Source organism: Anopheles gambiae, chromosome 3 (assembly GCF_943734735.2).
Source record: "Anopheles gambiae chromosome 3, idAnoGambNW_F1_1, whole genome shotgun sequence".
Taxonomy (NCBI): domain Eukaryota; kingdom Metazoa; phylum Arthropoda; class Insecta; order Diptera; family Culicidae; genus Anopheles; species Anopheles gambiae.
In genome coordinates this window covers 52,630,403-52,746,259 of record NC_064602.1, presented here as the reverse complement: position 1 = coordinate 52,746,259, position 115,857 = coordinate 52,630,403, and the positions used below count along the sequence as shown (strand labels likewise).

At 43.8% G+C, this 115,857-nt stretch overlaps 3 protein-coding genes and 5 long non-coding RNA genes across 11 annotated transcripts; 5 read left to right on the top strand and 3 right to left on the bottom strand.

Annotated features, from left to right (window-relative positions):
• The first annotated feature begins 5,879 nt into the window (after positions 1–5,879).
• On the top strand, positions 5,880–7,581 carry LOC133393108 (uncharacterized). The gene is made up of 2 exons (XM_061656570.1): positions 5,880–6,635; positions 7,063–7,581. The coding sequence occupies exons 1-2, from the start codon at positions 5,880–5,882 to the stop codon at positions 7,579–7,581; spliced, it is 1,275 nt and encodes a 424-aa protein (XP_061512554.1).
• On the top strand, positions 7,559–13,767 carry LOC133393107 (uncharacterized). The gene is made up of 3 exons (XM_061656569.1): positions 7,559–8,273; positions 8,350–10,839; positions 10,895–13,767. The coding sequence occupies exons 1-3, from the start codon at positions 8,216–8,218 to the stop codon at positions 13,765–13,767; spliced, it is 5,421 nt and encodes a 1,806-aa protein (XP_061512553.1). The 5' UTR covers positions 7,559–8,215.
• A 327-nt stretch (positions 13,768–14,094) lies between these two features.
• On the top strand, positions 14,095–20,613 carry LOC133392942 (uncharacterized). Its single transcript, XM_061655573.1, has 2 exons — positions 14,095–14,949; positions 15,026–20,613. Exons 1-2 carry the CDS (start codon positions 14,892–14,894, stop codon positions 20,431–20,433), a joined length of 5,466 nt encoding a protein of 1,821 aa, XP_061511557.1. The 5' UTR covers positions 14,095–14,891; the 3' UTR covers positions 20,434–20,613.
• A 10,718-nt stretch (positions 20,614–31,331) lies between these two features.
• Positions 31,332–89,213, bottom strand: LOC133392954 (uncharacterized). Its single transcript, XR_009765919.1, has 2 exons — positions 89,073–89,213; positions 31,332–32,248 (listed from the first exon to the last, which is right to left on the bottom strand). It is a non-coding gene; the product is annotated as an uncharacterized LOC133392954 (long non-coding RNA).
• On the top strand, positions 32,244–33,102 carry LOC133392952 (uncharacterized). The gene is made up of 3 exons (XR_009765917.1): positions 32,244–32,605; positions 32,676–32,778; positions 32,857–33,102. It is a non-coding gene; the product is annotated as an uncharacterized LOC133392952 (long non-coding RNA).
• LOC133393571 (uncharacterized) lies at positions 60,300–62,410 on the bottom strand. Of its 4 annotated transcripts, XR_009766260.1 has the most exons (6): positions 61,977–62,099; positions 61,682–61,886; positions 61,314–61,606; positions 60,957–61,217; positions 60,506–60,754; positions 60,300–60,414 (listed from the first exon to the last, which is right to left on the bottom strand). It is a non-coding gene; the product is annotated as an uncharacterized LOC133393571 (long non-coding RNA). The 4 variants fall into 4 exon arrangements; XR_009766261.1 differs by lacking the exons at positions 61,682–61,886; positions 61,977–62,099 and adding an exon at positions 62,270–62,410 and having other exon boundaries at positions 61,314–61,489; XR_009766258.1 differs by having other exon boundaries at positions 61,682–62,099.
• Positions 62,418–64,179, bottom strand: LOC133393570 (uncharacterized). Its single transcript, XR_009766257.1, has 3 exons — positions 62,778–64,179; positions 62,582–62,709; positions 62,418–62,503 (listed from the first exon to the last, which is right to left on the bottom strand). It is a non-coding gene; the product is annotated as an uncharacterized LOC133393570 (long non-coding RNA).
• On the top strand, positions 89,082–90,248 carry LOC133392949 (uncharacterized). Its single transcript, XR_009765911.1, has 3 exons — positions 89,082–89,474; positions 89,540–89,630; positions 89,728–90,248. It is a non-coding gene; the product is annotated as an uncharacterized LOC133392949 (long non-coding RNA).
• The last annotated feature ends 25,609 nt before the right edge of the window (positions 90,249–115,857 follow it).

Below are 115,857 nucleotides of genomic sequence, written 5' to 3'. Positions count from 1 at the left end.
CACGTAACACTTCACCGTAGCCTGATTTTAATTGAACGTTACAGCTCAATTTTCTTTCCAATTGCTTCAAACGTCGCATAGCTGTTTCTTTAGAATCACCCAGCAACATTTCGTACCCATTTTTCAGTGGAAGTTTAACCACGTAACTGTGGTATGTGAGAGTAGCAGTGTGGGTGTGCGGGCAGTAGGAGGTTGGACGGAATAAAGAGCAGACGTGTGTTACTGTAGTTCCGGTGTTTTCGATGGAATATCACATTGGCGATCCTGCCATGATGAATAAAAGCGCTCCTAGGTTGAAGAAAATAAGGAGTGATAAAAAAAAAAGGAGAGGAAGGATAAAAACAGGCGATATAAAGGATAAACCGAGTGGTAGCCTGGTGCATCTCATGGCCCCTCCAAAAAGGTGTAAGCCCGAGTGGTAGCCAAGTTCAGCTCATGGCCCCTCGAAGAATGTGTAAGCCAGAGTGGTAGCCGAGTTTAGCTCATGGCCCTTCGAAGAAAATGTATACGGGGGTGGTAGCCGAGTTCAGCTAATGGCCCCTCGAAGAATGTGTAAGCCAGAGTGGTAGCCGAGTTTAGCTCATGGCCCCTCCAAGAAAGTGTAAGCCAGAGTGGTAGCCGAGTTTAGCTCATGGCCCCTCGAAGAAAATGTATACGGGGGTGGTAGCCGAGTTTAGCTCATGGCCCCTCGAAGAAAGTGTAAGCCAGAGTGGTAGCCGAGTTTAGCTCATGGCCCCTCGAAGGAAATGTATACGCGGGTGGTAGCCGAGTTCAGCTCGGCTGAAAAAAAAAAACATAAAGCGGTATATCGTTTTTTTTTGTTTCGCGTTCTTCTTCTTCTTCTTTTTCTTATTTATTTCAGCCAGCAGAACCCGGCTGACCGGTCTGGTACAGCTGTCCGATATTCAACAATAACAATTGTATGGAATACAATGGATGGTCGGTCACTGGTTTGCTTAGATGGATTCAACCGAACCCGGCTGTTGTCCGGCGTGATGGCGTGCCGTCCAAGATTTGGCAAAAACAATTCCATGGAATTCAATGCCATGGTAAACAAGTGTGATTGTATAAGTGACGATCGCACACATAGCATTGCAACGGGTGGGCTGGTGGCAACCTGAGCTATCAGGATCAGTCGCTTTTGGTGTAGCAAGCGGACAGCATCGTCACAGAACAAGCACGGAAGTGGTTTAGAAAGATGGCAGGTTGGACAGTTGAGAACAATTTGGAGTGTGCCCTGGAAGTGCGTAGTGAGAGCAAGGAAAAAGATTACAAGGGGGATTTTTTGGCCGGTTCTTGGCCGCTTAAACCATTTTCGGAAGAGCTTCCTATCCACGAGCGGAAAGCAGAGTGGGCGCGTTTTAAAGGACAATATGAGAGAATAGTGATGTGTAAAGGAAAAGTGAATTCGGAAATGAAGTTGATAGCTTTGAAAGTTGTTATAACTCGTGGAAGGAAGACACATGTGTTTCGTTCGTAGTTCAGACACAGAGTGCCGTTTATTCTCACTGACAGCTGTTTGCTACCCAACTAGCAGTTTCTGTCGATGGACAGCTGTCAGACGTATATGACAACTCTCTCCTCCTAACAATATAAAGTGATTACTTGCTAAAGTGTGAAAGACAATTCATATTTATATTCTAAATTAAAGTAATAATCCCTAATCACGGTATCGAATTGGTGGTTGTCGAGTTCTTGTTGATCTCCTAACTTGAGTTTGAGATTCTTCTCCACAAGCTAAATCTTCATTGATATTATCAGATCTAACCATCTCCGTTTCTGAATCATGAGGGAGTTGAAACTCTTCCATCCTATCTGGCAGATAAACTGATTCATCTATCCAAGGTTCTATGTTTTGGTTACTACTATGGTGGATTGATATTTCTTCAGGACCAGATCTCATTTGGTTTATGTGCCTTTTCCACATCCTTCCATCGTCTAATCGTATTTCGTAATGCAGTTTTCCTAGCTTCTTTGTAATCGTTCCAAATTTCCACTTTTCGGTCTGGGAAAGGAAATCTCTTGTTGCTACTCTTTCGTTTACTGCAAATGATCTTGTCGTTTTGTGTACTACTTCGGGATTGGATTTCTTTTCGATTTTTGGTACCATAACATCAAGCCGAGACCGTATCTGTCTGTTTAACATTAACCGCAAGGGACTTTCCCCTGTGCTTGGATGAGTTGTTTTCCTGTACGCTAGCAGTATGTTTTGTAACTTTTTTGGAATTTCAGATTTATGGCATTGCATAGTTTTAATTTTATCTTTAATTGTTTGTACATATCTTTCTGCCTGACCATTTGTTGCGGGATGGTAAGGAGCTCCTGTTTTATGGGTTATTCCGTTAGATTTTAAGAATGTTTGGAATTTTTCTGACATGAATTGTGTACCTCTATCGGTCACTAAAATTGATGGCAAGCCAAAAGTGGCAAAAATTTCTCGCATTTTGTCTATAGTAGTGTCTGTATTCATATCCGGTGTTATTTTTACTTCAGGCCATTTGCTGTACGCATCTACTAGAATAAGAAAATATATACCCATAAATGGCCCAGCGTAATCCGCATGTACTCTTTCAAAAACTGATTGTGGACGCTTCCATACATGAGTTGGTACTTTAGGAGGATCTTTTCTTACTTTTGCACAAGAAACACAGTTTTTTGATAATCTTTCTATGTCGTTATCCATATTTTTCCACCAACAATAAGATCTAGCAAGAGATTTCATGCGTGATATGCCGAAATGGCCTTCATGAAGTTCGTCTAAGACTCGATTTCGTAATTGAGGTGGAACGTAGACCCTAGCGCCTCTCATAAGACATCCCTTTTGAAGAGAAAATTGTGTCTGGTCGATTCCAAAACGATCGTTAATGGATACTGTTCTCCCTGAATTTAATCCGTCTATTAGTAATTGAACATTTATGTCTTTGCTAGTCTCTTTACTAAGTTCTTCTACTGATACGGGAAGATTTTCTATTTGATTTAGTTCAATTTCATCGGGTTCTTCTGTATCCTCCAGCTGAATGTCTCGGATTGGCAATCGTGACATTCCGTCAGCATTTCCGTGTTCTTTTGATGGTCGATATCTAATCTCAAAATTGAATGATTCTAGAAATACAGCGTAATGTTGCATGCGAGTTGCTGATAGCGTTGGCAAACCTTTCTGTGGTGATAGAATTTGAGAAACTGGCTTGTTATCGGTTATTAAGATAAATTTTCTTCCATAAAGATATCGGTAAAACTTTTTAACTCCGAAAATAATCGCATATGCTTCTTTATCCACCTGAGTATATCTTTGTTGGGTTGGTGATAGTGTTTGAGATGCGTATTGAATTGGATATTCTTTGCCATCTGGATAGATGTGACTTAAAACGGCGCCAACTCCGTAGGGCGAAGCATCTACTGCTAGAGCTATTGGTAAGCTAGGATCGTAGTGTACCAAGATCCGTTCAGATTGCATTTCCTTTTTGATCCATTCAAATGCGTCCTGGCAACCTTCATGCCATTCGAAAGGAATTTCGTTTTTAAGTAAATTATTTATGGGATAGATCTTTTCACATAAATTTGGGATAAATCTCGCGTAATAATTCACAAGGCCTACAAAAGCTCTTACCTCATCTTTGTTCCTTGGTTTTGGCATTAGTTGAATGGCAGTAATTTTCTCCTTTATTTTGTGAATACCGTACTTGTCGATCCTGTATCCACAGTATTCTATGCAATCTGCAAGGAAATTACATTTGCTATCATTCACTCTCATATTATGGTCTTGAAATCGTTTTAAAACAGTGCGCAGTCTTTCCACATGGGTCTTGTCATCAGGAGCTGTTATTTTAACATCATCTAAAAATACAGAAACGCCTGGAATTCCTTGGAGAATCTGTGTGATTTCTCTTTGGAATATGGCTGGGGCAGAAGCAACCCCGTACATTAACCGTGTTGGTCTGAATAGTCCCATGTGAGTGTTCAGTGTTAAAAATTCCTGATGTTCAGGTTTAACTGTCATCTGTAAATATGCCTGCGCTAAATCTATTTTCGAGAATTTTTCTCCCCCAGCCATGTTAGCAAAAAGCTCCTCTATTGTGGGCAAAGGAAACTCGTCTATTACCAAGTTTTTGTTCACCGTTAATTTATAATCTCCACACAATCGTACACGGTTTCCTGATTTTTTTACGGGTACTATTGGTGTAGCCCATTCACTGCGATTGTCTTTTATTAAAATTCCTTGATTTACTAAATCGTTAATTTCTTTCTCGACACTTTCTTTTAATGCAAATGGTATAGTACGATTTTTTAGAAATATTGGCAACGCATTTTCTTTTAGGATAAGAGATGCTTGAATATTTGAAATCTCTCCTAATGACTTACGAAAGACTACCTCGAATTCTTCTTTTAATTTTTTTATCACTTCTTGATTAGTATTAGAATGGGTGACAATTTGATTTACGTACGAGTTCCCCTTACTTAATAATTCGTTCCAATCAAATTTCAAATCTCGCATCCATGTTCTTCCTACAATAGGTCCTCTTTTAGACTCTACCACAAATAGTGTTAATTTTGTTTTAGCATTTTCCACTATAACACTAATTGTACCAAATAACTTTATAGATCCTCCACAATAGCTTTGTAATTTTATATCTGATTCTCTAATAGGGATATCTTTAAACCATCTTTGTTTGTCGTTCATACTGATAATAGAAAACGGGGATCCTGAATCTACTTCAAATTGAATTTTAGTATTATTGACTTTTAGTGTTATGTATATTTTTGCGGTATGGTTTGCATTTTGGTATAAATTGTTGATCAAAATTGAGTTTACCTCTTCGTTCTCCTCGCTGTCTTGATGTTGTTCATCAATTAACCTCACACTTTTGCTTCTATTGTTCGTGCGACAGACGCGCTGCAAATGTCCAATTTTCCCGCACTTTTTGCAGACGGTTCTTTTGTGCTTGCATACATATGCAAAATGTGATTCTCCACATCTATAACACTCGACGTTTTTCTTCGTTGTGTTGCTCACGATGTTTACTTCTTTCACTTCAGCACCTCTGCTATTCAGCACTTCAGCACTTCTGCTATTCAGCACTTCAGCGCCATCTCCGGCGGCTTCCATGGCTAAAGCAATTTGCTTAGCTTTTTCCAGTGTTAGATTTCTTTCTTCAATCAGCCGGTTGCGTATTCTTGGATTCCGTACACCAAAAACTAGCTGGTTCCTGAGCGCCTTTGTCAAATATTGCCCGAAATCACAATTAGCCGCCACTTTTTGCAAAGCCGTGATGAACTCCGTTACAGTTTCGCCTTCAGTCTGAAGTCGTTGACGAAACTTCCATAGTTCCACCATTTCGAGGGGTTTCGGGTCGAACAGCTCATCCAAACACTTCACTATTTGTTCGTATGTTTTGTCTTCTGGTTCTTCCGGAGAAATATGATCACACAATAAATTGTATGAATCAACACCCATGTAATGCAGAAGCATGGCTTTTTTATTATTCGATTTAACCTCAAATACCGACATTGCTCCTTCGAAGCGTTTCACCCAGCGGGCCCATTGCATGAGCCCTTTGTTAAAAGGTTCCATATCGAATTTTGCCATTGTGGTGCGTTGTTCACTCTGTGCGATGTTCTGCTTTGTACCACTGCTTGTTGGTTTCTCTTCGATCATGACACTGTCTCCACTTATACCCGATTGTTTCAGCTTTTCTTTAACTGCGTAGCGCTAGCGTTCCAGGGTTCTCAGAATTTGTCACTCGTCGCCAATTGTTATAACTCGTGGAAGGAAGACACATGTGTTTCGTTCGTAGTTCAGACACAGAGTGCTGTTTATTCTCACTGACAGCTGTTTGCTACCCAACTAGCAGTTTCTGTCGATGGACAGCTGTCAGACGTATATGACAAAAGTATTTGCTGGAAGCTATCTGCTAAACATTATAGAAATGCAGGAAAGACGAGTGAAAAGTGGTGAAGGGGACGTGTATACAGAAACAGTGAAAGGGGTAGACGATTTTTTCAACGGCATATGTGATGAGGGAAAAGAAAGGATGAAGCTGAGAGAAATGAAAATGGAAGCTGATGAAACATTTGGTGATTGGGTGTTAAGATTAGAAGCTCAAGTGAAATTCTGTGGTCTGCCAGAAGAACAGAAAACTGAAGAGTTAGTGCAAGCTGTGTTGCGACGTTCGGTTCCCCAGATTGCCGAAAAATTGTTTGAAATGGCAGATTTATTTGGGAATGAATTGGACAAATTAGTAAAGCATGGTAAACACCTTGATTTCGTAAGAATGGAAAAGAGAGAGATAGAACAAAAGCTTGCCAAAAGCACGACAAAAGAATTTACAGATAGCGATAATTATGTAGCGGCAGTGACTTCGTGGAGAACGAAAAGGGAACGATATGAGCCGTACGAACAACAACAAAACAAGAGACTATCGGGAATGCATCCAAACGGTTTTCGGAACACGTATAATAAGGGAGCAACGAAATGCTCAAAGTGTGACAAAATACATGGCTGGGGGAAGTGTGGAGCATCCAGATCAAAATGCTTCCGGTGCGGTGCCATAGGACATCTGGCAATTTGTTGCAGAACCAGATTGGGATCAAATCGATTTCCAAATGTGGTGAAGAAGCAGACCGAGGACATTAATCAGGTGGTAATAGGAGACCCCGCTGCAGAACGGTACCAAAAAAAAATAAAATAAATAAATAAATAAATAAATAAATAAATAAATAAATAAATAAATAAATAAATAAATAAATAAAGAAAAAAAATTAAATAAAATAAATAAATTAAAAAAAAAATAAAAAAATAAAATAACAACAACAACAACAAAAAAAAATTATTATCATGCTATATATGTATATGTGTATGTGTGTATGTGTGTATATGTGTATATGTGTGTGTATGTATATATATGTGTATATATGTATATATGTATGTGTATATGTATGTATATGTGTGTATATATATGTGTATATATATTGCTCGCCGTCAAAAGTTCATCAGTGTGTGGGCAAAAGTGTATTTTTGATTCACTTATCTTATTTATTTCGTTTTATTTTAATTTACTTTAACAGTTTTCCGACGAACGAGGAAGGCATGCAGTAACCGACGATCCAAGGCGCATTAACTGCATGATCGGAAATGTGCCTATCATTTTCTTACTAGATACTGGGGCATCGGTGAACACTGTTACTGCTGAGAGTTGGTGGCAAATAAGGACACACGCCCAGTCAAGTGTGCGTGAATGGCAGCCACACCCTGAAACAACGCTGCGGAGTTATGCGAATAGTGCAGTTTTGGACGTAGAATGCTCATTTAAAGCAATAATATGTGCAGGTGGAACTAATAGAACTATGGCAAAATTTTTTGTGGTAAAGGGAGCTGAAATATCCCTGTTAAGTTTTAACACAGCAGTCAGCTTAGGTTTAGTATGCATAGGACCTGGAAAGCATTATATGTTGCGTAACAAAACACAAGAGACGACAGTAAAGGATACATTTCCTAAATTGAATATTGGTGCGGTGAAATTTAGAATAGACAAAACAGTCACACCCAAACAAATAATACGTTATCTATATATAAATTTTCGTTAACGCTGACGCTCGATGTCACACTTTGCGTTACGCTGTTTCTATCTCGCCCGTTCTGCCTTCGCTGCCGTATAACACCATCACGCTCGCACGACCGCACGACGAATACCCCTACCATCGTGAGCACGACCAACGCTGCAGGGGTGCTCAACCGTTTCCTCGCTTTCCGAACTCGACCGAGCAGTGCGCACACTATCGACTCGCCCTTGCGAGCCCCTGCCAGCGCATGCGCGTACGAGCAAGCGAGCGAGCGAGCGAACGATCGAGTTGGCTACGCGATATGATATATTTTTTGACAAAACGAATATCGTTTATTAATACGGTTATAGGTGCGATTTACACTTTTTTAAGTTGATTTCCAGTTTTTTTAGTTTAGTTTGAGTATTAGGTTAATTTCTTTAGGTGCGCATGGTGAAGTATAGTGTAGTGTAGTTTAGAAAAGTGTTGTGTATTGTAGTGTAGTTTAGTACGCAGGGCAGTGTAGATTTAGTGTAAGGAGATTATTTTCGTAACGTACGTTTCGTGTACGTTTTGTGGTTCAATTTGTTGTTCCTGCGTGGAACGTGTGTTCCTGTGTTCCTGTGTTCCTGTGTTTCTGTGTTCCGGCGTTTTCTTGCAATTCTGTTTTTGCTACGATATGGAGCATAATGAGGAAAGTGTGGGCAACGGTTGCCCTATGATTGACATCATGTCAGGTATAATATTTCCTACTTTCTTTTATTCACAGCACTTATCTAAAATTCTTTTTTTTTGTTTTACAATTTTCAACAGCCCCAGTTACAGAACCCTATCCACAAACCATGCAGCCCTCCGTAAGTGATATCGTCTCACAGAATCTCACTCCACCGGAAGAAACTCCGAACGAAAAGAAAGCAAGGCTTCAAAGGAAGCGACAGGCGTTGTACAGGGCCAAGAAGCGCCTCCCGGGTGCAGCTCCTACGCTGGCAGCTGTACAGGACGACCAACAGGCTGTACCTTCAACTTTGGCCGGGTCATCCTTATCAGCAGCTTCTGCAATCCTGCAACAACAACAACGAAGGAATACGGACGACGAATTGCTCAATGAAATCGCTGGACGATACTCCACCCCACCGGATGAAACACCACCCGAGAAGAAGGCAAGGCTCGCCAGAAAGCGACAAGCGCTGTACAGGGCCAAGAAGCGCCTCGCGGGAGCAGCTCCTACGGTGGCAGCTGTACAGGACGACCAACAGGCTGTACCGTCTACTTCGGCCGGGACATCCTTATCAGGAGCTCCAGCAATCTTGCAACAACAACAACTACGAAGGAATATTGACGATGATTTGCTCAATGAAATCGCTGGACGGTACTCCACCCCACCGGATGAAACACCACCCGAGAAGAAGGCAAGGCTCGTCAGAAAGCGACAGGCACTGTACAATGCCAGGAAGCGCATGGTGCAAACTCCGAATGTCGCAACTGTGGTCAACCGCGCCCCAGCACCAGCATCAGCACCAGTACCAGCACCAGCACCAGCACCAACACCAGCATTGGTAGACCCAACTGCAGCAGTTGCTATCCGAGTGCCAATACATCAGCAGCTACAAACATACGTGCGCCATCTTCGCGACCATGAAGCAGATCAGCAGCGACAATTCATAGCCCGGCGTCGTATGACCGGCCATCTGAGAGTAGCACATGGGAACCATGAGTCGTACAGTTGTCCCTCGCTTCATACGCTTGCACCACGCGTACCTTGCAATTTCTGTTCCGCTCTCAAGTGGCCTGGAGAGCCGCCCAGTGTGTGCTGCAACAGTGGACAAGTTGTGCTTCCACCGTTTCCCGAACCGCCAGCAGAGTTGCGCCAACTATTTGACGTGCCGCAATTTCTGCTCAACATCCGGCGATACAATAATGCGTTTGCCTTCACCTCTATCGGTGCCTCAATACGAGGAAATGACCCAGTACGCCAGGATCTACGAGTCGGTCACGGTGGAATTTACAACTATCGCATACAAGGTGCGCTTTGCCATCGAATCGGTTCGCTCGCTGTGCTTCCAGGACGTCCACCATGCTACGCACAGCTGTACTTTTATGATTCAAGCTCGGAGGGTCAGTACGACGAAATGCTGAACGCTCGGGCCATAGCATATGGTAGTGAGCTGAATCGTGAAATATTGGCCATTTTGCAACGTGTTTTTTCGACTCACAATCCGATTGCAGAGATGTTTAAGCATGCGTACGAACGGATGTCTGTTCGAGATGATCTGCGGCTTTGCATCCACTCGCGTATACCAGGCATCGATCAACGGCGTTACAATGCACCGACTGCAGATGAAGTTGGTGGCGTGTTCGTGTGCGATGATACTACCGGAGCCACGGAACATACACGCGATATTGTGCTGCAGCATCGTGCCACAGGATACTTGCAGCCTGTGTTTGATACCAACCAGTTGGCAGATGCACTCCAATACCCGATTCTGTTTCCGCGGGGTGAAACCGGTTGGACTTACGGTATGCCAAAGGTACAGCGCCGAACCAGACAGCAGCAACAACCAAGCAGACCAACAAGTTCGAGCAACGGAGCGGCGCACATAGATGAAAATGATGATGCTGCTGAGGATCCTAATCCTGAGTTGGATGGAGCAGAGCGTTCAGCAAATCAAATAACGCCACGCGAATATGCCGCATATCGCATAGCCTGGCGGGAAAACGCTCAAACGCTTATGCATCGTGCCGGACGATTGTTTCAGCAGTACTGTGTAGACCAGTACTGTAAGATAGAGATGCAGCGGTTGAAATATTTGCGAGAGCACCAGGCACAACTTCGCACTGAGGCGTACACGGGCTTTATGGATCTTGCCGGCGCTGAAGGTACCATCGCGGATCTTCATCCCGATAATTTGCCTAATGTGGCTGTGGAAATCCCTGTAGTGCAAGAACCACCTGTTGCACCCCGTCGTTCCATCATCGATCCGCCCTCGAACCTGTCGCGTACGGGCACGCGTGTTATTCTCGGACCATCATTTGTCGGTAGCAATCGATATATGCGAGCGCAATATCAAGACGCAATGGCTATTGTTCGAGCTTTGGGTAAACCGGACCTGTTTATCACCGTCATGTGCAATCCGAAGTGGCCGGAAATCACACAGTGCCTACTTCCACGTCAGCAGGCCCCGGATCGACCCGATGTTATCGTACGTGTCTTTCGGTTAAAGCTGAAAGCCATACTGAATGACCTAACCATGGGAGCTCTCGGGATTGAGGTAGCTCGCATTCACGTGATCGAGTTCCAAAAACGTCACACCCCCATGCCTTCCCCATGCACACATACTCGTGATTCTCGCCGAGGAAGACAAACCGCAGACCCCGGCAGACTACGACAAGATCGTGTCTGCCGAACTTCCTAATCCTGCAACGTCGTCGCAACTGTTCGAGACGGTACAGAGCTGTATGATGCATGGACCGTGTGGGGCTGCCAATCCTGCCGCACCTTGCATGAAGGATGGTACATGCGAAAAAGGGTTCCCAAAGTCATTCTGCGAACAGACGCGCAGCATGGATAATGGCTATCCACAGTACCGTCGTCGTAACAATGGGCGCAGTGTGACGGTGAAAGGAATCGAGCTGGACAACCGGTACGTCGTGCCCTACAACCCATGGTTCACGCATAAGTACAATTGCCACATCAACGTTGAGGTGTGTACTTCGATCAGCAGCGTGAAATATTTGTACAAATACGTGTACAAGGGGCACGACCGTCTGAGCGTTACCCTGGCGGTAGGCAACGATGAAATTCAGCAGCATATCGATGCACGCTACCTTTCACCGACGGACAGCTGCTGGCGAATAATGCGCTTTGAGTTGCAAGCAAAAACGCACACCGTTGTTACACTGCCTATCCATCTGGAAAATCAACAGAACGTGTTTTTCCGGGCAAACGAAACCGTTTCGTGCGTATTAAACCGTGGTAACCATACCATGTTGACACGATTCTTCCAGCTGGCGGCACATGACAACTTTGCCAGAGCGCTCCTGTACCACGATGTCCCGACGTACTACCGGTACGCGAAACCAACTGCGAACCAGCGACTACCGTGGCAGGAACCGGGAACAAAGCACTGGATCCGTCGCATACGTACCGGGCACAAGACAGTGATCGGCCGAATGGTGTCCTGTAGCATGCAGCTTATGGAACGCTACTGCTTACGGTTGCTTCTTTGCTACCGCAAGGGTCCAACATCGTACGAGGATCTGCGTACTGTTAACGGTTCGGTGTGCGAAACGTTTCAGCAGGCTGCCATCAACGAAGGGCTGCTTGAGGATGATTCCGAGTGGGATCGTGCTCTAGAAGAAGCGGCCACTTATCGTATGCCCGCCCAGTTGCGCCATTTCTTCGCACTCATCCTTTCGTCTGGGATGCCACAAAACCCGCGCACCCTGTGGGAAAGCTATGCGAGTGAAATGAGTGAAGATTTTCACCACCGCAATCGCGACCGGTACACGACGGAGGAATCCGACCTGAATAAGCTGCTACGTGATGTTGAACACTTCCGGGCGCTGAGTGACATCGATCGCTACCTGCGCGGTACGACGCCATCGAAGGATTTGACCAGTTTCCCAGGAATGCCTCAGCTTTCGGAGTATGAACACGTTCAGGCACACATCATGGACGATGATGATGTCAACGAGTTCATTATCGCTGAACGATCGTATCTGATCACGGATCTCGATGCTACCCTTGCCACCGTACATCAGCTCAACGACGAACAACGCATGGTGTACGAAACGGTCACGGCGGCAATCGATCGTCAATTAGCGACGGCGGCAAGCCAAGCGAACGCTGGTGACCAACGGTTATTCTTCCTGGATGGCCCTGGTGGAACGGGTAAATCTTTTTTGGTAGAAAAGATACTGGCACACGTCCGTCGCTGCGGAGAAATTGCGCTCGCAACTGCAGCAAGCGGCATAGCAGCACTGTTGCTTACAGGAGGGAAAACAGTACACTCCACGTTTAAGTTGCCGCTGGACTTAAACAATCATTCCACCTGTAGCATTACGGTTCAGTCGAAACGGGCCGAAATGCTTCGACAAACAGCACTGATCGTTTGGGATGAGGCGTCGATGAGCAGTCGGTTTGCTCTCGAAGCAGTCGATCGGACCCTGCAGGACATAACGGGTGTGCAGCTTCCTTTCGGCGGTAAGGTGGTGCTGCTGTCCGGTGACTTTCGGCAAATTTTACCGATCGTACCGAAGGGCACGGATGCACAAATCATCAACGAGTGCATCAAGAAGAGCACATTATGGCCCCTGTTTAGGTCGCTACAATTGCGCGATAACATGCGGGTACGCACGGCACCAAACGCGAACCAAGCCAGTGAGTTGCGAGATTTTGCCAACCTTCTGCTTCGTATCGGTGAAGGACGGCACGATACGTTTGCAGGACTGGATCCATCGTTGGCAAAAATACCGCACGATATGATTGTGCCCCATACTGCGAATCCGACAAACGACCTTAACACCCTGATCGACAAAATCTACCCGGACATGCAACGGCACTTCCAACATCCGTCATTCTTTTCGGATCGGGCTATTCTGTCGCCGCTTAACGTGGATGTTGCCAGCGTGAACAACCTGGTCCTAGACCGAATTCCTGGACCGGAACAGGAGTACCGTTCGGTCGATACATTGGTCAACCCGGAGGAACACGAGCATCTGCAACTTCCTTCCGAATACTTGAACACACTCAATGTCAGCGGCATCCCAGTGCATCGCTTGCGGCTGAAACGATTTGCACCAGTACTTTTATTGCGCAATCTTAATTCCGACATGGGATTGTGTAACGGTACGCGTTTGCAAATTGTAGGCCTAAAGCGAAACTGTTTACACGCTAAAATTCTGACAGGCACGCGGAGAGACGAAGACGTCCTGCTTCCACGGATCTTCTGTGACAGCAACGATAAGGGTCACCCGTTCCAGATCCGCCGTAAACAGTTTCCGGTGCAAGTGTGCTTTGCGATGACCATCAACAAGTCGCAAGGGCAATCGCTTCACCATTTGGGCCTATATCTGCCGCAAGATGTTTTCGCCCATGGCCAGCTATACGTTGCACTCTCGCGGGTGACATCACGAACGAACATTGCTGTGCTGATACCGAACCCGAAACGCGCTGACGAGGAAGGTGTCTCCACAAGCAACATCGTCTACCGAGAGGTCGTTGACAGATGATTCTTCTACTGAACCAGAGTGTGACGTAATTACTGAAAACAGAAAATTAGACATTACATAAATATAAATATCCATTCTTTCAGTTTGAACCGGCTATTCACTAACAATACATCTACCAGAACCTAGAACAAGACGGCAGCAAAATACAAACAATACATGTGTACATCTTCCTTGGCTATCCTTACTGCATTTTCGTTTCATGCAGCGCCTGCAACCAAAACGATCACGTAAACGACGGGACAATCAATTGAACTTCCATGCTGGAAGGTGGAGCTTTACTTCATGCACCACGTTCCATGCGCACCTGACTTTGACTGAACACCCCACATTTCCAGGCTCTCCAGCAATCTTTCCTTGGAATGCCATGAGACTTCCAATTTCCACGAGGAACGAGGTGGCATGCTCCAGTTGTTTCTGTGCAGCCTGGAGTTTCCGTGCGTAGCACTGTAACCGGGCCTCTTAAGCTAGTCTATATATAAATTTTCGTTAACGCTGACGCTCGATGTCACACTTTGCGTTACGCTGTTTCTATCTCGCCCGTTCTGCCTTCGCTGCCGTATAACACCATCACGCTCGCACGACCGCACGACGAATACCCCTACCATCGTGAGCACGACCAACGCTGCAGGGGTGCTCAACCGTTTCCTCGCTTTCCGAACTCGACCGAGCAGTGCGCACACTATCGACTCGCCCTTGCGAGCCCCTGCCAGCGCATGCGCGTACGAGCAAGCGAGCGAGCGAGCGAACGATCGAGTTGGCTACGCGATATGATATATTTTTTGACAAAACGAATATCGTTTATTAATACGGTTATAGGTGCGATTTACACTTTTTTAAGTTGATTTCCAGTTTTTTTAGTTTAGTTTGAGTATTAGGTTAATTTCTTTAGGTGCGCATGGTGAAGTATAGTGTAGTGTAGTTTAGAAAAGTGTTGTGTATTGTAGTGTAGTTTAGTACGCAGGGCAGTGTAGATTTAGTGTAAGGAGATTATTTTCGTAACGTACGTTTCGTGTACGTTTTGTGGTTCAATTTGTTGTTCCTGCGTGGAACGTGTGTTCCTGTGTTCCTGTGTTCCTGTGTTTCTGTGTTCCGGCGTTTTCTTGCAATTCTGTTTTTGCTACGATATGGAGCATAATGAGGAAAGTGTGGGCAACGGTTGCCCTATGATTGACATCATGTCAGGTATAATATTTCCTACTTTCTTTTATTCACAGCACTTATCTAAAATTCTTTTTTTTTGTTTTACAATTTTCAACAGCCCCAGTTACAGAACCCTATCCACAAACCATGCAGCCCTCCGTAAGTGATATCGTCTCACAGAATCTCACTCCACCGGAAGAAACTCCGAACGAAAAGAAAGCAAGGCTTCAAAGGAAGCGACAGGCGTTGTACAGGGCCAAGAAGCGCCTCCCGGGTGCAGCTCCTACGCTGGCAGCTGTACAGGACGACCAACAGGCTGTACCTTCAACTTTGGCCGGGTCATCCTTATCAGCAGCTTCTGCAATCCTGCAACAACAACAACGAAGGAATACGGACGACGAATTGCTCAATGAAATCGCTGGACGATACTCCACCCCACCGGATGAAACACCACCCGAGAAGAAGGCAAGGCTCGCCAGAAAGCGACAAGCGCTGTACAGGGCCAAGAAGCGCCTCGCGGGAGCAGCTCCTACGGTGGCAGCTGTACAGGACGACCAACAGGCTGTACCGTCTACTTCGGCCGGGACATCCTTATCAGGAGCTCCAGCAATCTTGCAACAACAACAACTACGAAGGAATATTGACGATGATTTGCTCAATGAAATCGCTGGACGGTACTCCACCCCACCGGATGAAACACCACCCGAGAAGAAGGCAAGGCTCGCCAGAAAGCGACAGGCACTGTACAATGCCAGGAAGCGCATGGTGCAAACTCCGAATGTCGCAACTGTGGTCAACCGCGCCCCAGCACCAGCATCAGCACCAGTACCAGCACCAGCACCAGCACCAACACCAGCATTGGTAGACCCAACTGCAGCAGTTGCTATCCGAGTGCCAATACATCAGCAGCTACAAACATACGTGCGCCATCTTCGCGACCATGAAGCAGATCAGCAGCGACAATTCATAGCCCGGCGTCGTATGACCGGCCATCTGAGAGTAGCACATGGGAACCATGAGTCGTACAGTTGTCCCTCGCTTCATACGCTTGCACCACGCGTACCTTGCAATTTCTGTTCCGCTCTCAAGTGGCCTGGAGAGCCGCCCAGTGTGTGCTGCAACAGTGGACAAGTTGTGCTTCCACCGTTTCCCGAACCGCCAGCAGAGTTGCGCCAACTATTTGACGTGCCGCAATTTCTGCTCAACATCCGGCGATACAATAATGCGTTTGCCTTCACCTCTATCGGTGCCTCAATACGAGGAAATGACCCAGTACGCCAGGATCTACGAGTCGGTCACGGTGGAATTTACAACTATCGCATACAAGGTGCGCTTTGCCATCGAATCGGTTCGCTCGCTGTGCTTCCAGGACGTCCACCATGCTACGCACAGCTGTACTTTTATGATTCAAGCTCGGAGGGTCAGTACGACGAAATGCTGAACGCTCGGGCCATAGCATATGGTAGTGAGCTGAATCGTGAAATATTGGCCATTTTGCAACGTGTTTTTTCGACTCACAATCCGATTGCAGAGATGTTTAAGCATGCGTACGAACGGATGTCTGTTCGAGATGATCTGCGGCTTTGCATCCACTCGCGTATACCAGGCATCGATCAACGGCGTTACAATGCACCGACTGCAGATGAAGTTGGTGGCGTGTTCGTGTGCGATGATACTACCGGAGCCACGGAACATACACGCGATATTGTGCTGCAGCATCGTGCCACAGGATACTTGCAGCCTGTGTTTGATACCAACCAGTTGGCAGATGCACTCCAATACCCGATTCTGTTTCCGCGGGGTGAAACCGGTTGGACTTACGGTATGCCAAAGGTACAGCGCCGAACCAGACAGCAGCAACAACCAAGCAGACCAACAAGTTCGAGCAACGGAGCGGCGCACATAGATGAAAATGATGATGCTGCTGAGGATCCTAATCCTGAGTTGGATGGAGCAGAGCGTTCAGCAAATCAAATAACGCCACGCGAATATGCCGCATATCGCATAGCCTGGCGGGAAAACGCTCAAACGCTTATGCATCGTGCCGGACGATTGTTTCAGCAGTACTGTGTAGACCAGTACTGTAAGATAGAGATGCAGCGGTTGAAATATTTGCGAGAGCACCAGGCACAACTTCGCACTGAGGCGTACACGGGCTTTATGGATCTTGCCGGCGCTGAAGGTACCATCGCGGATCTTCATCCCGATAATTTGCCTAATGTGGCTGTGGAAATCCCTGTAGTGCAAGAACCACCTGTTGCACCCCGTCGTTCCATCATCGATCCGCCCTCGAACCTGTCGCGTACGGGCACGCGTGTTATTCTCGGACCATCATTTGTCGGTAGCAATCGATATATGCGAGCGCAATATCAAGACGCAATGGCTATTGTTCGAGCTTTGGGTAAACCGGACCTGTTTATCACCGTCACGTGCAATCCGAAGTGGCCGGAAATCACACAGTGCCTACTTCCACGTCAGCAGGCCCCGGATCGACCCGATGTTATCGTACGTGTCTTTCGGTTAAAGCTGAAAGCCATACTGAATGACCTAACCATGGGAGCTCTCGGGATTGAGGTAGCTCGCATTCACGTGATCGAGTTCCAAAAACGTGGCCTTCCCCATGCACACATACTCGTGATTCTCGCCGAGGAAGACAAACCGCAGACCTCGGCAGACTACGACAAGATCGTGTCTGCCGAACTTCCTAATCCTGCAACGTCGTCGCAACTGTTCGAGACGGTACAGAGCTGTATGATGCATGGACCGTGTGGGGCTGCCAATCCTGCCGCACCTTGCATGAAGGATGGTACATGCGAAAAAGGGTTCCCAAAGTCATTCTGCGAACAGACGCGCAGCATGGATAATGGCTATCCACAGTACCGTCGTCGTAACAATGGGCGCAGTGTGACGGTGAAAGGAATCGAGCTGGACAACCGGTACGTCGTGCCCTACAACCCATGGTTCACGCATAAGTACAATTGCCACATCAACGTTGAGGTGTGTACTTCGATCAGCAGCGTGAAATATTTGTACAAATACGTGTACAAGGGGCACGACCGTCTGAGCGTTACCCTGGCGGTAGGCAACGATGAAATTCAGCAGCATATCGATGCACGCTACCTTTCACCGACGGACAGCTGCTGGCGAATAATGCGCTTTGAGTTGCAAGCAAAAACGCACACCGTTGTTACACTGCCTATCCATCTGGAAAATCAACAGAACGTGTTTTTCCGGGCAAACGAAACCGTTTCGTGCGTATTAAACCGTGGTAACCATACCATGTTGACACGATTCTTCCAGCTGGCGGCACATGACAACTTTGCCAGAGCGCTCCTGTACCACGATGTCCCGACGTACTACCGGTACGCGAAACCAACTGCGAACCAGCGACTACCGTGGCAGGAACCGGGAACAAAGCACTGGATCCGTCGCATACGTACCGGGCACAAGACAGTGATCGGCCGAATGGTGTCCTGTAGCATGCAGCTTATGGAACGCTACTGCTTACGGTTGCTTCTTTGCTACCGCAAGGGTCCAACATCGTACGAGGATCTGCGTACTGTTAACGGTTCGGTGTGCGAAACGTTTCAGCAGGCTGCCATCAACGAAGGGCTGCTTGAGGATGATTCCGAGTGGGATCGTGCTCTAGAAGAAGCGGCCACTTATCGTATGCCCGCCCAGTTGCGCCATTTCTTCGCACTCATCCTTTCGTCTGGGATGCCACAAAACCCGCGCACCCTGTGGGAAAGCTATGCGAGTGAAATGAGTGAAGATTTTCACCACCGCAATCGCGACCGGTACACGACGGAGGAATCCGACCTGAATAAGCTGCTACGTGATGTTGAACACTTCCGGGCGCTGAGTGACATCGATCGCTACCTGCGCGGTACGACGCCATCGAAGGATTTGACCAGTTTCCCAGGAATGCCTCAGCTTTCGGAGTATGAACACGTTCAGGCACACATCATGGACGATGATGATGTCAACGAGTTCATTATCGCTGAACGATCGTATCTGATCACGGATCTCGATGCTACCCTTGCCACCGTACATCAGCTCAACGACGAACAACGCATGGTGTACGAAACGGTCACGGCGGCAATCGATCGTCAATTAGCGACGGCGGCAAGCCAAGCGAACGCTGGTGACCAACGGTTATTCTTCCTGGATGGCCCTGGTGGAACGGGTAAATCTTTTTTGGTAGAAAAGATACTGGCACACGTCCGTCGCTGCGGAGAAATTGCGCTCGCAACTGCAGCAAGCGGCATAGCAGCACTGTTGCTTACAGGAGGGAAAACAGTACACTCCACGTTTAAGTTGCCGCTGGACTTAAACAATCATTCCACCTGTAGCATTACGGTTCAGTCGAAACGGGCCGAAATGCTTCAACAAACAGCACTGATCGTTTGGGATGAGGCGTCGATGAGCAGTCGGTTTGCTCTCGAAGCAGTCGATCGGACCCTGCAGGACATAACGGGTGTGCAGCTTCCTTTCGGCGGTAAGGTGGTGCTGCTGTCCGGTGACTTTCGGCAAATTTTACCGATCGTACCGAAGGGCACGGATGCACAAATCATCAACGAGTGCATCAAGAAGAGCACATTATGGCCCCTGTTTAGGTCGCTACAATTGCGCGATAACATGCGGGTACGCACGGCACCAAACGCGAACCAAGCCAGTGAGTTGCGAGATTTTGCCAACCTTCTGCTTCGTATCGGTGAAGGACGGCACGATACGTTTGCAGGACTGGATCCATCGTTGGCAAAAATACCGCACGATATGATTGTGCCCCATACTGCGAATCCGACAAACGACCTTAACACCCTGATCGACAAAATCTACCCGGACATGCAACGGCACTTCCAACATCCGTCATTCTTTTCGGATCGGGCTATTCTGTCGCCGCTTAACGTGGATGTTGCCAGCGTGAACAACCTGGTCCTAGACCGAATTCCTGGACCGGAACAGGAGTACCGTTCGGTCGATACATTGGTCAACCCGGAGGAACACGAGCATCTGCAACTTCCTTCCGAATACTTGAACACACTCAATGTCAGCGGCATCCCAGTGCATCGGTTGCGGCTGAAACGATTTGCACCAGTACTTTTATTGCGCAATCTTAATTCCGACATGGGATTGTGTAACGGTACGCGTTTGCAAATTGTAGGCCTAAAGCGAAACTGTTTACACGCTAAAATTCTGACAGGCACGCGGAGAGACGAAGACGTCCTGCTTCCACGGATCTTCTGTGACAGCAACGATAAGGGTCACCCGTTCCAGATCCGCCGTAAACAGTTTCCGGTGCAAGTGTGCTTTGCGATGACCATCAACAAGTCGCAAGGGCAATCGCTTCACCATTTGGGCCTATATCTGCCGCAAGATGTTTTCGCCCATGGCCAGCTATACGTTGCACTCTCGCGGGTGACATCACGAGCGAACATTGCTGTGCTGATACCGAACCCGAAACGCGCTGACGAGGAAGGTGTCTCCACAAGCAACATCGTCTACCGAGAGGTCGTTGACAGATGATTCTTCTACTGAACCAGAGTGTGACGTAATTACTGAAAACAGAAAATTAGACATTACATAAATATAAATATCCATTCTTTCAGTTTGAACCGGCTATTCACTAACAATACATCTACCAGAACCTAGAACAAGACGGCAGCAAAATACAAACAATACATGTGTACATCTTCCTTGGCTATCCTTACTGCATTTTCGTTTCATGCAGCGCCTGCAACCAAAACGATCACGTAAACGACGGGACAATCAATTGAACTTCCATGCTGGAAGGTGGAGCTTTACTTCATGCACCACGTTCCATGCGCACCTGACTTTGACTGAACACCCCACATTTCCAGGCTCTCCAGCAATCTTTCCTTGGAATGCCATGAGACTTCCAATTTCCACGAGGAACGAGGTGGCATGCTCCAGTTGTTTCTGTGCAGCCTGGAGTTTCCGTGCGTAGCACTGTAACCGGGCCTCTTAAGCTAGTAATATACCTAAAGCATTTGAGAGAGCCGTGAATGAGAGACTAGAGGAAATGGAGCTTAACGGTATCATTGAGTATGTAGACAGCGAGGATGCAGAAATATCTTTTGTGTCACCTATGGTGCTAGTGCCGAAAGGAAATAAGGACTTTAGAATTGTTATTGATTATAGAGAAGCGAATAAGGCTATCATACGAGATCCGTACCCCATGCCATCGTTAGAAAGAATTTGGACTGATATCCCCAACAACGATGGAAAGATTTTGTTTTCTAAGATAGATTTGAAAGACGCATACTTTCACATAGAATTACATAGTGAGGTGCGCCATTTGACTGCGTTTATGACGATGAATGGATTAATGCGGTTCAAGAGATTACCTTTCGGGCTATCTTGTGCACCGGAGATTTTTCAAAAAGAGATGGAGAAAGTTTTCAGAAATTGCAAAAATGTTCTTATATACCTAGATGATATTTTGATGTACGGTAAATCGTTGAAAGAACTAAAGGAAATAGAAAATATGGTTAGGGAAGTTATTAAAAAAATGGACTTACCATTAACGAAGAAAAATCGTGTTATGGTCAGGAAAAAGTGAATTTCTTAGGATTAACACTAGATGGAGAAGGAATATTACCGATGAGGGAAAAAAAATGACAGCCATTCAAAATTTTGACAGACCTAAGGACGCAGGTGAACTTAGAAGTTTTTTAGGAATGTTGACTTTTATTGGCCCATTTATCAGAGACTTTTCACATAAAACTAAGCCGTTGAGGGATTTGATAAAAAGAGATAAATTTAAATGGGAAGAGATGCCTCAAAATACGTTTGAAGAATTGAAAAAGGTTGCTATGGAAGACCTTATCAAAAGGGGTTATTTCAATGAAAAGGATAGGATCATACTATATACTGATGCATCACCTTGGGGCTTGGGAGCAATTTTAGCCCAAGAAAAATTGAGCACGTCCGAAATGCGTATTATCATACGCATAGGGAGGCTTTGGCCATAGTTTGGGCTATGGAACGATTTGCTTACTATCTATTAGGAAGGAAATTTTTGTTGCGATCAGATAGTGAAGCGTTGAAATTTATGATTAAACCGGCTAAACAAAAAGATATAGGAAAGAGGATTATGTCCAGGGCAGAAGGATGGTTCATCAGACTGGACCATTATGATTTTGATTTCGAACACGTTCCGGGAAACGAGAACATAGCAGATACTGCGTCTAGGCTGTGCAGATCTAAAGAGGATTACCAATTTGGGGTTGCTAAGGAGCCTCACGAACTATGTTTGGTTACTGCGTGCGTAAACCAGGTTAATGAAACACTATTGGCGTTAACCACGGAAGAAGTAGGAAAGGAATTAGAAAAAGATGTTATATTAAACAAGGTTATTGCTTGGTTAGATAAAGAGAATGAATGGCCACAAGAAATTGCAAGGTATAAAGCGTTTCAGAGGGAGCTGTATGTGGAAAACGGTTTCCTATTTAAACAAGAAAAGATGGTCCTCCCGCATATACTTAGGAACCGAGCGTTAACATTAGCTCATAGAAGCCACCCTGGCATGTCCACGATGAAAAATGTTCTGAGAACGGGACTTTGGTGGCCCGGTATGGACAAAGAGATTGAAGCATTTGTTAGAAGCTGCCCAGAATGTCAGCTAGTGAAAACGACAAATACGGCGGTACCTATAGAATTAACGGAGCTACCGGAGAATCCATGGGATTATGTGTCAATGGATATTTCATCTACCACAGATAATGTTAAAACATTGGTGCTTACAGATAATTACTCGCGATTTCTGATAGCCGTCCCTCTAGAGCGAACGGATGCGAATAGTATACAAAAAGCATTGAACAGGATATTTTTAACATACTATGTACCTAAGAAATTAAAAGCAGATAATGGACCCCCGTTTAATGCGGTAGATTTCAAAAGATGGTTAGCAGATGTATGGGGGATAAAACTCATAAATAGCACGCATCTAAATCCTACCGAAAATGGGTTAGTTGAGCGTGGAATGCAAGGTATAAATAAGATTGCAGCCATTGCACGGTTAGAAAAAAAATGCTGGAAACAGGCCCTTGCGGAATATGTAGCGGATTATAACTCATGGCCGCACCATGTAACTAAAATAGCACCAGCCGAACTAATGTTTGGTAGAGCTATTAGGCATAGGTTACCAAACCCAAAAACGGACACTAGACAAGCGAACGATGATGAATTACGAGACAGGGATAAAATGGCGAAATTTCAGCGCAATCAAAGAGAGGATACAAGGCGTGGAGCTAGGCCTCTTAGCATTAAACCTGGGGATACGGTTTTAGTTAGAAATCAAAAAGCAGATAAGACAGACTCATCGTACAAAAAAGAATTGCATGAGGTACTTAAAATTTGTGGTGCTGGCAGGGTAACGGTGAAGGAAAAAAAATCAGGAAAAATTTACGATCGTAATGTAAAGCACATAAAAAAATTTTTCATGCGAAAAGCGGAGGAAGGGTTGACAAGTGGTAGTAGTAGTTCGGAGGAAGTAGCAGGGCTAGTGAAAGAACGACAGGCTAGGCTGATTAAAAAACCAAAACGATTAATCGAATATTAAAGAATTTGTAGCCTTATTCCTCAAGGGGAGGATGTGGTATGTGAGAGTAGCAGTGTGGGTGTGCGGGCAGTAGGAGGTTGGACGGAATAAAGAGCAGACGTGTGTTACTGTAGTTCCGGTGTTTTCGATGGAATATCACAGTAACGACCACTAGAATCTCCCGAAACGCTTTGTACGAAACTGGTTTCACATTCCTTTTCCTCATCGGTAAGCTTCGATGCTTCTTTTACTTCCTCTAGCTGCCAAAACTTCTCCATCGCCACCGTTAGGCTGTTTCCAATCAACACACTATGGACACCTTTTGTTTGCGCACAATAACCCAATTGTCCGAACGGTACCCATCCCAACTGAGTTAATACAAATTGCAAACCATCCACTTCGCAGAACTGTATTGTTTGGTTTGTTTTATGCAGCTCATAAAACACTTCTTGCCCCAATAGAATATCAATTCCACTACACTTGAAGAAACCGGGATCCGCCAATTTCAAATCTCTTGGAATTACCAGCTTTGACAATTGCAAAGTGTTCAAAGGTTGTTCACTGGTAATTTTTGGCACCAGAATAAATGAAACGTCTTTCCTGAACTCATTGTATCGCGAAGCAATATCTGTCTCGACCACACGCGTCGCTTTTAGCTCCTTGCCACCAACCACACTAATACACACATCCGCACATTGTCCCGAAATCGCCAACGAATTGAACAGCTGCTCCGTCATCAAGCAAGATTGCGCACCACCATCCAGAAGCGCACGCGCAATTTTCCATTCTCCCGTTCCCGTTCGCACCCGTACCAATGCAGTAGACAATAGCTGATACGAATTCCGCGAATCTCTCACTTCAGAAGAGGACAAAGTCGTCAAATTTACTCCCGAGGTCGAAGGTTCTGGCGATGCCTGCTGATCTACGGTTGTATTTGTGAACAACGATGTTGCTTCACTCGCTTGATGCAGCAAAGAATGGTGTTTTTTGCCACAAATTCCACAATTTCGCTTCGATTTGCAAAAACGACTAAGATGGCCTCCAGCAAGACAGTTCCAACACAACTTTCGAGATTTGACAAAAGCGATCTTTTCTTCAAGGTGTATGGATATTAGGAGGTGAAGTGCTTCAGAGCAAATTGACATTTCACGACTTGACATAACAATACTGGGGGCTCCGGTATTAAAATCGGGGAGGGCTGGAGGGGGGTATAGAAAATTGTATGCAATTTGACATAACAATACTCAATGATGGCGCCCGGAAAACGCGCTAACAATTCACCTCCTTAATAAACACACCTTGCTTTTCTTCACTAGGCATACTCTTAAACCGCTCGCACACATGCAACGAATGTGTACCATCGCAGGCTCGACACTTCGGCGTGTCGCTTGCCGCGTTCACTAACACTTTCACAGGTTGCTTTCTAGCCGAACTTTCCTGTACGTTCTTGTTTCTCGACACTGCTTCTAATAAGCGATTTGCATTACGCAGGAATGTAAGCAGTTCGTCATAACCGGACTCAGGGTTATCCACTACATGCTTCTCCCATTCTTTCTGCGTATTTTCATCCAACTTGAGCACTATTAACTGTGTGAGCAAAATGCCCCAACCATCAGGCTTTTCATCTAATTGCCCTAGCATTTTCACGTGCGTTTCACAGCAATTAATTAATGCGCGAATTCACTCCGAGTTGGGAACTTTCATCTTCGGAAACAAGATAAGCTCGTTCACGTGCTTTTTCTTTATGAGATACTTATTTTCGTATCTTTCCACCAATGCCGACCAAGCGACCTCATAACCTTTGTCACTTATCGGGAAAGCTTGCACTATGGTCAACGGTTCACCTTTCAAAAAACTTTTAAGGTAAAACCCCTTTTCCGTGTTTGACAACCCAAATAGCCAGCTCGTACTTTATAGCTGATTTAGGGCTGTTTAACGAAAAATCGTTCCGATGTCGTACTTTGTGGCTGATTAAGAGATAGACGGTACTTTGCGGAACTATGGAGCTTTTTAACAGGCACATGGTACTCTTTGGAACTTTGCGGCTGATTAACACTATGTGTAGGGTTAATGATGGAACTTTAAGGCATGTTAAGAACGTGTACCGAACTTGGTGGAACTTTATAGCTTTTTAATGCATGGCATCGGTACAAGGTGGGTCTTGTCATAGTGTCAAAGACAGACGCCGCCAATCATCTCATTGCTGCTGTACAAGTTAGATTAGTTCTTTGAAGAAGGGATTTTGAAGGAAGTGATTGTTATTGTACAGTAAATTGTGATACGTTTCGTGTAATTTATGAATATTAAGGATTGAAAAATATACACATGTACACAAACAAAACAAATCCTGTTGTTTATTTCATCGATGACGCTTGCTTGAAAATAAAACACAAAGAAAAATAATCCCCGGCACCGTAGCTTAAGGAAGCTGCTTAGGCGCTATTTAGAAGGACCGCCTGGAACTTTGATGCTGTTTATCTACTGCAAAAGGCGAATTAGAGCAGCGATCTTTAGCGTGCCAAAATGAGCTGCTTAAGCAATACTGGCTATTTGGGAATGCACTGTTTTTGTGAACCACTTCCAAAAACATGTCATGAAACGATGTCCACGTTTCATAAGCTCCGCTAAAAGTGGGAATCGTAAGTTTTGGGAGCTGCACTGGTTTTCTTTCACTACTGTTAACTAGTTCTTGCAGCACACACACATTTGCATAGGCAAGGTTTTCAAGCTTCTCCGCGGCTTCGAAATAGACACATTCCACTTCCTCGTACAATTTACTGTCACATATTTCAAGCTGCAATGCGTTGAAACTCGCCCAAGCTTCCTCCAAAACCTTACTACGCACACTTATTTTCTCCTTTTCAGCGGTCACATGCGATTCAGCAAACAACAGTATGCGTCGCATTGTTCCAACCAAACACTCACACTTCTTCCTATGAAGATCGTTTGTGGTACCTCCTACCTTCTTCGGAGCCTCCACCAGCGTACTGTTTGACTTTCCAACGTAGCCGCGGAATTCTTCATCGCTCGACTCGTTCTCCATTGTTGACTGCTACACTTTTGCACCGACCGGTCAATTTCACGGAATTCAATCCTGGTCGCCACGGCACCAAATGTTGGGACCAAAAGATTGGGTCTGTTTTCCTACGTTGTGTTTTATTTTAGCGAAATTGCAGTGCAAAAAGAGGACGATACAAAATTCAGATTTCTTATACACCCTTCTCTTGAACCTGTCGTTCCTGACGGACACAATCCTATCCGTTCCCAACTAACAAAAAACCCGCACAACGGTAGTTCCTCATTCCGTTAATTCAAATAATGAATGAACCCTAACAATATTCTATCGAAGATAAAAGTGCCACACTTCACATCACCCGAACAAAGAGTGAAATTTTGTGTACGAGAGAAATGAGCACGGAGGAAGCGAATTCCGCAGGACCGAGCAGAGAGAGCGCAGGAGCAGCAGCACTAAGCGGCCACGCGGTCGGGAGCAACACCTCGCAATGAACGTAGGTATCGAAAAGTTGAAAGGACGGGAGAACTACGTTTCGTGAGCATTCGCGATGAAGATGATGTTGTGTAGAGAACGGTGCTGGGATATTGTAACGGCTAGAGACGATAAGGCGCTAGACAAAGACATGGACATGCGGGCATTGTCCACTATCGCGCTTAGCTTAGAAAAGCACAATTACAGCCTTGTGATGGACGCTAATACAGCAAAGGAAGCTTGGGAAAAGCTTAAAGCTGCGTTCGCTGATGATGGTGTGTTTAGACGTATCTCTTTATTGCAAGAGCTTGTTTCGTTCAAATTAAATAATTTTTCTTCGACCGAAGCATATGTTGATGCAATAATGTCTACGTGCCACAAGCTTAGAGAAATAGGCTTCGAAGTGAGTGATATTTGGGTTTCGTCAATCCTGCTGATGGGATTACCTAAATATTACGCGCCCATGGTTATGGGATTGGAAGCATCGGGAATGGCCATGAAGGCAGATGCGATAAAGTTAAAAATTTTGCAAGAAGTGAAAACCACGTGCCACAAAGATGATGAAGCGCTCTTTAGTAGAGGTAATCCTAATCTGCGTAAAGGAGGAGGAGCAATGAAGAGAAGCACAAAAGAGGTTACATGCTACAATTGCCAAAAGCTAGGGCATTTTGCGATGAATTGTCCTGAAAAGCAGAAGCACAAGAAAAATAATAAACACGTGCAATGAGTTCTGTGTTGGCAATGGATGATGTGAGTGAATGTGAATGGTACTTTGATTCAGGAGCAAGTTCGCACATGGCAAAATCAGGTGTAGATTTCTCGGAAAGGCAACACATATGTCACGAGGTTAGTACGGCAAACAATGCTAGCATGAAAGCTATTACGAAGGCCACGGTTTCCGTAAATTGCCAAGAAGGTGCGGTTAATTTATTAAATGTGTTAGAAGTACCAGACTTAGCTACAAATTTACTATCAGTTAGTAAAATATGTAAAAATGGCTTCAAAGTGGTATTTACAGAACGTAAATGCGAAGTGTTGGATGAAAATGGAAAAGTGTTCGCATCGGGTATTGCTGAGAATGGATTATACCGATTAAATGAAAATAGAGTGAGAACATTTTTATCCTATGAAATATGGCACAGGCGACTAGGACATTTGAATTTCCAAAGTATTCAAAGATTAAAAGGCATGGCCGAAGGCATTCAAACTAAACAAACTAACACGTACAATTGTGTAGCGTGCATTGAAGGCAAACATGCAAGAGAGTCGTTTCCTACAAGCCAAGAAAGATGCAAAGAAAAATTAGAACTGATTCATTCAGATCTATGTGGACCATTTGAAGTTGAATCAATTGGTTGGTCAAAATACTTCATGACTTTCATAGACGATGCAACACGTAAAGTATTTGTGTATATGCTCAAGTCTAGAGATGAAGCAAAGACAGTATACGAGAAGTTTAAATCAATGGTACAAAGGCAAAGTGGTCGGCAAATAAAAATATTTAGAAGTGACAACGGTCGTGAATATGTAAATGCCAGTATGAAAGCGAGTATGGAACGTGATGGAATATGTCATCAAACTACATGCATATACACTCCAGAACAAAATGGAGTAGCGGAGCGGGTGAACCACACTATTGTTGAAAAGGTTCGGAGCATGCTAAACGATGCGCAGTTACCAAAGCGATTTTGGGCGGAAGCAGTTAACACTGCTGTATATTTAATTAATCGGAGTCCTACGAGAGCGTTAAATGACATTACTCCAGAGGAGGCATGGTCAGGCAAAAGACCTCATTTGGGACATCTCAAAATATTTGGCTCTACAGTTATGGTACACAAGCCTAAGCAGAAACGAGTAAAACTCGATCCAAAATCCGAACGGTGCATTTTCCTTGGTTATGCACACAACACAAAAGGATTTAGAGTTTTTAACGTTGCCACCAACGAAATAATTATCAGTCGTGATATTATTGTCGTTGATGAAGGCCAATGTGAAGGTTTTGGCAAGGAACAAACAACTCCTGTTGAGTTGTTGTTCTGGAGCTGTTTTTTGCTGAAGGAAAGGATGAGTCAAATAGTACACGTAATAATCCGATTAATATTTCACCAACAGAAGAAGCATCGGATGGTCAGACAGAAGAAACCCCGACAAGGTCTGATCAGAGCAATGAAACTCCAAGGCGCAGTCAACGACAACACCAACTTCCAAGCAAGTACAAAGATTATGTCATTAATCGCAAATTTGTTCCTTCATCAACATTAGCTAACGAAGCAGAAAACGTATCGAGTGACTCGGACTATACGACACCAGAGAGCGAATCTGATGAAGCGTTAGTTGTTTTCTCGCAGCGAGAAGATCCCAGAAACTATGCTGAAGCTATGAAGTCTGAAGATGCTAAACAGTGGATGGATGCTATCCAAGAAGAGCTTCAGTCTATTGAGGCTAACAATACATGGTCACTGGTAGACCTACCACCGGGACGGAAGGCGATAGGCAGCAAGTGGGTCTTCAAGACTAAGAGAGATGCGGATGGAAATTTGTTGCGTTACAAAGCTCGTGTTGTTGCGCAAGGGTTTAGTCAGCAGTTTGGAACTGACTATGATGAGGTATTTGCACCGGTTGTTAAGCAGACGACTTTCCGTGTGCTAATGGGGATTGCGGCAAAAAGGGGAATGGCGGTAAAGCAGTACGATATTAAGACCGCGTTTCTGTACGGCGATTTAGAAGAAGAAATCTTTATGAAAGTTCCACAAGGTGTGAAAGTGGAAGATAACAAGGTTTGTAGATTGATGAAGAAAGATGAAGATGAAGAAAGGGCTATACGGCTTAAAACAATCAGCAAGATCGTGGAATCAGAGACTTGATCAAGAACTAAAGCGCCAGGGATATACGAATTGCTTAGCAGACAGTTGCTTGCACAGGAAAAGATGCGGAAAGGAATGGTGCTACGTCTTAGTATATGTAGACGATTTGATAGTTGCGGGAGATAATCTTGACATGATTGAGTCATTGCTTGCTGAATTGAAAAAGTCGTTTGAGGTTAACATTTTGGGCGACATAAGATTCTTTCTTGGAATAGAAGTAGAGAAAAATAAGCAAGGAGATTATTTTGTTAATCAGCGCAACTACATCAAAGATGTAATTATCTCTAGTGGATTAACAGATGCAAAGCCTTCTAGTATTCCTCTTGATCCAGGGTACATAAAGATCGAAGCAGAAGAAATCGAACTTTCTGATAATAAGGAGTATCAGCAGTTAATAGGCAAATTGCTTTATATTGCGATTAACACGAGACCAGATATACCGGCGGCCGTATCAATACTTAGCCAAAAGATAAGTAAACCCACACAACGCGATTGGTGTGAGTTAAAGAGAGTTATGAGATATTTAAAGGGAACCATTAACTATCGTCTACGATTGAGATAAAAAAAGGATGCGATAATGGTATAATTGGCTATTGTGACTCAGATTGGGCCGAGAACAGAATAGATAGAAAATCCAACAGTGGATATGTTTTTAAAGTAAACGGCGGTACGGTTAGTTGGACTTGTAGAAAGCAATCATGCGTAACGTTATCAACAGCCGAAGCAGAATTTGTCACAATATCAGAAGGGATACAGGAAGCACTGTGGTTGAAATTACTTCTTGAGGAATTAAACGATGTACAGGAAGTTATTATTCACGAAGACAACCAGAGCTGTTTGAAAATCTTATCAGGCGAAAAGTTGAGTAATAGAACTAAGCATATTGCAACGCGCTATCATTTTACTAAGGATCTAATTAAGAAAGGACAAATCAGCTGCGTCTATTGTTCAACAGAAGAAATGATCGCGGATCTATTAACTAAACCATTAGCCAGGATTAGAATACAGAAGTTAGTAAGCTTGATAGGGTTATGTGTTTCACTGTGAGATATACAACGACAGAGTAAGGGAACTTGCGTTGAGGAGGAGTGTTGTTATGAACCAACGCAAGATGATTCTCATGAGAACTGGATTTAGTAATGAAAACATAGAACAAAATTTTATAGCAAATAGAGAGAATTATATTGTCAAAATTAGGAATAAAGAAAACTCTCTTCCGTTACTGCATCCAACCAAACAAGACGTGTTTTCTCTCAGCTCCGAAAATTACCCTAGTAATTTACAACAAAAACAACGAAAAAGCCGTGTCACAATTGATTTTAAAGGCCTTTTTCTAAATTCCCTTAAACTGGTGCAGTTTAAGGGAAGTTTAAGGCTCCAGTTTAAGGGAATTTGTTCGAATTCCCGATTATTCGTGCTCGAAAATGTCAATTGGGATCTTTCATCTGTCAAGCAACATAATAAGGTTTATATATACAACGTATCTATAAGGTTGCTATACTACATTCACTTTCCTTTTTTTATAGTTAATGTATTGCTTACTAACTAATGGATTTCTAACTGCTAATATAGTCGTTTAAGTAATTTGGTTTTTGAATAGTTCTTTTAGATCTTGTGGTCTCATTACTTGGCTTATAGCTAAGACTTCTATCAGTTAATTTGCTTGTGGTATCTTTGCAAGTAACATTCTTTTCTTTGTTATTTGGATCTACCATTCCGTTGTCTACTGATTCTGGTGCAAGGGGGTTACCTTCTTCTGTAGAAACTTTAAGCAAATGAGATACGTGCCTCCGGTATTTCAAACCGGATTCTTTTGATGCTATTAATACATCTCCTCCTTTCCTTTCAACCACCTTAAAAACATTTGTCCCAAAGTTAGATGATAGTTTGTTGGTTTTACGCATTCGTTTGACCAGAACTTTGTCACCCGGGCATATTGAGCTAACTTTTGCGTTTCCTCGTTTATCTGAATACATTTTACTTTTGTGTTTAGCTTCCTTATTGTTGGGTTCTCTATATTTCACTCCACCTTAGTTACTCGCCGGCATTCGAGTGGCGTTCCCTTAATTTCCCCCGTCCTTGGCGTTGTCAATCTAGTTACTTTTTGACAACCACCGACCAAGGTTTATCTCATTGTCACGGTGGGCCTCCAATACGCTCGAAGACGCGTCACACCAACCAAACTCTACCGATGTGAAACCTAGCGAACTCTACACTTATCTCTGTCTGCCACTTCTTCATGTTCAACTATTGGATTAAATATAGATGGTAATTTATCTCTTATGTTATAATTAAATAGCATCTCCGACGGTGTTTTCTTAGAGACTGAATGAGGAGAAGATCGATACATTAATAGGTATTTGTTAAGCTCCCCAAGTAGCAACCGAAGCTTTTTTCTCCCAGTTTCAACCCCCTCATGTCCACAAACTGCCTTCGCTTACTATTCCTATCCCGTTTCTACATTCCACAACGTTTGTTGCGTTCTCACTCATCAGGGTGTTAGTCAATTCTCTCTTGCCACACGAAGAGAATTCTCCTGCAAACTTCGTGTGTTTGATTCTACCCATCCCTGTTGAACACACGTCATTTTCTTCCATCGCACTCATCAGGGTGTTTGCTCTTTTCCATCCAAGCCAAAGAGCGACTTCAGTGTGCTCTGAACCGTGGATGTGAGAGTGTGTTGCGTGAACTATTTTTCCTGCGTGAAACACTTTCCATACTGCGCCATCCGCGGTGTTCTTTCTGCTTTATCGGAGGACGAATTGCTATCATCTAATTGTTTCGGTAAGTGTCCTTTTCTAAGTGTCTAGTGTTATGTAACATTTATTCTAATTAAAACATTGCACATTACAAGTTTGAGATGTGTGCTGCTACCGCTAGCTGTTCCTCAAACTACTTAAAAAGTGTGACACTGTGTGCACAGGCGTTCAAGTTTCAATTGATCCTCAAGCACAAAGGTAAGTTTGTCACATCTTTAAATGAAGTGTAATCTTTTTAACAAAGTGTGTCTATTAATTGTGTACTTTCATCAACAGCCTTCATACAACACCGACAACACATCTTTTCTGAACCAAGCAGGTTGAACACGCGCACCACCAAACGGGCTCCAGTGCGGTGTGAAGAGGGAAGAAGAAAAGACAGAATTGGAAACAGCCGCGCCAGGCTTCCAACCACCGTGTGTGTGTATGTAAGTATGTGAAAACACATGTGTGAATTATCTTGTGGGAACTGCAAAAAGAAGAGAATAAAGAGTGTGAAGCAGCTAGACTGCCGCAATCAAGAGAGTGAATTCTTATTTCAATCCGAAAAACTGGGAGAGAGTGATGACATGCGAGAGAGAATAAAACTAGAAACACGAAGCGCTTTCGGGTTTTTTTCGCCTTCGCGCACATTTTGCTTTATGCGCGCGAAAAAGTGAGCCTTGATCAGCGCGATGGCTCCCATACAAAGGCCTTCGGCTTTGCTATCTGGGTCTTCGATCCAATTTGCATTCATTGATTGACTGATGACAAGTCGTTTAAGAAGGGATCGGTTTTGTCTTTCGACTTCACCATTTTGTTGCGGCCAGTATGGGGTGGTACTGATCAATTTAATGTTATTGGTGGTGCAAAACTGTAGGAACTCTTCGCTTGATAACTGCGGCCCATTATCTGCAGTAATAGATAGAGGTAGTCCGAATCGTGCAAAATTGAATTTAACCGTCCTATAGTCTGTATAGAATCCGTCTTTTTCATAATTTCTACTTCTATGTAGCGACTGAAATACGCCATACGTAGGATTGACTATCCTGCTATGGGGGGGAATCAATTAGTCACTGAAAGCCAAGCCCACAAGTGGGTACAGGCAGGCCTTGACCGACATCGGTTGTTGAGCCAAAAGAAGAAGAGTAGCGACTGAAATAATCGACTACTACTAACAACGAATGGCCTGATGGGAGAGGTCCTAGAAAATCAATGGCCACGTGTTGCCATGGTGCTGATGGCAATTCTCTTCGCTTCATTGGTTCTGGAGCGGGCGCTGCAGAGACCAGCATGTAGGAGTTGAGAGGCGTATAGCAGGAATTAAATATCCAAGCGTCGCGGAAAGGTCAGAAAATAGGAGACGGGAGGAAACAGTATTACCTAACGGGCAGCGCATAGAAATTTGAAATAAGGCGAAAGACGGAGAGAGAGAGAGACCAAACAAAAGGAAAGAGACCGAGAGAGAAGCGAGCGAAAACAAAAAAGCGCGGAATCTGACAGGAGGAGTTCAGTTCAGTCAGTCTTGTGATTAATTGCGTAGAGGAAAGATCGGCAAGTGCAAACGAAAAATAAAATTGAAAAATGAGCGAAAATCACGACAATGGCGCATGTCGGTAAGTGATTTTTAAGAATATTGATGGAATACGCCCGTGAGTGTGTAATAAGTCCCTTGCGAGGGTAATAAGAAGTCCCCTGCGAGGGTAATAAGAAATCCCCTGTGAGGGTAATAAGAAGTCCCCTGTGAGGGTAATAAGAAGTCCCCTGCGAGGGTAATACAGGGTTTCCCACGATTTATTGGTCAGTTCCCATGATTTTTTGGTGCGTTCCCACGATTTTTTGGTTGTATCCCATAGATTTTTGGTTCGATCCTATAATTTATTGGTATTTTCCGATTGGATATCAATACAATTAGACCAAAAAATTCTGGGAAACGACCAAAAAATCGTGGGAACGCACCAAAAAAATATGGGAATCCACCAAAAATTGATGGGAACCAACCAATATATCGTGGGAAACCCTGTAAGAAGTCCCCTGCGAGGGTACAAAAAACAAAAAAGTAAAAAAAAAAAATAAAAAAAAATAAAAAAAAAATAAATAAAATAAAAAAAAGTCCCCTGAGAGGGTAATAAGAAGTCCCCTGCGAGGGTAATAAGAAATCCCCTGTGAGGGTAATAAAAAGTCCCCTGCGAGGGTAATAAGAAGTCCCCTGAGAGGGTAATAAGAAGTCACCTGGGAGGGTGATAAGAAGTCCCCTGTGAGGGTAAAAAGGAGTTTCTTGTGAGAATAGTAAGAAGAAAGTAACGCGTATCCAAGGAATGACAATCGATGGTGTGAGTTCTAGGTTTATTGTTCTCCATCTTCCGTGAGTCGAAACTTGTATGAGTGTGTGTGCGTACGAGTCGTGTATATGCGCGTTTGTGTCGTACGTGCGCGTGTGTACATTTATATACATATATAATTACAAGTGGCACGTAGGGTTCAATTGTAATGAACAAATGCGTATCATCATATCACATGAACGATAGGAGAAAAAAAGCGGAACAAAAAAGCCCACACAGTCACACATAGCATCTTGATACCGTAGAGAAACGGCGTTGATTTCGATTATCCGTGTTTTCGGCCGCGCTTAAGGCGGCGCTCTACCAGCAATCGAACACGACATCCGACACGAACAAACCCATATAATCATATGGAGGTGCATTGTCAGACACAAACCAACAAACAAGACAAACATGTCATATACCATACATTTTCACGTTCGATGTCGTGTTCCATTGGTGCTTAACCGTAGAGTTAAATCAAACCTACAAAAATTGAACCAAAAGTTATGGGGTTTTAAAGTTGACAACTTAAAGGTTAACAAGAGCCGCACACGTAAGAAACAAAATCCTTAAGAGTTGGGCTTACTACCAGTGAGCTGGGAGGGTTCGAGCAGTGCACAAAATTAGGATTACTTAGTGACATAATTTCTGATTTTTGCGTGTTTGCTATTTAAGGTTAGAGGATGTGCTGAGGGGAATATTTTTTCATAGATTTTTATCCTCATTAAATTGTAGGTGGTATTTTTTAAAAGACCATAGATGTGTCAATTATTACTTGCATTCCGTTTTTATCCTTATTTATATTTTTTTACCATTTCCAAGTTTATGAATTATGAAATAATAATGTATAAACAAATAAATAAATTAATATAATTTAAAATTGTAATAATTATAATTAAATCAATACAATAATAAATAAATAACATTAGATTCACCCAATATTGGACACTTATCATACCTCAATATTGCTAGACAATCTAGTAAAGTACAACGTTGAAATATTATACTCACTTAAATCAAGTAGCCGAACTTAGTAACATATAGGGCAAAATATAACATATACATTGCCAATATGATAGGTCCTAAATGAGTGGCACAACTATTCTCAGGGATGATTTTCATCAATTGCTGTGTTTTTTCTCTTTGGTGTACTGTTAAACATTGATTAATTCTTCTGTTTTATCCTTGAATAACCGTACGTTAATTATATTTTCAGTAGTAACAATATTTCGCACGCCGAAGCCTTAACTATGTTGAAGGCATTAATGGCAGAGAAGCAGAGAAACCGGTTTCTCGAAGCACAGATAGAAGCGACACAAAAACGGCCCAGCCACAAGAACGGTTGGTTTGAAGAAGATTCTGACGCTCAGTCTCTGGAGCCTCTGCCATGTTTTACTTCAACAACACGTGAGGTTACCCCAAATCCACATGGAGAACTATCAACAATGACGGCAATGTCCTTTGCAACCTTACAAATGTCAAGCTGCATTCCAAATCCAGGAGAAGAGGAAATTGATAGCAGTACGTTTCAAAGATGGAAAGGTCAGTTTGAAGCAGCTATGGATTTTGCTGGAATTTCAGATGAAACCATGAAAATGAATGCATTCAAAATGAAAGCTGGGTCCAAGCTTTTGGACATGTTGCTAATGACACCTTCCGATAGTTCACTTAAAGATGGAAAAGAGTTCCCATATTCAAATGCAATAGAGCGATTGGAAAAATACTACTGTTCGCACGATTATGTATTTTTCCAAAGACAAAAACTCCGATCTTTGGTGCAGAACAAAAACGAATCCGACTCATCTTACGTGAAAAGAGTAATTGAATGCGCAAAAATCTGCAACTATAAAAAAGATCAATTACTGGAGACAGTCGTCGACGTTACATCCACACGCGCTACAAACGCAAAGGTGCGAGCAATCGGCAGAAAAGTTCTTCGAAAGAGCGGGTCACTCGTCGATTTTTTAGATCGTGTGCGTGCCTGCGAGATTGAAAGCATAAATGAAGAGACATTCGCTATAAAACATCAACCAAACAAAATAGGAGAAATAGCGGCTGTGTCTTATGGATCTCGCCCAATTGATTCGTACAGAAAAAGATACCAACACAGTAATTCGTATCGGCGGAGCTACTCGACCAGGCAACCGTCCAGCAGTTGGAACAGAGGAGGATCATCACAACATACAACGGATCGTTTTTCTTCAAATCGTCGCGAGCGTTGTTGGAGATGCTCGGGAAATTATCATTTACCAGAGGATTGCCATGCAGCTAATAAAAGATGCCACAACTGCCAGGTCGTTGGCCACATCGAGAGAGCATGCCGGTTGATCCCGCAACACCTTGCAAAACGACGGGCGACGGAAACAACCGAACCAGCCCAGACAACGAAAATTCGGAAAATTGCGGCTATCTCGGATAACAACTGTCTAGATGGGTCGGAACACGAAGAAGGAGCAACGAATTTTAACACCCAGCCTGAGGTCAGATAATTATCTGTTTTTCTATCACTAACACAAATTCTTAACATTCAAGTTAGAGCTCTAACATATCGTACAATACAACCATGAATAACGTTTACATAAACACTTCTTAAAAATATAAAGATATATAAATGGTACAGTGGAACTTTAGCAGTATAAACATACAAATAGTATTTCATTGTTTTCAGCCTTTTAATTGAAGTTTAATCGAATTAATCACTTATTCAATTTTCGATTTTAGAAACATAAATCCAATGAATTGAGGGACTTGGAGTCAAACAAAATAAAGGATCGAAGTGTTTTAATAAACACAATGGTACAAAAGGAGTATGACGAATGCTGCGTAGTAGGCTATGTGGCTGGAATGCCGATCAACTTTTTGATCGACTCCGGTGCAGACGTTAACACGATCGACAAGACCAACTTCGACTGCTTGATCGGAAGCAATCTCCAAAGAAACCTACTATACAGTAAAAAAAACAGGCACAGATAGACCATTAAAAGCTTACGGTGTACAAGATGAAATTCCGGTAATCGCATCCTTTGTGGCGGAACTATATATTTCCGAGGATCGACCTCGTCTTATGGAAAAATTCTACGTGATCCCAAACGCAAGAGCATTGCTTAGCAGAGGCACTGCGATAAGGTATAGCGTATTGCAATTAGGTATGGAAGTACAAGTCCAGAACCGAGCAAGGAGTAACACTATAAATCTTCGGCCGGGTGAAATTTTAGCCGCGTTAAATGCGAGTGAATTCCCTAGATTCAAGGTCGCCCCCGTTATACTAAAATACGATAAGGAATTACCCCCGTCACGGAACGTCTTTACGAGCATACCCCCAGCGTTTAGAAACGAAACAGAAAGACGACTAAAAGACTTACTGTCGGCTGGCATAATAGAGCGCGTAACGGAACAGATGGATAGGTCATTTTGTTCCTCACTATTGGTGGTCCCAAAAGGAAAATCGGATATCCGACTCGTGGTTGACCTCAGAGGCCCTAATAGAAATATAATAAGGACACCATTCAGAATGCCCACACTAGAAGCTATCCTAGCAAAACTCAATGGATCACGCTGGTTTTCGACAATAGACCTAACAAGCGCATTCTTTCACGTTGAGTTGCATGAATCTTGCCGACATTTAACGAACTTTTTCGCTGGAGACGGAACCTATAGGTTCAAGAGACTTCCATTTGGCCTTTGCAACTCTCCGGATATTTTTCAAGAGATACTCGAAACTATCGTACTGGAAGGATGCCAGGGAACCATCAATTATCTGGACGATATATTAGTGTACGGAAAGAGTAAAGAGGATCACGACGAGAATCTGCAAAAAGTTCTCCAGCGTCTGAGTGATCACAACGTCCAGCTTAACACCACTAAATGCATATTTGGGACAAAGGCTGTTAAATTTTTGGGTTTCAACCTATCCGGTGACGGGTGGAGGGTCGAAGACGACAAAAAGAAAGCTATAGAAAACGCACGTAGACCTGAAACGATTGCGGAGGTAAAAAGCTTTCTAGGGTTGATGAACTTTACCGAACGGTTCATTCCCAACAGAGCAGATAAAACTACAAGGCTAAGATCTCTGGCTAAAGCAGATTGCTTTTACTGGGAGAAAGAAGACGAGGACGAATTTAACTACCTTAAAAAGGAAGCCCTAAACTCTATCACAAGACTCGGTTATTTCGATCACAAGGACATCACTGAACTATTTGTAGATGCATCCCCAGTAGGCATTGGAGCAGTATTAGTTCAATTCTGTAATAGCAGTAAACCACGAATAATTGCATGTGCGTCCAAAGCCCTTACATCCACCGAGCAGAAATACCCTCAAACGCAAAAGGAAGCGCTCGCAATCGTTTGGGGTGTTGAAAGATTCTCGTACTACCTCATTAACATTTTCTTTACAATAAGGACTGATTCGGAAGCGAACGAGTTTATTTTTAGTGGTTCACATCGTATGGGGAAACGAGCTATCACACGAGCAGAAGCATGGGCGCTGCGCCTTCTGCCATATCAGTTTAAAATAGATCGAGTTCCTGGACATTGCAACGTTGCCGACGCATTGTCTAGATTAATTCACAGATCACAGATAGACGACCCATTCGACGAAAGTAACGATAAACACGTTCTGTACTCACTGGACGCGGGAAGTATGAGTATCTCGTGGGCCGAAATCCAAGAGGCTTCAGAGAAGGACGAAGAACTTTCCGGAGTAAGATCGGGGATTCGCATTGGAAAATGGCAAAAAAACCTCATACGATACGAGTCAGAGGCAAAAAACCTGAGAGTTTTAGGTCCGTTGGTATTCAAAAATGATTTAGTCGTGCTACCTTCCGCTCTTCGCCAAACAGCTCTCGAGGCCGCTCATCGGGGTCACATAGGATGTGGAGCAACAAAACGAATATTTAGAGAGTTTTTTTGGTGGCCTAACATGGCAAAAGAAGCAGTTAATTTTGTCAATAGCTGCGAAACATGTATTTCTATTTCAAGAAAGAATCCGCCTATACCATTAGCAAGTCGCGAGCTACCGGACGGACCCTGGGAAATTCTGCAGATTGACTTCTTGTCTCTTCAAGGCTGTGGGACAGGGGAATTCTTGTTAGTTGTCGACACATATTCCCGTTACTTGCAAATTTCGGAAATGAGATCAACAGATGCCAAGAATACTAATTCTGCCTTATTTAAGCTCTTTTCAGTCTGGGGTTTACCCTTGATCATCCAGAGTGATAACGGACCACCATTTCAGAGCACAGAATTTATAGGATGCTGGGAAGATAAAGGGGTGAAAATTCGAAAATCCATTCCCTTGAGTGCTCAGTCAAATGGGTCCATCGAGAGACAGAACCAAGGCATAATTAAGGCGATGGCGGCGGCGAAACAAGAGGGAAGAAATTGGAGATCAGCGATGAACGAATACATACACGTGCATAACACACGAAGGCATCATTCTCGGCTAGGCGTCACCCCATTCGAGCTTCTAGTGGGCTGGCGCTACAGAGGAACTTTCCCTTGTTTATGGGACACTAAGGAAGCATTGGACCGAGTGACGGTACGCGAAGATGACGCGGCAGCAAAACTGGTCAGCAAACAATTCGCCGACGAACACCGAGGCGCAAGAGAGAGACACATCAGTGCAGGCAATCGCGTCGTGGTGGCTATCCCACAAAGAACAAAGACAGATCCAACGTTCACCAGCGAAGAATATACCGTCCTTAATAGGAATGGAGCAAAAGTCGTTCTCGTTAGTGATACAGGCGTAAAGATAGCAAGGAATGTTAACGACGTTAAGCTGAAGGTAGATCGATTCAGGCACTACGCTCAACGTGACTCGGAGTGGTTGTCGCAATAAACGGTCAAATCGAATTGTAATCCTGATGTCGACTCCGACACGTCGGCATGCGAATTCTCGCATGCGTTTCTCCCGCATACGTCTAGGAGAATGCGTTTCTCCCACGCACCAGCTCGACCAATCACGGGCCGACACGTTATCGTTCGGCACGTGGCAACGAAAGAATGCGCTATCCTGCTTCCTGCGAGAAGCATCTATAAAGCGATCGATCAGCGGATCGACCGCTCTCTTATCATATTGATCTCAACGTGAACGGAGATCACCGCAAGTATACTTTAATTGCAAATAAAACGTGTTTATCTTTATCCGTGTGTAAGTGCTTCGTGTACGGGTTCTTTCGTCGAAAGAAATTACGGCTTCGTGCAAAAACATTTGGTGACCCCGACGTGATTTAACGCGAGTGTAATGCTTCGTGTAAGTGTATAAGTTATCGTAAGTGCTTCAGCCATGACGACACCGGGTGATAGCGAGCAAAGCATCGAGGCAGCGCGTCAGCTAACTGCGTTGGAAGGTGCAGTTAAGGCAATACTCGATGAGGCTCGCGAAGGAAAGCTCTCTAAAACCATGGCTTCCATAAAAGCCGAAATCCTAGAGTCACTATGGACCGACGGTAGAAATGCTCTCCTGCAGCTCGAGGGTCTCGCGGGACCGCATCCAAGACGGGTCCCCTTCACCGAGGCGTACGCGACGGCAAAATGCGCTTTGGCCGAGCTGCGCCCGGGAAACACATTTGCGACGCCAGCACTCGACGCTACGATGCTGCAGGCCACTGCAAAGAAGAACCATCTCCCACGGCTAGACCTACCCAAATTTTCTGGATCGCCATCGGAGTGGCCCGCGTTCGCAGGGCGATTCAACAAACGCGTGGCTGGTTTGGAAGAAGATGCAGACCGCTATGCTTTCCTTATCCAATGCTTTGAACGGTGTGAAATAGCCCGTGACAGCTGCGAAGCATTTGAAAATGCTGGGATGACCTTCCAAGACGCGTGGAAACGTCTTGAGGAACGCTTCTACAAGAAGCGCGTGGCATTTCTCGGCCACTTTCAGCAGCTGTACGCGTTACCCAAATTGACAGCAGCGTCTTCAACGGCATTGATGCGGCTTATCGACGCCGTTGAAACATCGACATCGTCAGCGCGCCAGATTGCTGGCAAAATGGATCAAGCCGCGTCAGCAGTGGAAGACGGAATGATAGTGAGCTTCGTTTTGAGCAAGTTGGACGAAGAAACCGCTGCTCAGATCACTCGCCGCCTGGATTCTCAGCAGATCCCTACGTGGAAAGTACTCCGCAACGAGCTAGATCAGCTGGCCAACACCCTCTACTACGAACCAAAGGCCAAGCCAGGAAACAACTTCCGGACGGAACGTCCCGCTACGAACCACGCGCCGGCGCGGACGGAGCGCGCGATGCTGTCCGCTACTGTACTCGCAGAAGGCCGACATGCGAATATCGGAACAGTAGGCAATAGAAACCAATCATGGATGGCGGTGCGACGGTGTTATGCGTGCGATAAAACAGGGCACGGGTCCACGTTGTGTCCGGAACTGCGCGTGCGGTCGTTTTTGGAGCGTACCAATTACATAATGGCCTTAGGTAAGTGCATCAATTGCTTCTCCCGACAACATGCTGCAGCAAAATGCCCTTGCGAGAAACGATGCCAAGTATGCTCCAAGAAACACCATACGATGCTGCACGTCGAAAGCAATGGGAGTGAGAAGTAACTATCAGGTTATCATCGCACCCCATTCACCATGCCCATTCGTTCCTGCTTCGTGTCGCTCCGTGATCGCATCTGCTCCGGTCCTCATCGTGCCTGAACGGTGCTATGTTCCTGTTTCGTGCCGCTCCGTGATTGCACCTGCTCCAGTCCTCATCGTTCCTGAGCGGTGCTACGTTCCTGCTTCGTGTCGCTCCGTGATCGCACTGTGCCGTCCAGTGACTGCACCGTGTGACCTCGCACCTGCTCCGGTCCTCATCGTTCCTGAGCGGTGCTACGTTCCTGCTTCGTGTCGCTCCGTGATCGCACTGTGCCGTCCAGTGACTGCACCGTGTGACCTCGCACCTGCTCCGGTCCTCATCGTTCCTGAGCGGTGCTACGTTCCTGCTTCACGTCGCTCCGTGATCGCACTGTGCCGTCCAGTGACTGCACCGTGCGACCTCGCACCTGCTCCGGTCCTCATCGTGCCTGAACGGTGCTATGTTCCTGCTTCGTGCCGCTCCGTGATTGCACCTGCTCCAGTCCTCATCGTTCCTGAGCGGTGCTACGTTCCTGCTTCACGTCGCTCCGTGATCGCACTGTGCCGTCCAGTGACTGCACCGTGCGACCTCGCACCTGCTCCGGTCCTCATCGTGCCTGAACGGTGCTATGTTCCTGCTTCGTGCCGCTCCGTGATTGCACCTGCTCCAGTCCTCATCGTTCCTGAGCGGTGCTACGTTCCTGCTTCGTGTCGCTCCGTGATCGCACTGTGCCGTCCAGTGACTGCACCGTGTGACCTCGCACCTGCTCCGGTCCTCATCGTTCCTGAGCGGTGCTACGTTCCTGCTTTGTGTCGCTCCGTGATCGCACTGTGCCGTCCAGTGACTGCACCGTGCGACCTCGCACCTGCTCCGGTCCTCATCGTTCCTGAGCGGTGCTATGTTCCTGCTTCGTGCCGCTCCGTGATTGCACCTGCTCCAGTCCTCATCGTTCCTGAGCGGTGCTACGTTCCTGCTTCGTGTCGCTCCGTGATCGCACTGTGCCGTCCAGTGACTGCACCGTGTGACCTCGCACCTGCTCCGGTCCTCATCGTTCCTGAGCGGTGCTACGTTCCTGCTTCGTGCCGCTCCGTGATTGCACCTGCTCCGGTCCTCATCGTTCCTGAGCGGTGCTACGTTCCTGATTCGTGTCGCTCCGTGATCGCACTGTGCCGTCCAGTGACTGCACCGTGTGACCTCGCACCTGCTCCGGTCCTCATCGTTCCTGAGCGGTGCTACGTTCCTGCTTCGTGTCGCTCCGTGATCGCACTGTGGCATCCAGCGTGGTGGCCTCTCGTCTATCGTGCGTGCGCCCTCCCCACTGGGGGAGCTAACGTAACACAGGTACGTTTTGGGAAAACTTTCATAAGCAACGAGAAAACCTCAACGTTCAACATGTCTTACACGAAATGCTCTTTGAAGTCAGGACACAAACACGACCACCTAATAGCGTGAAATATTTGGGAAGGAAGTCTTCTTCCCAAAGGGGGGAGGATGGTTGTCGCAATAAATGGTCAAATCGAATTGTAATCCTGATGGCGACTCCGACACGTCGGCATGCGAATTCTCGCATGCGTTTCTCCCGCATACGTCTAGGAGAATGCGTTTCTCCCACGCACCAGCTCGACCAATCACGGGCCGACACGTTATCGTTCGGCACGTGGCAACGAAAGAATGCGCTATCCTGCTTCCTGCGAGAAGCATCTATAAAGCGATCGATCAGCGGATCGACCGCTCTCTTATCATATTGATCTCAACGTGAACGGAAATCACCGCAAGTATACTTTAATTGCAAATAAAACGTGTTTATCTTTATCCGTGTGTAAGTGCTTCGTGTACGGGTTCTTTCGTCGAAAGAAATTACGGCTTCGTGCAAAAACACGGAGGAAGAACAATCGCTAACGGATTCTATACCAATACAAGATACAGATAAGGAGGTTAGAGAACTAGACAGACCAAAAAGGCTCGTGCGGATACCAGATAGATTCAAGGATTCAGTTATGTACAACATCACATAGGTTAGGAGATCGTTTCTTTCTAGAATTAAATTGCGTATAACGTCAAAAGTGATATTTTTACTATTTATATAAGTTCCTTAAGATACAATTCACTTTTTTTTTAAAAAAACATAGTTTTAAGCAAACACTTGAAGAGTAGGAAAGGGGAAAGATGTAGGAGTTGAGAGGCGTATAGCAGGAATTAAATATCCAAGCGTCGCGAAAAGGTCAGAAAATAGGAGACGGGAGGAAACAGTATTACCTAACGGGCAGCGCATAGAAATTTGAAATAAGGCGAAAGACGGAGAGAGAGAGAGAGAGACCAAACAAAAGGAAAGAGACCGAGAGAGAAGCGAGCGAAAACAAAAAAGCGCGGAATCTGACAGGAGGAGTTCAGTTCAGTCAGTCTTGTGATTAATTGCGTAGAGGAAAGATCGGCAAGTGCAAACGAAAAATAAAATTGAAAAATGAGCGAAAATCACGACACAGCATACATCCCCGGCAATTCCTGACGTATTGTTCTAATTGTAAGTCAAGTTTTGGCCACCATACTTTGGCCCTTAATCACTGTTTCATAATGCTCATACCTGGGTGACCTTCATGGGCTAGATGTAAGGTCCTTTCTCTTAATGAAGCAGGCATAACTATTCTGTTTCCTCGCAACAGAATATTGTTAGCAAAGCATAGTTCAGTAGAAAATATTTTGAATGTCGAAGTATCTTCGGTCCATTCATTCTTTTCGATTCCCTGACAAACCGCTTGAATAGTTCCATCGGCTTTTGAAGCTTTTTCTATCTCTGTAAGCTGTAGCGCTACTGACGATGCATTGGAAATAATCCATGTCACATACTGTTCAGAAAACTTATCAAATGGTTTACCTTCTACGGTCTCTGTGATCGCGAGGCGTGAAAGTGGATCAGCAATATTGGATTTCCCTGGTCTATAAATAACAGATGCTTTGTAAGATTGCAGCCGTATTACCCATCTCTCGATCCTGGCACATGGTTTCGATTTTGTACTAAATATTTTTTCTAATGGTTTATGATCTGTTATAAGTTCAAATTGACGACCATATAGATAAAAATGGAAGCGTTCTACTGCCCAAACAAGCGCTAGGGCCTCTTTTTCAATTTGTGCATAGCGTTTTTCTGTATTAGATAGACTTTTGCTTGCGTATGCAATTACTCTCGGATTTCCTTCTGAATTTATCTGTATTAATGCCGCTCCTAACCCAACAGGGCTTGCGTCAGCAATTAACTGTGTTCTATCTACAATATCAAAAAAAAAAACCTAGTGTTGATGGGCTTATCATAAACGATTTGAGTTTCTCAAACGCTGATTGATGCTCTGATTTCCATACAAATTTTTCCTTTTCAACTGTTAGCTGTCGTAATGGATGTGTAATGGTTGCCATATCAGGGATACATTTTCCTACATAATTTACTAAACCTAAAAAACTTCGAACTTCTTCTGCTGATTTTGGTGCCCTGAAGTTTCGTATCGCATCTAGTTTATCTTTGTCTGGTTTTACTCCTTCTGCAGATATAACATGCCCTAAAATTCTCATTTCTGATACCCCGTAAACGCATTTATCTGCATTGAGCACCACATTCCACTCTTTGAGCCTTTGGAGAACCTTTGTGAGTCTTTTGTCATGTTCATCTCTATGCGATCCGTATACAATAATGTCATCGATGTAATTCAAGCATCCTTCACAGCCTGTAAGAATTTGTTCCATAGTTTTCTGGAACAGCTCTGGTGCACAGTTTATCCCAAACATAAGTCTGGTGTAACGGAACAACCCTCTACGTGTGATGAACGTAGTAATCCCCCGAGATTGTTTTGAAATTTCTACCTAAAATGAAACTCATTAGGATTAGTTTCTGATATAATATATTTCGATTGAGTTATAAGCAACGTAATTCAAATAGATTAGGTTAGCAAAAAGTATTTAAATCGCAATCAATCCTTAATCAACCTTCGTTTGCACTAACCTGGTGGAAAGCATTTTTAATGTCCAAACGGGAAAATACTTTTGCCTTAACCATATGTGGTAAGAAGTCCTCAAAAGTAGGTAGTGGATGATTTTCTCTCTCAACCGCCTTGTTAGCGCGCCGCATATCTACACATATGCGAACATCGTTGTTTCCTTTAGGGACAACTACTACATGTGATACCCACTTAGATGGCTCATTTACTTGCTCGATAACTCCCTGAATCAGTAGTTCATCCAGCTTTTTATCGACAAGCTTTTCCAGGGCAACCGGTATTCGACGGTATGGCTGAGCGACAGCCACTGAACCTGATTTTATTGGTATATCCACCACAACATTCTTCAAGGTCGACAGTTTATGTTTTTCGTTGTCAACCGTATTTACAGGAACGGTAATTTTCAACGCTCCCATGAGAGTAGCCGTATCACGCCCAATTAAAGTTTTGCCATCACCCTTCACGACATAGAAATCGGCAGTAGTTTCTGCTGAGCCTAAAGTGACTGTAGCAGTAAACACACCTACGAGCGGCAGTACCTGTCCGCCATATGCCTTGAGTGTAATTGTGGCATCACGGTGTTGATTTGATACAACAACATGTTGGGACTTTAGTTGCTCCCAGACAGTTTGGCTGATTAAATTGTATTTTGATCCCGAATCGATCATAGCGTTTATAGGGATACCACCTATTTTACAACACATTTCGCTGCTGTTATCATATGGCGTGAGATGGAAGACGTATTCCGTAATATTGTTATCAATATGTTTTACTGTGTCATGTTTCTACTCTCTATTTCCAGCTTCTGTTGCCTCTCGTCGATATTTCTTGGTACAGTATCGGACATTAAGATAGGACCCTTTTTTTCAATGCACCGTGCACTTGTTTTGCCACGTTACTTGTGTTTGTGTGTGTGTATGTGTGTATGTGTGTGTGTATGTGTGTGTGAGTGTGTGTGTGTATATGTGTGTGTGTGTGCATGTGTGTGTGTGTGTGTAGTAGTAGAAAGAGAGTGTGCTTTTTAATGTGTATTAGCAAGTGCGCGGGTTTGTGTCTGAAAAACATAGCTTGCCATGATGTCATATTGCGTTGAATTTATTCTTATTATGTGTGTTATCATGTGAAACATTGTGCGTTTACACTTGGATAAAAACTAAAGTTTGCATCGACAGCAGCGCTTGTTCCTCGGACGAAAACGCAGGTGTGCTGTTTCATGAATGTGAATGCGACACCGGTGCGAAATGGACACGCGCACAATAGCAATGAACTCGGCATTCCCTCACAGGTGTTTCTCCAGTGCACGCCATTGAAAGGCCTTCGTGCATCTCTGCGTTGCACGTTGTGTACGAATGGTAAACTTTGTGCGTGCATTGAGCTGGCGCGCAGTTATTCTTTTCAATGGGCGTTTTGTTTCATGAGCGCGGCAGTATTCTTTTCTCGATTTTGAAGGGAAGACGCTTACTCGCGTACTCGTTGATAGTTTTTATCCATGCGATGTTTTCGCTGCTCGACAACGATGTAATTCATCGCGTATAGAAGTAGAACGCAGGCAGAGCACGGGATCAGCCGTGTCCAAGTTTTTAACCAGCGCGTTCTTGACGGTCCAAGCAAGCAATGTTAGTAACAATGGGTCGAGGTAAACGTTGTACCGATCATCAGCGCCATATGTAAAAGCGAATGGCTGCGAATGGCTGCTGGCATTAAGCGCAAAAGGATCGAGTTCGTAATGGAACGATCGCGCACTTTTGTGGCAAACGCGCTTCGGACAACCAAAACGTGCTTAGACAACTGAAACGCGCTTGGACAACCGAAACGCGCAAGTCAACCGGACGTCCTCAGAAGACCACGGCGAAAGAAGACCGTAACATTGTTAATATATCGAAAACACACTGATCGCGAGGGCGGTGGTCCTGCTTATCACACCAAAAACCTAACCCAAAACACAAAAAAACTACTTACAAATCTATCCGAAACGACCTACTTGTGAAACAAACACACACATCAATACACATTCAAACATACATCCACACACACACACACATGCACACACACATACACACACACACACACACACACACACACACACACACACACACACACACACACACACACACACACACACACACACACACACACACACACACACACACACACACACACACACACACACACACACACACACACACACACACACACACACACACACACACACACACACACACACACACACACACACACACACACACACACATACACACATACACACACATACACACACACACAAACACAAGCACATACAAACCACACATAAACTTGGCCCAACGGGTGCACGGTGCGTTAAAAAACCAATGCCCTATCTTTCTGTCCGATACTGTACCCTTGAAAGTCCTTTGTTCTGGGTTTTTAGTGCGACACCTCTTAGCAAAATGGTTCATGCCGCCGCATTTACTACACGTTTTTCCTTTGGCTTGACATTTCTCGTCTTTGGCGAGATGTCCCATATACCCACAACGATGGCATTGAATTTGATTTGTTTCAGCTAAAATTCTCTTTTTATGAACAGAATACCCATCAATTTTATTAACATCGTCAACTTGATGCTGACTTTCTATGAACGATTTTGCTTGATGAGCAACTGTTTCAAGAATTTTTGCTACACTCAATATTTTATCGAGATTAGCGTCGCCTAGTCTCAACAACTCTCTACGCAATGCAGCTGACTGACAGTTTTCAATAATCTGGTCTCTAATATTTTCTTCTGTCTTGTCGCCAAAGCCGCATCTTTCTGCTTATATGCGTAATTTCACTATAAAAGTGTCAAAATTCTCTCCTGGTTGTTGTTTAATTTGCCGCAATAGGTGTCGTTCATAGGTGGGGTTTTGTCTCGGCAAGAAGAAATTATTTAATTTTGCAACGGCCTCTTCGTAGCTGTTCATATTGGGAGTATATTGTTCAATATTTGAAAGAGGTCCCCGTTTCTCAATGCTTGGTAGTTCTGGCAGAGTTTCATAAATTTGTTGGACCTTTGGTCCCACAAAATGCAATAGGAGGTCTTTCTTCCACTCCTCATTATTAATTCGAGATGCTCGAAGCATGATTTCGAAAGATTTAATCCATTTTTTCCACTCATTTCCAAGGTTTTCTCGGTGACCCTCATAATTAAACGGTTGAGGCGTCAGCCCTGGGAAACGAAATAGATCTGTAAAAATAATACAACAGTATTTAGTCATTCAGAAGAAATCAGACGTGTGCGTCTGTGAAATTCATATACATAGTCAAAATACAATAGGATTGTGTTTATTCACACATCCACACATGCAGCTTTGCATTATGCATTATGAGTTTGACAACACTGCATCACACTAACACTGGTGCAATAACATAATACTTATTGTAGAACACTCGATCTTTCAATCATATTATTATTATTATTTTTAATTCTGCATTGAAGCAATTTTCAGAAAAAAACTCTCCATTTTCACAAAGACGCGCACTCATACATAAGCCATCCTTGCATGTATTAATATTGCATGTATTAATATTAATGTATTAATTCTCACTCGTCTTTTTTCTCGCTCGCTTAGTGTAGGGATTTTTCCTAGTCAATGGAAACTAGCTTGGCTTGTTCCCATTTATAAGAAAGGTGACCGCACACTAGCATCAAACTACAGAGGCATTTCTATTATTTGTGCGTGTTCTAAAATCCTCGAGTCAATTGTCCATTTATCTGTAATGCCTTGTGTAAAAAATTATATTTCTACGGAACAACACGGCTTTATGCCCAATCGCTCAGTGTCCACCAACCTAATGTGTTTTTTGTCTTCTCTATATCACTATCTGTCTAGTGGTAAGCAAGTAGACACTATCTATACCGATTTCAAAGCGGCATTTGGCAGTATACCTCTATCATTACTTGTTGCTAAGCTTCGAAAACTAGGTTTCGGTGGCTCTATATTGCCGTGGTTCAACTCCTATCTTGAGAATCGTTCATATGCAGTTAAAATCTGTGGCTCTTTCTCTGAATGTTTTCTTAGTTCTTCGGGTGTCCCTCAAGGTAGTGTCCTTAGTCCCTTACTGTTCATTCTCTTTCTCAATGACTGTACTTCGATCCTTCCTCCTAACGGCTTCTTGCTATATGCGGATGACGTTAAAATTTTTCTTCCTGTATCTTCTACAGCTGATTGTCTAGTCCTTCAATCCTGGCTCTGTAAATTCTCTACATGGTGTGCTTCTAACGGTTTAGTCCTGTGTCCTGAAAAATGTTCTGTCTTGTCTTTCTTCCGATCTTCTAGAAGTATAACTCATGCTTATAGTGTCTGTGATGCCCCTATTCCCCGTGCGTCCTTATCTAAGGATCTTGGCGTCTTCTTTGACCCGAGTCTTTCTTTCAAGGAGCACACGGACTATGTCATCAACAATGCCAACAAAAGTCTTGGTTATATTTGTCGCATGTCCACTGAAATTCGTGATCCTTTTTGTCTTTAGTCCCTTTATTGTTGTTGGGTCCGTTCCGTACTGGAATATGCCTGTGTCATCTGGTCTCCTGTTCAACTCTCTCTGCTCCAAAGGATTGAGAGGATCCAGAGACGTTTTACAAGGATCGTATTTCGTAGGTCGCTGGGTCATCACTCTATTCCGCTTCCTTCGTATGACGATAGATGCACTCTATTAGGCCTTGCCAAGTTGGAGCACCGCCTCTCGGTCGCTCAGGCTTCTTTCGTCGCTGGCATATTGCTCAATACGATTGATACTCCTTCACTTCTGTCGCGCTTACATTTGTATGCACCTTGTCGCACCTTACGTTATCGTTTTCGTCTCCAGTTACCTATATGTCGCACACGTTTTGCTCGCAATGAGCCTTTTGTAAGAGCTATGTCGTCTTTTAATAGTACTTCTGATCTGTTCGATTTCAACATATCCTATCCTGTCTACCGATCCCGTCTTCGCTCCTTTTCCGTACCATAAACTCCTTCCAACTCCTTCGTGAATAATTGTATACTATAGTCAGTAAGCACTATTGCTGTAACCCAACGTGGCCGAGCAATTAATAAAATAAAAATAAATAAAAATAAATAAATACTCTACTTTGTGCCAAACACTCACATATGGATTCCGCATTGAAGCAATACCTGTTCCAACATGTTTTCCGGGTTCTGCATTCAAGCAAACAAAGGAACAATACATATTCTTTGTTACACATAGATTCGGAGTTTAAGCGAAACTTGTTTCAACACTGTTGTAGATGGGGCGGAACCGTAATTAAGTAAATTGTACAACCGAACTGTTTTATCTCTATCTAAATATATTTGTAGTCCTGTAGTGCTTGTAGTTCGGCTTCTCTTCTTCAAGTGTCGTAGAACGGTAGCGGAAGCGATCGCAGTGTATATAGAATCTAGCTATTCATACCACGGTGTGTATAGAAGGTAGTTGTTCATACCACGGTGTGTATGGGGAATAGCGTATGACAGCTCCAGTGCTGCCAGAAGTGTAGCTCAGATATAACAGCTCTTCCGCGCAAAATAGAATTCGTTGTTATAGGTTGAGCCTTTGCGGAGTCTTGATGGTCCGCAGAGAACGACGCAACCTTTGGTCCACCGGCAAGTCCGCTGACCCTGTGGGTTGATCAATTGCAGCTGTTTCGTTAGAAATCGGTAGTTGGATACCCGTTTGAAGATTAGGAGTAGTCGGGATAGCAGGGAGGGACATGTCAGTGGATGTATAAGTGTTATTGTAGTTGTATGTATTTGTAGTAATGTCTGGAGTGACTGCGATAGTGTTGTCGTAGAAATTTTCACCACCAATCTCTTCACGGCGCAAAGAAATTTCTTCCTTAGTAGATTCCGATAGCCCTGCACCAACACTACGTAGTTGATCGATATGCCTTTTCCAGGTCCGCCCGTCATTAAGTTTCACTAAATAGTGGAGTTTACCTAGACGTTCTTTAATTGTCCCAAACTCCCACTTGTTTCCGTGAACGTATTCTCGAGCTGCAATTTTTGATCCAGTAGTCAATGCACGTATTTTAGACTGAACTTCATTTGAGTTTGGATCGTTTGATGGTATCATGAGATCCAGCTTTGAACGGATCTGACGACCGAACACTAATTTTGAAGGTGAAAATCCGGTGGCTGGGTGAATCATTTTACGGTATGAGAGCAGTATATTGCAATTTTCACTGTGAACTTCCCCTCGATCACATTGTAGCGACTTTAGTTTAGATTTCATTGTTTGTATAAATCTTTCAGCCTGTCCATTAGTGGCTGGATGGTACGGAGCACTAAGTTTATGAGTAATTCCGTTTAGTTTAAGAAATCTTGAAAATTCAGTAGAGGTAAATTGAGGACCGTTGTCACTCACAAAGACAGAAGGTAATCCATAAGTACTGAAAAACTTCCGGCACAAACGAATTGTCGTTTCCGTAGTCATGTTTTTCACAACGTAGACCATAGGCCTGTAGCGACCAGACCGCCATCTGGCGTGAGAATCGTGAGCGATCGTGACATCCAGGGACAAAGACACGGATCTCCGTGGAGCGCACTCACCAGGCACACGAATGTGTCAAAGTGACGTGCGCCGCGTGTCCAGCGCTACACTTCCTGCTGTCAGCGAGCACATTCTCTCTCTTGCGACCCAACCTCGAAAGCGAACAGACCTCTTCCTTCGCTCCGCGCTCGAAAATTCCTAAACGTGAAACCCTCTCGAACGAACGTGCGCAACCGTTCATATTATAGTGTAAAATAAAGTTCATTATTACCTACTCACGAAACCCAACGCGTTCGCGACATAAAAATAGGGACAAGATTAATCCGAACTAAATCGACCCCCCCTAAAGGCCACTTCGAGTATGCGTCAATTAATATGTGGTAGTAAAGTCCCATGAATGGGCCAGCATAGTCCGCATGAACACGCTGAAACGGTTCCGTAGGTGTTTCCCAACAATGAAAAGTGACTTTGGGAGGTTTAGCCTTTGCAGCCTGACAGGAAGCACAATCGTTGACCAGATTTTCGATGTCTCTGTCTATGCCTTCCCACCAACAATAACTCCGAGCAAGTGATTTGATTCGTGTTATACCGAAATGTGTTGAATGGAGTTCTTCAAGCACCTTTCTTCGCAATGCAGGTGGTATGTATACTCGGCTACCACGCTTCAAGCAATCTTTATGTATGTTGAATTCTTCCTGATTCACACCAAATCTATGTTTCCCTTCAACTGAGTTTCCAGTTCTTAGGGCACGTAGCAATTCGCGAACATTCACATCCGCTAGGGTAGCTGCACTCAATTCATCTACAGTCAGTGGGAGTGTTTGTATTGCATCTACCTCGACTACCTCCGGTTCTTCAATTTCCGATTCAGGGTCAGTAGTTGAAACCGGTAGGCGAGACATAGCATCGGCATTGAAATGTTCCGACGAACGGCGATGTCGAATCTTATAATCGAACGCTTGTAGGAATGCCGCGTAATGCTGCATGCGCATTGCGGACATAGTAGGAAGTCCTTTAGATTCCGAAAAGATTTGGCTGATAGGTTTATTGTCTGTTACCAGAATAAATTTGCGACCGTAAAGGTATTGATGAAACTTGCGAACACCAAAAATGATTGAGTAGGCTTCCTTATCGATCTGAGAATATTTTTGTTGCGTTCGAGTAAGGGTCTGAGATGCGTACTGTAATGGCCGTTCAGTTCCATCAGGATATTGATGACTAAGAACTGCCCCAACCCCGTATGGGGACGCGTCAGTAGCTAAAATTACCGGAAGTGACGGGTCATAATGTACTAAAAACCTATCGGATTGCATCTCCCTTTTTACCAATGTAAACGATTTATCACAATCAGCACTCCACACAAATGGAACGTCATCTTTAAGTAAATTATTCAGTGGGTACAAAATAGTACTGAGGTTAGGGAAAAATCTACCATAGTAGTTAATGAGTCCAACAAAAGATCATACTTGCTCCTTATTTTTAGGAATAGGCATGTTTTGTATTGCATCAATCTTTTCGCGGATTCCTTGCTTGTCCACCATGTACCCGCAGTACTCAATTCGATCAGAGAAAAAGTCACACTTTTCTCTATTGACACGCAATCCATATTTATCTAATCTTTTAAGTACTTCCTCAAGTCTAAGAAAATGCATTTTTGTATCAGAACCAGTAACGCGAATGTCATCAATGAAGACAGTAACGCCAGGTATGCCCTGCAAAATTTCCTCCATCAGACGTTGAAAAATTGCAGGTGCGGAAGCAACTCCATACATGAGTCGAGTGGGACGAAACAAGCCTCTATGAGTGCTCAATGTAAGTAAGTCCCTATCGTCGGGTCGAACTTCGAGTTGTAAGTAAGCTTGCGAAAGGTCCAATTTTGAGAATGTCTCCCCTCCCGCAACAGTAGCAAAAAGTTCTTCGACCGTCGGAAGAGGATATTCATCCACCAGTAAGTTTGGGTTAAGAGTAATTTTGTAATCGCCGCACAACCGCACTTTGCTTCCGGCTTTCCTAACAGCAACAACAGGTGTAGCCCACTCTGAGTGGTCCACTTTTTCCCATATGCCTTCTTTCACGAAATGATCAATTTCCTTATCAACCGTGCTGCGCACTGCAAATGCCACTGGCCTAGCTTTTATGTATACCGGTTTTGTATTTTTCCTAACAGTAAGTGTAGCTTGTATTCCTTCAATTTTACCAACACGTTCATCAAAGACACGTGAAAATTTTGTAAGTAAGTTATTCAATGCATTAGAGGTAGACTGATTTTTGCCACTACAGTAGGAAACTGAATGTGTACCTGGTTGGAATACACGATTGAAATCTAAATTCAAAGCAAGTAGCCAATCACGCCCTAACAACGGATGTCTACTAGATTCTGCGACATGTAGAGGCAATGTAAATTCCTCACCATTTGCAACTACTTTTACCGTTATTTTCCCAAGCACACCAATGTCATTATCGCAGTAACTCACGAGTCGAATGTTAGTAGGGGAAATGTCAAAATTAAAGTATTTTCGTTTGTCTTGTAGGTTGATTAAGGATACGGGTGAACCAGTGTCGACCTCGAACGTTAGCTGTTTTTGATTTATCCACAGACTCAACAAAAAATTACCAGCAATACCTTGGATCGCGTTCAGGTGTAACACATCCTTCATAACACACGGCTGCTCCTCCAGGTGATGTGCGTCATCCGTCCCCTTCTCGTTGGTCTTGGTGAGACACATCTTCTCAAGGTGCCTCGCTTTCTTGCAGTATTTGCAGATCGTAGCTTTATGTTTGCATTTGTCTGCGTAGTGGTCAGGATCCCCGCAACGATAACATCGTTTATTTCCACCATTCTGCTTGTTCGACAGGCGACCGGAACTTTGACTGGAACTGGCTTGGCTCGATGACTGGAAACTTTTTTTTAGTTTTGTTTGCTCCATGCTCGATGTACTGAACCTCACTTTTTTGACGTGAGTTGTGCATTTCATCGGTTCCACGATGAGACATTTCCATTCCGAATGCGATCTCCTTTGCCTTTGTCAAGGTTAAGTCGCGCACTTCCAGCAATCGAGACTGTATCACACGGATCTGGATGCCAAAAACGAACTGGTTCCGGAGGGCCTTGTCCATGTAGTCCCCGAAATTGCATGTTTGGGCGAGCTTCTCCAAATGCATTAGGTAATCGCTTAGAGTTTCTTGCTCTAGCTGTTTACGGCTCGCAAACTTGAAATTCTCCAGTATTTCCAAAGGAGTAGTACTGTAATGTTCCTTCAGTAGAGCTACAATCTCGTCGTACGTTTTCGTATGTGGCTCAGCATTTTTCAGCTTATTGCACAGCACATCGTATGTAGGGCCGCCCATGTAGTGTAGCAGAAAATCGCGTTTATCGGCTTCACGCACGTGGTAAATCCGGAATGAAATTTGTAGTCGATTTAACCATCGGTCAAATTTCGATGAAGCAGGATTGAATGGCTCGAAATGAAATGTAACTGGTACCGCAGCACCATTCACAGCAGGCAAAGCGGGACCGGCGACTGCCGGATCGTCGACAACCGGGTTAGGAAGCGCCATTGTAATGTAAAATTACGCAGTAGACAGCCAAATTCACGATGCAGCAACATTCACGTAGCTTCGTACTTCTCGTCGCCAAATTGTTGTAGATGGGGCGGAACCGTAATTATGTAAATTGTACAACCGAACTGTTTTATCTCTATCTAAATATATTTGTAGTCCTGTAGTGCTTGTAGTTCGGCTTCTCTTCTTCAAGTGTCGTAGAACGGTAGCGGAAGCGATCGCAGTGTATATAGAATCTAGCTATTCATACCACGGTGTGTATAGAAGGTAGTTGTTCATACCACGGTGTGTATGGGGAATAGCGTATGACAGCTCCAGTGCTGCCAGAAGTGTAGCTCAGATATAACAAACACGTTTTCCGTATTCTGTCTTAAAGCAAATTAACAAGGGAGCAATGTTCATTCTTTTAACCTTACTTTTCACTTGGGTAGTCCTGCATTTAAGCAAATTTTCAATTGGCTTCATTTTTCATCAGCTTTTACGCAAGGCCGAATTGAATCGGGTGTCACTGCATTTAAGCAAATTGCAATACAAATGTACTTTCAACCACATTTCCCTTCTTTCACATTTCCGAAGTAACAAAACGAAGTAAGCCTACCAATCGTATTCATTGTATCTTGCTGTCTGATTTTGTTCCACTGCTAGTTCTCTTTGTTTCTTTTTACTCGTCGCCAAATGTAGTATCGTATAATGCACGTCTTGACTCCTCGTAGTTCCACATGCGATTGCTCTTTATTGTTTTTCCATCTTTCATCTGTCAAGCAACATAACAAGGTTTATATGTACAACGTATCTATAAGGTTGCTAAACTACAATGATGCCATAGCCGCACTGAGCATGGACCTCGTAGCTCTACAAGAGATTCGGTGGCTAGGGAACGGTGTGCACAACCGGCGTGGTAAGCAATGCTACGACATCTACTACAGCTGCCACGACCGCCACCGTGTGCTCGGAACGGGTTTCGCCTTAGGTCCCCGGATTTCAAGGCTATAAACGATAGGCTATGCACCCTGCGCATGCGAGGCAAATTCTTTTAAATAAGCCTCATTAGCGTTCACGCCACTACCGAAGAGAAAGAGGAAGATGAGAAGGACCTGTTTTACGGCCGCATCGCGAGAATCATAGATGCGCGCCCCAGGCATGGCCTCATAATCGTCCTAGGGGACTTCATCGCAAAAGTCGATAGGGAGCCAATGTACCGCCAATACACTGGCTGTCACAGTCTGCATGAGCACAGTAACGATAATGGTAGTAGATTGGTCCAGGTCGCCGCAGCGAACAATCTGATTGTAAGAAGTACCAAATTTGCGCGGAAGGACATCCTCAAAATTACGTGGGCGCACCTGGATGGAGAATCTTTCAACCAGATTGACCACGTGTTAATAAGCCGTCGACGACAGTCGAGTCTGTTAAATGTCAGAACATATTGAGGAGCCAATATCGATTCCGATCACTACTTTGTTGACTTAGTGATACGTTGTAGAATCGCCCGCCTCTGCACCGATGGGGGTGGAGAAAACACGCAACCTGGGCTCAACACGGGGGAAGGATGCACCTCCAATATAAAAAAACACCGTCATGAACCAGCAGTGGACCTAACGGTAGGCGGACTAGGCGGTCGCCGAAGATCTCTAGTCTGTAGTATGCCGTATGTCTATAAGTGGACAGATTATTAGCGACAAGGGCCCCCGGAAAGATGGTCGTTAGGGCTCCGTGACTGGAGAACCATTGGCACCTCCCCTCCCCCCATGGCGACAACAATTTTAGGGCCTATGACCAATGATCGTAGGGGTCCCATGGCCACCCCCTCTCCCCCACATCCGTCGGCAATTTAAGTATACCGTTCAATCTTCCACCAGCTGTGTGCTAGTACCCCCTGCTCCCGGTCATCAGTTACCATTGACAGGGGCCTCAATTCGTCTTTCCGCCTTTCATGAACACCTTCCTTTCTTTGACCGATGGATCATAACATTCCGGAAGAAAACACATTTGGCGAAAGTGTTGCACACACACATACGCTCACACCCACGCGCAGATGGCTCAGGATATCTATGAAATCTACAGCATACGAAAGCAAAAGCTTTCAGCACGATGACATGTCCCTGGGTCTACCAGTGAACTTTCCAGGATGCTGGTTTCACAATCAGCTTGCGTTCTTGATGCTGGTGGAACGGAAAGTTGATGAAAATCAGTGCCGGGCTGAACGTGTCAATGCGAATTAGGGTTCAGCGCGTTGCACAGCAAATCCTCCAGCGTAAACGAGCGATTCCTTAGTCATTTTTATATTGCAGTGTTTGAACTCGTTGCGATTTTTTGATTTGTGAAAATGCAACTTCATCGCCGCAATGTTTGTTAATGGCTTTTAAGCGCCACAGCAACTCATGATCATTGACCACACGCGAGAAAGAGATGGCGCTATGGAGGGAAAAAGCGCGGACGACGGCTGACAGCGATTGGCCGTCTGACATCCAAACCATCGACAGCGCGCGCATATGCGAGGGGTATGATGCGGAGCCAGGGACGGGTAGCTCGACAAGCTGCTTTACAAATTTGCCGTTGGAGGGAAAAAGATGGCATGATAAAATTCTCCGAACGGCATGATTTCTTCCGTCGCTTTGCGTAGCGGGAGCCACCAGATCAGAGTGACCAGAAATACCGATTTATCTGTATTCCTACCGATTTTTGATATGCCTACCGATTCACAGATGAGCCCCCTAAAACTACCGATTTTTCATTTATCCTACCGAAAATCACAGATTTTTTCGTAATACTGACCAAAAAGTCATATTACCATTTCCCAAATCACTTAATGTATTAAACTCTATATGGAAATCAATGGCAACCAGAACCAGAACTTCAACAGAGACAACTAAGGCCCGTGTCTGCACTTCATGAACTCGAACGCGCTGATAAAATTTTATATGCAATTTGACAGATAATGTAACCCGGCGCTCTAGCAGCAATAGAACACGACATCGAACATGAAAAATGTATAGGACTTCCCAAGCGCCACAGATTAAGCTTAAACGACTGGAAAATTGAATATCCATAGAAAAAAATGAAAGCTCCACAGCTTCATTGGTTTGATCAATAGATGGCGTATTACAACTCATCATTATATTGATATCCTTTTCTTGCAATGTGTTTCGACAAGTTTCATCTTATCATGACCTATATAACCTTATAACTTTCCGAGCAAAAATCTACATGAATGGTCGTGTGGTCAGATACGTGGGTATCAACACCGACGACCATTACTCAAATCTCACTTGCTTCAGTGCTGGTGATTTCCGTTGGAGTTTAGTATTTAAACAATCGTATCGCCGTTCTAGTTCTAGCGATGCATAACTTCAATGCGAAACCATACAACAGTACAGAGGAAATGAGAAAGCTCTCCTCCAAGCGATGAAGGCTCAACTGGTTGGGGTATCCCACCAACAGATAGCGCCATCAGCTTTTTTGCTATTTTTAGAATGCATGAGTCGTTTGCCATCTGCTAAACGAAGTCTTTCTATATTCCGTTTAGGTAGAGAGCTTGAGTCGTTTAGAAGGCGTTTAGTGGTCGTTTAGTAGATTTGTGGCACTTGGGTTCACATGTTCGATTTGTGGGTTCCCGGCAGGCAATTGACAGCTAAACTGACGGCGCCGGAGGAGGAGAAACGGGCGCCCAACCGTGCATGGCTCAGGCGCCCAACGGAAGACATGATTGGGCGTGGGGGGGTACGGATGAAACGGACCTCCCGTTCTTTCGTGTATTTTTTACATTCGTTTATCCGTGTATTTCTTTCATTCGGGTTGTATATCAACACAGCTAATTTTCAAATCGACCGTTATTTTATTGATAATTAAATATTCTAAAAATACACTATTTTTCATACAAACCTAATTCAGCGCACGAAAATGGCTATCACGGAGATTTCCAGCATTCACCTGTAATTAAATAAAAAAATAAAATATAGAATAAGTAAACAAAGTTATTTGCGTTTCATATAAATAAAGCGTAGAGAATGCAATACATTACTAGTAATTGTGAGAAGCCATGTTGTTTTGAACATGTTCAAACAATTTGTTGTAGCCGCCTAAACAAACATGCCTCCAGTTGAAATGATAGTATGACGACGAACGTGCAGGAGTTGCGTCGTCATCGAGGACTAAACCAGCTTCATCGTTTTGGCAGCATTCCGTGACCCAGATGTGATTGTCCTTCGTGATGAAGTGTAACTAGCCGACCGTACATGGTATGGCATTGATGAGAACGGCTTATCTGAAACTAAAGAAAGAAGAATAATATCAGTCAAGTGCATTTCATGCTGATCGTTCGTGATCGTTTCTTGTATGTATAAAGGAATAAGGGGGACATTTTTACAGATTTTTTCATTTGCACGCTTCCTACCCGCACCAGTGTAACCGGTGCTAGCGGACGAGCTAACACCCAATACTATGCCATAGATTTGGGCGCGGTTGTTGCGTACCTGTGGGCCCGACATGTTTTTACAATCTCGGAACGTCACCTCTGTGGTCCAAACATCTGTTTCAGAGCGCAAGTATCGCCTTGCAATCCTAACGCGTCTACCACGACCATTCGTTCGGCGTACGTTTGCTGCAGGTGGTTGCTGTTCGCTTGGGCTTGCGTCAATATGCTGCGCTTCGTGCGGTGGTGATGCACTTGATGTTACCAAATCACTGCGACTTCCGGACGGTTGTGAGAGGCAACTGTAGGTCTCACAGCACAGCTGAAATAGACAATATAACAGAAAAATATTGTTAGTGGAGCGCAATCCATGTAAACCATTAATTTTAATTATATCGTCAATTTGTCTTTCACTTACATTTTACACTGTCGCTAATTTCGGTAGCTTAGGTAAGCTAACAGTACGACGATGATCTGGATACCGCCAATTACCGGCTCGTAGATGCGTGAACGCATCACTGAAGATTTTGTACCTCCATAACAGTCCGTCTCAGACGACGAAATTATTAGCAGTTGCGATCTGATACACGACGCCTAAACGCAATGAGAAAAAACACATCAAAAACGTTTTAGATGAAAAATATAATGTCGGTGTAGCTTAATAAACATTAAAATGAAAAATTTATTTGGCTTTTTCACACGGCATATTAGCTGAAATGAAAAATAAACATTGTTAACCAGTTTATCAAACTGTCTTTATATTACTTTAGATACTGTCAGACTTACTTCAACTTTGCTTCAATTTAGCACGGTGGCCGGTGACCCACGGGGTTTTCCGCTGTTTCCAGTTTGTGGTAGTCCGGTGGTTTTTATAGAGCAGTGACTCCCACATTCTCCAGACGGTGCCGGAGGATGAGGAATAGGAACGCGTGCTCTAATTTTGTCTTTGGGGAGACATTAATCGAAGCAGGACAGGTGCAGTATGATCCGACTACAGCGCGATGGCGAGTAACCCGGAAACACCAAGAATGGGGACATACAATGCGGGTATGTGATAAGTAGCTTCGTCAGTCAGATGTACCAGTCCGTGTTGTTGGACAACTTCCGACGACAAATGCAGTGCCATCGGTGGTTCCGGTTGCCATTCCTCGTGCTATCCGTCCTCCCGGATTGCCGGTGCGTGTTGTTGGACAACTTCCGACAACAAGTGGTTTCAGTTGTCCAACAAGTGGTGCCTTCGGTGGTTTCAGTGGCCGTTCAGCGCGAGTCAACAAAGAATGCCAGTCCGTGTTGTTGAACAGGTGAAGGTAACGGATGAAGTGTCAGCGCTGGTCTCGAATGCCGGTGATGGTAATCATCATCGGTCAACATTACCTGGTGTTCCTGTACCATTCCGTCCGTTCCGTCCGTTCCGTCCATCAGTGGTACCGGTTGCTGATGCTCTACCGCAGGAATCAGGCATGAAGATCGGTAGACAACAGGCATTGGCGGGATCTGCAGTACCATCGATTGCATCGCTTGCATGTCCGCTGTTGTAAGACAACAATTACCCACCAGTGCTTCTGCATCGGTGATAGCGGCTGCTAGAGGATCTGTTTGTATTGTGAGCTGTACACCACCCAAAATGATCAGCGTTAATGTTCAAAAACCATCAACGAGTACTGCTATATCTGAGCAATTTTTTACCTGTGTTCCTAGCCAGATCCGTCCGCCAGGCAAGATAGTTGATGGTGGTAACCAAGTGCCATCGACAAGCACCGGTACATCGTACATAACGACTGAACGAGCAACTGGTCCTGTTGTGATAAATTTGCCTAAAAATATAACCAGGAAAAATGATCAGAAACCGTCAACGAGTCTGCTACGTTTCCGGTGTACGAACCTGTGCTGCCTTCATCACCAATAATGATGATCACCGACTATGAACACCAGGCTGCAGCAGGAGCAAATCAAGCAGTCCTTTCAATTACTTCTACAGAGCATTCTGGAAGCTGCTGCCTTCGTTGTCGGATGCTGTTAATGAAAATAGATGCACGCAGCGCACAGATTATGGTTATTTTAAATTAGCAGTCCACAATACTGAATCCTATGAAGGGTATGAGAAGAAATGCGCAGAGTTTATCAATAGAAAAAATCGAAAATGAACAAAAGTTTGATGCATTTGAAGCAAAAATAGCTGGAGATGATTTTGCATTTTGCAGTTATACTTAAATAATAGATGCAGATATCAGCCGCCAGGATGCCAACAACAGGATGCATGAGGCTTTAGACGTGTTGTTTGATGGGACTTTTCTTGCACGGTGTAGCTGGGAAGGATCGTCAGGAAAAAATAGCTTTTAGTAACTACCCAAATACAGTGCTTATTTAAGTCTATCGCCACAAACCACGTGGGAATAGACATAGATAAAGAATATGATAAAGAATATTTAAAATGAAAACTGACACAAGCACCGGCAAGAGTAAACATACAGGGAAATGTTAAAACAAGCTGCCATAGAAGGAAGAAATAAAAATAAATTTATTTAGTGTGGCACAATGTGCCGTAACTCTCTTCAATTCACAAACTTGATATAATTTCCACCTGAAACGAAATGCTCATCCGGTTATTGCTCTGACCGCGCAGTTCCCATAAGGCCCGCACCGACGATCTCAGGTTGTTGTAAACAAAAATAAGGATAAGAAATCTAAAAGTAAAAAGAATCAAAGTTTCCTTACCATCATGCCCACTTCTTTGATGGCTTTCCAATATCCTTCGCATGAAATCCGCTGGGTGCATACGAGGTGAATCGGATTTGTGTGCTTGGATTGTGGATTGCGGATTTGTGTGTCTTCGGACAGCTTGGAACACTTCTGAAGAACACTGATAACATCGATTATTCATAATGTTAAACGGCAAATTTTATACGATAAGTTATTTAATTGCAGCGTAATGAAAAATTACAAATACAACAACTTTAATTAACATACCTTCCTGCGGAGGCAAATAGCTGCACGTATCTAACCTCCATCTATAGTTTTCTCCTGGTAAAGGATAAGGACACCCAAAAATATGGAAAATTAGATAGGTACAACCGAACATTAGACGGATACGTATACATATTTCTAATTTATAACACTTTAGCACACATTTTTGCTTCACACTAAGCACAACAAACAAACATATGAAGCTTAAATATTTCAACGCTTCAATATTCGCCAACAGCACACAAGTGAATAGCACCTATGGTCATTACTTTTAAGTTCACATTACAAACTTTAACACTGAAATTAAGCAACTAAAATACATGTTTATCACGAAGACGCTTCTGCATCAAACTCTTTCACTTTGTAAACATAACCTCGCTCCATCTTCGCTGCCTAAAATAACACACACACATCCATACACTGTACGTCGCCACATGCCGTTTGGTGCTGTTGCACGCACACAGTTGCAGTTCATCAGCGCTCGTCCGTGTTTCTTCCTGCTTTTCCATGCGTTTCAACACCCCTCGCCCTAGTATGAAACGTCAATTGCCTGCCGGGTTATCACATCGAACATGTAAAACCCCATATATTTTTAATGTTCGATATCGCGTTCGATTGCAGCTAGAGCGTCCCAATCATTTGTTGGGTTGAATGCCCTAGTACAATTTTCCGACCAACACTTCAGAAAGGCCTCATGTGACCGCCCGCTGCGCAAATTCGAGCAGTTTTCTGCGTGGTTTTTTGCGTCGTTTTGTGTCAAAAAATACGCAAAAAAATACGCTAGACTTCAGCCAAAACTACGATAGCCAGCGTATTTATTGCAGTTTTTAGGTGCGGAACGAGCGCCATCTGTTGAAGGAATGGATGAACTATTTCAGACGGTGGAGCAAAAAAACGGCCGAAAAATTCAAAAATATTGGCGCCCATCCTTCCTCCTCCTCTTCCCCTAACTCCCTTCCCCTCCCTGCCTTGCCTTATACTTGCGCTTCAGCCCGTGCCTTTCGCCGTCAGCTGATTGTGTGTATGCGTTGGTGTATATGTACATTGCGGTTGTGTATTGTAATTGGTGGGTGTTAGCATTTATTTATTCGTGTGTGACCTTGACGATGCGGGAGAAGCTGGTTCATTTTGGGATTTAAAGTGTTATCGGTGTATTGATGGTTTATTTTATTTCGTGCCGCTGCTGATGAGGCCATTTAATGCCCGTGCCAATCGAGGGTGAAGAAGCCAATTTCAAACAAGCGTACGAGAACGTCTAACACTGATCTATTTTTTTTTTAAATCTGAACATGTTTGATGCTTCAACGACCTTCTAAACATCATGTAGCACGGTGTATAGTGGCAATAAAAATTTTTTTTTTCAATGTGCCGGAATTTGTCTCGAGTTTTCTGGCCACGACACACACACACGGACACACACAGCGCGGGGAAAGTGATCGTCCACTCTATCATGCCGCGATCCCCCTCCCCTCCCGGTGCTTTGGATGAGGATGCGCTACAAGTTAAGCCAGCAATTCTACCGATAAGGTAGCGGAAATCGATCGTGCGTGTACGCGCGTTCGGGGGTGCGTTCTCGCGTACGCGCGTGCATGCGTGCGTGCGCGTGTGTGTGTGTGCGTGCGGGAACCCCAAAACTGTTTGATTCTGATGCGTGCATTGTCACCGGCTGCGTCTACACACTCCATGCATTCTCAGAAAACGCACTGTACGCCGCCCGGTCGATTACCGCTACCTAGGAGACAATACAACCATTTCATTGGCACCACCATCTTTGCGACCGGTTCTGCTGTTGGGGGTATTAAAAAGACAAACGATCGAAGCAAACGTGCATGTGATATGTTACACATTTCTTTCCAAATCCGCTAGCGGACGCAAGTGGAAACAAAACTTGAATTGAATTCATACAAAAGAGAATTCTGGTTTGGTTTATTACGGTGCGCATATGATACTGCACCTGTCCGTCCAGAATCTGGTGGCTTGTTGGTTTTGAGTCGGTATCATGACGCCGTGCGACCGGCACTGCCTTGGAATGGGTTCGGATCGGTAGGTTCATGTTTTGGTCGAGTGCATTCCGTGCATTTGTCGCGTCACAGCGGTAGCCCAGCAGCAACAAAGTCAAGACAAACTCTTACCCGGGTGTGGACTGCTATGCTAAGTTCTTTTTATTATTATTGGCGTAATAGCCAACGCGATCATGCCGGCCTTTTCAGGACTTGAGTACCACGTAGCCGGAGCCGGTGACTAACCCCTTGCTACGGCGCATGGTTCATACGCGATTAGAACCCACGACGTGCATGCAGATGTGCGGAATGATGGCGGTGCCGCGGGCCCGCTCCTATCCAGTGTGCAACTTGCATACTGCCACACTGTCTCCTGCCCGGTGCATACGAAGCAGGCAGGGGGAAGGATGCACCTCCACCATAAAAAAAAACCGTCATGAACCAGCGGTGGATCTAACGGTAGGCGGACTAGGCGGTCACCGATGATCTCTAGTCTTTGATATGCCGTATGTCTACAAGTATTAGCGACAAAGGCCCCCGGAAAGATGATCGTAGGGATCCCATGACCATCCCCCTCCCTCCCCGCTGGCAATTTAAGTATACTGTTCAATCTTCCAACAGCTGTGTGCCAGTACCCCCTGCTCCCGGTCATGCACAGCGGGAAAGGAAAGGTACGAATATGTTAGTGGAAGGGAAGGAAGGGAGGGAGGGTGGGAGGGAGGGGAGGAGGGCAGGAGGGAAGGAGGGAAGGATGGAAGGAGGGAAGGAGGGAAGGAGGGAAGGAGGGAAGGAGGGAAGGAGGGAAGGAGGGATGGAGGGAAGGGAAGGGAGGGAATCCCTCCTTCCCGTCTTTCCTCCTTACCTTACCTAAGGGAGGGAATCCCTCCTTCCCTCCTTCCCTCCTCACCACCTTCCCTCCTTCCCTCCTCCCCTCCCTCCCACCCTCCCTCCCTTCCTTCCCTTCCACCAACATATTCGTACCTTTCCTTTCCCGCTGTGCATGACCGGGAGCAGGGGGTACTGGCACACAGCTATTGAAAGATTGAACAGTATACTTAAATTGCCAGCGGGGAGGGAGGGGGATGGTCATGGGATCCCTACGATCATCTTTCCGGGGGCCTTTGTCGCTAATACTTGTAGACATACGGCATATCAAAGACTAGAGATCATCGGTGACCGCCTAGTCCGCCTACCGTTAGATCCACCGCTGGTTCATGACGGTTTTTTTTTTTATGGTGGAGGTGCATCCTTCCCCCTGCCTGCTTCGTATGCACCGGGCAGGAGACAGTGTGGCAGTATGCAAGTTGCACACTGGATAGGAGCGGGCCCGCGGCACCGCCATCATTCCGCACATCTGCATGCCCGTCGTGGGTTCTAATCGCGTATGAACCATGCGCCGTAGCAAGGGGTTAGTCACCGGCTCCGGCTACGTGGTACTCAAGTCCTGAAAAGGCTGGCATGATCGCGTTGGCTATTACGCCAATAATAATAAAAAGAACTTAGCATAGCAGTCCACACCCGGGTAAGAGTTTGTCTTGACTTTGTTGCTGCTGGGCTACCGCTGTGACGCGACAAATGCACGGAATGCACTCGACCAAAACATGAACCTACCGATCCGAACCCATTCCAAGGCAGTGCCGGTCGCACGGCGTCATGATACCGACTCAAAACCAACAAGCCACCAGATTCTGGACGGACAGGTGCAGTATCATACGCGCACCGTAATAAACCAAACCAGAATTCTCTTTTGTATGAATTCAATTCAAGTTTTGTTTCCACTTGCGTCCGCTAGCGGATTTGGAAAGAAATGTGTAACATATCACATGCACGTTTGCTTCGATCGTTTGTCTTTTTAATACCCCCAACAGCAGAACCGGTCGCAAAGATGGTGGTGCCAATTAAATGGTTGTATTGTCGCCTAGGTAGCGGTAATCGACCGGGCGGCGTACAGTGCGTTTTCTGAGAATGCATGGAGTGTGTAGACGCAGCCGGTGACAATGCACGCATCAGAATCAAACAGTTTTGGGGTTCACGCACGCACACACACACGCGCACGCACGCAAGCACGCGCGTACGCGAGAACGCACCCCCGAACGCGCGTACACGCACGATCGATTTCCGCTACCTTATCGGTAGAATTGCTGGCTTAACTTGTAGCGCATCATCATTCAAAGCACCGGGTGGGGAGGGGGATCGCGGCATGATAGAGTGGACGATCACTTTCCCCGCGCTGTGTGTGTGTCCGTGTGTGTGTGTCGTGGCCAGAAAACTCGAGACAAATTCCGGCACATTGAAAAAAAATTTTTTTATTGCCACTATACACCGTGCTACATGATGTTTAGAAGGTCGTTGAAACATCAAACTTGTTCAGATTTAAAAAAAAATAGATCAGTGTTAGACGTTCTCGTACGCTTGTTTGAAATTGGCTTCTTCACCCTCGATTGGCACGGGCATTAAATGGCCTCATCAGCAGCGGCACGAAATAAAATAAACCATCAATACACCGATAACACTTTAAATCCCAAAATGAACCAGCTTCTCCCGCATCGTCAAGGTCACACACGAATAAATAAATGCTAACACCCACCAATTACAATACACAACCGCAATGTACATATACACCAACGCATACACACAATCAGCTGACGGCGAAAGGCACGGGCTGAAGCGCAAGTATAAGGCAAGGCAGGGAGGGGAAGGGAGTTAGGGGAAGAAGAGGAGGAAGGAATGGGCGCCAATATTTTTGAATTTTTCGGCCGTTTTTTTTGCTCCACCGTCTGAAATAGTTCATCCATTCCTTCAACAGATGGCGCTCGTTCCGCACCTAAAAACTGCAATAAATACGCTGGCTATCGTAGTTTTGGCTGAAGTCTAGCGTATTTTTTTGCGTATTTTTTGACACAAAACGACGCAAAAAAACTACGCAGAAAACTGCTCGAATTTGCGCAGCGGGAGGCATGATAAAATTCACATTTGAGTAATGGTCGTCGGTGTTGATACCCACGTATCTGACCACACGACCATTCATGTAGATTTTTGCTCGGAAAGTTATAAGGCTATTTAGATCATGATAAGATGAAACTTGTCGAAACACATTGCAAGAAAAGGATATCAATATAATGATGAGTTGTAATACGCCATCTATTGATCAAACCAATGAAGCTGTGGAGCTTTCATTTTTTTCTATGGATATTCAATTTTCCAGTCGTTTAAGCTTAATCTGTGGCGCTTGGGTTAGAAGGCTATATAGGTCATGATAAGATGAAACTTGTCGAAACACATTGCAAGAAAAGGATAGCAATATAATAATCAGTTATAATACGCCATCTATTGATCAAACCAATGAAGCTGTGGAGCTTTCATTTTTTTTTCTATGGATATTCAATTTTCCAGTCGTTTAAGCTTAATCTGTGGCGCTTGGGATTCCATAATTTATGAACAATTTTAATAATTTTGAATAAGATAATATTTTCTGCTTTGTATAGGACAATTGTAGCTGATTCTCATCACTTTTACTAACAGTTAGTACAAATATTAAAAATTTACATACACAATTTAGGGGAATGCTATTAAAAGCTCCTGACGTCTAGTTCACATTCCTAAAGAACTGAATAAAGGCATTTGAATAATTAGACAGAGCAGGTACATTGAAATAAAGTAGTTCCTTAATTAGTAATAAAAAGCAGCACATATTGTTTGTCTTTGAAGGTTAAAATTTTAAATCTGTTGTTTAAAAAATTACAATTGGAATTACACATATTCCTGAGCATTGATATCACACAATATTCATCCAATACTTTTCCAAGTCCTGCACTGCCTTCAGAAGGGGTAATAAAACTAAAAATGTGATGTTCTTGGTTTTACAACTTTTTTAAAAAATGAGAATTCAACAATAGCTACCAACAAAGTATTTACTTCATTTGTAAAGTTAAACTCTGTCTTTGTTTTAGTGCGTGTAGCTACTAATATTGAACTGGTTAACGAATCAGAGGAATACAGCTCATTATACAAAAAGTTCTTCTGGATGCATTTTCTTTCTTGCAAAATATTCTTTGTAACATACTCCCCTCTATTCTTATATTTAGTTTGTCATGACTTTTGGGAGTTTCTTCTCCCAAAACGCCAATAGATGCTGGTGCATTTATAACGTTTTTCTGTTATGCGTATAATTTTAGAATTATTTTCCTTACATCCGTCTATAATGACTCACTCTCTCCGCTTGGTGACGCACAGACGTGGTTTTGATCGCTCCTGTTTATTCCAGTGTTTTAACGCGGCTTGATTAATCGCCCTGTGGCTGGCAAAATTTTATCGCTTGTGACTTTTGTACACATTTGCTTTACGATATCACTCGTTGTGTGCCTGCTTTCCAGTGTAACAGTGTTATCATAATGACTATCTGTGCAATTTGCTCTACGGCAATTAATCCAAATGGTGATCCATTACACTTGTCGTGTTCGGGGGTGTGTGGCCGTTTGTTCCATGCTCACTGTGCCGGTGTCTCTGAATCCACGTTAAGTGAATTGTTGGCAGATTGTGGTCTGTGCTGGCTATGCAAACAATGTGATGCCTTGCGTAAATCGAAAAAGCCTGTATTGTTTTCGGAGATTGAGGCCGCCTTGGTCAATTCAATGGATGGCATTTTCTCGTCTCTAGGAAACGCCATTAACTCGATAAGAGCGGATCTGCTTCACCGTCTTAAGCAGGATCTATTTAGTGAGAGTGCCTCGTTTGATTCTGCATATGGTAAGAGAGACGCATGGTGCCCTCTCCGAACATCACTACCCCTCGATCTACCATCTCGTCACCTCCCTCCGGCTCCCTGGCCGGCAGTGCCTCCTGCGCCTGCAATGCAACAAGGAACGGGATCGGGGAGTACATATGATCCAGTATTTGTGGCTCCAAGGCCACAGTCATTGTCGTGGATTTTTATGTCGCGCTTCGACACATCTGTAACGGATAAGAATGTCATTACCATGGTTACAAATCGACTTGCGCTTGCTCCATCGGACGTTGTGGTGCGTCGTCTCGTAAAACTTGGCGCCAACGTCGAAACGATGTCATTCGTATCGTTTAAGGTCGGTGTACCTTCCAGCAAGCGCGAAGAAGCTCTCTCTCCGGCTACTTGGCCTCCATCTCTCGTGTTCCGTGAGTTCATCGATTACCAAAATCGTCATCTCCCTGTAGTGTCAGTGAACGACACGCTTACAGATGAGTCGGCCAAAAATATCGATAGTGCAAGCAACACTAATACCGTTAAATCTATCGTCGCCCGATTGAATGCTCCCGTAAACGATCCATCTAACTTCGGCTCTCTGAGTACACCACGCTTGGCGAGCATGCCTTCTCAGAGTGCTTCTCTGCCTTCGGCTCTCTCTCATCCACTGAGTGACACCTGTTCCGAGCCTACTTCCGTGCTTCCTGCTCTTCAATCAACCTCGTCGATTCCGTCATCGTCTTCATCGGTGTTCATTCCTGCGAGAACGACTGGATCCTCTCGTAAACCTTCGGATCGGTCGCCTCCAGATAACCTGCCTGCCCCTGTTAAGCGTACCCGTGGTGATCACGCCAGACAACCGTCGTTGTCAAATGAACCAAATGAATAGCTAAGTATTTACTATCAGAACACTCGTGGGTTACGATCAAAATGTACTGATTTGAGGCTAGCGGCCGATGCTGCTGATTTTAATGTGATTGTTTTCACTGAAACTTGGGCTGATGATTCTTTACCCAATAGTATGCTCTTTAGTAGTGATAAATTTATCGTTTACCGTTGTGATCGTAACATAAATAATAGTTCTCGTACTCGCGGTGGCGGTGTTCTCATTGCTGTTTCGACCAGTTTAGCATCAGCGCCTATTTCTGTAAATGCCGCGCCGCTTGAGTATGTGTGGGTTGTGATTAAAAATGAGTGCTTTAATATATATATAGGTGTTATCTATGTCCCACCCTACTTAGCAGCTGATATGTGTACGTTTGAAAAACTTTTAGAATGCGTTCACGATGTCAAAGCCCGCTTGCGTAACAAGGATCAACTTATTCTTCTTGGTGATTTTGCAGTGGATAAATTCTGTTAATTTAACGACACCTTTCCAGCACTATACACCTCATAATGCGTTGCTATGTCATGCACCTTTTGTCGATTTATTCAACGTTATGGAATTTTGTCAACTAAACAATATTTCAAACCATAATGGTCGTGTGCTTGACCTTATACTATTGTTTTCTCTTAACTTCACGCCGTGTTCCGTTCATGAGGCAGATCTTCCTCTTGTAAAAATTGATGACCACCATCCTCCGTTTGTTTTTGAAATTTAATATCTATCCACTGCCAACTTACCTGTTTCTGTGCAAAGTGTTAATCTTAGTCCTATTTATAATTATAAGAAGGCTGACTATGCTAGGCTGCGTGTAATTTTGTCCTCTATTGATTGGTCATTTTTGTTTGAATGTACGTCCATCAATGAGGCTGTAACACAGTTCAATGCTATCCTTATCACTTCCTTAAACTCCTGTTCTCCTCTCTTCAGACCACCTCCTTCCCCTCCATGGTCCGACCGCCATCTGCGCTCTCTGCTTAGGGATCGAAATCGGGCTACACGTGCTTACCGGACTTGGCGTTCACCGTACACGCGTAGGTTATTTAAATATGCAGCATCCGCTTACAGATCATATAACAGATATCGCCATAAATTATATGTTTTGCGTCTTCAATCTCGCTTCCGTTCAAACCCTCGAGCGTTTTGGAATTACATAAACTCTATGAGAAACAATAATGGCCTCCCTACTAGTATGTCACTTGGTGATGTGCTTGCTACGTGCCCGAATGACATTCGTTCGCTTTTTGCTGATCATTTCTCGAGTGTCTATGAAAATGGTTTAAATAACTCTGCAAGCTTTGAGGCCAGTCTTTCATTCACCCCTCTCAATGTCCTGAATGTTGAATTTGTTTCTGTAAGCACTGCTTCTGTTTTACGTGCGTTAGGTAACCTTAAACCATCCTCAGTGCCGGGTCCCGATGGTATTCCTGCTGCTTTACTCTTTCACTGTCGTGAAGCACTAGCCCTTCCTGTTTCTTTCCTTTTTAATCTTTCTTTGTCTACGTCTACTTTTCCGAAGATTTGGAAACAAGCATGGATAAGGCCAGTTTTTAAAAAGGGTGATCGTGGTTGCGTCTCTAATTATCGTGGCATATCTATTTTATCGGCGTTTAGCAAAGTCTTTGAATCTGTTATTCGTTTACCTCTAATGGAAATGGTGAAATCGTGGATCATTCCAAATCAACATGGCTTTATGGCAGGCCGCTCCACCACTACTAATCTTATGGAATTTGTTTCCTCAGTACTCTTAAATCTGGACTCTGACATGCAAGTTGATGCTGTGTATACCGATTTCAAAGCTGCGTTTGATAAAATCCCCCATTCTCTGCTCATTGCTAAATTCAAGAAACTTGGCTTCTCTCCTTTCTTTCTTGAATGGCTACAATCATTTCTATCGAATCGTTTTTGTTGTGTTAAATTGAATGACGGTTTTTCTTATGAGTTTCATTGTTCGTCGGGTGTACCCCAGGGTAGATTCTTGAGTCCTTTACTTTTTATTTTATTTGTCAATGATGTGTGCTCTGTTCTTCCATCCGATTCCTTCCTTATGTTTGCAGATGATTTAAAAATATTTTGTCCTATCACTGACTCTAATTCATGTGTCTCTCTTCAATGTCTGTTAGACTCCTTCTCCTTTTGGTGTTCTGCTAACTTTCTCTCCCTGTGTATCGATAAATGTGCTTGTATATCTTTCTCTCGGAGCTTAAATGTGTTGTCTCATAATTATTCACTAAACTCTGTTGTATTAAATCGTGTTAATGTCATTCGTGATCTTGGGGTTCACCTTGATGCAAAGCTGTCATTCAATCATCATATTGAACGTACCATTAACCATGCCAATAGTGTACTAGGAATGATTTGTGCTATGGCAAATGATGTGCGTGACCCTATATGCCTCAAAGCCCTTTTCTGTAGCTTAGTTCGCCCTATTTTAGAATATGCTAGCATTGTGTGGTTGAAAAAATTGTGGTTGGAAGGGTTGAAAGTGTTCAACGCAGATTCACCCGTATCGCCATTAGGCGTCTTTTAGGGCAATCGGGTGCTTCTCTTCCCCCTTATGAAGTCCGATGCCGTATGCTTGGATTGATGACACTGCATGATCGTCGCTCTGCTTCTCAAGCTTTGCTTATGAGTGGTTTGCTTCGGAACGAGATTGATTGTCCTTTTCTTCTTAACAGAATACCGCTGTACGCGCCTGCTCGCTTTCTTCGACGCCGCGATTTCCTTCAAATCCCGTCGAGAAGAACGCTGTATGGCACCAATGATCCGTTTTTTCGATCCCTCCATCGCTTCAACAGTGCCTCTGGTGTGTTTGATTTTCATATTCCCCCTCAATCCCTTCGCCCCCTCTTCCTTCAGTTCTTTGACTCCCTTTTTGTTTCCCCATCCTAATTCTTTCATTTTACGTGTGTTGGCTGTGTTACAAATTGCTTGCTGTCTAGTATATGTTTGTCTAGTTAGATTTAAGTATTTATTTGTTATCATTAATTTTAAGTTTTAGTCAGTAAGTTTCCCTATATTTAGCCCTCTGAGGCGGATATTTGTATCGTAATAAATAAATAAATAAATAAATAAATAAATAATCTGGAGTAGGACCAAAAGGTATTTGGTTCTGATTTGCTTCATTATATTTAATAATAAAGTTAGGTTAGAATAGAAATTTACATATTAGATAAGTACATGATCTGAAACTAAGATACACAGCTTCGTAATGGAAATTAAAGGTGATTAAAAGCACGTAGAATATATTTTTGTAGAATACACGTAATACGCTACACTAGGCACCTATGGAGCCGCTTAGTTACGCATGTGTCTGTTTTAGAAAAAGTTGATGTGGAAAAACTGCAATAAAATTCGCGTTCGCAAACTTTCGCAGAATATTTCTTCACAGATTGATAGTGTGGCGCATACACATTGGCGTAATGAATATAATTATAGTAATCTATATAGCAGAAATTATAGTAAGCAATCATTTATAGGAATAGTTGTGATTGGTAGAAGTGTGTTAGTATAGGTTAGAATAGGATAGCTAATACGAAAAGATAAGGATAGAATAGGTAGCATAGGAAACTAGGCATAAGACGGAATTAAAGATACATAGGAAGTAAATGAATTAAGCTAGATTTAGATAGGGAAATTTTAGTATAAATAGCGGGATAGGATTTAGGATAGTCAGATAAAAGTTAGACTTTATAAGGGGAAACTCTGTCCAATTATAGAGAGTATAAATAAAAGTTATAGTTCCAACAAAACACCCTTTTTTTCAATTGTACGATAAAAGTGATAAACCACAATAGTATATATATCACACTATTATGTGACATATATGAGACAACGCCACTCTACGCCACTTTCATAATGGCATCAAGTCAAAGATTAAAATGATAAAAAATTTTAGGAAGTTTCTTCAGTTATGTTGACGCCACAACTATAACGGTCAACTCAAACCGGCGTTATAAATGCGCAAGCAAATTCCAACTCACTACAGTTTATCAAGATAACTGCCATGAAGGCTGCGGAAGTCAACAACAGAAAAAACATATGAAATAAAAGAAGAGAGTGACATAAGTTGTAAATGGATCGAGTTGTGTTTTTTTGCCAACAAGTAAAACCGCAGAAATATCACCAGATTTAATATCTACTCATCATTTTTGGTCCTTCGAAAGCCGGATCTGCGGACTATTCCATCGATCTATTTTAATTTAACCACGCATCACCATTTATCTTTTCAAGAATGCCACCGAAGAAAGCGATGCCATCCAAAGTGGACATGATGCGCGTCACCTCGCAAATACATAACCTAGAAAGCTTCGTCCAAGCGTACACCAGCGAACATGCCTCCCAATGTGAATCCCGGTTGGAAACGCTAGAAAAGTGCTGGATAGCTTTTGATAGCATGCAAACAGTTCTAGAGGATGGGGAAGAAGATGAACAACAACTTACACGCCTGTTTAAAGAACGGAATGATATGTACGATCGTTACTGCTTCATTAAGGGCCATCTAACATCATGCAAAATGGAAATGAACAGCACAGTAATTGAAAATGATTTGAACGCGAGCATCCCTGTTGCTGCTTCCCCACACCTACACCTGCCGAAAATAAGTTTACCGACATTTGATGGAAAAATTACTGAATGGCTCAGCTTCAAAGATAGATTCACAGCAATGATTGCATCATCTACCGATATTCCGGATGTTATGAAACTGGAGTACCTTCTAGCTTCGTTAAAGGGTGATGTTTCTAAACGGTTTGAGTATGTTGACATTGCTGCCGAAAATTATTCAACCACTTGGAAAGCGTTGCTAGATAGATACGACAATACCAGAGCACTAAAGCGTGAATACTTTAAAGCCATTTACTCCGTCGCACCTATGAAAGATAGTTCTATAGAAGAATTGCGTCGCGTAACCGATGAATTTGCTCGACTTACCCAAGGAGCAAGCAAATTGAAAGAGCCTATTAACCATTGGGATACGCCGCTTGCCAATTTGTTGCTTTACAAACTTGATCCAAACAGCGTCTTAGCTTGGGAACAATTCTCTTCAAGTGATGATAATGATAGTTTCTCTAAACTCATTGATTTTTTACACTCAAGAATCCGAATTCTAGCCGCACCAGCCCAAGTTTCATTGTCATCGCCTAAACCAAGTACGTCGAAGGTGGCCGGTAATAAACAAAGTAAGAGCTTGGCGAACGCCAGCGTAGCGTCCACATCCAATCGTTGCCACGCCTGTGACCAATCACACCTACTCTTCCAATGCGATGTTTTCAAATCAATGAATGTTAGTGAACGTAGAAAGCTCGTCAACACGAATAAGTTATGTTTCAATTGCTTTAGAAGTGGTCATGCAGCAAGGGAATGTAGATCGCATCATAAATGCTACAAATGTAAACGCAACCACCATACATTACTCCATTTAGAAGAGCTTACAACCATAAATGAAGATACATCCACAAATGTACAAGTTGATACGACCTCACATATTTGCACCAATAATTTAACTGTATTACTACAAACTGCAGCAGTTAATGTAATAGATGATGCCGGAAACAGTTATCAAGTACGTGCGTTACTCGATTCAGGATCAATGTCAAACTTTATGTCATCTGCACTAGCCAATCGACTTTCTAATAACATAACAAATGCTAATATACGCATCGCAGGAATTGGCCAGCGTGAAAGTAACATCAACCGCGCTATAGAAGCAATTGTATCCTCAAAGGTTCAGCAATTTACAATAAAACTGTATTTCTTAGTTATCGATTCTCCAACAGCTGAACTACCAACAGTAAAGGTTGATGCCAAAAAGTGGGACATTAACAATATTCCCTTAGCAGATCCACTATTTCACACACCTGGTCCCATTGATATCGTAATTGGCTGCGAAGCATATTGGCAGATACATTGCCCGGAAAAACGGTACATTGGACCAAATAATCCATCATTGATTAATACCAAATTTGGTTGGACAATAGCTGGATCAGTACCTATGAAGCATGTTGGCAATCGACAATCATTAAATGTGGTAACGCAAACCTCTTCCTTAGAAGCAAATATGCAACGATTTTGGGAATTAGATGCTATTCCAACCTCAAGTTCTCATTCTAAAGAACACGATCCATGTGAACAATTGTTCAAAATGACAACAACTCGTAACGAAGAAGGCAGATTTGTCGTAAAGTTACCAATATCATCCGATCCATCCGTCACTCTTGGTGAGTCTCGAAGCATAGCCGAGCGAAGATTCTATAATACTGAACGCCGTCTACAACGCAATATCACCACTTACGATCAGTATCGGCGGTTCATGAATACGTATGAAAATCTAGGGCACATGTCAGTACTACCGGAACCAGTTGATGATTCGGTCGCCCATTGTATTTACCACACCATCCAGTAATGAAAGAATCCACTACAACGAAGCTACGAGTGGTATTTGACGCATCATGTGTCACCGAATTTGGTTATTCCCTGAACAACATCCTACAGGTAGGGCCAACGGTACAGCCTGATTTATTTTCCGTTATCCTTCGCTTTAGAAGTTATGCTGTTGCATTATCAGCCAATATTGAAAAAATGTACCGACAGGTATTGATTTCTCCTGAAGACCAACCACTCCAGCGCATTTTATGGCGATCGGATCCAAACGAACCACTACGATGCTACCAATTACAAACAGTTACATATGGAACTGCCTCTGCGCCTTTTTTGGCTACACGAGCATTAAAGCAAATTGCAAATGATGTATCGTCAACACAACCCACCATTGCAGATGTAATTGTAATTGAACAACTTCTATGTTGATGATTTAATGACTGGCGCACAAGATGAACAATCCGCTACAATTCTACAAGAATCAATCACATCACTTCTTAAGAAATATGGTTTTATCCTTACAAAATGTGCATCTAACTCAGGTTATGTTCTTAACAATATAGCCAAAGAAGATCTAGCCTTAAGAGAATGTCATGACCTGCAAATAGAAGGAACAGTAACAACCCTTGGTGTCACATGGACCCCTCAACAAGATGTTTTTGGCTTCAAAATAGAACGGTCATTACCACCATCTGTCGTTAACAGACGAAATCTCTTATCCTCTGTCTCTCAAATATTCGATCCACGATCCACAGGCAGGCCCTGTGGTAAGGCCAAACTCATGATGCAACAAGCATGGTCTGTTAAAGATATAAACGGAAAGCAATTTGATTGGGACAAACCCTTGCCTTGGAAGCTGCAAAATGCGTGGAAATCATTTCATCAGAATATTCATGTGCTTAAAGAACTCCGCATTCCACGTTATATTTTTGGCAAAGGCAGTTTTTGAGTACGAGCTACACTTTTTCGGCGATGCATCAGAAAGGGCATACGGCGCATGCTGTTATGTTCGAGTTCTATCTGAAGACGATATTCATTCAAATCTTTTAGTGTCAAAATCAAAGGTGGCTCCAATTTCTACCCGTCATACAATTGCTCGTTTAGAACTATGCGTTGCACTTCTATGTATCCGACTTCTACCCAAGGTGCTATCAGCAATACGATTCAGTCCGGCCAGGATAGTGTTCTGGACAGACTCAACAACTGTCCTTCATTGGCTCAATGCATCGCCTGCTAGATGGAAAACATTTGTAGCCAATAGAACATCACAGATTTTGGAAGTATCTGATGTTAGTCAATGGCATCACGTTGCTGTAATAGGCAATCCAGCAGATGAAATATCTAGAGGTATGGACCTAACTGAACTTCTTCATTCCTCCCGTTGGTGGCATGGACCAACTTGGCTGTCCAAAGTATCTGAAACATGGCCTAGTGCATCAGTTGACGAATCTGACATGTCCATTGTTGAAGAAGAACGCCGAAATTCTTCAATTGTTGCCATGGCTACAGTCGCTGGTACGTTTTGCGATAAGTTATTCAATAGATATTCGACATATACGAAGCTCATGCGTGCCGTTGTCATCTATCGTCGCTTTATCGTTTATTTGAAACACAACCAAGCAGTGAAGAAGAAGCAGCAATCTGAAATTCCAAAGAGTCTATTTACATCATGGTTCAACTCAGACAAATTCAAGGCGGCAGAAAAATGTTTGTGCTTGCTAAACCATAAGCAAATGTATCCCGAGGAATTAAGTGAGCTACAAGGTAAGCGAACCATATCCCGTTCTTCACCATTAAGATGGGTTAATCCTGTGGTCCTAGGTGATGGGCTTATTCGTGTTGGTGGAAGGTTAAGTCATGCCAAGTTACCTACTGAAACGAAGCATCCAATAATATTAGCAGCAAAACACCCACTAGTGTTGTTATTGGTCAGAGATTGTCACAGCATGCTGCAACATGGTTCACCTCAACAGATGTTGGCTACACTCCGGCAAAAATTTTGGATTCTCGGAGCAAGAAATCTTATTCGAAATGCATATCATCGATGTATCACTTGCTTCAAACAAAAACCAACGTTTATCACACAACCAATCGCAGACTTACCATCCAGTCGAGTTCATCCTTCAAGACCATTCGAAGTGTCAGGGGTAGAATACTGTGGCCCGTTCTTTGTTAAATGCAACACCAGGCGCTCTACTCCACGTAAAGTCTACATAGCCATTTTTGTATGCTTCTCAACTCCTGCTGTCCATATCGAGGTTGTAAGTGATTTATCGACAGCAGCATTCATCTCAGCATTACAAAGATTTATCTCACGGCGAGGAAAGATCTGTGAATTACATTCTGATAATGGAACTGCTTTTAAAGGAGCTTCACATCAGCTGCATGAGTTGTATGCAATGCTCAAGGCAGATGAAACTGCAAGAGAAAAAATATTCAACTGGTGTGGTGTTAATGAAATCACTTGGAAATTTATTCCACCACGAGCACCTCAGTTTGGGGGATTGTGGGAAGCCGCAGTCAAATCCGTCAAAACCCATCTTTTGAAGCAAATTGGAACAACCTCCATCATCTATGAAGATTTCATGATTCTTTGCACTCAAATAGAAATGTGCCTCAATTCGCGGCCTTTAACACCAATTCCTACAGAAACAGAGGATATTGAAGTCTTAACACCAGGACATTTCTTGGTTGGTTCTAACTTTCAAATGGTGCCAGATACTAGCGTAACCACTATTCCTGATAACCGCTTGTCTCATTGGAGACTATATTTTCCGCACCGAATCTGAACTCGTTGGGAAGCGCCAAGACAGGAGGATTTTACCGTCCGACTTGGCTTGGAACAGACAAACAACTTAGTCTTTGAGTTCTTGTGCTTGAAAGTCGCTTTATTCATGCTTATTCCTAACTTATATACTAATTTTCTGCTGATCGATCGCGATCAGCAGTTTTTATTTGGTCGATATTGTTTACATTAGATTTGCTTACAATTGTTTTCGTTCGGTCGGTCAGTTCCCAGGCCGTGATGACCTAATTATGCGGCGCTGTCATCAACATCCTGACCCCCGTAATTCCTCGTAGAGGGGTTACTATTTGGTGACGGTTTAAACGGCGGGGGGCGTAAAGTGTACATTTTAGCTCGTACTTGTTTGATAATAAATGTTATGGTTATTCCTAATATTAAAGTGGCGACGCAGGCTATTGTACTTGTAATTATTATGAGGTAGAGCTGATCCCTATTTGTTTCTTCTTTTTGCTCTGCGCTTAAATTCAGTATTTTGGCCAGCGGCTTGAAATACATTTTTGTTTCTACAGCTTCAATTTTCATGGTTGGCTGGATTTCTATGTTCTTGGTCTGTATTTTACAGTCTTGGTACGCTTGATACGCGGGATGTGTCAGTGTTTTGTTACATTTGAGGTATATTTCGTTAGGATGAGAAGAGTAGTATAGGATTTTGTTCGGCTGGGAGAGCTTTACAAATTTGGTTATTGAGTTTTTAATTGGTTTTATACCACACAAGCATTCTGTTTTTATATGTCTGAAAGATGAGGATATACAATCCAAATCTCTTCTAACGGCTACATCGGAGGACACGTGATGAGTGCTATTGTATCGCGTAATATCTGTAGGGTATATATAGTGTATATCGTTTATAGCTATTACATTTTCATCTAAGTCCAGAGTTGTAAAGTTTTTTAGGTTTGGTATTACAGTGATATGGAATATTTCGAATCTCTCTTGCGAAACGATGACGTTTTCAATATGTACTATTATTTCTCCCCTAAATAACTCTTTGCTAGAAATTCGGGGGTGGTCTAGAATTATATACCCATCGGGTAACCTTGATTGTATCTTCTCGGAAATTTTCGTCGAGTCGAATATGCTAAGGGGCTGGATTTCTAACTCTAGATACCTTGTCGTAATGTATTGTACTATGTCTTCAGCTAGCATGATTGTTTCTGTGACATGCTTTATAAGTACGTTTTTTTTTGTTTTCATTGAAGTTTTTATTAAGACTCTTAATACCTTCGTTCATGTGGTCTATTTTCATATTAAGTTCGTTCCTAAGTCTGTCACCCTGCTTGATTTTATGAGTCATGTCTTCCGATATATGTTTCAATTTCTGGTCTTCAGAAGCTCTAAAGAGGGCTAACTGTTCGTCAATATCGTCTTCTCCAAAAAGAATACCTTTCAAAAATCCAAATATGCCGCTAGATCGTTTGGTTCGTCTTTTTACTGCAGTCTGTGAGAGTTGAAGTGCGTGTCGAATGTTTTGTTGTAATGTCAATTTCAAATTTAGAAGATTAGTGTCCATGTCGCTCAGTGCCTTGAATACTGTGGTCACCTCTTTCTCCATTGTCAGTAAAGTCTCTGTGTCATTTTCGGGGTGTATTTTGTGTGGAAGGTTGTTTCCCACACACCCCTTTTCAAGAGAAGCGTTCCTTCGTGGTTGAAGAATATACCAGCTTCTTCAACTGGTTTAACTGAAAGATTGTCTGTTAGTTTCCATGCGGCTAACAGGCTTACAACCTATGATACCGTATAATGCATAGATACCGGGCCATTATAAGGTTTTACGAGATGCTTCCTCCTTTTTGCAGGAGGAGTTTTTATTTGTTCAGCTAATTTCTTGACGTAGGCGATGTTGACCGGTCTTTTAACTCCCCACGAAGGTACGTCTGCAATTTTCTTGCCCTTTACTTCTAGTACTGATAAGTTGATAACAGGGCGTTTGTATTCGCCGTTTTCAACTTTAATCTTTGCGGATCTAACTTGCCCGTCTTTAGCGGGATAAACTTCTACTACCCGGCCCTTTAACCACCTACCCACGCGTTGTTCGTCTGGGAAGACGACTATGTCATCAGGTTGTATTGGGTCTGAGCGTTCTATCCACTTTTCTCGTTTGGCTAATGTTGGGAGGTACTCCTTCAACCAACGTTCCCAATAGTTTTGGGTGATAACTTGTGCCTTCTTCCAGTTGTTTCTGCTAGCTTCAGCTGCTGAAATCCCGGCTGGCGTAGGTTCGGCCTCTCCGGAACACCCTATCAAGAAGTGAAACGGTGTGAGAGGTTCGTCGTCTTCAGTTTCTAGGGGGATGTGAGTAAGATGTTTATTATTGAGAATAAATTCGATCTCGATAAAGGCCGATCTTAATACTTCTTCTGGCATATTATCATTATTTGGCAGCAAGCTCTTGACCTCTCGGACCATTCTCTCCCATACACCTCCAAAGTGAGGCGCGGCCGGGGGATTGAAGTGCCATTTGATACCGTTGGTTGCACATCTTTCGATGAGTTCCGTTATTTGCCTGTTTGCCCCAACGAAGTTTGTACCATTGTCACTGTATATGTGACAAATCTTTCCACGCCTATGCTGCACATTTTTTAGGCACATTATGAAGGAATTTGTACTTAAGTCTTTAGCGATTTCTAAATGTATAGCGCGCGTTGTCATACACGTGAATATCGCTCCCCATCTTTTTTCTACCCTTCTTCCGATTGACACTGTCATGGGTCCAAAGTAATCTACACCTGTATGGGTGAAGGGTCTTTTGAACACAGCGGCTCGGCTTTCTGGAAGGGGGGCCATTATCGGGGCAATGGGACGTGCGCGTTCATTTTTGCAACGCTGGCATTTGCTGATCACGCTTCTTACCACGGCCCTAAGGTCGATTACCCAAAACCTTTGCCGGATTGCCGCAATAACTGCTTCCATCTTTTTATGCATGTAGCGTTCATGATAATGCTGTATGATCAATTCTGTCACGTGATGCCTCTTGGGTAATATTATGGGTTGTTTCACGTCATCGGAGAGGTAGCATATATTTGGTAATCGTCCCCTTGCTCGTAGTAGTCCTTCTATTACTTGTGGATTGAGATTCTTTATTGTGCTGTTTTTAGAGACTTGTCCATTGAGTGAAAGCTGAACTAAGTCATCTTCGTATATCTCCCATTGTGCCTTTTGCAATAGGAGTTTTTCTGCTTTATCCAGGTTTTCCTTTTCTACTATCGGGGAAAATGCTAATCGCTTGACCTTGCTTTTCAAAAATTCTATATATTTTAAATTGATTGCCAGTGATCTCTTCAGTCTTAGCCAATTTGAACACCATTCGGTTTTTATAAAGTTGAATGTTCTCTTCTCTATGGTTTTAATCATAAGATTTTGACGGATTTCTTCATGAGTAATGATTAGCTTGGGGTCCCTATATTCAATTTCCCTTTGTTTAAGAAATACTGGGCCATTCAGCCATATAGATTTTCTTGTAACTACCTTGGTTGCTTCGTCTGCAGGATTACTTTCGGAGGAGACCCACTTCCATTGACTAGCATTGGTAGTATCTAAAATCTCTCCAATTCTTACCGCCACAAATTGTTTGTACTTTTGTGGATCGGCATTGATCCATCCTAGGACGGTTTTGGAATCTGACCAATAATAGTCCCTATCAGTGGTAATTATTATTATTATTATTTATTAATCTTCAACGGGCCGTATGGCCTAATTAAGATGTAACAATTCAATAAAAAAAAAATACATAGCAAAATTCTTAATTCCTCCTTAACAGTCTCGGCGAGTCTGACTCCGAGTACTGCTGCTTGAAGTTCCAGCTTAAGGATTGAGAGTGGTTTTATTGGTGCCACTCTCGTTTTTGCCGCCACTATGTTTACGTCAATCCCCTTTTCTGTTAATGTTCTTAAGTACACTACTGCTGCGAACGCTTTCTCCGAAGCGTCAACGAAAGTGTGTAACTCAGTTACTTCGATATTGCTAGCCACCGAGTAGCATCTAGGTATTTGTATGTGTTCTAGTTCCTTTATTCTTTCCTTCCATCTTTGCCATTGTTCCATTATGCGTTCTGGTACTGGGCTATCCCAATCCAGTTCTGTTTTCCAAATTTCTTGGATGATGACCTTCGCTTGCGTAGTATAGTTTGCCGCTAGCCCCAATGGATCATATCATCAAGTAGGCTAGCATTTCTCTTTTTGAAATTATGGAACACGGGGTATGCTTAAGCTTATACCTTAACACATCGTTTGTTTTGTCCCAGTATTGCCCCAAAATTTTCTCAAAATTCATATCTTTATTAGAGATGTGCAGCAGCTCTTGTTGTGAGGATCTATCATCTGGGATGCTTCTTATTACCTCCTGACAGTTAGAAACGAAAATTCTCATAAAGAAATGCGCTCTATCATGTATGAGGCAAACCTCGTTAATAGTCTTGATTGCATCATTGATAGTCCGAAAACTATCAAGATAATCATCAACATAGTGGTTTTTTACTATTGCTTCCAATGCAGTGGGGTATTTGTCTTTATATTTTAAGGCGTTTTCATTTTTAACGAACTGGGCACAAGCAGGAGAGTATGTGGCACCGAAGGTCATGACGTTCATAACGTATACTTGGGGTTCGTTGCGTGGATTATCCCTGAATAAAAATCGTTGAGCCACTTGATCTTCTTTGCGGATCCGTATCTGATGGAACATCTCCTTGATGTCCCCTGAACAGGCGATAGGGTATTCGCGAAAGCGGATTAATACTCCAAAAATTAACGTAGTGGCGTCTGGTCCGGACAAGAGAGTAGAGTTAAGTGAAATCCCTTCGTTCTTTGCAGCTGCATCGAAAACCAGTCTTGGTTTTGGAGTTGGCTTATTTGGATTGATGACCATAAAATGGGGAATGTAATTGATCTTTGGATCTCTATTCAGCAATTCAAATGGTGTTAGTTTACGAGCGTAACCTTTCTGAACATAATCAGTAATTTGATTTTTATACCAGGTTTTCATCTCGTCATTACCTTTCATTTTCCGTTCTTGACTTTCGAGCCTTCTTAGCGCCTGTGCGTAGCTGCTTGGTAAGGATACATTGGGATCTTTCCAAAGTAGGCCAATCTCATACTGATTATTTGTATATTTCAGTGTGTCATTCATTACACTTAGGGCTCTTTCATGGTCCTTTGATTTTGGGGTGAATTTGGTTTCCCTTACGCCAAATTCTTCTGTTGAAAAAAACCTTTTCATCAGGTCCCTCATTGACTTTTCTTCCTCCTCTTTCTTATCCTGTATTGTGAAAAGATGTTGATTTTCTTTTGCATCACCATCTCTGCACTTTCCAAATACGACCCAACCAATGCGTGTTTTGTGTGCCACTGGTTCATTGGGCGCTCCTGATTTGGACTCCACAGCTTGCGTGTAATAACCATGTGGAAGTCCTAACAGAATGGTGGGTTTAGCATTTTTGTAGCTTGAAATATTTACCGTCTTTAAGTGGGAAAATTTTCTCTTCAACACGTTTGCATTGATGCTTTGAGTGGGTAGGTACAGTTCATTTACTGTCCTAATGTCCTTAACATAAAGCAGCCTGCCGTTTGGACCTCTGAGTTTCAGAGATACCGACGTGCTTGTATCCTCTACCTGGTTGCATCCATTTGTCCACGAAAGTGTTAACGGCTTCCTTGGGCCATGCAGATTTAGTTTCTGTCTTAGGCTTTCTGTCATGAGGCTCGTTGAGGATCCTGGGTCTATCAATGCAAATGTTTCGATGGAGTTGTTTTCGTTATAGACAGTTATTGGCAGAACTTGAAATAGGTATTGTTCCGAGTTTTGATGAAAATTTAAATGTGCTTTTGACGCCGCGCCCATTGAGTTGAATTTTTCTTCATGCAATATGGTGTTGTGTCGTCGTCCACAACCATCCACTGTACACTGCGGCCTTGAGCGACAGTTAATGGCCGCATGGTTAGAGAATTTGCAGCAGTTAGTGCAAACATTTTTCTCCTTCAGCATTTTCCATCTTTCGTTTACTGAGGCATTCTTTAGCTTGTAACAAGATATGGTTTCATGAGGACGGCTGCAAATTAGACGGCTTTTATTTGAAACTTGATGGCTGGCTGAATAGTGAGTATTCAGCCTCGCCGGTCTGTCTCTTTGACCACCTTCCATAGCAAGAAGTGTGATCGCCACGTCTTCTGTTGGTTTCAACCATTTGCTGAAATCTTTCAAGATTTTGATTTTGTCACCTTCCTCGTTAAGTGAATCTCTGAGCCACCTGGTTTTAAGGTCCGGAGAGAGTTTGGCGACCAGATCTGTAAGGAGCCTTTGGTCCATCAAGTACTCCGTTTGGTTCAACATGGTCATATTTTCCACCATGTTATTCAGTGCGTTACAGAACTCAATAATCGAAGATGGATTTTCCAAAGATGCCCGTTTAACCACCATAAGGTCTTTTAGTAAGGCGTTAAAAATGCTAACTGGGTTGCCATATAGCCTCCCCAATCTTTCCAAGATTGCATCCACGTTACTTGGGTTCAACATCAACCCGCTAACGGATCGCAATGCATCTCCCTTAAGGTGAATTTGGAGCCGTGTAAGGTTTTCCAAATTCGTAAATTTTTCTGTTCGAGTGGTTTCTTCGAACAGTAGTTTAAAACGAGGCCATGTTCTATAATTGCCATAGAAATCCGGAAGTTTTAAAACTGTCTTCTTGCGTGGAGCAAAACCCAAGTTTGCCATTTTATTTACGTTTGTTGTAAGTGTCTGTAGGTCGTCTTGTAGGTGAGTTGTGTCGGATTGGTTATGTATTTCTTCATTTCTTAATATGTCTTCTAGTCTTTCGATTTCCTTCTCCCACCTTTCGTTTTCTTCTCTAGTTCTTTTTTCCGCTTCAGTTTTTTCTTTTAGTAGCCTCTCTGTTTGCATTAAGGCCTCCCTATTTCCCTTGCGTTCCTCAGCTATTGTGTAGCATTTTGGACACACATATTTTTTAACGGGACCTTCTAGCGCCAAGACAGGAGGATTTTACCGTCCGACTTGGCTTGGAACAGACAAACAACTTAGTCTTTGAGTTCTTGTGCTTGAAAGTCATTTTATTCATGCTTATTCCTAACTTATATACTAATTTTCTGCTGATCGATCGCGATCAGCAGTTTTTATTTGGTCGATATTGTTTACATTAGATTTGCTTACAATTGTTTTCGTTCGGTCGGTCAGTTCCCAGGCCGTGATGACCTAATTATGCGGCGCTGTCATCAACAGAGACACACTCAGAAAATACTGCAGGCCATATGGTCAAGATAGTACCCTGAGTACTTACAACAGCTGCAAGCTAGAACAACCAACATGCGAAAACTTGCTATCAAAATTGAAGTTGGAAGGGTGGTGATATTGAAGGAAGACAACATGCCACCTGCTCAATGGCCTCTTGGTATCATAACAGACCTACATCCCGGTAAGGACAACATAGTTCGTGTAGTTTCTTTGCGAACTCCTCGAGGAAAGATCATCACAAGGCCAGTTACACGAATTGCTTTGCTACCAATTGAGGATGATTTGAAATAAGCTGGTTATTTCAAGGTGGCCGGAATGTTGACGCCACAACTATAACGGTCAACTCAAACCGGCGTTATAAATGCGCAAGCAAATTCCAACTCACTACAGTTTATCAAGATAACTGCCATGAAGGCTGCGGAAGTCAACAACAGAAAAAAACATATGAAATAAAAGAAGAGAGTGACATAAGTTGTAAATGGATCGAGTTGTGTTTTTTGCCAACAAGTAAAACCGCAGAAATATCACCAGATTTAATATCTACTCATCAAGTTATTATCGTATATTTTTGCATAAAATTAACTTAACTCAAAATCTTTTATGTATTTATAAAGCTGACTGAATATCCTTTTTAAAATGTCTAAATTTATCAAAATCGGTTCATATTTGAAAAAGTTACAAAGGTTCAAAGTTTTCCAAAAAAATGAAGATTTTTCTGCGTTTTTTTAATAAGTCTCGACTTAGAGAGGTCTTTTCTAGAGAACCAGAAAAGATAAAGAGCTCATATTTGGTATTTTTCTTAGTTTAACCCTTAGTATTAAAACCTATTGTTTGGAATTGCGCTATTACAAAGTTGATTTTTTGAATTTCATCCCGGCAAATGCCCATTGTGCACTGGTCATCTCACTCTAGTTCGCCCGTCGAACATTTTTGGTCGTTGTTCTAGGTGTATGCACCAGATGGAACTCTGGTCGCTACAAGGGTATAGGGACCCAAATAACCAAGATACCGAAAACGCCTCCAATTTCATGTACTAAAAATCCAGTTGCATCAAACAAAGCCAAAACACTGTCAATTTGGTGGGTTAAACCACACGACCACAGAAGCGGCCACTTCAATGTTGTTAAAGTAAGTTTTTATACATGGGTAATTCATTTGCTAAACATTTTTCACCTCAAAATGTGTTTAACTACCCAACCAGCAAAACCGAAGCTATTGGAAAACTTTCCTGTGTGCCAAAGCGAGAGAGCATGTCTTCTTTCTCTAGATTTTGGACGGCACAACGCCGATCGTGTGGCCTATGAACGAAAAACGGGAGAAGGGGAAACCGATATCCTTCGAGTGACACACACGCATGCATCTGCATGCGTATTCCGCTGAACCGAGACTACACATCTCTCTCGATCTCCCATGATTTTTCTGCTATCGCGCTCATCCGGGTGTTAGGCATCCTCAGTCTGTCCAGAACTTTCACTGTGGAAGGGTGTGTTGGAGTGATGTGTGATTTCTTGTGCCCCGTACTTTGCTCGTTTACGTTTTGTGCCGTGTTCCTTCTTCTTCAATAATGGAATGATTTATCCTTGTAAATTTCTAAGGTAAGTTTCTTATCCTCGTGTGTGTTTCAATGGATACATTCAACTAACGCTTGTCGTCTAAAAAGTTACAGTGCACGCGCATGTTAATCGACGGTTGCCAATATCCCGCAAAACGATCGACGGAAGGAAAACGGTGTCCGGTTTTAAAATATAAAGGTAAGCGTTTCTTTAATCTTATGTGCAAAATATTGTTTAGTTTGTTTTTTTCTTATAAAAAAACATGGATTAATTATTGGTTAATTTTCATCGACAGATTTCATCACAGCTTTTTCGTAGAAGAGCGCACTTCAAGGACGCCTAGGATACGGCTAAACATGCGCAGCACCAGTCCGTGACGTCATTTCCAGACAGGCGCCGGCTGAACACGCGCAGCACCAGTCGAGGATATCCTAGCGCAGAGGGTAGAAGGAAGAACGAGAGGAAGGGTAACAGAAAGCAACCGCAGCATTTGGAAGGGGTGAAGCATCCTGCCGTATACAGAGTGTGAGTGTGCCAAAACGCATGTGGAAAGAGTAACACCAATAAATAGCATGCGAAAGTGTGCATAAAGCAAAAAGAAAAAGCGTCACTACTACAACCAGCAATCCGAAAATATAAGGGGAGGGATAAATACAAATGTATGCGTGAGCAGGACCAGCAATCCAAGCATTTGAATGTGTGCGTCGGTTTGTGCCGTGCTGAAAGTTTTTACTTTAGCTGCTGCTAGTGTAAAAACTTAAGGAAAGCTTAAAGTAAAAATTTTTTACACGGGGCGCCTTCGGAAATTGTTGGCTGGGTATGCAAAGGAAGCGATTAAACGTGTGGGTTTAAATTCGTTTGTTGTAAAACATATTTGTGTGTGTTTGTTTACTTGCAAATGGATTCATCTATTTCGATGGTCAGTGCTCAGTGTAGAATCCACTGTTTATTCTGTCGCTTACTGTTGTGGATAGACGTGCCGAGCCCTGGATTCGCCGTAGCAGTTGCGCTGCTGCTGGTCGACATCCAGGAATCGACGCTGCGCTCACGCACACTAATACGCCGCACTTAGCGATGCGCGCTAAGTGTGTACAGAGCGCACCTAACCCGAGTGAGTGTGTAACAGGCTACCGGTCGAGCAGGGCGCCCGGTAGGGCTCACGGTGCGGCTCGTGCGCGCGACCTCATACTTCAATATATTGTGTTTTGTATTATTTAATTCGTGCAATAAATCTTGTAAATAGTTCAAACATAAAAGTGGCGACGAGGATGGGATCCTCTTGCGCAAGGAGGATCCTACAGAACCCGCAGCAGCCATCGCGTTTCGTCTGGCCTTTCTGCAGCATCATTGCAGCGGCCATCGCGATGGCACGGTTCCCTGTGCCTTTGGGATACCGCGGAACATCGGGCCGCCGCCACCGCAGACACCGTGGCCCCGGCTGCTGTCCCATCACTGGCGACCGCTGCATTGGGCAGCCGGCTACACACCACCCACTGCAGCCGCATATTAAGGGCGACGGCACATTCCGCCCCGGCTCGAGCCCTGCAGCACGTCATCGGCGAAGCAGCTATCCCGCCGCAGCTCGAGCCCCGCAACACCAACAGCAACGCGCAAGTTGCTTTGGCTGCAGCACCGCAGCACGTCATCGGCGAGGTCGCATTCCCGCCGCGGCTCGAGCCCCGCATCACCAACGGCGACACGTTAGTCGCCTCGGCTGCAACGCAGCAGCCTTACATCATAGGCGTCGACACATTCCGCCTCACCTGCAGCAAACCCAGCACGTCCAGCCAGAGACGCCATCGCTGTCACCGGTCATGGCCCTGCCGGCGCAAGGTTTCATCGCGGCATCACGCTCACCTCCCGGCAGGCGTAGCAGCGACGCTACAACCCGAGGACGCAAACGCGGCATCATCGCCGCCGCCCCGGGACAACGGTGCACCATAGCAGACGCTCCCGAGGACAGTGAACGCAGCATCATCGCCGTCGCCCCGGGACAACAGGTCATCATCGCAGACGCGACCCGAGGACAGCGAACGCGGCTTCATCGCCGCCGCTCCAGAAACAACAGCCGCAACCCGTGGAACGCGAACGCGGCATCATCGCCGCCGCCCCGGGAATATGAGCGCAGCAGCATCACGGGCCGCACTACGTACCATCGGTCGAAGGGTGTCACCACGCTGGTATTCCGTTGTGGAATACCACCCGCGTCGGTTCGACCCTTCGGTTATTAAAAGGGGGAGATGTTGTGGATAGACGTGCCGAGCCCTGGATTCGTCGTAGCAGTTGCGCTGCTGCTGGTCGACATCCAGGAATCGACACTGCGCTCACGCACACTAATACGCCGCACTTAGCGATGCGCGCTAAGTGTGTGCAGAGCGCACCTAACCCGAATGAGTGTGTAACAGGCTACTGGTCGAGCAGGGCTCCCGGTAGGGCTCACGGTGCGGCTCGTGCGCGCGACCTCATACTTCAATTGTTTCATTTCATTTCATTTCATTTCATTTCATTTATTAATACAATATCCGCCATCAAGGCTAAATAAGGCAGACTTAAAACTAAATAAACCCTAACAAATAAACAAAATAATTCATGAAAAACTAAGCCTAACTAAACTAGTCTAGACCTAGCAAAAAAATTAAAGAAAAAAAAACAAAGGTAGAGCGTAGAGACTATCAAAACTTAAAGAAACTTAGAAGAATAATTAAAGAGAATTAGAAGAAAAAATACGGTTACGGAAAGAGTTGAGAGAGGAGTCGAAATCAAAGAGATAGTAAAAGTGGTTAAACAACCTGAAACAGGATAGAATAGGATCATTGAAAGTATAGAGAGTATGACGTGTTTCAATTGACAGAGGATCACGAGGACGAAGGGAACGAGAGGGAACATACAACGAGATGGACGAGAGTAAATCAGGAGCATCAGTATCAGAAAGTAATAAGCCACCAATAAAACATGCCTGAGACACTTGGCGGCGGAAGCTTAAAGAGTGAAGATTGAGTAACTGCAATCGCGTTTCATAGGGAGGTAGTGAGGCAGCACCGAACAAACGACGAAAAGCAACCCTGGTAAAAAGGCGCTGAATGCTTTCAATTCTCGAACAGCCATCAATAGTAGGAGGATTCCAGATGATGCTAGCATATTCAAGAAGAGGCCTTACCAGAGCACAATAAAGGTTTCTTAAGAAGCTTTGATCTCTAAAAATAGAGGTAAAACGTAAAATAAACCCAAGAGTTCGATTAGCTTTTAGTAGAACCTCATCAAGCTGCAGTTTAAAGTTAAGACGACTGTCGAGTATAATACCAAGGTCACGGATGGACAAAACACGAGAGAGAGACGAGTTAGAGAGAGTATAGTTAAATGAAATAGGAGAAAGAGAGTGAGAGAAAGAAATAACAGAACATTTATCAGGGCACAAGCGAAGTAAGTTGGATGAACACCAATGAACAAATGCATTAAGGTAATGCTGAAGACTCATACAATCAGAAGAAGAGGACACAGGTAAAAAGATTTTGATATCATCCGCATAAAGGAGATGACCATCAGGAGGTAAAACATTACAGACATCATTGATGAACAAAGAAAACAGAAGTGGACTTAGCACACAACCCTGAGGGACACCTGACGTACAAAAAAACTCCTCAGATAAGTACGACCCGGTTTTAACCCTGCAAGATCGATTACTTAAGTATGAGGACAGCCAGCTAATAATGCCATCACCAAAACCAAGTTTAGATAGTTTAGCTAATAGTAAAGAGTGGGGCAAACTATCAAATGCAGCATGAAAGTCAGTGTATATTGCATCAAGTTGGGTACCTGCCTCAAAAGATCTGAAAATATTGGTAACAAAAGACATGAGATTAGTAGAAGTAGACCTACCAGGCATAAACCCATGCTGTTTAGGGCTAATAGCGGAACTACAACTATGAAGTATGGTTGGAAAGATACATAGCTCAAAAGTTTTGGCTGTGGCACATGTTTGAGTTATCCCACGATAATTAGAGACAATGCTACGGCATCCCTTTTTGTGTACCGGAAAAAGCCAACAGGATTTCCAAAGAGCAGGAAAGACCCCGAGAGAAAGTGAAAGGTTGAAAATTTTAGCAAGGTGTGGAGCAAGCACGTCCTTACAGTTTATTAAAACTGAGGCAGGAATGCCATCTGGACCAGGAGTAAAAGAACGTTTCAACCCAAATAACACCTGTACAACTGTTTCAGAGCTAACCGAAATATCGGAGAGATTAATTAAGTTCTCTGGCGTGTAGAGTAGCCCACCCTCAATAAGGTTAGGGTCACTAACCGGTGGCTCAAACATTTGGGAAAAATGTGCAGAGAATAGCTCACAGATATCAACAGGCGTAGAGGCAGTTCGAGAATCAAGTACCATTTCATTAGGTAACGTATTGCACCCTCTTCGAATCCTAACAAATTGCCAGAAGGATGCTGGATCAGAACGGAAACGCGATTGCAGTCTACTCGAATAGGCCTCAAAACAAGCCCTGTTGTATAGTCGATGCGCAGAGGCAGCGTACTTAAATAAACGAAAGTTGAAAGCAGATCGGTTCAGACGATACCTCCTAAGATATTTCATTCTATCCTTTTTCAGGTTGCGAAGAGTACGATTGGACCAGGGAGGATTAGGAGGGGAACGAAAAATAGGTGTACATGAAAGGAGTGCAGAGGTTAACAAAGCATTAAACGATTGGACAGCCTCGTCGACCGATGTACATTGATAAAAAAAAGACCAGTCGGCACGAGATAGAATAGAATTAAGTTTACGATAGTCTGTAAGACGAAAATTATAACGAACACTCAATGAATTAGGAGCAGAAGGCAATTCATTCCTAACCCTACTAGCCCTAAATAAAGAAGACGGTAACGCAATTTCCAGAGCAGGATGATGGGCATCCTGGGGCAGGAGCAGTGACGAAGCAGGATACACAGAAGAACAAGCAGCAGCAGCAGAGTTAGAGAGCACCAGGTCCAGATAATGATTTGAATTAATTGTTGTTGTTAGTATGGTTTAGAGAGGCTTTGGCTCCTGCGGAGTTCTTTCGCCTACCTCATACTTCAATATATTGTGTTTTGTGTTATTTAATTCGTGCAATAAATCTTGTAAAAAGTAAAACATAAAACTTATCTAACACTTGTATAATTCGCCGCTGAAGCACACACGTCCGTTGCGCTCGATCGCTTACACTTGTCTGCCCGTTTGCTCTGTCTCCGAACTATCTCCTGTCAAGTACGTCTCGATCTCCCTCTCTTTATATCCTCAATTTCTCTCTCTCTCTATTCATATTCCTACATCCCTACCCTATCCGCAAATGTGAAATGAAAATCATGTCAATTATCAAATCTAATAAAAAAAATCTATTCTATGATGTTTTGCGTAAAGTCCACTATGCATCGTATTCACTTAATTTGAGTGCAACTAGTTCCAGTCCGGGCCGTCCTTCATCTATACCACCGTTATTTGATTTAGTTTTTCCCTCTTATGGGTCAGATCTAGAACGAGATGATTTATTGGTATCTGGATGGTAGTTTAGTCGTTCTTTTTGGGTGTGAATGTTCGCCCAAATTTTTATCCTGATTTTGTCTGCTCTAAGTAGGGGTACTGCTTGTGGGAGTTTCTCCTGGCATTGATGTTCCACTATGTTGATATTTATTATCCGCGTAATCCTTTTTTGGGTGTATTTTCTTTAAATGGGACAGTGGTCTTCGGAGTTTGATGCCCTGTTCGTTGACTATTATTGTATCATTCCCCGAGTGTTTTAGGACAATTCATCATTGCGGAACTTGGATGCACATTTCTCAGGTTCGTAGTTCTTTATAAGAACTTTGTCACCGATGACGATGTTGGAAGGTCTTGCATGCCTTCGATTGTCTGCATAGATTTTCCCTTTTTGTTTCTTAATAGCGTCTTCGTCTTTTGTTGCCTCATCCCAATTCCAGAAGGGTTCAGTTCTGGGCGATGGTAGCAAGTCTTTCACGGGTCTATTTGTTAATAGTTCTAGTGGGGCTTTACCTGTTATTGTATGAGGTGTTGTATTATACGTGTAAACATATTGTTTAATTTCCTCTCTCCAGTCGGTATTCTGTGATTTGGCTATACGTAGGGATCTTAAGATGCCGCGGTTCGCTCTTTCAACGAGGCCGTTCATTTGAGACCAGTACGGAATTGTGTGTACGAGGCGAATATTCTTTTTTGTACAGTAATTTTTAAATTCTTCACTAGCGAATGGAGGGCCATTATCACAACGGATTGTCTCTGGGTATGTGTATTCCGAAAATACTGATTCTAGCGTTTCTATAGTTTTTACTGCATTTGTTAGCCTCATCTCGATTACTTTTGTAAAGCGGCTATAGTAGTCAATGACTACAAGAAATGTAGCGAACTCTTTCGCGGAGAAAAATCGATGGCGAGGTCTTGCCACGCTCGGTCAGGCATTTCATTCCTTAGCATAGGTTCGGCTGGAGTTTGGGAACTAACGGCAGTGCAATCCGCGCATTCTTGGATTCGTTCGGTGACATCACGGTCCATGTAAGCCCACCAAACATTTTCTCTAAGGTATCGACGCATACTCACGACTCCAGGATGTCCTCTATGTGCTATGTCCAGGGCCTTTTTACGCAGGATGACGGGAAGAACTATCCTGTCGTTTCTAACTACGATGCCATTGATCACACTTAACACTTTAGAGAATGCTTTGTATCTAACAAGCGTTGGAGGCCAGTTATCGTTCTCTATAGCTTGCATAACATCATAACATAACATAGGTATAGATAAAATCTTTCTACGGCCCACACTACTGCTAAGGCTTCTCGCTGAGTTTGGCGGGAAACTTTTTCAGTTTTTGTGAGTACTTTGGACGCGAAGCTTATTATTCGGGGTATATTCGTAGGGTTTCTTTGACATAGTACTGCTCCAAGTCCCACAGGTGAAGCATCGACGTAAAGTTCTATCGAGTCCTTTGGGTCGAAGAAGCCTAACCGATGAACGTTTTCCGAAAGTTCATTTTGCAGACTGATGAATGCCTCTTTTTGTTCTTTACCGAATATTTCAACGTCTCCTCTTATAAACTGGCGCAAAGGTTCTGATCGAGTGGATAAATCTGGAATAAATTGCCCCACGAAATTTATCAAACCCAGGAAGCTACGAACCTCTTCCTTGGTTGCCGGAGTTCTTAAAATTATTTATCGCTCCTATTTTCGAGTTTGAGGGGCTAATTCCGTCAGCACTTACATTGTATCCCAGAATATCGAGGTAATTAGTTTTATTATTATTTTATTTTTTTTTATTTTATTAATTGCTCGGCCACGTTGGGTTACAGCAATAGTGCTTACTGACAGTTATTCGCCAAGGAGTTGGAAGGAGTTTATGGTACGTGTTTGGTACGGAACCCTACGTTGTGTTTTGTATTTTTTTTAAAGATGTTCTTAATAAAGAATCGGTGGCTCTGAAAAGAGCCGATTGTGTGCTTTATTGTTTTACCAAGCTGGGTGGTATTGCTTAGAATTCTGTGCCACTTGTGTGCGCCAAGGAGTTACTATGATGAGCGAAGCGTGTTGCTTGCTAGAGGAGTTTGAATGACAAGAGGGGTGAATTTGGCTTTGCCGCTTTATTTATAATGCATGTTCTTTAATGGTGTGCGTGATGACGAAACGATCGATGACCCGTCGAACAATTTGTAGCGATCCGCGAAAGTAGTGATGGTCTACAATCGGGAAAATGGTAGTGATGTGCTACAATCGGGAACGAACAGTACGGAAAAGGAGCGAAGACGGGATCGGTAGACAGGATAGGATAGGTTGAAATCGAACAGATCTGAAGTACTATTAAAAGACGACATAGCTCTTACAAAAGGCTCATTGCGAGCAAAACGTGTACGACATATAGGTAACTGGAGACGAAAACGATAACGTAAGGTGCGACAAGGTGCATACAAATGTAAGCGCGATAGAAGGGAAGGAGTATCAATCGTATTGAGCAATATGCCAGCAACGAAAGAAGCCTGAGCGACCGAGAGGCGGTTCTCCAACTTGGCAAGGCCTAATAAAGTGCATCTATCGTCATACGAAGGAAGCGGAATAGAGTGATGACCCAGCGACCTACGAAATACGATCCTTGTAAAAAGTCTCTGGATCCTCTCAATCCTTTGGAGCAGAGATACTTGGACAGGAGACCAGATGACACAGGCATATTCTAGTACGGAACGGACCCAACAACAATAAAGGGACTTAAGGCAAATAGGATCACGAATTTCAGTGGACATGCGACAAATATAACCAAGACTTTTGTTGGCCTTGTTGATGACATAGTCCGTGTGCTCCTTGAAAGAAAGACTCGGGTCAAAGAAGACGCCAAGATCCTTAGACAAGGACGCACGGGGAATAGGGGCATCACAGACACTATAAGCATGAGTTATATTTGTAGAGGATCGGAAGAAAGACAAGACAGAACATTTTTCAGGACACAGGACTAAACCGTTAGAAGCACACCATGTAGAGAATTTACAGAGCCAGGATTGAAGGACTAGACAATCAGCTGTAGAAGATACAGGAAGAAAAATTTTAACGTCATCCGCATATAGCAACAGGCCGTTAGGAGGAAGAATCGAAGTACAGTCATTGAGGAAGAGAATGAACAGTAAGGGACTAAGGACACTACCTTGTGAGACACCCGAAGAACTAAGAAAACATTCAGAGAAAGAGCCACAGATTTTACATATGAATGATTCTCAAGACAGGAGTGGAACCACGGCAATATAGAGCCACCGAAACCTAATTTTCAAAGCTTAGCAACAAGTAATGATAGAGGTATACTGTCAAATGCCGCTTTGAAATCGGTATAGACAGTGTCTACTTGCTTACCACTAGACAGGTTATGATATAGAGAAGACAAAAAACACATTAGATTGGTGGACACAGAGCGATGGGGCATAAAACCGTGTTGTTCCGTAGAAATATAATTTTTTACACAAGGCATTACAGATAAATGGACAATTGACTCGAGGATTTTAGAACACGCACAAATAATATAAATGCCTCAGTAGTTTGATGCTAGTGTGCGGTCACCTTTCTTATAAATGGGAACAAGCCAAGCTAGTTTCCATTGACTAGGAAAAATCCCTACACTAAGCGAGCGAGAAAAAAGACGAGTGAGAATAGGAGTGAGGGTATTGCCACATTTTTTCAAAACACAGGCAGGGATGCCATCGGGGCCTGGTGAAAACGATGTTTTATGTTTGGATAAAGCGGATTTTACTTGGTTTTCGCTTACAACGACTGAATTACATGATATCACATCAGAGGGCGTGTTAGCCTAAGCGTTAGCCGCATATTTATATACACAAAGATTGAGTAAGGTATTATTTAAACGGTAGGCACGTTGAGCGCGGTTTTTGTCGGATTTTAATAGACGTAAAGCTCTGTCTGTAAACTTAGGATTAGGAGCGGATTTAAAGAGAGGACAGGAGGAAGGGAAGGCGGAAGTGATTACATTAGTAAACGCGGCTACAGCTTGATTTATGTCACAGTCAGCATCGATAAAGGACCAATCGGTATCAACTAAAATACGATGAAGCTTCCTAAAATTGAACATACGAGCCGCAGGTATTCGTTGAGAGGATGCAGAGCGAGAGTGCGCAAGGAGCCCACTTGTCTCAAGAGCAGGATGATGATTGTCTAGCGCGACGAGTGGAACAGGGAACAGCTATGACGGGGGAGCAGCGCTCCAAGAAGGCAGCATCGGCAAATAGAAAGTCCAATTGTCTTCCACGTATATTTTTTATGCCAGATAATTGCAGCAGACCGTTTACCGACATTCCATCAAGCAGAGAAACATTTTCACGAGATACGCCAGTAGGAATGAAGTGATTAACGCACGATGCCGAGGGTTGCCAGGAGAGTGATGGTGAAATAAAATCACCAAGTAATACCATAATATCATTTGGTTTAAGTTTGCCAGCAACGAAACTAACACTCCCATGCAAATCGTCAAGGACTTCTTCGGAAGAACGCAAATCGGGTGGGATGTAAACGGCGCCGATATAGATTGCAAGGTTTCGAAGTTTAACAATTGTCCAAACAGACTCCAGCGAGTCGAACGGCAGTGATAGAGTTGACGTGTTCAGCACGGAAGAGCAGGCAATGAGAACACCACCACCACTACAGCGGTTACTGTTGAGAGAATTTCGGTCGCAACGATAGATGACATACACATCCTCCGAGATAAGAGAGGACGGAATTGAGCCATCGAGCCATGTTACAGTTAACACCAACACATCCATATCAAGCTCAGATAGTGAGAGGCGTAACTCGTCTAGTTTCGTGCGCAATCCTCTTACGTTTGGATAGTAGTCGATTAGTAGTGTTTAGTCGATTGTTATGTATTTAATTCTCTTTATTAGGCAGAAAAGTTCACATGAGGTTTGTTTAAGGGGTTGATGCAAAAAGTAACAAACGAATTCAATAATGTGCAAGGAAGGAATGACATTTAACAACTAACGAAAGGTAGGGTCAACCTGTCAGGCGGTATGACACAACTGTCAAATACCAGGGTTATTATTATTATTATTATTATTATTTATTTAATATTTGTTGGCCTCTAGGGTTTTACAAATGTGTTCTTATAATCTAGGGAAACATAAGGGATGAGGATTCACGAAGACGGGAGCGGAATTGGGAAACTGGGACGTTGAAGTCGAATAGGAGATACGAATCGTTGAAGGCAGAAAGAGCGCGCAAGAAAGGGTCATTCTGGCCATGACGAGTTTGGCGGGAAGGAATAAGGAGCGGGGGTCGGTCACGAAGACGACGTGAGGGAGCATAGATAGGAATCGAGGATAGGAGGGCGGGAACATCCAAGTCATTGGAAAGGAGGCAGGCAATGAAATATGACTGGATGTGATAAATGCGCGTTCTTAATGTGTTAAAACGACGGATAGCGACACGAGTGAATTTCCGCTGAATTCGTTCGATCCTATCGACCAGTGTTAGGCCGGCAAGCCACCAAACTACCGACGCATTTTCAAGTATCGGGCGGACCCAACAGCAGTACAGGGACTTTAAACACATAGGATCAGTGATCTCAGAGGACATACGAATAATGAGACCGAGCATTTTATTGGCCTTACAGGGTTTTCCAATTGAGTTTAGACTAGCTGCATACTTTTTTTGAATAGTCGCATTAGATTCTTGACAAGCATCCTCTATTTTTGATTACGAGCAATGGATTATTGACTAGAAGCAATTGATTTCAGCAGGTCCTTGCATGACAGCCTAAGAGCGTCGCGTTTATAACACCCGGTGTGACAGATCGACTTGAATAATAATCTGTGGATATTATTTAATTTCATCCGCTCATTAGTTTAACGTGTTTGTTTTACTACTATATATCGTCCACAAAGTAAGATATATTTTATCTGATAGGTTTTTGGTGCTATTGTTTTGATTTTATTAACGCACAGTACAACACAAAAGCACTTAACGGCTGAATTGAAATATGCAGTAGTGAACCCACAGGCATAACCTAACCAAAAGCTAGATTAAGCAAGTTTTTCAGAGTGACCATATGTAGTTCTATCGATTTTCGATCGAATATCGGTTTACAATTGAGCACACTGAAACTCAGTTTTTCTAACCAAAAATCAAATATTTTTCTAAGTATTGACCGTTCAACCATAAAATTGGAATTTAATAAAATTTATGAATGAATAAAAAGTTGTTTAAACTGAAAATTACCGAATTTGATTTAGATTTCCTACCGATAACCTCTAAAAACAATCTGGTCACTCCGCGCCAGCAACCGGTCTGTTGAAATCAATTGCTCCTAGTCAATAATCCATTGCTCGTAATCAAAAATAGAGGATGCTAGTCAAGAATCTAATGCGACTGTTGCGGCCCCGCCGCATTCGTTTCTTTCGTAATTTAAAGGTCACAAAAAAAAACAAGAACGATTAATTTTTCGTTGACTGTCCTTTTATATAGTAACTTTCTTCAATGGTAATAGTTGTTCAAGCAAAGGGATAGTTTGCCTCCTTCCGCTCCTTTATATCTTCTTTCACGATGGCAAAGCCTTACAACGGTGGAAACTTCGTAAGGTTTCACGTCACCTTTTTTAGGCCCTATCTACACGAGATCAACGCGATCAATTTCGAAACATCAAATCATTCGGTATTATTTTTCGCGGTCCCAACAATCCCCGGCGCGTAACCCAGTCCCTATCTCCTGTCTGGTGTTACTTCACTCTATCTCCAGGACCGCCAAGTTACTAGTAGATCTTTTCAACCTACCTTGATTCGTTTTTACCCATGCTTGACGAATCCTCCCATCACCTGCTACTATCACTTCGTCTATTACGCCTCGCACCCAACATTTCCTATTTTTCCCGTCTACTATGTAGACAAGATCTCCGCACTCTAGCGGCTTGGTTTCCCCGAACCATTTGGACCTCAGATTTATAGTCGGAGCGTATTCTTTTACCCATCTATCCCACATTACATCGGATAACTGCTGTGTTCTACAATATGAATCCCGCAACGCTTCTTTAATATTTGTTAGTGGGATATTACGCTTATCCATATCCGAAACCCCACGCAGGAAATGATTCGGTGTCAGAGTCTCCTGGTCGCTGCCACCTTGTGTCACCGTAGTCAACGGCCGACTGTTGATGATGTCTTCAGCTTCTACGATGGCCGTCTGAAGGATCTCGTCTGTCAGTCGTCTTCCGTCATCGATTGCTGCTAGTATGCCTTTAACTGACCTCACCAAACGTTCCCACACCCCTCCCATATGGGGTGTGACTGGGGGGTTGAAGCTCCATTTTGTCCGCGCATTCGTAAACTGGTCCGCACACTCATTCTGGATAGTCCCGACCATTTCGGTGATTTTTCGGCTAGCGCCTCTGAAGTTCGTCCCATTGTCGGATAAGAACTCAACAGGCCAGCCTCGTCGACAAATGAATCGCCTCAGAGCCATCAGACAGGATTGCGTAGTCAGCCCATGAGCGATTTCAAGATGGATTCCACATACCACCAGGCAAGTGAATAGCACTATCCATCTCTTTTCGCTACGTCGTCCGATGGTCACATCGAACGGTCCTATGTAATCAACACCGGTGAAACTGAAGGGACGTAGATTGGGTGTCAAGCGTTGCACTAGCAGCGGCGCCATCCTTGGTACTTTAGGGCGATTGCGACGTACCTTACACCAGACACAAGCTGCAGCCTCCTTTCGCACGGTAGCGTCTAGATGTATGATGTGGTAGAGCTGTCGTAGCTCATTTTTCACAGCTTCGCGATAGCCATGTCCGCTCTTCTCATGACGATGACGTACTATCAGTCGGGTGACCCTATGATCGCTGGGTAATATTATTGGGAATCTCAAACTGAAAGGAAGAAATTCCGCTCGTTCCATCCGACCTTCCACACGAATAATGTCATGCTCATCCAACATCGGCGAAAGCTTATACAAAGCACTGTCTTTTTCAAACTTAATCCATAGATTAGTTGGTCGATTTTTGTTGTTCATTAATATCTTCTGCTCATCAATAAAACAATCGACTTGCGCCATCTTCAATAGCGCTCGTTCTGCTTTCTCGTACTCCAGTTGTTGCAACGGAACCCGTTTCGTCTCAACCTTCAAGTGCATCAGCAGTTTTCGTTGTCTATCAGTCACTTGCAACATTTCTAAGGGTTTACCTTCTGCCTTCTTCCTGCAGTTGTAGATGAATCGAAACACACACGCCATGGCGCGCACTAATACCGTCCATTTTGAGAAGCGATCCGCATCAATAATACGAAAGGGAATGTTCACGTCGTGGATTAGAAGATGAACTCTTAAATCCTCAATTGTGTTAAGCGGTGGAGGCTCTTGCTGCGGCCAATTCTCCTCTTCGTCGTACAGAAATGAAGGTCCCTTTAACCAACTGCTTTCCGGTGTCATGTCAAGAGAATTTCCCCACTTCGTCAATAGATCTGTGGTGAATATATAAAGGTACAAACGCTCAACTTGAGGACATAAACCGGGCTCTGAGCCGACCACACAATCTCCCCACGATTATACGAATAAACGCTCTCTTCTATTTCACCAACCTAAGAGAACGGACGTGAGTAAAACCGCTACAAACTCATCATCCGAAACCCTACTTGGAAAACCCCCCAAACTGGTGACCCCGACGTGATCGTGACCGAAAGTGAATTTTTACACGATTTTTTTTCCATTTTTTTTGGGCTGCCCGAAATGACGACACCCGAAACTGCCGTGCCTATCGAAGAGGAACAGGAGATCGCGGCAACGGGACTGCGTATCAGTTTCCCGACGTTCGATACGGAAGATGTGGAGACATGGTTCGTGTGTCTCGAGGCAGCGTTTTACGTGAATGCAGTGAAACTCGACAAGCACAAGTTCAATGCAGTTATTGTTGCACTCGGGTCTCAAGCCAAACACTTTCACTCCGCCATCGCAGTATGCAACAAAGCGGGCACAATCGGCAAATACGTAACGATTAAGAAGGCCGTCATCGACCATTTCCAGCCCTCGGAGAACCAAAGGTTGACCAGCCTTTTATCGGGCGTATCCCTCGGCGACCAAAAACCAAGCCAGCTCCTGGCCCAAATGCTTCGAATGGGAGGAGACGATTGCCCTGACACCATACTATCCAACATTTGGTTGCGAGCGCTAACACCAACGATACGGTCAATTATAGCAGCAGTGCCATCCGCGTCATTAGACGAGCAAGCTACGATAGCTGACAAAATTATGGAAGCCCCCCATAGCGATGTCTTAGCAGTGAGCGCACGACCCGCTGAAAACCGTCACGAGCCGACGGCACAAATCGCTGCCCTAGAGTGCAAAATCGAAGCCCTTTCGCAGCGTCTTGAGGAAGTGCTCGCAGTGCAACAACCTAGATCGTACGAGCATCGACCTCGGCAACGTTCCAGAATAAGAGAGCCATGGGGCAGACGTTCCCCCTCTCAACCACGCAACAAATCACCGCGCAGATGGATATGCTGGTTTCATTTGCGTTTTGGCAACAAAGCCGAAAGATGTGAGAAAGATCATCCAAATGATCATAACACTCGATGCATTTTTTTCGACGAGCTGATGCCAACACAACCAAAAAAATAGTTCGATTTTTACTCCCAGCAAGAGACACTCACGTAAAACCATCTCAAACATTCATTTCATCACCACATAGCGCAACACGAACTCAAACATTCATTTTATCATCCCATAGCGCACCACGAAGCCACTCACCATACACTGAACCACATATACCACCAAACGCTACACGTTCTGAAACACTCAGATTTGCCGAGAACACCATCACTCACGGTGAGACACCACTCGCACCTGGTAACGCACACACCGTAGATCGACCTCAACCGCACTCACCATCGTTAGCACCTGCGAGAAGTAAAAGCAACACTAACACTAACTCTGTACAAATATGCCGAATACACATTACCGATAACATTTCACATCACCGTTTTTTAATCGACACCGGCGCCGAGATATCGGTTATTCCACCAAATACGAAAGAGAGACTTAACCCTTCGCCTTCACGAAAACTTTCAGCCGCAAACGGCACACAAATAGCTACATATGGGCAAAAAACGTTAAGTCTTGATTTGGGACTCGAGAGAAAATTCTCATGGACATTTGTTGTCGCCGACGTCAGTACGCCTATAATAGGTGCGGATTTTCTCGAGTTTTACGATCTATTAGCCGATGCTAAGAGAAAGAGATTAATAGACAACTCGACAAAACTCGCGATTCAAAGTACAAAAAGTCAAAATAAGAATACTATTTCAACAATTTGCATAAACAAACAATTTGCCAGCATAGTTGAACGATACAAAGATATCACAAAGCTGAACACTAAACATAAAACTACTAAAACGGTGGAACACCAAATACTCACTACTGGTCCGCCTATTTTCTGCCAACCACGCAGATTGCCTTTAGAAAAACTACAAGCAGCTAAAACCGAATTCCAATACATGGTAGAACAAGGCATTTGCAAACCGTCTAAAAGCAGCTGGGCCAGTCCACTGCACATGGTTAAAAAACCTAACGGTAACTGGAGACCGTGCGGCGACTACAGAGGCTTAAACGCGGTGACCGAACCAGACCGATATCCTATACCACACATACAAGACGTAAGCAATATACTACACGGCAATAACGTGTTTTCATGTATAGATCTGCAGCGCGCATACCACCAGATTCCTGTAGCAAAGCAAGACATCCCAAAAACAGCCATAACCACTCCGTTTGGCTTGTATGAGTTTAACTTTATGACGTTCGGGTTGAGAAACGCTGGACAAACACTACAACGCTACCTACACGCAATATTTTGCGATCTCCCGTACGTTTTCCCGTATATAGATGATTTATGCATCGCCTCGAGTAGCATAGAAAATCACAAAATGCACCTCGAAACAGTTTTTAAACGCCTAAGAGAAAATGGTTTAGCAATTAACGCTGATAAATGCCAAATAGGAAAATCTTCCGTAACTTTCCTCGGTCATTTAATAACTCCGGAGGGAATCAAACCGAACCCATCAAAAGTACAAGCCATTATCGATTTCCCAAGACCGAAGGTTACAAAACAACTAAAAACATTCCTTGGCACGATAAATTTTTACCGGCGTTTTATCCCGCACGCGGCTGCAAATCAGCACGTTTTACAAAAAATGATACCAGGAAATGTGCGAAATGACAATACTCCACTTAACTGGAACAAAGAGACAATTGATGCATTTGAAAACTCTAAAAAAGAATTGGCGAGTGCAACATTACTCGCTCATCCATCACCATATGCTAAACTCAGCTTGTACGTCGACGCTTCGAATGTTGCCATAGGAGGCGCACTCCATCAGGTGGAAAAAAAAGGCATAACACCCTTAGCATTCTTTTCAAAAAAACTATGCACCAGCATGCTAAAAGCAAGCACGTATGATAGAGAACTGTATGCCATATATGAATCAGTTAAATACTTTCGCGATTTTCTTGAAGGACGAACATTTTGCATTTACACCGACCACAAGCCCTTAGTGACGGCGTTTCACCAACGTCCAGAGCGAGCTAACCCCACTCAGCAGCGACGACTGGCTTTCATTAGCGAATATTCAACAGATATTCGCCACATCCCTGGTAACGAAAACAACGTTGCAGACATGCTAAGTCGCATCGAAGCCGTCTCTTCCGATTCCATCGATTACGAAAAAATGGCAGAGCTACAGAGAATGGATAATGACATACAAAAATTCATAAGGAACCCACCACAATCTAGCTCAATTGTTCTGAAGGAATTGGAACTACCATCGAAAAAAGGTACACTATATTGCGACGTTTCCACACAAGAAATCCGACCACTAGTTCCCGAAGCACTCCGAGCACACGTAATTAAAAAAATACATGGTATTTCTCATCCCGGCATTCGAGCTACCACGCATCTTGTTTCACAACGCTACGTTTGGCCAGCCCTGAGAAAGGACTGTAAACAATTCGTAAAAAACTGCATAGAATGCCAAAGAAGCAAGGTAACTAGACACAATTTCACCGAAGCAGAACACATCGAAGTACCACAACACAGATTCCAGCACGTGCACATGGATCTCATCGGCCCTTTACCTCCGTCCGAAGGAAATGCCTATTGTTTAACCCTTATCGATAAGTTTACGCGTTGGCCGGAGGCGATTCCCTTACCAAACATGACGGCTGATACCGTCGCACGCGCATTCGTCACACACTGGATTGCTAGGTTTGGTGTACCTAGCAAAATCACCACCGACCGCGGTCGACAGTTTGAAAGCGATCTGTTCAAAAAGCTTTCCGAAACACTCGGTATTGATCACCTCAAATCTTCTCCTTACCATCCTCAGGCAAACGGGCACATCGAACGAGTTCACCGCCAACTTAAAGCAGCTCTAATGTGCCACGATCGATCCAGGTGGACTGAGACACTACCACTCGTTTTGTTAGGAATGCGATCGACGTTAAAAGAAGATATAGGAGCAACCGTTGCCGAGTTAACTTATGGTACTTGTTTACGCCTACCAGGAGAGTTTTTCGACCACAACAAAACGATAGCGAATGCAACGTGCGAATTTGTAAACAATTTGAGAGTAGTGATGAGGAAGCTAAAGCCAACACAAACATCCAATCATAACACAAACAAAGGAGTTTACGTACATTCGAGTTTAGATAGTTGTACTCATGTATTTGTGCGAGTAGATAAGATCAGGCCATCACTAACACCTCCGTATGACGGTCCTTACAAAGTATTAGACAGGAACAAAAAAACATACACACTCGAAGTGAAAGGAAAAAAAGCCTCAATCTCGATTGATCGGCTTAAGCCTGCATATGTAGATAGCGCGAACCAAGACAGCGAAGTAGAGAAAAACACACAGCAACACTCAGAGACTAAACGTATACCAGTTCACCAATCGCGCTACGGTAGGAATATTTACCAGCCAAGGAAATTTTAAAAGAAAGGGGAATGTGATGTGGTGAATATATAAAGGTACAAACGCTCAACTTGAGGACATAAACCGGGCTCTGAGCCGACCACACAATCTCCCCACGATTATACGAATAAACGCTCTCTTCTATTTCACCAACCTAAGAGAACGGACGTGAGTAAAACCGCTACAAACTCATCATCCGAAACCCTACTTGGAAAACCCCCCAAAGATCCACCGGATTGGATTTCGAAGGCACCCAATTCCAGTCTTCAACGCTCGATGTATGCAGAATCTCACCCACACGTAAGCCAACAAACTGCTTATAGCGTCTCGGATCCGAGCGAATCCACGATAAAACTACCTTTGCGTCAGTCCAGTAGTATGTACGAGAGATGTTCAATGAATGATTCTCCAGCACCTTTGTCGATAGACGTACTCCTAGAATTGCTGCTTCAAGTTCCAGACGAGGTATCGACATCGGCTTCAGGGGAGCCACCTTGGCACGACTCATTACCAGTATACAACTAACTGCTCCACCAATAATCGCTCTGAAGTAGGCAACTGCACCAAACCCTGTTTCACTCGCATCGCAAAATACGTGTAGCTCTATCTTCTCGATCTCAGTTGAAGGTACTCTTCCGAAGTAACTACGAGGAATTAGACACGACCCCACCTCTTGCACCAACATTAGCCATCGTTTCCATTTTTCAAACGATTTGGAGTCAATATTCGAGTCCCAGTCACATCCGGTTCGCCATAAGTCCTGAATCAGCATCTTACCTCGAATAGTGATTGGAGTAATCAGACCCACCGGGTCGAATGAAGTCATCACCACGCTCAACACAATCCGCTTCGAGGGTCGAAATCCATCAACGATGAACCTTTGATGATCCGCGTCTGACAGCACACTGAAGCAAAAAACATCGTCTTTTGATCTCCAACTAATCCCCAAAACACGATCATATATGGTGCTCTGATCGCTTGAAAACTGCAACGCTGCTTTCTCGCTTCTCTCTCCAACCTCATCCAAGAATGCCGATGAATTGGACATCCAATTGCGGATATGAAATCCTCCTTGGGCGTGAATGTGCCGGACTTCCTTTGCCAGCTTAATGGCTTCCGCTTCTGTATCAACACTATCGTAGTAGTCGTCAACATAGTGTTTTTCTATGATTGCTCGCGCTGCCTCTGGATACTGCTCGCTGAACTCAAGGGCGTTCATGTTCTTCACGAATTGCGCTGAACAGGGTGAGCACGTAGCACCGAACGTAGCTACGTCCATAACGTAAACCTGTGGCTTGCCTTTCGTATCGCTGCCGAACAAAAATCGTTGCGCCTGTTTATCCTCATTTTTTATGCGCAACTGATGATACATTTCCTTCAAGTCGCCTCCAAAGGCGAAAACTCGTTCTCGAAATCGACACAAGACTCTCGGTAAAGGAACTAACATATCTGGTCCTTTAAGTAGCATAGAGTTCAACGAAACTCCTGCCACCGTTGACGCTGCGTCCCACACTAAACGGATCTTTTCTGGTTTCTTAGCATTGTGTACCACGTTAAGGGATAGATACCACACCTCTTGTGGCGAGAATCCAGATAATTCATCATCGGTGATCTTATGGGCATAGCCCTTTCGCTCGTACTCTTTAATCATTTCGGCTACCTTTGACTCCTAGGCTGGATTCTTTTTATTTTATTTTATTTATTTATTTTATTTATTTTTATTTTATTATTTGCTCGGCCACGTTGGGTTACAGCAATAGTGCTTACTGACTATAGTATAACAATTATTCACGAAGGAGTTGGAAGGAGTTTATGGTACGGAAAAGGAGCGAAGACGGGATCGGTAGACAGGATAGGATATGTTGAAATCGAACAGATCATAAGTACTATTAAAAGACGACATAGCTCTTACAAAAGGCTCATTGCGAGCAAAACGTGTACGACATATAGGTAACTGGAGACGAAAACGATAACGTAAGGTGCGACAAGGTGCATACAAATGTAAGCGCGACAGAAGTGAAGGGGTATCAATCGTATTGAGCAATATGCCAGCGACGAAAGAAGCCTGAGCGACCGAGAAGCGGTGCTCCAACTTGGCAAGGCCTAATAAAGTGCATCTATCGTCATACGAAGGAAGCGGAATAGAGTGATGACCCAGCGACCTACGAAATACGATCCTTGTAAAACGTCTCTGGATCCTCTCAATCCTTTGGAGCAGAGATAGTTGGACAGGAGACCAGATGACACAGGCATATTCCAGTACGGAACGGACCCAACAACAATAAAGGGACTTAAGACAAAAGGGATCACGAATTTCAGTGGACATGCGACAAATATAACCAAGACTTTTGTTGGCCTTGTTGATGACATAGTCCGTGTGCTCCTTGAAAGAAAGACTCGGGTCAAAGAAGACGCCAAGATCCTTAGACAAGGACGCACGGGGAATAGGGGCATCACAGACACTATAAGCATGAGTTATACTTGTAGAAGATCGGAAGAAAGACAAGACGGAACATTTTTGAGGACACAGGACTAAACCGTTAGAAGCACACCATGTAGAGAATTTATAGAGCCAGGATTGAAGGACTAGACAATCAGCTGTAGAAGATACAGGAAGAAAAATTTTAACGTCATCCACATATAGCAAGAAGCCGTTAGGAGGAAGGATCGAAGTACAGTCATTGAGGAAGAGAATGAACAGTAAGGGACTAAGGACACTACCTTGAGGGACTCCCGAAGAACTAAGAAAGCATTCAGAGAAAGAGCCACAGATTTTAACTGCATATGAACGATTCTCAAGATAGGAGTTGAACCACGGCAATATAGAGCCACCGAAACCTAGTTTTCGAAGCTTAGCAACAAGTAATGATAGAGGTATACTGTCAAATGCCGCTTTGAAATCGGTGTAGATAGTGTCTACTTGCTTACCACTAGACAGATAGTGATATAGAGAAGACAAAAAACACATTAGGTTGGTGGACACTGAGCGATTGGGCATAAAGCCGTGTTGTTCCGTAGAAATATATTTTTTTACACAAGGCATTACAGATAAATGGACAATTGACTCGAGGATTTTAGAACACGCACAAATAATAGAAATGCCTCTGTAGTTTGATGCTAGTGTGCGGTCACCTTTCTTATAAATGGGAACAAGCCAAGCTAGTTTCCATTGACTAGGAAAAATCCCTACACTAAGCGAGCGAGAAAAAAGACGAGTGAGAATAGGAGTGAGGGTATTGCCACATTTTTTCAAAACACAGGCAGGGATGCCATCGGGGCCTGGTGAAAACGAAGTTTTAAGTTTGGATAAAGCGGATTTTACTAGGCTTTCACTTACAACGACTGAATTACATGATATCACATCAGAGGGCGTGTAAGACAAGCCCACGTCCAAAGGAACCCTAAAAGTACTAGGATCGACAAATACACTAGAGAAATGTTTGGCAAATAAGTTACATATATCAGGATTGGACGTAGCAGAGGACAGATCAAGAAACAGGGTGGATGGAAGGCTAGCAGAGCCTCGCCGAGAGTTCGCAAAACGAAAGAATGACCCAGGATCAATAGTGAAGCGCATTTGAAGACGCCGAACGTAGCGACGATACAGATGGCGATTAAGAAGACGATAAGCCTTAGCCGCATATTTATATACATAAAGATTGTGTAAAGTATTATTTAAACGGTAGGCGCGTTGAGCGCGGTTTTTGTCCGATTTTAATAGACGTAAAGCTCTGTTCGACCACTTAGGATTAGGAGCGGGTTTAAGGAGAGGACAGCAGGAAGGGAAGGCGGAAGTGATTACATTAGTAAACGCTGCTACAGCTTGATTAATGTCACAGTCAGCATTAATAAAGGACCAATCGGTATCGGCTAATATACGATGAAGCTTTTGGTGGTCCAATTTTCTAAAATTGAACATACGAGCCGTAGGTATTCGTTGGGAGGGTGCAGGGCGAGAGTGCGTAAGGAGCACGCTTGTCTCAAGAGCAGGATGATGATTGTCTAGCGCGACGAGTGGAACAGGTGAAGCTATGACGGGGGAGCAGCATTCCAAGAAGCCAGCATTGGCAAATAGAAGATCTAATTGTCTTCCGCGTATATTTTTTATGCCGGATAATTGCAGCAAACCGTTTACCGACATTCCATCAAGCAGAGAAACATTTTCACGAGATACACCAGTAGCAATGAAGTGATTAACGCACGATGCCGACGGTTGCCAGGAGAGTGATGGTGAATTAAAATCACCAAGTAACACCATAAGATCATTTGGTTTAAGTTTGCCAGCAACGAAACTAACACTCTCATGTAAATCGTCAAGGACTACTTCGGAAGAACGCAAATCGGGTGGGATGTAAACGGCGCCGATATAGATTGCAAACAACCGATTTTTTCAGACGTTTCGCCAGTTGTTGCATGCGCTTTTCTGCTGTAGGATAGCTGTCTGGAAAAACACGATTATCATCTCGCCACAGAAGCCCTGTTTCGAATCGGTTCCCAATTCGTTTCGTCGTTCTCTTGAGAATGTCCTTTGCTCGTTTTTCGTCAGGTGCTATTGGAACTTCAAAGGCAGGAATGCTCATTTGCGCCAACTTATACTGGTTCCCAAGAACATCATGAAGATCTCGATTGGTCATTGCAGTGATACGATGCAGGTTCATCACAACGTGGGGAGTCGAAGCGCTGTCAGTTACACCGTAAATGGTTCAGCCTATCTTCGATCGAACCGCAACCGGTTCACCTGGATTGCCAACTCTGGTCTCTAATGCTGCGAACAGGCGAATTCACTTCGCACCGCAACGATCTAAGACATACGCCATGGCAGAATTTGCTCAAACATGTTTTACAAAGCTTCGCTTTCTCTGCTGCAGCTATTCTCTCAGCTACCGTCATCTGTTGGAATTGATTGCAATTATTTAACGTGCTAGCATATCCAGCAATTTGGGCTTCTTTTCGGAGAAGCATCTTCTTTAGAATGGTGAACATTGGTGTATTCCTTTTTGAATCGGCTTGTGGACGATGGCTTCTTGTGGAATTCTGATTGAAAATTTCCATCCTTTCTGTCACGTCGCTTTGGAGGCTCTAAGTCATACTCATCAACTTCTGCTAGCTCGCTCACCACTAATTGGATAAACTTGTTAAACAAACAAAGGGCTTTCCCAGCTTTGCCTTTCATGAATTGGACCCATTCTCGTTTATAGCTCGTGGGAAGCTTTCCTACTAATTCATCGACCAGTAGTGGATTGCCTAGATGGTCTGTCATTTCGCACGCTACTAGATGTTCATTAAGCTGCTTTACTTTCATCCCGAATACTATGAAAGTCTTGACCTGATCTTCGGTAGGCGCCTTCGTTTCACGAACTTTCCGTAGCATCATTTTTAGAAGCTTCTGTGGTCGTCCAAAAAGATTTTTCAAGTCTTCAATTACACTTGGAACTGTTTCTGGCTTTAATAGTGACCCTCTAACCTGTTCCAGAGCTTCTCCAGTTAGGCAATCTTGTAGACGTTTAAGATTTTCCATGTTGGAAAATCCGCAGGACTCGGTCGTATACTTGTAGCTACTAATGAATAGAGGCCATTCTTCTATATTACCGTTAAACTTCGCCAAGCTGGTATTCACTGATTTCCGTGCTAAGCGCTGCTCGGGTGTAATACTCGATACTGTTGCTACACATGGCTTGGTTTCCACAACAGGAAGGCTGATGTTTAGCTGCTGATGTGATCGTTCCATCTCTTCCAACTCCTTCTGGTGCTTTATTTTCAGCTCTAAAAGTTGCTTTCGAAGTGACATCTCTCTGGTGTGACGAGCAATTTCCTCTGCGATTAGTCGTGGCATTTCTTCTTCGGTGTTCTCTAGAATCGTCCGATTTAAACCGGCGTCTTCCGCCTCGCTGCTTTCATTTGAGGGGGTCGTCGTACCCTTGCTGGTCCCAGCTTCCACGACTTCCATTCCCTTTTCACTTCGTGTTTTCGGCATGCTAAAATATTAATAGGGTATAATAATCGAACAATATAATAAGTCTACGAACCAAGCTTGTTTGACTTATCGCTGCCGTTCCACCAGAAGCTCATGCGCCACACCCGATGCTCGACCACGTGGCTCTGCTGTACGTCGATGTTTCGTTGAACCGGGTACCAATGTCTTTTTGCTATTGTCCTAACACAATTGCAATTGCTAGCTGATTTCAGGAACTCATCACCATAGTCTAATTGTCCGAAGGTCGTTGCTCTCCTAGACACACGCGCACTCTCGAACAAGTTCAACACGATCGAACACAACCGAAAACGATCGAACACCAATCTATCACTATCCCGGGAAGGTCTTTGCACCCTGATTTGACACTCAATTCGTTATTTGCGAGAAACACTCACGCATACTTATAGCCTGCGCCCACACGCACGGTCCAAAACAGCCGAAGTCATACAAAATCATGAAAAAGTCTGCGCCCTTTTGCTCCGGCATCCTCGTGAAGTTTACCGAGCCGAACCGAATAGTTGTGTTCGATAAACATGTGTGCGTATCAGGTAGCAGCATTTGTACTGCTTACCTGCCGTAAGCCGCTGTGATACCGAGCGAGACGCATAGACAACTCATCAAAAGGACATGTGTAGCCGTGAGGAAATTTTTCTGTGTCTCTTTTGCCTTGTCCTTGCCTTTAGATCCTGATGAGTAAAGCATGCATACCTTTCGGGTACGTTCGGGGTATAAGCTCTGTCCCTCTCATGTTAATGGTGAAGATAGAATCGTATGCCATCAGCTCTGCCTTCGGGCGTGGGCAGGCCTGTGGACGCCGTTTGTTCGCAGGCATACAATCGAAACCGTCGCAGCACACTGTTCTAGTTACTTTGTATCCTAAGACAATACTGAATGTTTCTCTATCGGCTACACTCACACTCACTCAATCCTTTGTCTCTGACTCGACTTGGCAACGACAAACTAGGACAAATGCTTTATAGCCTATTCTAAGAGAATACAAATGGCGCTCATTTGCTTGAGCGCAACTACACTTCTGAGAGAGGGTCATTTAACTCAACTAATGTGTTGTACGTTGAACACCTACACATACACACTTACTTACTTACTTATCCGGCGCTACAACCGCTTTGCGGTCTTGGCCTGCCTCAGGAGTGTCCGAAACCGCTCACGGTCTCACGCCTTCGTCTGCCAGTCCGTTATCCCGGCCTTAATGGCGGACGCCTCCACGCCATCTTGCCACCTCAATTTGGGCCTACCACGCCTCCTCTGTCCTTGTGGACGGCCTAAAAAGACTTTACGGGCTGGGTCGTCCGTTTCCATGCGTACAACATGGCCAGCCCACCGGAGCCTGGCGAGCTTAATACGCTGTACGACAGTGAGGTCGCCGTACATCTCGTATAGCTCGTCATTATAGCGGCTCCTCCATTGTCCTTCCACACATACGGGGCCAAGTATCCTTCTGAGCATCTTCCTCTCGAACGCGGCTAAGAGGGCTTCGTCAGATTTGGACAGTGTCCATGTCTCAGAGGCGTATGTGAGTACTGGTACTATATAGGTACTATATAGTCCCAGCTTCGTCCGTCGCGACAGGTTCTTTGAGGTGAACTGATTTTTCAGGCTGTAGAATGACCGGTTGGCAGCCAGCATCCTTGCGCGCAACTCAACTTCCATACTGTTGTCGTTGCTGACCTTTGACCCAAGATAGGTGAATTCTGGGACGACTTCAAAAGTGCGTTCACCTATCTGTACATCAAGCCTACGTAGATTTGGATTATTTATTGGTAGGTCCGCTGATGTTGCCACCATCAGTTTGGTCTTTGCCTCGTTTATCTGCAATCCGAGGTTCTCTGCCGCCTGCTCAATCCCTTGGTAGGCTTCTGCTACATAGGAGAGCCGCAGACCAATGATGTCTATATCATCAGCGTATGCCAGGATCTGGGTTGACTTATAGAAGATGGTTCCCGTAGTCTCCACC

Coding starts and splice junctions, on each gene's coding strand:
- LOC133393107 (XM_061656569.1), top strand. CDS start 8,216: ATGGAGCATAATGAGGAAAGTGTGGGCAACGGTTGCCCTATGATTGAC. Junction 8,274..8,349: donor TATGATTGACATCATGTCAG/GTATAATATTTC, acceptor AATTTTCAACAG/CCCCAGTTACAGAACCCTAT. Junction 10,840..10,894: donor CGTGATCGAGTTCCAAAAAC/GTCACACCCCCA, acceptor TCGCCGAGGAAG/ACAAACCGCAGACCCCGGCA.
- LOC133392942 (XM_061655573.1), top strand. CDS start 14,892: ATGGAGCATAATGAGGAAAGTGTGGGCAACGGTTGCCCTATGATTGAC. Junction 14,950..15,025: donor TATGATTGACATCATGTCAG/GTATAATATTTC, acceptor AATTTTCAACAG/CCCCAGTTACAGAACCCTAT.
- LOC133393108 (XM_061656570.1), top strand. CDS start 5,880: ATGACAAAAGTATTTGCTGGAAGCTATCTGCTAAACATTATAGAAATG. Junction 6,636..7,062: donor AGACCGAGGACATTAATCAG/GTGGTAATAGGA, acceptor TTACTTTAACAG/TTTTCCGACGAACGAGGAAG.